A 144,179-nucleotide genomic window follows, 5' to 3' on the forward strand; every position below is an offset into this window, starting at 1 on the left:
CCGCCAGCTTAAGAATCTGCTTAGCCGGCACAGGGGACACCAGCTCGTAGCCCAGCTTTCTGTTGGGCTGAAATTTTCGGCCCTACAGCTAGCTGTTGACCTACAGATGAGCACCTACAGCAAGTCCTTCATCTGCAGTTTCTGCTACGACTGTGAGCACCTCCACTGTCCACCCCTTTGCAACGACTGCAAGAAATACACATCATACCACAGACACCAAGTAGCCACTGCTGTTCATGCTTTCTTCTTGGCCGATGAGCTGGGATTAGCTAAGCAGTAGGCCTACAGTAATGACTTTGTTGAATACAAGCTACTGTGCATATGTGACCTATGCAATCTGTACCATGACCTCATGTACTCCCTCGTGACTGGAAGAAACTGGGAGCTTCCAATTTATAAAGAAGCCCTTCTACTGAAGATCAGTACCACTGTCATCTTTGACTTCCATCCTCCTGGCAACCTTGATAGATTGTTAAAAGACCTGGACAACTCAGCCACCATGAGTAATCTTCCCTACAACTCTCCTCGTTTTTGCAAGGTCACTTCCAGACCTTCTGACACCATTCCTGTCTCCTCTCCCTCTCCAGTGGAGCCTCCTGCTGTGAAGAAGAAGAAGAAGAAAGGAAGAACCAGCACATCACCTGACAACATCCCAGCCCAGGACTCTGCTCCAGCAGCCTCGCATTGTTCCAGCACCCCAACTAAAGACATGGATATGGATCCGTCCACTGACACTCTGGCCTCTGCTCTTGCAGAATCACATCTGCCAGATTGCAACTGCACCAGATGCCTGACTCAACTCATTGAGGAAGCCACTTCTATTCTCACTCCAGCTGTTGATCCTGACCCAGAGCCCCGTCCCATCACAATGGATCCGAAGCAGCTTCCTAAATTCAAGCTACCAGCTGTGGAAGGGGCACCCTCCTATGCAGCGGTGATATATTGATTGATTGATTGATTTGAAGTTCTCTGGCATCCTGACATTGAAGGTCATCGACGCCGATATCGTTTATTATAAATAAAAATTAAAAGAATATTCAATTAAAACCAGAGAATTAATTATGTTATAAAAGTTAAATATCATTAAGAAGACCTGCTTCTGATATAAATTTTAAAATGCCACTAGAAATAATTATGTTATAAAAGTTGAATAGCATTAAGAAGACCTGCTTCTGATATCAATTTAAAAATGGCACTAGCATTGTACGACACATCATGTCCAAGGATCTTGGCAAGGATGAACCTGCCATCCTCACCTCGAGCCTCAAACAATTACAGTACAGTAGTTAACCCCTTAGGTGAAGAAGAATTGTTTGGTAATCTCAGTGTTGCCAGGTGTATGAGAACAGAGGAGAATCTGTATAGAATAGGCCAGACTATTCGGTGTATGTGTAGGTAAAGGGAAAGATCCGTAACCAGTGAGAAGGATCCAATGTAGTACTGTCTGGCCAGTCAAAGGACCCCATACCTCTCCAGCGGAAGTATCTCGACGGGCAGCTGGTGGCCTGGCCAACCTATTACCTATAGGGTTGGTTGAAAACAATGGCTGCCTCATTGACATTAATTTTAGATTCTATCTTCTCTATAGCTCTCATGATCTTTTCAGGATTACTGCATTCAGCAGTAATTGAGCAAAATTAATTCTTCATGGTTGGGAACTCAAATTCAGGATAAGTCACAGTCAAGTATTTAATATAAGGTTTACTCTTTAGGTAAAAAAGGATTCCCCAATAATAACACCATCGCTTCTCTAGATATGGAAGCAGTCTTCACAATCATTCCTGTTGGGGAGACGATTGACCTGATTTTGGAGTCTAGAGGGACCCTTCTACCCCAACTTGGAACATCCTTGAGGAGGACCTTCGCACCCTTCTTGAAATATATACAAGGAAATCCCCTTTCACCTCCCACAGGGGCCACACATACAGAATGATGGTGTGGTGATGGGCTTCCCCCGCCCCCGGTGTGCTCTTCACCAACTTCCACTGTACATGGGAGTTGTCGAAGAGAGGGTCTTCTCACACATACATTGTCCTGTTGTGTATGTGAGGTATATCGACGACACCTTCGTCATGGTTCCTTCTGTTCAGGACATTGAGACTCTTCACAGGACGTTTGAGGAGTGCAGTTCCCTTAGGTTTACTGTGGAACATAGCAACATGAGATGACTACTCTTCCTAGATTTCTTCATCTCACCCGATTCTTCAGGATTCAACACCCGTCTCTACACCAAGCCTACCAACCTTGGATAATGCCTTAATGGAGACAATGAATGCCCTACCAGGTATAAGGCCTCTACCATCAAGGCCTAGATCTGCAGGGCCCTCACTCATTGCTCCTCCTGGGCCGGCATTCATGAACTTAACCACATTACCCAGGTCCTTGTAAACAATGGTTATTCAAACAGGCAAGTAAATTGCGAGATCAAGGTAGTCACAGACACATAGTACTAGGGTGATCAACGAACAGTGGACACCCCGACCACCATCAACCTATACTTATTGCCTTATTTTTTGGTTGGGTTCCCCCAGGTCCCTCAGTGTGAGGCACCTCGTATATCCACCAGAGAGTTGCTAATGCATCTTCCGGTGTATTTTGCATCTTCCAGTCTTGGATGGTCTGGGATGCATCTTAGGTATTTATCGAGCTTATTCTTAAACACATCTACGCTCACTCCTGATATGTTTCTTAGATGAGCTGGCAGCACATTAAATAGTCGCTGCATTATCGATGCTGGTGCGTAGTGGATTAATGTCCTGTGCGCCTTTCTCAGTTTACCTGGAATATTTTTTGGCACTATTAATCTACCTCGGCTTGCTCTTTCTGATATTTTAAGCTCCATGATGTTTTCAGTAATTCCTTCTATTTGCTTCCATGCTTGTATTATCATGTAGCATTCTCTTCTCCTTTCTAGACTGTATAGTTTTAAAAATTGCAATCTTTCCCAGTAGTCAAGGTCCTTAACTTCTTCTATTCTAGCAGTATAGGATCTTTGTACACTCTCTATTTGCGCAATATCCTTTTGGTAGTGTGGGTACCATATCACATTGCAGTACTCGAGTGTACTACGCACATAAGTTTTGTAAAGCATAATCATGTGTTCAGCTTTTCTTGTTTTAAAGTGTCTGAATAACATTCCCATTTTTGCTTTACATTTAGCCAACAGTGTTGCTATTTGGTCGTTGCATAACATATTCCTATTTAAAATTACACCAAGGTCTTTAATTGCTTCCTTGTTTGTGATTGTCTCATTATTAGGTCCCTTGTATGCATACACCATTCCTTCTCTGTTTCCATAATTTATTGATTCGAATTTATCGGAGTTAAATACCATCCTATTTATCTCCGCCCATTCATATATTTTGTTTAGATCTCTTTGTAGTGAGTTCCTATCTTCATCACAAGTAATTTCTCTACTTATTCTTGTGTCATCGGCGAAACTTCTCACTACGGAGTTTTCAACATCACAGTCTATGTCTGAGATCATAATAACAAACAGCAGTGCAGCTAATACCGTACCTTGTGGCACACCCGATATTACCTGGGCTTCATCTGATTTCTCGTCATTTGCAACCACTATCTGTTTTCTGTTTTGCAGGAATTCTTTTACCCATTTTCCTATCTTTCCCACAATATTATGCTTTCTCATTTTTTTCTCCAATATGTTATGGTCTACCTTGTCAAAGGCTTTTGCAAAATCTAGATAGATCACATCTGTGTCTTTTTCATTTATCATATTTTTGTATATGTTTTCATAGTGTGCTATCAGTTGGGTCTGTGTACTTTTTCCAGGTACGAAACCGTGTTGACCCATATTAAACAAATTATTTTTGACCAAATGGTTCATTATTTTCTTTTTTATTACCCTCTCATACACTTTCATAATATGTGATGTTAGACTAACAGGTCTATAATTGCTTGCCTCTAGTCTTGATCCACTTTTGAAGATAGGGGTTATATAAGCTAATTTATGTTTAACATATACCTCGCTCATATCTACACTCTGTCTTAGTAGTATTGCAAGCGGCTTCGCGATAGTGTTTGCAGTTTTTTTTAACAAAATCGCTGGAACTCCATCTGGTCTGGCTGCCGATCCATTTTTAATTTCGTTTATAGCCATGACAATATCTGCTTCATTAATATCTATATCCGTTAGATATTCAACATTTTCTTCTCTCATTTCTGTTTCATTATTCTCATTCGCAATTCTTGGCGTGAACTCACTCTTATATTTTTCTGCTAATATGTTGCATATTTCCTTTTTTTCATTCGTTAGCCGTCCTTCAATTCTTAGAGGGCCTATTTCTATTCTCCCTTTATTCATCTTTTTTGCATAGGAGTAAAGTACTTTGGGGTTTCTTTTTATATTTTGAAGTGTCCTTTCTTCTAAGTCCCTTTTTTCATTTTCTTTCGACTGTATAATCTTTTGTTCTGCATTTTCTATCTTACATTTTATTTCCCTCATTTTCCACACATTTTTTTCTTTTGCAAGATTTTTCTTCCACTTTCTAATTTTCTGAAATAAGATCCTTCTGTCTCTTGGTATGCACGTCTTTTGTTTATTGTTTTTTTTCGGTACATATTTTTCAACAATTTTCTCCAGTATTTTGTACAGTATGTCCGTATTTACCTGTATATTATCACTTATAAATACATTTTTCCATTCTTTATTCAGTTCTTCATTTATTTCTGACCATTTTATATTCTTACTGTAAAAATTATATTTTCCATATCCTTCCCAAAGTTTTGTGCTTTTATTAATTCTGTGATCACTTGCTTTGGAATGAACTATCAATTCTATAACATTGTGGTCTGAAATTCCCGTGTTATACACTATTATTTCTTTAACATAATTCACCTCATTCACAAATACTAGATCTAGGACATTTTCCTTTCTTGTTGGAATGTGGTTTATTTGTTGCATATTATGTTCTAATAGCATATCTTGAAGCTTTTCAAATTGCCTCTTATCTTCTGCGCTACTATTACTCTCTTTTTTATATGTATACATACAACCACTTTCTTCTATCCGTTCTTTCCAATCCACGAAAGGAAAGTTAAAATCTCCGGATAGGAGTATATTCCAGTCTTTATGGTTTCTACATATATCATCTATTTTTTCTATTATTATGTCAAACTCCTTAGTATTTGGGGGTCTGTAAACTACAATATTCACTAGTTTTTCAAATTCAAATTCTACCGCAATCAATTCACATTCTGTGTTGCTGTATTTTTCACAGACTTTTCCTTGATTTATGTCTCTTCCATATATTGCGGTTCCCCCTTGATTCCTATTTTTTCTGTCTGATCTATAAGTTTGGAAACCCTTTATCTGGTCATCACTGCCAGTCTCTTGGGAATACCATGTTTCACTTATATTTAATATATCTATTTTTTCAATTTGGGTTAGTTCTTCTAGGAACTCTATTTTCCTTTTAGAGTTACTCGTGACTAAACCCTGTGCATTCATCACTATTATGGTTTGTGTTTCATTCCCATTATTTAATATTGGTAATAATATGGATTCTCCCATGCTTCCTTCCTGTTCTGATATGATGTTCTTTTCTTCATTTCTCGGAATTCTGCCATTAAAAAATCCAACTTTTCCATAATATTTGTTCTTTTGCCTTCATACTGCAAAGGATACATGCACAAAGAATACCAGAAGGACGAGAAGGCTGTGAGAGACATCATCAGGAACCACGTCTCCCCTATAGAAGATCAAGTTCACAATTGTCCTGACACCATGTTATGGGTTCTGATTGATAAGCTGAGGGTAATTAACCTTAGTTTATTATACAAGTTAAACAGCAAGTTATACAGCATTGCCGAGCCAACATTCGTAGAGCGGGGGAGAATGCGGAAGACTCTGTGGTCACGTGACTTACCCAAACATAAACAACAGATATCATTTACAAACTTAGACAGCGTACCAAACAATATTCATACACTGATTACATACGAAATCCTGACCACAACATTCACATATTGTTACAACAATCTACTACCAGACAGCTAAGACGAAGTCCCGCATCATGAGAAACAATCCAGCCCTGCCGATACAGGACTTCCTTAGGCAGTCCAATGTGGTTTATTACTACCAATGTCCTATTCTAGGATGCCCTGGACGTTACATAGGAATGACCATTATGCGACTCTCTGAGCGACTGTCCAGTCATGTCCAGCAAGGGACAATAAGAGCACATGCCCTTCAGATGCACAATCCCAACATTAAGTGGGAAATCATTAAGAGTACCAAGATCATTGGCCGTGCTCCTGACAGCAGAAGAGTTAAGATCCTTGAAACCCTCCTCATACAGCGGGAAAAACCATCGCTTAATATGACACAAGAAATGTTACTGCTCCACTCCTGATGTATGAACAACATCCTAAGAATGACCACTTATTGAGACATCCCAAACCAAGACCACTCTGATCAGAGCCCAAGCAGCTTGCCTAACATCGATACCATCTCAGTAAGCACTTCCAACAATCGGAGCATAGTCGTCACAGAGCAATATAGTGACTCATCACCTATGAGTGAGTGGAAATGCAGCCTGATTGAGACTCAGCCACTCCCGGCGAGTGTCTCAGCCAATGAAAATTCACTGCCCCGCTCATGTCACTACTTGCACTACTTGCTACACCCATGGCGCCGGAGGCGGCCAATGTAAATTTACCGCCTCTTCCCATGAGCCAATATCACTATATAAAAGGACGTTGCCAGCATCGTTTGTCCATTCTACTCCAGCCTGGGGAAGAGACGCGATCCTCTTGAAATGCGTTGCTGTAAACTTTCTTTTTACCTAAATTGTAAACTTTATATTAAATACGCAACTGTGACTTATCCTGGATTTGACTTTCCAAACATTAAGTCAGTCTCAGTCTTAGCTCAGCTCCCAGACTGAGAGGATCACTCTACCCGCTCAAGAACCTGCTTACCCGGCACAGTGGACATCGCACGGGGGACTCACAGATCCCCTCCCAGTTACCTGGCTGAAAATTTTGGCTGTAATTCCGATCAAGAACTGGCTGAAATTTTCGGCTGTAAACCAGAATTCTCTGGTCTTTGACCAGGGTTTCAGGGATACAATGTCTTTGGCCGATCCACGGCTTAAAGACTTTGCAAAGGACCTCTAAACACTATGGATTACCCACTGCAGAAGCCTGTACAGCTCCTCCACTGCAAATTGCACATGCACAAAATGCAGGTATTATCGCAGCTTCAGAGAAGAACTTATCAGCCATGTGGGTTTTGTGCCTAAGAATAGCCCATTATTGGCCCAGCACCACGAGAAATGCCTATTCACAGACTGCATCTCATTTACAATAGCATGTATTCCCTTTTTTAAGGACAGAAAGAACCGACCAAGAAACCAGGATATACCAACTCAAAATATTTAAGGACCTTACATGAAAATCCTAAAAATATGATGCCAGGTGCAAAGGGGTGTTGTTAACTACTGCAACTGGCTACCTAGTGAGACTGAAGCCCACCGAACTCAAACCTGTATAGATGCACACCAAGGAGGGTTAGAAACCCATGCCAAGTGTCCCAACTGTGCTGGACTCCACCACGCCTGAAACAGAAGGTGTCCAGAGTTCCTGAATAGGATACCACCACCACAGACCGGCCCACCTACCACTACAACAGCAGCACCACAGCAGCTGCCAAAGCCCCAACGAGCTCTACGTTCCAGACCTCCTCCTCGTTCTCCAGTGGTTTCTCATCCAGTTGCTCCTACCACAGCCACTGGCCAAACACCTACCACTGCTCCTATCCTAATCATCAACCCTGCTCCCACTCCTACCCAGATTCCTCCCCCTTCCCCTTCAATCCCCTCCATCATTTCCCAGGCTGAGTCCTTGCCAGTTGAAATGCTGATCCCCTTGATACTACAGCTAGCACTTGCCAAGACTCCCTCCAATACAGTTCAATCCCTCCTCTCTGCCCTAGCAACTCCCCCCACTGAGCAGGGATAAGCAACTATGCTTTAAACTGCTCCTTTTCTCTACTACTAAAGTTTCTTCCCTCCTCTCCCAGTCTCTTCTACTCACTGGGACTTGCTACTGTCGCTACTTTTACCAACTGCTTAAAACTTTCACTTCGGTTCCAATATGGACCTGGTTTCCTGGTCCCCCTGGCGGTTATGCTCTTGGTGCTGAGCGGCCGCACCTCCCTACTTGCAGTTATGCTCAAGGAGCTGAGCGACTGTAAGTCTAGGCATGTGAGCCTGTTGTGTTGAAGCTTACTGTTTGAACAAACTGATCACCAATTATTGAGTGGAACAGCTCTGCAAAGAGCTACTGATTAGAAAGAATAAGTCTCGAGAGCCGAGAACTTGAAATTGCTGAACCGACTGTAAGGTCGGGACTGCAACTGTTTGGGGCTATGACTTCCAGTCTAAGAGCCCCAGTTTGGGCTTAATGCCCGGGTAATCTAGACCAACCAACCAAACATGAGGCTCAATGCTACACAGTATTCTAGAAGTTTTATTCCAGCTGTGACCAAGTTGTGGAATCTTCCTAATCAGGTGGTTGAATTGGTAGAACTTCAAAAGTTCAAACTTGCACTTGATGTTTTTCTGTTGAACATGCTGATATGTTGTTTTATAATTTATTTATAAAATATCTGTTTTGATGTTATTACTCTTTTTTAAATATTCCATTTTAATTGTTCATTATTTCTAATTTTGTTTATTTGTTACCTTTCCTCACTGGCTATTTTTCCATTTTGGAGCCCATTTATAATTTTGTTCGTTACTTCTCTTTATCCTTTGCAAATTGGACTAATTCTCCTGTTGAAATATTTATGGGGTGATAAAAAAAAAGGAATTTAGGGTGGTAAGGATGGTGGGGGGTTTGTCTGGGAGGAGACGCAGATCCGTATAAGGGATTGGAGCGATTTGGGAACTTTAAAAAGGGAAATGAGCCTGGAGAAAAGTTGGAGGAATGTGGTGATCAGGTCTTCAAGGGACAAAGATTCTATTGGTCGGGTAAGGACCGGGGGGGGGGGGGGGGAATTGGGACAGATGTGGGGAAGGTGTAGGTGCTGATGAATTAGGGATGACAGGATCAGAAATAATGGAATGTTGGCAGTGAATTCTCTGGCGAGGAGGCTTCTGAGCTTTTGGCGGCTGCTGTGGTTGAGGAGGGTTTGTCTGCAAGGTCTCCTTCAAGGCTGAAAAGTAGGAACGGCTTTCCTAACAAGTATCCTTATATAATTCCACTTGTGTTAAGACACCCATTAATTGAAGCTTTATAATGATCACCATAATCTTCCATGACTTATACTTTATGTTCATTACCTCCGCCAAGCGGCGGAGGTTATGTTTTCGGTTCGGTTTGTTTGTTTGTTTGTTTGTTTGTTTGTTTCTCTGTTTGTCTGTCTGTCTGTGGACAACGTAGAGGCCACATTTCTACACGGAATCACTTCAAACTTGGCCAAGTAGTTCCCCAATGTGTATGGAAGAACTGATTAAATTTTGGTCAAGGTCACCCCAAGGTCAAGGTCACAGGGGTCACTGGTGTCACTATGACATAAGTGGCCATATCAAGAGACAGAAATAAAGCACTGACTTTTGCATAAGCCAACAGGGAAGTCCTAGTCCAGGCGCAACCCATGGGTGATGTTCAAATTTATAAAGGTCAAAGGTCAAGGTCATATTGGTGCATTATATCACACAAACAGTCAAAAGTCCTTCAACCTCAGTGTCAGGTAACTGCCAAGGCCATTGAATGGTTAAGCTAAATTAAAGGTCAAACGTTACTTGAAAGTCGAAGTCACATCAATTCATGATTCTAGGACATATGGCGCTCTAGGTCACCTTGGCGGAGGTATGTCCTCTACGAGGACCATGTCCGCGTTCAGGACTTGCTCACTTGTTTACATATTGTTCTTATCTTACATCAAATGTGTGTATTATATTTTGTTGAAGCTTGATCTTTGCAAACTTCCATTAAACAGTGGTCTTTTTCTTAATCTAAATAAGAATGATAATCAAATTATAGAAATGCTAAAAATAATACTTAGGTCGACTTCTCAGTAGACACAGGATATAAAATTTCAATTAAGGTATGGAGAAAGAGAATCTATTATTCACTTGCGTTACTAATGTGTACAGATAATTGCAAAGTATAAAATGAATATGGGTAACTTGGCAATGTGATTGGAAGGAAGCATCTCAGTATGGAAAAGATAATGACAATAGGAAAATAATATAAAAAAGAAAAATTATACCCCCTAAAAATAGGATGTTACAGCATTAAAAATGAAGAATAATGAATTATTAAATAGACTGAAAATTGATGGAGTTTTTATAAATCTTCAATTAAAATCTGATTAAAACCTATTTTATTTGTAGATAATAGTTACTGACATCTGGATGAATAATTGGGTTTTCAATAAAAACCATTACCTACCATGAAAATATTTATTGCTAAATATTTAGTGACCATTTGATAGATAATCTTTAGAGAAATTAGAATGAGGGAGACTCATTTATGGAGCTTTGTTTATTACTATGATGGTTTTTATTTCTCCCCGAGGGGAGTGGACCGATCCCGGAGGTACTGCAATACCGGGCCGATCCGCGGCAAAGGTGGAGCAATCCCCTAGCACTTCGCCAAGACCCAAAAATCAGTTTAATATCGTAGATCCCACATGGGGATCGTATCAGATATTAAGCTGATAAGAACAGATACTACACTTTGATCTTAGCCAAAAGGCCGAGAAGCGATACCAATCTGTTCAAATTTTGGAAATCTCTTGACACCTTCTGCAAACACCTGATTTATAATAATGAGGATAAAAAGGGCATACGTGCTCAAAATAATTATTCAATAACGATGATTTTACATAAAAATAACAATACATTTATCTATGCATAATAACGTGAAAGATATATGATTTGTAAAGTATATGAATCTCGAAATAATAATTCTGATTAAATCAAATATTCCTCATTTTCTCTAGGTATGAAGCAACAAGCACTTCAAATCAAGCCACGCATTGTGCTCCCTCCTTTTATATCTTTCTAAATATATCTCTTAGGTCATGTAGTGAAGAAATACTATGAATTAAAACCAATGCAAGTTCTGAAGAATGGTACAAATGATATACAATATATTTTCTTGATGTAAAAATAAACGATCAGTGGATGATGAGATATAGTATATGCACTGTCAGAAATTCAACCCTCATCAGAATTTGAAATTTCAGTTTCACATAGTCAGCCAGTAATTCGGTTTTCAGGACATTTGCATAATTTTCTAGCCTCAAAAATCATCTGAGTAATTAGGGGTTATGACATTTTGCCGCCAAAAGGCCCCTTCTGGAGAAAAGCTCTGGGCAATCTAAGGAACAGAAAGGATCTGAGTGAAGTAGAAAACTAATACAAGTTAACTAATACCCTGTTTTCATTGTTCTCAAGTTTGCATCAGATAAAGTATGAAAACACTATTATCTTTGGGTCCTCAGACCTCTCACTGGCAAAGTGCATACCTCGACCAAAGGCCAGAACTCCTCCTTCCAAGGGTACCACACCGAAGTCCACCATTGCATCTCCTGTTGCAATTAGAGCTTCTGCTCAGACCTCCTTCCCTGCTCCTGGAGGACCACCTGCAACCAAGAAAATGAAAGCTGAAGACCTACCTACAGCAGCTGAACTTGCCCAGGAATTTTCCTCTGTTACCACACCACTGTCCAGCACTCCAGTACAAGAGGCAGATACTTCAGCCATGGCCTTTCAGGCTCCTGATCTGGCAAAGTCACATCTGCCAGATTGTAACTGCACCAATTGCCTGACTGAACTGCTTGCTGAGGCCACTACCACTCTCGTCCCGGCTGTGGAACCTGCTCCAGAGCCTTGTCCCACTGCATAGACCCAAAGTATCTTCCAAGATTCCGGTTGCAAGCAGTAGAAGGTGCACCTTCCTATGCAGCAGTAGCTGCTATTGCAACTGCTAATCCAGGAACAAGATTACTGCCAGAGCAATTCTCAAGGACGACATTATTATAACCCAAAAGAACCAGGATAGCGCCAGCCTTCTTCTGAGGGAAGCCTCACTGACCTCTCTTGATCCAGCCAAGAAATTGAGGAAAGCAGTTGTCTGTAACTTCCCCACCGACATGCCAATCATTTATCACTGACTGCAGCAATGTTGCTCATGCTGAATGCTGCCTGGGGAGACACAAGCAGCCCACCAGAAGAATCACAAAGCCTTCATTGGGCTAATCCCATCGTCCCTGGACCTCGGACTATAGGGGTACTTTCCACATAAAGGACTGCAAAATTGAACCATTACGCTGTTACAACTACCAAAGCTTTGGCCACCACAAGCAGGACTGCAGAAACCCTACGGTCTGGGGTGTCTGCAGGCCCCGGCACCCTACTCAAATCTGCATTAATGCACACAAGAATGGGTTGGAGACCCAGCCAAAGTACCCCAACTGTGCTCGATCTCACCACGCCTGGAACAGGTGTCCACAGCGACTTAAGAGATTAGAAGCATTACAGACCGTCTAACCTACCAAAGCAGCACCACCACCACCACAGCCACCAAAGCCCCAAAGGGCTCCACGTTCTAGGCCTCCACATCATCTGCCCACTGATCCTGATCCAGCCACCGCTCCCACTCCTGTCACCACTCCTACCCCAGTCACCAATCCTGTCCCTGACCCTAGCCAGATTCCTCCTCCTTCCCCTCCACCCTTATCACCCAAGTTGAATCCTTGCCCCTTGAAAAGCTAATTCCCTTGATTTTCAAGCTTGTTCAGACTCCCTCCAACATCATTCAATCCCTCCTTTCTCCCCCTAGTATCACCCCCCCCCCCGAGCAAAAATAAGCCTTTATGCTTAAAACTGCTCCTTCTCTCTTGTACTTAAGATTCTTTCTTCCTCTCCCAGTCTCTCCTACTTACTGGGACTTGCTGCTATTACTACTTTCTCCACCACTCAAAACTTCATTTGTGTTCCAATTAAGGCCAGGTTTTTTGGTCCTCCCAGAGATCATGCTTTTTGGTCTGAACGACTGTGTCTCCCTACCTGCAGTCACGCTCTTGGTGCTGAGTGACTGCAAAAGAACATCCAAATTTTTATACTTACATTTGTTGAGTGCCCTCTTGGGGGCTATGACCTTGAGTCTAAGAGCCCCTGGCTGGAGAATGTTGTTCGGTCAATCTGGGTGTGTGTGTGAGTTTCAGAGCTGTTCTATCATCCTCTATTGCAAAATTTAGTTGTTACAAAACCTTCATTTAGTTTAATACAGTAAGCATATATACTCAAAAAATTTTATTCTGTAAGAATCCAGAATTAAAGTTCCAGTACACCGAAAGCACTTCTTCGTCTATTACAGTTGCTGCCTTTGCATTTGCCTACTCTATACTGAAGTTCTCAGTTCTACTAAAATGCACGTGAATTTGATCCTCACCCCCAAGGATCAAAAAAGCATCAGCCTCCTTCAGAAAGAATCCTCGCTGCCACTCCTTGATCCAACTAAGAAGCAGAAGTCGTCGTCTCCAGATGCCCAGTTACCATGCCTATATCCATAGCCCCCTCTCTCAGCATCATGACTAGTGCGGAACACTAAAAGGACCCAGATCAAGTTCCCGTCAGCAAGATCATTGCCACCATTATTGATCCCATTTCACCTTCCCTTAACTTGGGAATATGGGGAACTTTTCACATCAGGGACTACATTACTGAGCCACTTCGGTGCTACCGTTGGCGATGGTATGGCCACTATCGTGAAGACTACAGAGGACCCAACATATACGAAGTCTGCAATTGACCTCACCCAACAAAAGAGTGCATAGATACCTACACACCACTTGCAGCTCAGCTCCGAGCCGTCAACGCCTCCCAGAGGAAGCTCCCAGTAAGATTAGCACCTTCAATAACTGTCGACCTTAGATTTGGCTAGCTGCTTTTTTTCAGCTAGACAAGAATACCAAACCTACTACTACCACAGAGAGACGTACTTTATCTCTGATTGGGCTCTTGCCCAAATGATGGACATCCAGCACCTCTTCTCCATGGCAGCAATTCATCCTAAGATATAGTGTAGATGTGACCTCTGCAACATCTCCCACGACCTCCTATACCGTATTATCACTGGTAGAAACAGTGTATAAAAAAAGCTCTACCAAGATACAACCTTCCAATAAAACAACCACCACCATTCCATTCTCCAGGCACTCTGGAGAAGTTGCTGAAGAACCTTGACAACCCTGCCACCTCCACACAACCTAAACAGTTACCCCTGTTTCTGCACAATCCAACCCTACCCCTGCTTCTAAAAAGAAAAAGGGCAAGTCTAAAAACCCACCTGCCACCAATTAAGTCCTATCTCCCCAGTACCCACCTACAACTTTTCCTGCCACTGCTCCTGCCACTGCTGCTGCTCCTCCTGCTGCTACTGCTCCTGATCCTCCCACTGCTCCTGTAACTATTCCGGCTCCTGCTCCTATGACTTCCTGTTCCTGCCATTGCTCCTATTCCTGCTGCAGTAACTGTTCCTGTTCCTGTTTCTGTTCCTGCTACTGCTCCAGACAGTCATTCACCTGACTGTAACTGCACCGAGTGTCTTACTCAGCTCCTTGCTGAGGGCCGTGCCACACTCCACCAGCCTGAAGAGACCAGTCCAGCTCTACAAGCCACCCCAGTGGATCCCAGTCACCTGCCGAAATTCAAGCTTCCTGCCACTGTATAAGTCCCTTCTTATGCAGCAGTAGCAGCCATCGCAGCTACCAATCCATCATTGAATGGCACGGCCAAGCCCAACCTCAAAGGTGAAATCATCATCACCCCAAAGGACCAAGCAATCTACAGTCTCCTGCAAAGGGAAGCCTCACCGACTTTCCTTGATCCTTCAAAGAAGCCGAAGGCAGTAGTCTGCAGGTACCCAGTGAAGATGCCACTCTACTTCCTGACCAACTGTAAGAACATTGTCAAAATTGAACGCCGAAAGGGCAGCAGGAACCTGCCCACCGAGAAGGTCACCTGCACATTCATTGGGCCTATTCCAACTGGCCTGGACCTTAGAAGATGGGGGACTTTATTCGTAGAGGACTTCATGCCAGATCTACTGAGGTGCTACAACTGTCAGGGCTTTGGTCACCATAAGGAAGACTGCAGGAGCCCAGCCATCTGCAGTGTCTGCAGCCAGAGGCACCCTACAAGGACGTGCATTGATGCACGCAAGGGAGGGAAAGAAACATTCCCAAAGGGGCCCAACTGTGTACTTCCACATCATGTTAGGAACAAGAAATGTCCCGAGTTTCTGAAGAGGATAGACCTTCGCACAAGGAGCCATTACCTTGCCTACTTCCAATCCTATTCCTGCCTTTGTAAATCCTGCCATTTGTGTTCCTGCATCCTCTCCAAATCCTGCCACTTCTGTTCCTGTTCCCTCTCCAGGTCCCGTTATCTCCACCACCCCAGAACCCTCACCTTCATCTCCCTCAGCCAATCAGATTCCTTCTCCCATTCATAATCCTTCTCCGTCCTTCAGTTCAGTTGCTCTTCAAGCAGAATCCCTCCCCTTAGATAAACTAATACCCCTACTTATCTGCCTTGTCTTTAAAATTTGTGCCCTGTTAGATATTTCCTCCCTTGACCTTAAGGCTCTCTTTCTCCCCTTAGCTGCCCTTCCCATAGAGCAGGGATAAGCTTTTTGCTTTGAACTACTTCTGCTCTCTCCTACTGGAAATCCTCGCTGCTATAAAAACTTTTACCTACTGCTAAAACTTTTCCTTTTGGTTCCAGTTGGATCCTGGTTTTTGTGGCGTGGCAGCTATGCTCATTGGGCCGAGCGGTTGCGCCTACGTTCCGGGGTCTTGGATTGCCATGATGATGCAGTCTGGTTGCCTTGAACTGAGTTAAATTCTAATAAGAAAAACTTTGACTCCTGCAGCTATGCTCCTAGGTCGGAGCAGCTGCTTGTACTAAGAGCACACTCTGTGTGCACTCTTAGGGGCTAGTGCCTTGTGCCAAGAGCCCCTGCCTGGCTGTAAATACTCTGCAATCTGAACCAACATATCAACCATATCCACAAAAGAGGCCAGGCAACCCGGCCAAGATGATCCCAACTGATCTCTCTCCCACCACGCTTGGAACAGATGTCCCGAACTTCTGAAGAGGATAGCAATCATACATAGTACCCCACCAATTAACCAACCCCCAACCACCTAAACCACAAAGAAATGCTCGCCAGAGGCTTCCTCATCAACCCACCCCCTACTCCTAATCCTGACATCCCAGTCACGTCCATTCCGATCCAGTCATCCCAGCCACCACTGTTCCTGATCCTGTCCTCCATACCGCTCTAGTGTTGCCGCCTCACCCTAATCCTTCTCAATCCGTTGTCGCCGCTCAGCTCCCGAGCCGTCAACACCTACCAGAGGAAGCTTCCAGCAAGATTAGAGCTGCCCACTGTCGTCCTTAGACTTAGCTAGCTGCCTTTTCAGCTTGTTGAGCATTAGGCTCCGAGTCCAGTCTTCCGCTGGGCTGAAATTTTCAACTCTGCCTTCGAGTGACTGCAACAAGTGTGCACTCTTTGCGTGCGTCTTCCTCAGCCGACACAGTCTTGGGGGCTATGACCACTGGTCTAAGAGACCCTGTCCAAATCAAAAGTTCCAGGCAATCTGTGTGCGTAGAATGTAGACTGGCAAAACTTTCTATGTCAAGAACTTAAGAGTTGTACAAGCCAAAGCTTAATTTGCCATCAGGGAATTTGATTGACAATATTTTTATCCCTTGAAGGGAAGTTTAAAAGAAAGTCATAAGACCTAATAGTGGATTAAGAGTTAACCACTCAGCCTGTGACATCCTCCTCCACTCAAGGGCGAGCCCATGAGGGAACGGTCTTCAATGCTCAGCAGTAAGTGAATACTCCAGAGCCGCTTCCCGCTCAGAGGACGACACTCACCCTCGTCATCGTGGTTGAACTCGTTCCGAGTTTTGGACTCAAACTCGTTAATCACACTATAGAATTGATCCTATGTAGTATGATCATAATTGCACCATCCAAACTTCCACAACTGCCTACACAGATTGCTGACTCTATCCACTACAAGTGACATTTATGTTAATTTTCATGATATTTTAATAGTCTATAAAAATTTAAGAACTCTACTTTTGAGAAATTAATTTCCATATGTTCTGAAATTAACACATTCAAAAAGGAATAATAAAATAAAAATACATCAGCTTAGGAATATTACAGAGCAACATTATTTCAATAATACACACCAGATAAATACATATCAATACCTAATAAATATATCTAATACACTTATATTTAACAAACGAATATGGCAAGAGGATATTAGGTCAAAGATTCAATTAACGTAATCACTGGAAGTAGATTTGTTACCCAAATGGTATATTTCTTTCAATTCCAAATAATGAAAAAGACTTATGTATATATTATTGCTTTGTTTTCATCATAATATGGAACCAACGTTATCTTAACTGTAGTATAGTTCAATTTCTCTTTATGTGCAGAAATATATCATATTGTACTGTTTAATAATTTAGTCAAATCTTATATCTTGTACAGTATCACTAATCTGGTCTGACTTTTTTTCTGGTCATGTCGGCCATCATGAGATCTCCACAGCTCTTGAAAATCAAAAATTATTTTGTTAACTTTACCTAAATGGAGCGAAAATGAAGCAAGAGCCCGTGCCAGCATAAGACTGGCATAATCTGAAACTAGAATTTTATGTCTCGTATGATTTTTGTATTTTTGAATAATGATTTATTCCTATGTGGATATAAACTTCAGAGTCATTTAAATGGGTTACTCCTAGTTCCGTGTTCTATGACCAGATAATAATAAAAAAAAAAAAGGGTTCAGTTGCATCATAATTTACTATTATTACAAACTAAGCTATAAACTTTATTGGAAAAGTAGGAGGCTAAAAGCTCAAGGGCTCCAACAGGAAAAAATAGCTAAGTGAGGAAAGCAAACAAAATATTTTATTCTGAATATCCATTACTTCTCTTGTAGTTAATTTATTTCTTTTAGAACAGTAACAATATTAAATTAGATCTTTCATATATAATCTATAAAAACTAGGAAGAATGGTGTGCACGAGTGTACCCTCAAGCAAGAAAACATTAACTCGACAGAGTGGAAGACCATGGTAAAGAGGTGATGTCACTACTAAGACTAGAAAACAATGGTTTGATCTTGGAGAGTCCTTCTCCTAGAGGAACTGCTTACCATAAGCAAAAAAGTCTCTTCTACCCGTATCAAGAGGAAAGTAGCCACTGAACAATTACAGAGAATGTAGTTAACCCCTTCAGCGAAGAAGAATGGTTTGATATGTGTATGAGGACATATGAGAATATGGAAGGAATGGGCCAGACTATTAGATGTATGGGTAGGCAAGGGAAAAATAAGCCGTAACCAGAGAGAGAGAGAGAGAGAGAGAGAGAGAGAGAGAGAGAGAGAGAGAGAGAGAGGTCCAATGATGTAACCACCCCCCACAGATTATGGGTGGTGATAGAAGCACCATTTTGAATGTGGCACACTTCCTGGTTACTTTAGCCGAGTCATCTTGTACAGGTTACAGCCCAACCCCCTTTTTTGTGTTGACCTTGGGAATAAAGAAGGAGTTAAAGGGTTTGTGCTAACAATTTGTCTGGTGCCACTGCGTCAGCATGATTACACAACTGGCGATATCCGTTGGTGGCGTTTCTCAAAGGGTCAGAGACCATAACTCCCTGATCTGTATACTTTTATACCCCTTCTACGAGACAACTCCATAATCTATGACACCTGAATGGTGGCAGCCAAGTTGGAGGATCCATTTTGTCCTTCTCCCGCTCATATACACAAGCCGGGCTTGCCTCAAACTCCCTGGGGTCCAGGGCACTGCTCTCTTCTTATAGGTTCTCTGAATTTTTCCCATAACTCCCCATTACAATGTATTGAGGTTGATCACACCACTTTGTGTCCACAACCGCAACTTTGGCGCGACCAAGTTCCTTCAACCTATTGTGTCTTTTCCTTCCAAGCAAACTGCTTACAAGTCTACAGTAACTACAACATATTCACTGATCCCGAGTGTGTTGACCATCCGTGACTCAGCCTGGACGTGTTCTCCGGCAAACAAGTCTGAATGCGTCACTGTGCCCATGCATGATGACGCTACAAAATATGCCGCCATTTCAACAGGTGATTATATTCAAAAGGGGCATCTTTATATGTGCCGCCATTTCAACACATGATTATATTCAAAAGGGATATCTTTATCCTTATTGACAGTACCAACATTATTTACTCCCATCTACTTTCTCTTGATATCTTATGCGAGGCATGTTTTCTATTTTTCCCATTATATGCCTGAATCTGCTGTATTCTCCTATTTAGCACCTTCCTGACATAATGCACGTTCTGATCGTGCTGCCACGACCCAAGTTCATATACAAGCTTGGGTCGTATTGTGTTCCATCGTTAGCTTTGACTTACAATTCCTAACAATCTAATTCTAATAACTCATACAAGTACCTTGCCTAAATTTTTGTAAAGCTTCAAATTTTACATCTTCTTCAGAACAGAACCATTACTTTTCAGGTGAATCTCCTTTGCAGGCTTAGGATAAGATACGGGCATTGGAATCATTTCCCCTTTTCCTCAAGTGACATCCCCCATCTGTAATAGATGAATTCACAGTAAATAGATGGTTTAGACACAGACCTTGTGGGAGGTACCCTAAGTGGTCTGCTTCAGAGAAATCCTTCTCCTCTCACAGGTCGAGTTCAGAAAGAGAACTCCCTGCTATCCCCTTGAAAAATAGTAGAGGTAGAAACTCGTAGATTGAGATTGAGCACGATTCCTTCCATATTTTCTCCGCCTCCTCTTCTCTCCATACACTAAAATTTTATGAGAGAGGAAAGATGTTTGAAGAAACATTTAAGTCTTCTAACGTGCCTATCAAGGTAGAACCACCAGTTAGGCTATCTCTTGAGTGGAACCATCTTATGATCAGGTTATCGTTAGTATTAACCCTAGAACCCTATCGTTGTTTTTCACGGACGTTAACCACATCGCTGGGAGAATTTTACCCATTTATGGAAAACAGAAAATGCTTAACTTTAAAACATATTTATTACAAAACAAACTTTAAAAGAGCGACTCAAACTTAAGAACGATGATACATAAAATTGATTTGTACTTTGTTAACCCTTTACGCAGGGTGGATATCTTAGCTAGTAAAATTTTACCCCCTTTTTTTTTAAAAAAAAACATGCTTAACTTCAAAACAGGTTTATTACAAAATATACATTGAAAGAGTAACTCTTAAACTTTAGAATGATGACATGTCAACTTAATTTGTACCCTGTACGCAGGGTAGAAATTTCCCTAAATCAAAAACTTTCCAGCTCCGTAGAAAATTCCAGGCAGAAAGCAGAACAGCATACTCACCCATCACATTGTCTTGGTAAGACCTGATTGTATGAGGAAAGAGAGTGAGCTCCTTTACTTTACTTACTTACTTTGATGGCTGCTTTTCCGGTCCCATACAGCAGGGGAACCCCACTTTCTACAGGACCTCCACTGTTGTTTTACCTTGTTCGTTCAGAGTATTTAACGTTTCATAGCGCGTATTGTTCATTTACTGTTAAATCGTCACTGTCAAAAGACTCATGAAATAGGAAAGTCTTCAGTTTCCTCTTGAAAGCCTTAATGTCTTCAATCATTCGAATGTTTCCTGGGAGCTTATTATATAGTCTCGGGGCCGCATATTTAAAGGCTCTGGAGCCTAAAGTAGACATGAATCTAGGTTCCAACAGTTTGAAGCCATCTGTAACTATTCTCGTGTCGACACGATTTGTTGGCTGCGCAATATGTAGCAGTTCTCTTAAGTATTTTGGATGCCCGGTTCTGATAACTTGGTGGGTTATTGTACATATTTTAAATTCAATTCTCGCTTTAATCAGCAGCCAGTGTAAATCGATTAGTATAGGGGTGATCCTTTCTCTAGGGATCACACCTTTTATCAGTCTTGCTCCTCTGTTTATTATGTTTTGTGATTTCTCAAGTTGCACTTTTGGTAAATTGTAATAGATAAAGTTGCAGTAGTCAATCCTGGTAATAACACAGTTTATCACATGTTTCTTTACAGAATTTTTGTCCAGGTACTTTTTTATATACGCAATATTTCTTAGATGATAACCAGCAGTTTTTATTACATTATTTATTTGGGCATTTAGAGACAGGTTACAATCAAGAAATACACCTAGATCTCGAACTTTACCAGATATCAGCACCGAAGCATTATTTATGTTCATTTGAATATCACCCAAGTTTCTCATGCTGTTTCTTTTACCCACCACCATGAATTCAGTTTTGTTCTCATTTAATTTTTGTTGTTTAAATGTCATCCATTTCGCTAACACGATCAAGGATTCGGTTTAGAGTTTCAGTAGCGTCATGTATATCATTTATGGAGAAGTAAAACTGAGTGTCATCTGCAAATAAACTTCACGCCATGCCTTTGCAGCATTTTCAATAGACCAATAGTATAGATGCAGAATAAGTTTGGGCCAATTACACTCCCCTGAGGTACCCCTCTGTTCAAGGGTTCATATGATGAATAAGAATTTCCAATTTGTACTCAGTAATTTCTACCAACTAAGTAGTCTTTTAGGTATTTGAAGGCTTGATCTTCAACGTCGATGGACCGTAGATCATTCAGTAGCAGTTCATGCACAACTGTATCAAAAGCAGCACTGAGATCGAGCAGTATTAAGATACCTCATTTATTTTCATCCATCATTTCTAGCATATCATTTACAACGGAGCAGATGGCTGCCTCCGTAGAGTATAGTTTTCTGTAAGCAGATTGGTTGTCAGGCAAAGCTTCTATTACTTCTAAGTGGCTGACTAGTTGTTCAAGAATTACATATTCAAGCACTTTTGAGATAAGGGATAGATTTGAAATAGGTCTATATAAGCTTAATTCCTGGTAGTCCAGTGCATTTTTCAGAACTGGTGTGACTAGAGCCATTTTCTCAGATTTAGGAAACTTACATTCATCAATGCTTGCATTTGCTATTCTTGTTATTATTTTGGCTAGACTAGAAAACTCTCTCTCCAATTACTTCAGATATTGGCATTGGATCGCTCGCGCAGTTTGTTTTCTTTGCTCTCTTGATAATTCTGGTGATGTCATCTTACGTTATGTTGTTAAATCGTATCAATTTGTCTGTGTGCCAGGTGTATCATTAATCTGATGTTGAGTATTTACAAATGACCTGGTTATATTTTCAATTTTGTTTTTAAAGAATACTAGAAAATTATTTGCTAGCTCCTGGTCACTGTATCCATCAGGTAGCTTCTTTTCTTTTACATTTCCCATTATACCATTCAAGAGACAATATAATTTATTTATGTCTGTTGCTGCTTTGAGGATCTTTCTGTTATAGTATTCGCTTTTTTCCTTCTTAGTAGGTAGTTACATTGACACGCAGCCGTTTTGTATTCTACACAAGTTCTTTCAGTTTTTACCTATTCCACTCTCCTTCTTTATGTCTTTTTTCCCTCTTTTTTACCAGTCTCTCTCCATCAAACCAAGGAGATTGGTCTTTTACGGTTATAGTCTTTTCCATCGGTGGGCACATGGTATCATATTCACTTTTACTCACTTTATTATGTCCTCATAAAACAGTTAGCACACTTAGCTCATAACAGATGTTGGTCATCATGATCACAGCGAATGTTGATGGCATCATTTATTTTTTTGTAACTTCTTCAATAATACGGTAGGAGAAAAATTTGATTTATGTCTAAAGTTTATTTTCTTTACTGATGCATGTTTCTGTAGAGGTAGACTAAACGTAATAAGTTTGTGTACTGGGGAGATAGTACATTTCTTTTCGACTTTTATATCAGATACAGAATTATTCATGTCATTACTTAGAACTAAGTCTAGCGTATGCCCAGTTATGGCAGTTGTACAGTCGACATTATTCACTAGTCGATATGATTCTAGTAACTCACTAAATGCCAAAGCATCAGGATTTAATGCGTCATCCATCCAAAAATTGAAGTCTCCACAGATAACTAATTCGTTTTTCTCCATGATAATCATCTCAATGAGAGCACCGAATTCTTCAAAAAAGATACTAGTGTTTGTTCTAGGAGGTTTGTAGATTGTTATAAAGGATATGGATATTCTTCTGTTTTTTGGCGTAAATTTTATTTCTATATATTCAAAGCTTGTTACAGTAATTCTTTTCAACATTTTGAAATTTGAGTAACTTTTATGAATAAAGAGTCTGACACCCCCACCAGACCTACCTTCTCTCGGTATGTGAAAGAAGGCATGTGTGAGTGTCGTCGTTTCAGTGATCTTTGCCTTGTCCAAGTTATTTAGCCATGCTTCAGATAATGCTAGTATATCAGTTCTCGAATTTGAACAGTCTTATTACCTAAAGATTGTATATTTACATAGCCACAGTTTATGACATCCCTAGTAACCATGATCAGTATTTTCCGCTGGTCTTTTCAATTCCAAGTCAAAAGCATTGCAGTCTTTAGAATTTACTGTGTGGTCACTTGGTCTGTTTAACTTTGGGCAGTTTATACACTTTGACACTTGCGAATTACACTCCCTGGTGGAGTATCTCCCTGAACATTTCCCGCAGACTTTGTCTTCATTCTTAGACTTGCAATCTTTTTCAAAAAGTCCATATCTCTGACAGTGGTAGCAGGTGATCACATGTTACCTATCACGTATGTTATAGATACCCCATAGTAACGAAACTTTATCACCACTATCATGAATAGCCCTCCGAATTTCAGGATCACATTTCAGCACATTGTGGGCATAACCAGTCTAGGTTATTCCGTTCATTCTCACTGATGGCTGTCACTATATGCACACATCTCTTATGGTAGAGTCTTTTACATTCACCTAGTATCCATTTTCTCCATTCTCCATCTGTTTCATTACATATGAAGCAAACACAGTTAGGAGCAGACATGGTGTACTGTTTCTTATCACTTAGGTTTTTCCATAAGACTAACTAATATCTTTTCAATGATATTCTAAGCGAGAAACACAAAGCTAAAACATGACTAAGGGCATGAATAGCAGAGCTCGACACAACACGTCTACACTCTAGCACTGACACTGAGTGGATGAATCACGTGTCACCAACATGCGCCCGGGAGAAAATCTCCCTGCGATGGGGTTCTACGGTTAATGACTCTAAACAAAACCTTGCTGTGTGGTTGGGCACCAGCACAGCTAATGAAGCCCCCCTTGAGGTTCCGATGTTTGCTTCAGACGCATCACATTTCATCAAGATCTTGGACAGCCTAGATGAGCAAATCTTTCATGGGCAGTGCATTATACACACATTATTCACTCAATCTCAAAGCCTGAAACAAAAGTTAGATGTAGCGCTCTCAAATCAGACTCGAGACACACTAGACTTATTCAACACTCAAGTCTCAGCTTGGAGAATTCACTTAAAGCAAGCAGGTCTACTATATGTCTCACTTGGCCCTTTCACACGAGAGGAGATTTCATGTCCACTAAAGTACTTCAGTAAGTTTGTAATTTATTCAAGATTTTGCTGTCGGATAGCACAAATGCAACCTCCACTACCAAATATTTTGCACCCGAGTTGACCACATTTGGGTCAATCGCAAGGGTCACCACCACTGGAGCACAATGGTGAGCCTTGTCTTGGTGGAACCACCTTCGGATCATAGTGTCCCCTGTGCCAGGTAAGTATGCTTGCTTGCTGTAGATTGCCCGGAATTTTATACGGACGGGAGATCTTTGGACAATATATCCTAGCCCCCTAGGTGAATTATGTAGCTCTGCCCATAGTGTGATTGTGTCAAAGTAACTTTTTCTTTAAGGGGCACTCATAGAGCCCCTAGCTCTGTCCATAGAACTTTTTCTATTGCTCTGCATCTAAAGCATTGATATTCTTCTTAGCCCGAAGGTCTAGTTGAGTAAGTGTCTCAACCCTGAGCTCTCTCAAATTGGTCCCTTTCAGGAGCCAGAAAGAAGAGTTTTAGTAGTAGAGCAAAGTAGTATAGCAGCGAGTCCCAGTAAGTAGGAAAGACTGGGAAAGGAGAGAAGGATGTTTAGTAGAAGAGAAAAGAAGCAGATTTAAGTATAAAGACTTATCTCTACTTGGGGGGTGGGTGAGACAGTGAACTTGGTTGGAGGAGGTTAAGGTTTGACTGAGGACAGGGAGGTTAAGGAGGGATAAGACTAGGGTGACAAGGTGGATGGTGATAGGGATCACGTTTTGCAAGGACATGGTGTCAAAATGGTGGGAGAAGGATGAAGAGGGTGGGGTAAGAGAAGGATTTGGGCAAGGTGTTGTTGCTGGAGCACGGGGTTATGAGCAGGATCAGTGGCTGGACTGGCAGCAATGTTGGATGAGGTAGCCTCTGTGGCTTTGGTTGCTGAGTCAGTGCTTCATTTGCGGTGGTAGGAGGGACAGTCTCCAATGCCTCTAACATTTTGAGACACTCTGGACATCCCTTGTTCCAGGCGGGATGAGGCCGGGCACAGTTGGGGCACTAGTCTGGGCGTCCCTTCCTGTGTCGTGCGTGTCAATGCATTCTTGCATTGGGCGCTTGCTGCTGCAGACCCCACAGACCGGCTGGCTCCTACAGTTGGACTTGTGGTGGCCAAACCACTGGCAATTAAAGCAGCGAAGAGGGTCCTTTTCCAGATCTCTTCTGGGGAAGGTTCCCCACAATCCTAGGTCCAGGGACAGTGGGATGGGTTCTATGAAGGTGGTGACTGCCCATTTTGTGTTTGGCTTGATCACTGTTCCTGCAGTTGGTAATGAGGTTGAGCGGCATTCTGGTGGGGTAGTTGTAGACTACTGCTTTCCTTAGTTTCTTGGGAGGATCAAGATAGGACAGGGAAGCTTCCCATTGAAGGAGGATGGCACTAATTGATCCTTGGGGTAATGATTAGTTCACCCTTTAAGTTGGGTCTTTCTGTGAACTGGATTCCTGGATTAGAGGCTGCAATGGCAGCTGCTGCTGCATATGTCGGTGTCTCCACGGTGGCTGTCAGCTTTAACTTGGGAAGCACAGTTGAGGAGGGAAGAGGGGCTTCCAAAGATGTATTGATTGATTGATTTGAGGTTTTCTGGCATCCTGACATCTAAGGTCATTGACGCAGGTATCGTTTATTGTAAAAATAAAACAAAATAAATAAAGGAATATTCAATTAAAACCATAAAAGTGAAGGGGTCCTTTTAAAAATTAAATATCTTTCAGAAGACCAGCTTCTGAATAAAGCTAAAAATACCACTAGCATGGTAAAACACATCACGTCCAAGAATCTTGGCAAGGATGAACCTGCCATCCTCACCTCGCCCCTCAAACAGATATCTATTTCGTTCACTGCTGTAAGTGGGGCATTCGGTCAACAAATACCTCACTGTCAATGGTACCCAACAGTTGTCAAAATATGATTGATGTTGGCCAGACAGCAAAAACTTGTGTGTCAGCAGAGTGTGACCAATGCAGAGATGACAAAGTGAAGTCTCCCACTTTCGGGTCATCCCGTTATACCTCCAAGGAGATATAACATTACTTATTTCTCTCATCTTATTTTCAAGTAAACCATCCCATTACCGTTGTCAATTATTTTTAATAAAATTCTTAATTGTAGGTAAAAAATCATTACTGGGAATGGGATACCTTCTTAGTAGCAACTCTGCTGCAGCATTCTTGGCCAGTGAATCTGCCTTCTCTTTTCAAAACATACCTATGTGTGCCGGAACCCAACAAAATCGAACTGTTATACCTTTCATACCAATAATTAAAAGCCACTCTAAAATCTTAAAAACTAAAGTGTTATTTGTATTAAAAACTTCTAAAGCTTGTAGGACACTTCTTGCATCACTGAAAATGGTAAAATTGCCCTCATCTTGAAACACTATTTTCTTGATAGCAGTTAGTATGCCGCATAGTTCGGCCGTAAATATGGAAGCTGTTAGAGGAACTGCACCTCTATAATTAAAAGCATTACTATATACTCCAAATCCAACGCCAGCATCGGATTTGGAGCCATCAGTATATATTTAAGTCGATTCCTTATGTTCTGCAGCATGTTACATAAAAAAAGAGACCTGGCTTCTATGTCACTCATATTCTTTTTAACTTCAATAACATATTTACAGAAGGTGTTGTTGATACCTTAAATGGAAGCACCTTACTTCTACCTGTATTAAGACTACCTATCAGTTGTTTCCCCTGAAGAGCATAAGGTTGAGGGGATTTTGGGTGCATCTCAAAGTATGTTAAGTGCTTTACAAAGCTTGCAGTCTGACAGGCTAAAGAATTAGGAAGCCTTTGCAGCCTAAACCAATATCGAATAATAGAAGACTTTTGGTAAAGGTCTAAAGATAATTCTCCAGCGTCAACAAGGAGGCTTGGAATAGGAAAAGTTCTATATGCTCCTGTTGCCAGTATGATACCAGTATGGTGTATAGAATCTAAAATCTTTAGTCGACTTGGGGTGGTTGAGGAATATACCTCGCATCCATAAATAATTTTAGAAAAGATTAAGGCCTTTTATAACTTTAAAATAGTTTGCGGTCTATACCCCATGATGTATGGGAAGAAACTTTTGAAAGCTTCAAGGTATCAAGACAATTTTCTTTTAATGATTTTAAGTGAGGAACCCATGTCAATCTACAATCAAATATCTAGCCTAAATACCTTGCTTGACTTGCACATGGAATCCCTTGGCCTTTGATGTACATATCAAGGTCTGAATGTAAACCCCGAATACGACAAAAATGGACAACATCAGTTTTACTTGTCGAAAACATAAATCCATTCATATCAGTTAATTGAATTATTTTGCCGATTGTAAGTTGTAATTTTCTCTCAACAATTGCTATTCTAGCTCCAGCAAATGATATAGAGATATCATCTTTAAATAGTGTTGAGAGAATATCTTTAGGAATGACAGAGGATATTCCATTAATAGCAAGTGCAAATAGTGTTACACTTAGCACACTTCCCTGGGGAACTCCTCCTTCCTGACATTTTCTCTCCGATAGAGTATCGCCCACTCTCACTTGAAAAAATCTATGTGAATGAATGAATGAATGATTTGAAGGTCTCTAGCATCCCGGCATCGAAGGTCATTGACGCTGATATCATTTATTATAAATAAAGATGAAAAGAATATTCAATTAAAACCAGAAAAGTAAATATGTTATAAAAGTTAAATACCATTAAGAGGACCTGCTTCTGATATAAATTTAAAAATTCCACTAGCATTGTATGACACATCATGTCCACGGATCTTGGCAAGGATGAACCTACCATCCTCACCCTGAGCCTCAGACAGATTGTCATGTAATATAATGACATGTATTAGTAAGTTTGCCTGTTGGGTGTTCAAAGTAGGCCTACTGTTCACTCATTTGACTCTCGCTGCGGCTTGTTAACGAAGCGATAACGTAGCCGAGATTTTGACTACGGCAGTCGGGAGCTCGTCAGCAAGCAAAGAGGTGCTCTGCTTTGAGGAGTAGTGGGGCCGTATAAGGACGTGGTTCAGTAGCCCTTATATAAACTGAAAGAATCCCAAGGTAATATTTGTGATATATTGTTAGGTTCTATGGGTTATTCTATATTGTATATAGAAAGTGTGTATAATTATTGTTTGTTTACGTGAGTAATTTTGTTTTAGGAGCGGACAGCATTTATCATAATACTTCTTGGGTGGTGATACCTTTTGTTACGTGTGCTTTATCTCTCCGTCGGTTTCTTTTAGGTAACTTTATAATTTTGTTTACTATGTTAATGAAATGTGACTTGAAAGTATTGAGGTTTTGTATTGATACTTTAGTTTTGCTGTAACTGGTATTTTCATTATAAAAGATTTTTATTTTCTGGTTTCTTTTAGGTGTTGACCGAAAGTTGCGTACCGACTATTTTGCCATGGTCAATTTAATTACACGTTATATGTTGCTGTGTGTTCAATTTGTATTTGCGTGTTAGTATGTTATTGTTTAGGTTTAAGGTTTTTTTTGTAATAAATACATCTTTTAAAGAAAATCGTTTCCTTTCTGCACCATTTAATCATTTGTCTTGAATGTGATCCTTGTTAAAAGGGAACGGTCTACTTCACCCTAGTGAATTAAGCTACAACAGGCTTTGACTATAAAATTCACGTGACATATCTATTTCTTTCTGTGCTATAAGTGAGGCATTCAGTCAACAAATGCCTCACTGTCAAGGGTATCAAAGAGTCGTCAAAATATGGTTGGTGGCCAACAGAAACTGGTGTGTCATCCAAGTGTGACTAATGCGAAGACGACAAAGAGTAGTCTCCCATTTTTGGGGCATCCAATTATACCTCCAAAGGGATATAACAATCGCAATTTCTCTCATCTTATTTCCGGTTAAACTATCCCAATGCTGTTGCTGATTGCTATAAATAAAATTCTCAATTGCTGGTAAAAAATCATTACAAAGAATGGGACACCTTCTTGGTAGCAACTCGGCTGCAGCACTCTTTGCCAGTGAATCTGCCTCTTCATTTCCAGACACACCTACGTGTGCCAGAACCCAGCAAAATCAAACTGTTATACCTTTTAGGTCAATAATTAAGAGCCACTCAAAAATCTTTAAAACTAAAGTGTTACTAGAATTAAAACCTTCTAAAGCTTGAAGGACACTTCTTGAATCAATATAAATAGTAAAATTGCCCTCCTCTTTTAACACTAATTTCTCAATAGCGGATAGTATGCCATACAATTAAGCAGTAACTATGGAAGATATTGGAGGAAGTGCACCTCTACAGTTAAAAGAACTACTATATACTACAAATCCTACGCCAGCATAAGATTTTGAGCCACCGGTATATATATAAGTTGATTTCCTATGTTCTTCAACATGTTCCATAAAAAGAGACCTAGCTTCTAATTCAGTCATGTTTTTTTTAACACCAATAAAATATTTACAAAAAGATATCTCTGGTAATTTCCACGGAGGGGTTGATGATATCTTAAAATTGAAACACCTTAATTCTAATTATATCAAGACTGTTTAATAAATGTTTTACCCGAAAGCCATAAGGTTGAGGAGATTTTGGGTGCAACTCAAAGTATGTTGAGTGCCTTACAAGGCTTGCAGGCTGAAAGACTAAAGAGTTAGAGAGTCTTTGTAACCTAAACCAATACCGAATAATGGAAGACATTCGGTAATGGTCTAGAGGTAACTCTACAGCATCAATCAGGAGACTCTGGATATGTGAGGTTCTAAATACTCCTGTGGACAATTTAATGCTATTATGATGTATTGAATCTAATATCTTTAATCGGCTTGGAGTGGCTGAGGAGTATATTTCACACCCATAACTAATTTTGGAAAAAATTAGTTTTACGGTCTGCCCCCATGATGTATGGGACAATACTTTTAAAAGATTCAGAGCCTCAAGAAATTTAGCTTTCAACACCTTTAAGTGAGGAACCCATGTAAGCCTAGAATCGAAAATCAATCCTAAAAATTTAGCTTCACCTACACATGGGATCCGTTGACCTTTCAAGTACATATCCGGATATGGATGTACTCCCGGATATGACAGAAATGGACAATAGTAGTTTTGCTTGTTAAAAACTTGAACCCCTTCATATCAGCCCACTGAATAATTTTGTCTATTGTGAGTCGTAGTTTTCTCTCAACCATTGCCATTCTAGCTCCAGCAAATGATACGGAGAAATCATCCACAAATAGTGTTGGGGAATGACTGAGGTTATCCCATTAATTACAAGTGCAAACAGGTGTACCAACTGTGTGTCACACGATCGTACATAGTAACGACGTTTCATTTTGTGTATATGTTATGCTTGTATCTTCGCTCTTCCCTCACACTAAAAAGAACCTGAATAAACATGCCTGTTTTTCTCACCGTTAACATATGCTGCAAAAATAGTCATTTTCATAAAAAGTTTCTTTAAAAAAGTAAGATTTGTTGTCAAGTATTTACCAAATAAAATATACAATTCACAAATAGTGACACTTTTGAGTAATTAATCCATTTTTAATTTAGTATATATTTTGAATATACAGTATACCAAATGTCAGGTGACGTCACGAACTTCTCCTTGATTGACTATGTAAACGATGTCGGTTCCAGATCGTTTAGTACCTCCTCAACCAACCGGCCGCCCCTCCCCCCCTTTGTGCCACATATCTTGCTATTTTTTGCTTTCCCAGCATTTAAAGAACCTCCTAATTACTATACAAAAAGAGGAGAGCTGCAGAAATGCATAATTTTTGAGTAAATGGAGAGCGTGCTCCTGTAAACAAATACCAATCAAACAAGTCCAGGCATTTCAATAGCTACTTAAAGCTTCTATTTACTTGTTGAACATTATTCCATTAACTTAGTCAACTACTTCAATTTTTTTCTACTTAAAAAGCTGGTTGAGTAATTTCCCCAGTCCTTCAAAATTTGTTTTCATCTATATAATATAAAAGAAAAACTAATTTAGATATTCAGATATCTTGTATCCCTCAAGAAGGATAGGTCTATGTTCATGGAGGTTTTGAAACCATTACTTGGAGAGGAAATGTTACTTGTGATTGACTAGATAAAGAACAAATCATTTATTCAACGGGAATTAAAATGTGAATCATGCAGTACATTTCTGAACTGGATAAAGTGCCGGGCCTCTGTAGACGGTTATGTCTGGAAGTGCCAGGTAAAAGATTGTTCACGGTATAAACGAAACTCATCAATAAGGAGGGACTAATTTTTTGCAAAATCAAAAGTGAAATTGCAGATGTGGATTCATGTCATATATTGTTTGTGCAATGAAATGCGGGAACAGGAAACTTCTCGTATTGTAAATATATCTCGGCAGACCATAGTGATTCTTATAGAGAGGTGTGTCTACAAGACATTTTGAGCTTAATCCAATAAAACTTGATGAATCGTGCTTTTCACATAAACCTAAACACCATTGAGGACAATCCCCTACGTGTCCAGTCTGGGTTTTTGGCTGGCTTGGTAGATACTGATACATCTCCAGCAAAGGGATATATGGAAATAGTGGAACACAGGGACCAAGAGACACTTCTGTCAATAATAGAAAAAGTAGTGAGACTTGGATCAACTGTTCACAGCGATGAATGGCAAGCCTATAGAAATATAGCTAACAATCAAAACTACCAGCAGAGAACCGTGAACCACTCTTTGCACTTCGTTGACCCACAGAGAGGCATCCACACAAACCATATTGAGTCGTTTCGGGCAAAGCATAAAGTAAAAATCAAGACCATGCGAGGATGCAGGTATGAATTTCTACCAAGCTATTTGAATCAGTTTATGTGGATGGAACAAGCTACGGATAACAGATTGAGATCTGTCATCTAATTGCTTCTCAATTTCCTTTTGTTCCCTAAGATGCTGGTTTTAACTTACTTTTAACTTTTTGAAGACTCATAAGATCATCATCATCTATTAGCGTGCCCTTTTCTCATTCGTATGGGGTAACACGGTTGCTTTCTTTTGAAGGACTTTGCTTTGGCTTTGGGGTGGACTGTAGTCCCGACCGGCTGCCCTACACTTTGCTTTGACTTTGGGGTGGACCGTAGTCCCGACCGGCTGCCCTACTCTTTACTTTGACTTTGGGGTGGACCGTAGTCCCGACCGGCTGCCTACACTTTGCTTTGACTTTGGGGTGGACCGTAGTCCCGACCGGCTGCTTGTACATTCTTACCAACAATTAGGAAAGTCTTTTACCCTCAAACAACTGTTCATAGATTATAGTGGAAGACTCACTGGAATACTAAAAAAATAACTATCTCACATCATACTGTCAACCATTCTATTAACTTTGCTGATAAGACTAACAATGTGCACACACAAGCAATAAAGAGCTATTGGAATAAAATAAAATCATATATAAAAAGCAAGCATGGTTATAAACGAGAATTATTAAATGGATATCTTCACGACCATATGTGGCATGGAAGAAATAATACTCATACATCTATGCTCTTTGCTGTGTTATGGCCGATAAATACAAATTAGATTAGTTATGAATGGTATCCTTACACTTACATTTATGCATTTAAGAATATATTTACTTTTGCTTATTTCCCTACATTTTTAAATTCGTTCTTATGAAAAAAGGTTATTTAACTTTACATGACAACAGTTATTTATCTTGAAAAGATTGGGGGCAGTCATTTATCTTTACAAGATGACCCTGGAGTTATTCATCTTGAAAAGAGGACCATGGGGTTATTCATCTTTGCTAGTAATAATAATAATAATAATAATAATAATAATAATAATAATAATAATAACAATAATAATAATAATAATGATGATGATAGGAAGACTGCTCCTACTTTTACAGTCAGACATCCTATAATAATAACAACAATAATAATAATAATAATAATAATAATAATAATGATAGGAAGACTGCTCCTACTTTTACAGTCAGACATTATATTTATAGTGTGTGTGAAAGGTTTGGGAAGATGAACAAACCCAGGTCCTGTTGTAAAGAAGTATAAACCTAGGTACTCCTGTAAAGATGAATAACCCCAGGTAGATGGAGGTAGATGGAGAAAGCTGACCAGAAACATCGACCCCACATAGAAGTGGGCAAAGATGTAGACAAAGAAGAAGAAGAAGAAGAAGAAGAAGAAGAAGAAGAAGAAGAAGGGGTTATTCATCTCTAAAAGAGGACCTGGGGTTATTCATCTTTACAGGAGTACCCAGGTTTATGCTTCTTTACAGCAGGACCTGGGTTTATTCATCTTTCCAAAACTTTCACATATAATAGGATGTCTGACTGTAAAAGTAGGAGCAGTCTTTTTCTTCTTCTTATTATTATTATTATTATTATTATTAGCTAAGATAAAATGCTAGTTCTAAAAGCAGAATGTTATTTGCCCAAGGGATCCAATAGGGAAAAATAGCCCAGTGAAGAAAGGAAATAAGGAAATAAAAAATCATATGAGAAGTAATGAACTATTAAAATCATTTTTTTTAAGAACAGTAATATCAAAACCGATCTTTTATATCTAACTATAAAAAAGACTCATGTCACAGCCTATTCAACATAAAAACATTTGCAGCAAATTTGAACTTTTAAAGTTCTACCGATTCAACGACCCGCTGAGGAAGATCATTCCACTAATTAGTCAAAGCTGCAATAAAACTAGAATACTGCGCAGTATTGAGCCTCATGATGGAGAAGGCCTGAGTATAGAATTAACTGCAAACCTAGTATTACATTTCATTCTAATAGTCAGGCCTTCTCCATCATGAAGCTCAATATTACACAGAATTCTATAAGTATTCTTCCAGCTGTCCCTCTAACATCATTACCAATATAATTCCAGTAGTGAAGACACGCACTGTGTTAACTTAATTCAGGAGCCAAATAAATATCGATGATAACGAATCAACTATTTATTCCTGAATGGATTTATTTATAATACGAAGTGTTACCTTCACGACTGACAAATAACGACTCCCCATATAAGAAAAGGCGGGAGGCGAAAACCATTACAGTAGACATGTAAACAAAGTAACAGTAGTAATTATTATATGTAAACAACTGGTCGTTTGCCCATACAACTGTTGAACGACAATCATAACAAGATGTAGATAGAACTCTAGTATACTTCAACTTCCTTTTTTTTTCTTTTTTTTTATTGGATCAGAAAATATTTACCTCTAGAGTTCCATCATAAATAATGAAAATAAATGTATATTACAACTTAAGACTTATCTCTATCAAATGTTACAATACAAAGTTTATACTATTCCTTTTACAAAAATATATTTAATTACATTGCAAATCTGACAGTTTTTTGTCTTAATCTTCCACTTCGTCTCGGTTCCCTTATTTCTCCCTCGGTACTTTCAAACTTCATCTGTGGATCTTCATCAACATCTCCTCGGTATTCTCGAAGTAATCTACGGTTTCTCCATAGCAACTTTCCATTTGATAACTGGACATGATAGCTTCTATTCCGTAAACCAGCTTTGACTATTTTTCCCCTCTTATCCCATTTCTTGGATACTGGGTCTTGGATTCGAACTTCTACCCCGGGCAAGAATTCTTTCAGCTTTTTGGCGGATGCGTTGTACCACGTTGCAGTCTTCATTTCTCTTTCTTTTCTTTTCCTTTCTGCTTCTTCAATTTCTTCCGCACTTTCTTGCTGAAAAGCACTGTGATGAATGGGAACAGTAGATCTGAGAGGATGTCCAAACACTATTTGGTTCGGCGATCGTCCATCTGCTCTTGGAGTGTTTCTTAGTTCCAACATTGCTTCTTGAAATGTTTCATCCACCGTTGTTTTATTTATCTTTTTTAGTAAGGTCTTGAATTTCTTAACAAAGGCTTCGGCATGCCCATTACTGCTTGGGAAATGGGGTGAGCTTGGGCCCCACTCCTCTCCAGAAACTTCTGAAATTCTGCGGCTCGGAATTGCGGTCCACCATCTGTTCGGATCCGTTGGGGGTTTCCCATTATTGCCATCATTTTTATCATTGCCCCCACAATAGATCCTGCTGATGGATCATCTTTCCATTCATGGACCATCGGATATCCACTCAGGCGATCAGCATAAATCAAGAAATGTCTGCCATTACAGTAAAATAGGTCTGCAGATACACATTCGAACGGTCGAGATGGTAATGGGTCTGATTGTAGTGGTTCCTTTCCCAGGCTGGGTAGATAGCATTGGCATGCCTCACATTTCTCTACTAGCTGATTTATGTCATTTGTGATACCAGGCCAGTATACACACATACGGGCACGCTGCTTCGTTCTTGTAATTCCTTGATGAGCAGTATGCAGTAGATTAAGAACTTCTCGTCTCTGTCCTTTTGGAATTACAATGCGCTGCCCATATATCACAAGGTCTTCGTCAATAGCTAATTGGTGCCGTATGGCTTTATACTGTTTCACACATGCAGGTACATCTTCATGTCCTACATTGTCATTCCTGACAGCAGTTACTAATTCCATGTATTCTGGATCTCCTCTTGCGGCATCACGTAACTTTTCAATGATGAGGTCAGTGCATCCTTTCCCATCCATTGAATTCTCACTTCCTATTGATGCGATCCGAATAGCCATCAATGTACGTCCCTGGAGATAGTCTTCACCTTCATCTGGATCCTCCACGGGTGCTCGGCTAAGGCAATCTGCGATAGCATGCTCCTTACCTTTTCTCCATTCGACAGTGAATTGATATTGACTTTGGAGTTCTGCCTTCAAATTCTGCAATTTAACATTTTCAACCTGGGTCAAAGAGTATTTGTTGAATATTGACAAGAGAGGACGATGGTCAGTAATCACCGTAAACTGTGGTAGTCCAGACAAATATAACCTACTTTTCTTCAATGCATATCTGATAGATAGAGCCTCTAGTTCTATCATGGAGTACCTGGTTTCAACATCTGTCAGGAACCTGCTTCCACAACTGATGAGTTTCCATCCATCTTCATGTCGTTGAAGCACGATGAAGCCAAATCCATTTAGTCTGCTTGCATCAGTTTCCACACGAGTTTCCCGAAGTGGATCAAATTGTGCAAGAACTGGTGTTTTTACGAGAAGTTGCTTCACTTCATTAAAGGCTTCAGTATGTGCTGGCAACCATTGAAACTGATTCCTGGTTTTCAAAAGTTCCCTCAGCGGCGTGCTCGCTGCACTAATGTGCGGGCTAAAGGATCCTAACTGATTTACCAATCCCATAAAACTTCGTAGTTCGGTGATATTTGTCGGCGTTGCAAAATCTGCAATAGCATTCACTTTCTTTGGATCTGCTTCTGTCCCGTTTTTGGACAAAACATACCCAGCAAACTGCACTTGTGGTTGAGCAAATTTGAATTTGTTCTCATTCAATGAAATGCCATGTTCGATGCACCTGTTTAGGAATGCCCGTACATCTTGTATGTGTTCCTTATACGTCCTACTTGCAATCAGCACGTCGTCCACCACTTTATGGGTTCTTTCCAAACCATCAATTGCCAAGTCTCCTCTGAAATTGTAACTGTCACCAGTGCTGATGAATCCCATAGGCGCTCTCTTGTACCGAAATCTTCCCCATGGTGTTAGGAAAGTAGTAAGATCTCTAGAATCTTCATGCAACTCTAATTGCCAGTAACCCTTGACAGCATCACATACTGTGAAGTATTTAGCACCATGAATCACTTCATTTATAGCATCCTGTGGCGTTTTGGCATTGTGTACCGTCCTATTTACTTGAGAATTGAGCTTTGAGAGATCGACCGTCATTCTGATCCCACCATCTGGTTTCGGGATTACAACGATTGGATGGCACCAATCCGTTGGTCTATCTCCAACTCGTTCTATGACATCCTGATTAATCATGTTCTCCAGTTCCTTCTTTACTGCATCCCGCAATGGGTAGCTCACTGGTCGGGAGGCATAAATTGCAAAAGGTTTTGCATTTTCCTTAAGCTCTATTCTCATCGGTGCAGTTTTCATAGTTTTTAACCGTCCTTCAATGCTGAACACTTCTGAGTAGTCTTCTATGATCTGGTTCCTCGTGTTTATGCTGAATTCCTCCACTGGGAATTCCTCCACTGGGCTATTTTTTCCATTACACCGAAGATCTGTGATAATACGAACTGTTTTTTTCATAGGAAATGGGAAATTTTCATGCACGATGTGCAACTTCTTGCAGGCATCAAGAGATATATACATCTCCTCACTTTTAACGTCACTACAAAAAATAACATTATCTACACATTTGTTGCCATTACCATGTAACACTAAATCAGTCTCTCCAATAACATTTAGTCTTTTGCCGTTAACACTTTCTAAGTACTCTTCACAGAAATGGAGGTCCTGTTCACCAAGCATCAAATCTTCCATCATTCCCACACCAGCGACAGTCCTCTCTGCTCCTGTATCGGCGATGACCCATTTTCTGATGACATGACTCTTCAGTGGGTGATGGATGTCAACTGACAACATCGGACGTTTCTCAGTACACCTAGAAATGTCAGCGACATGCTTGCGTTTATCGGCTTTAGGAGATGATTTTATAACGTTTTCCTTCCTCGGACTTTCACAGGCCTTACTATAATGGCCAAAGCGACCACAATTAAAACACTCCTTTCCCATTGCTGGACATTTTTTTCCTTGTTGGTGGGCTGAAAAACCACATCTGCGACACTTTGCGGATTCATCTATAGAGGACTTGTTGGCATGACCTTTTGTTCGCTGTTGACTTTTGCTTCTTTTCCGGGTCTGCAATCTATTCATATCAACACTATAACCTCTACTCAATCTCTGATCTTCTTTCCCTGCCAACTCACGGTTGCGGCATAAAGTGATCGTCTCACGAAGGTTAAGTGCAGGTTTCTTCCCCAACAGTTCCTGTCTTACACTCTCATCGCGAACTCCGGACAATGTAAGAGTGGCAATCCATTCATCAGCGCTCATGTCTGACAGGTTGACATCCTCTGCTTGCTCCCGAAGATCCACCAGAAAATCGTCAAATGACTCTCCGGATTCTTGCTTCCTCCGAACAAGCTTGTAACGGTCTACTGCGATGTTCCGTTGTGATTTAAGGTGTCCCCTAATCCTCTCTATGATTTCACTCAAACTTAATTGTGTATCCATTGGGATTTCCATTGCATGGCGAATTCTTTGAAGGAACTCTGGTGTGCAAAACGTCCAAAAAGTCGCGATCTGGTCCTCTCGAGTTTTCTCCCCTAGCTTCGCCACCTGTGCGTAATTTTTCCATGTAGCCTCCCATCTCTTGAAAATCTTCAAAGTAGTACCATCATCTAGTAACTCTGGGGGTCTAACAGAAATTTTTGTTGTCTCACTTCGGCGACTTCTCTCAACTTCTGTGGTTGCGTTATCATTGAGATCAGCCCGAGGTGTGACTCGTTCAAGGATAGCAGCTAATTCTCGTTCGCGGCGCTCCTGTTCACATGTAAAGCGTTCTTCCTGTGATTGCATCTGCTGCTGTAGCATTTGCAACATAGTAAACATGGGATCACTTGCCGTTATAAAAGTAGTTTCCTTGTGCTTTTCAATAGGAGTCTTTATTCCCTACTCAGTGTCGCCTATCAAATTGGACCTTTCGATGGTTATTTGAAGTAGTCTTGATAATCTTGATGTATTATCCTTGTTGTCATAGGGAACTCCAAGAGCCTCCAGGTAATTCTTGATTTCATCACGATCTAAATCACCAATATTTTCTTTAGTGAGGGCAAGGGCTTCCTCACGAAGTTCTGCAACTATAGGCATTGTAGTGGTAGGGTTATTCTTTCTTCTTGTAGATATCTTCCTTTATACTCACTGCGCCATGTGTTAACTTAATTCAGGAGCCAAATAAATATCGATGATAACGAATCAACTATTTATTCCTGAATGGATTTATTTATAATACGAAGTGTTACCTTCACGACTGACAAATAACGACTCCCCATATAAGAAAAGGCGGGAGGCGAAAACCATTACAGTAGACATGTAAACAAAGTAACAGTAGTAATTATTATATGTAAACAACTGGTCGTTTGCCCATACAACTGTTGAACGACAATCATAACAAGATGTAGATAGAACTCTAGTATACTTCACGCACTAATTCAATAATCTTCCCTGGTTTGTACTCTATGTTTACCGGTATCTACATATTATGCTTCTTTTCTTTTACATATGTGGTTATTGTATTTGGTTGAAATTTGCATTTAAATGCAAATATCCATTTCACGGCGACGTCTGCTTTATTTTTTATTCAAATAATAATGATAATAAAATTATAAAAATAATAAAAAGCTACTTACGTCAACTTCTGACTAGAAACTGATTATAAAATTTCAATTAGGATATGGATAAATAGAATTTATAATTAACTTTTTTTTTTTTTACTGGTGGTAGACTACTGATAATTGCTAATACAAAATAAATATGGGTAACTTGTTAATGCGACTGGAAACAAGCACCTTAGTGCGTAAAAGACAACTAAAATGGGGAATTAAACCAAACCTTATGAAAAAATAGAAAGATACGACGAAGATTATACATAATGAACCATTGCATATGATGTAAATATAATGAATTATTGACTAGGATGAAATTAAATGGAACTTTTTATGAATTTTCAATTAAAATATTATGAATAAAACCCATTTTATTTGTAGATAATAGTTAACGATATCTGGATGAATAATTGGCTTTATAATAAAAAAAACAATTACCAACTGATGGGTGGATCCTTCATCATAATTTCCCACAAAGATTTCCGGTCACCTATTATGTCAATGGATATATTTATTGCTAAATATTCAATAACAATATGATAGATCACCTCAGAGAAATTACCATGAGGAAGACTCGTTTATGAAGTTTTGTTTATTAGTATGATGGTTTATATTTCTCCCCGAGGGGAGTGGACCGATCCCGGAGGTACTGCAATACCGGGCCGATCCGCGGCAAAGGTGGAGCAAGCCCCTAGCACTTCGCCAAGACCCAAAAATCAGTTTAATATCGTAGATCCCACATGGGGATCGTATCAGATATTAAGCTGATAAGAACAGATACTACACTTTGATCTTAGCCAAAAGGCCGAGAAGCGATACCAACCTGTTCAAATTTTGGAAGTCTCCTGACACCTTCTGCAAACACCCGATTAATAAGAATGAGGATAAAAGAGGCATATGTGCTCAAAATTCTTATTCTATAAAGCTTATTTAACACAAAAATAACAATGCAATTATCATTGATTAGAAACTTGAATTACATGTCATTTGAACAGTATAAGAATCTTGAAATAATTCTTATCAAGTACAATATTCCTCATTTTCTCTAGGTATAAAACAACATGCGCTTCAAATCAAGTCATGCAATGTACTCTTTGTCTTCCTAAATATGTCTCTCTGATCACTGTAGTGAAGATATACTGAAAATAAACCAATCCAGGTTTTGAAAAATGGTAGAAATTATATATATTTTCTTGTAAAAAATAGGGAAAGCTATGGTCTGCACATACCAAGTCTAGATGTGCGAGTGTGTGCAGATTGCCCTGATCTTGTGTCCAGGTGGGGGCTCTTAGACATTCACTCATAGGCCCCAAGGGTGCAAGACCCGACCGGTGGGTAAGGATCTAGGCTTATCTTGGCCCACGAGAATCTTGGCTTAAGGGTATTGCTCCGCCTAGAGCAATCTCAATTTTCAGTTACTAGAAAATCAGTTCGCCCATAAAATACCGCAGATTTTGAAAAACTTTTATGGTGAACTGTTCCATTTTCTTTAGGTGATGCTGGTACCATATCCAGGTCTCTTGGACATATGACACGGTGCTAATTGAATTGGTTGGCAGACGACAATCTTGGTGATAAGCTTCATTCCATGGACTTCAAAAATTATTTGCTTGAGTCATGCAGAGGCTGTACAACCTTAGGTATATGGGTTGTGACCTCATCAAATGACTTAACTGCTAGCAGGTAATAGAGATTGCTTGCTTGCTATAGATTGCCAGGAATTTTATCCGGAAGGAGGCTCTGTGGACAAAATACCCTAGCCTCCAAGTCAAATTAAAAGCTCTACACCTAGACCTGTTGTGTAAAATGATACTTTCTTATAGGAGCACTCATAGTGTTTCTGGTCTATTGTTCTGCACCTAGAGCCTAGACAGTTGCTTTGCACCAGAGCTTTAACATCTCTCTCGCCCTGATGGCCAAATGAGTGGTTGGCCAGCCCCTGGGCTCTTAAAAGAAGATTTCCAGTAGTAGAGAATAGTGGTACAATTGCAAGTCCCAATAAGTAAGAGAGACTGGGAGAGGGATAGAGAATGTTTAAGTAGAAGAGAGAAGGAGCAGAACTAAGTATAAGGATTTATCTCTGCTCGGGGGGTGGCTGTGGCAGTGAGCTTTGTTGCAGGAGTGGGGGGATGTGGTTTAGGGTCTGACCGAGGCCAAGGAGGTTGTGAAGGGATAGGACTTTGGTGATAAGGTGAATGGTGACAGGTATGAGGTCTTGCAAGGACATACTGTCCAATTGATGGCAGAAGGTTGGATGGGGATGGGTTAGGAGAAGGATTTGGACAAGGTGTAGGTTCTGGAGTGGAGGAGGTCAGTGGATGGATGATGGCCGCCTAGACCCAGGACCAGCAGCTGGTACTGGAGCTGGGACCAGCTTCCAAGGAGGTCTCTTGCGTGGTTTCCTCTGTGGCTTTGGTGGCAGTGTCGGTGTGTCCTTTGTAGTTGTAGGAGCGGTAGTCTCCAGAGGTTCTAGCCTTTTGAGACAATCTGGACACCTTTTATTCCAAGCATGGTGAGGCCAGGAGCAGTTAGGGCATTGGGACGGATCTCTCTCCCATCGTTGTGCTCATCGATGCTATTTTGAGTTGGATGCTTGCCGCTGCAGACTCCACAGATCGCCTGGCTCCTGCAGTCAGACTTGTGGTGTCCTAAGCGCTGCCAATTGAAGCAGCGGAGTGGTTCCCTTTCCAAGTCCTTTATGGGAAAAGTTCCCCACAGTACAAGCTCCAAGGCAGGTGGGATAGGTTCTACAAAGGTGACAATGACTTCCCTGGTGGGTGCCTTACGACTGCCCAACACTTTTGGCTTGGGCAATGTTTTGGCAATCTGTCATGAGGGTATATTGGCATCTTGGCTGGGTAATTGTATACCACCACTTTCCTCTGTTTCTTGGCGGGATCAAGGTAGGTGAGGGTGGCTTCATTACGTAAATGTCTTGCACTATCTTGATCCTTAGGGGTGATGATGATATCACCATTCAAGTTGGTTCTGGCCGTAATCTTTAGTCCAGGATTAGCAGCTGCCATAGCGGCTAAAGCCACATATGACGGGGTCTCTCCGGTGGCTGGTAGTTTAAACTTGGGGAGTTGAGTTGCCGTTGGCTGTGAGGCCTTTAGTGAAACCTGGGTACTGCTGATGGCAGTGGCTTCAGCTAGGAGGTGAAGGAGGCACACAGTGCAGTTACAATCCTGCATGTGTGCCTTTATAGGCTGCGTGGTGGGCAGGTTGTCAGGATCTAGGTCCATAGCAGATATCTCTGCCTCTTGTGTAGAGGTGGCTGCAGATGTATTCCTTTTTGGGCTGCAGGCTTGCGACTCCAAGGAGGCAGGCAGGGTGTCCGGTGCAGGAGGGTGTTCTGCCTTCTTCTTCTTGTCCGCTGGATGGGTTGGAGAAGGTGGAGGTTATTCCTTGGTTACAGGTTCTTTGGGTTGAACAAAGAGCCAGAACTCTTACAGACATTCTACACAACACCACTTATTGTGGTGGGCTTATCTGTAGGTGGCGTGTAGAAGAAAGCTTTCTTGGAGAGCTGGTGAGGTGTAGCAAAGATGCTGGTGTATGGGTCCCTGTAAAATGGTGGAGTTGTATCCCAGTTGTTGGGCAAGGTCTCTTGCTCCTTGAAGTGGGGGATACGGGCAATGGTGAGGACAAAATAGTCCGTGCACTCACATCTCAAGTTGTGATGGTATATTTCTGGGTCCTTGCAAGGGACGAAACTAACCTAGTTGATTAGGTCCTCCCTATAAGCAGAGTACCATTTGCCGCCTGGGACTGAGGTATCATTAGAGTAGAGCCTCCTAAAGTGTCAGAGCCATAGTGGATATAAGTACCAGGGAAAGAACTCGAGCCTTTTAAACCTCACGGACATAATGCCTGAGAGATCATGGCCGTATTATAGAATCCAATGTAACAGCCGAAAATTACAACCAGTTATTGTTCGGTGTCACAGCCGAAAATTTCCGCACATCTGAAAATTTCGGCAAAAGGACGAAAAATATGGCTAGCAAGCTGGCAGGGGACTGATGATGATGTAAAAGAGCATGTCCACAGCCTTTATGTGTTCTGCACACATCACGATAATATGGTCATAGGGTGTTGCAGTTCGTCTTGGCTGGTAGAGTACCTTGGTATTTTTTATGTTCATAGGAAGCTCGTGGTCGGTGGCTGCTCTACTAATTTTGAATATGAATACTGAATTATAAAGAAATGAAACTGGTAACCTGCATAATTTTGTTTAAAAAAAAAGGATTGGTACCAAGATTAATTCTTTTAATAAAAATGGTTAGAATTTGGTAGGATTACTTTCTATAACAAATATTTTAGAGGAAATAATCTCAATAGGGAGTTCTTTTAGAGGGATAGCGCGAACGCAGTCCCTCGCTACCAAAAATTTCGCACCCGAGTTGACCACATTTGGGTCAATCGCAAGGGTCAGCACCACCGGAGTGCAATGGTGAGCCTCGCCTTGGGGGAACCACCTTCGTGATCATGGTGTCCCCTGTGCCAGGTAAGTATGCTTAACCAACAGCCTTTTCACCCCTCATGCAACATGACTGCACACATTATACAGAGCAATAAGGAATGATGGTCATAATAACGGACTTTATTCTTGAAAATGAAAATATTTCTTCAACAAAACAAATTTTTTTTCTTAATATGAACGAAAACCATTTCTTCAACATTTGATATAACTAGAAGGAAATGTAAATATTTCTCTTTAATAGACCTACCAAAAAGCTATCACCAAGATAATCCCAGCCCACTGACCGTCTTAGCTAGCTGCTTTTTTGCTAGCAGAGAATTACAGCTCCATGTACAGTCTCCTGGCTGGCTGAAGGACTTGCGGCTCAGCTCCCGAGCCGTCAACACCTACCAGAGGAAGCTCCCAGTGAGATTAGCGCCTTCACTGACCGTCGTCCTTTAACTTTACTGGCTGATTTTTATAGCTAGTCTAAGAAAAGCAGTTAGCTAAGAATTAGACTCGAAGTCCAGTCAACTAGCTGGCTTAAGTATTCAGCTATACCTCGTGACTGTTTACTTACAGATGAGCATGCTTGAAGGTGTGTCTTTCTGTGACCCGAAAGACCCATCGTTTTGCAATTACCCCTGTCATTGCACACATATTATTCTTCTTTTCTTTTACATATGTGAGTATTGTATTTTGTTGAAATTTGATGTGCATTTAAATGCAAAAAAGAAACTATATCAAATGTCAATTAGGATATGGAGAAAGAGAATTTAAAATTCAAAATTGTTCCTACTGGTAGACTACTGATAATTGCTAAATTCAAAATGAATATGGGCAACTTGTTAATGCGACTGGATGGAGGTACCTAAGTATGGAAACGATAGTGAAAATGGGTAAATAAACCAAAAATGATAAAAAAATAGGTTGTATATGATAATATTATACATAAAGATCAATTAAATATGATGAAAACATAATGAATAATTGAAGAGGCTTAAAATTTATGGAGTATTTTATTAATTTTCGATTTTAATCTGATTATTATGAATAAAGTCCATTTTATTTATTGGTTATAGTTACTGATGTTTTCTGCATGAATAATTGGGTTTTAAATAATATAAACAATTACCAACTGATATGTGGATACTTCAGCATAATCTCTCTCTCAAAATTCCTGTCACCTATTAAGTCAATAGATATATTTATTGCTAGATATTCAATAACAATATGATAGATCACCTCAGAGAAATTACCATGAGGAAGACTCGTTTATGAAGTTTTGTTTATTAGTATGATGGTTTTTATTTCTCCCCGAGGGGAGTGGACCGATCCCGGAGGTACTGCAATACCGGGCCGATCCGCGGCAAAGGTGGAGCAAGCCCCTAGCACTTCGCCAAGACCCAAAAATCAGTTTAATATCGTAGATCCCACATGGGGATCGTATCAGATATTAAGCTGATAAGAACAGATACTACACTTTGATCTTAGCCAAAAGGCCGAGAAGCGATACCAACCTGTTCAAATTTTGGAAGTCTCCTGACACCTTCTGCAAACACCCGATTAATAAGAATGAGGATAAAAGAGGCATATGTGCTCAAAATTCTTATTCTATAAAGCTTATTTAACACAAAAATAACAATGCAATTATCATTGATTAGAAACTTGAATTACATGTCATTTGAACAGTATAAGAATCTTGAAATAATTCTTATCAAGTACAATATTCCTCATTTTCTCTAGGTATGAAGCAACATGCGCTTCAAATCAAGTCATGCAATGTACTCTTTGTATTTCTAAATATGTCTCTCTGATCACTGTAGTGAAGAAATACTGAAAATAAACCAATCCAGGTTCTGAAGAATGGTAGAAATTATATATATTTTCTTGTAAAAAATAGGGAAAGCTATGGTCTGCACATACCAAGTCTAGATGTGCGAGTGTGCGCAGATTGCCCTGATCTTGTGACATTCATTCAGAGGCCCCAAAGGTGCAAGACCCGACCGGTGGGTAAGGATCTAGGCTTATCTTGGCCCACGAGAATCTTGGCTTAAGGGTATTGCTCCGCCTAGAGCAATCTCAATTTTCAGTTACTAGAAAATCAGTTCGCCCATAAAATACCGCAGATTTTGAAAAACTTTTATGCTGAACTGTTCCATTTTCTTTAGGTGATGCTGGTACCATATCCAGGTCTCTTGGACATATGACACGGTGCTAATTGAATTGGTTGGCAGACGACAATCTTGGTGATAAGCTTTATTCCATGGACTTCAAAAATTATTTGCTTGAGTCATGCAGAGGCTGTACAACCTTAGGTATATGGGTTGTGACCTCATCAAATGACTTAACTGCTAGCAGGTAATAGAGATTGCTTGCTTGCTATAGATTGCCAGGAATTTTATCCGGAAGGAGGCTCTGTGGACAAAATACCCTAGCCTCCAAGTCAAATTAAAAGCTCTACACCTAGACCTGTTGTGTAAAATGATACTTTCTTATAGGAGCACTCATAGTGTTTCTGGTCTATTGTTCTGCACCTAGAGCCTAGACAGTTGCTTTGCACCAGAGCTTTAATATCTCTCTCGCCCTGATGGCCAAATGAGTGGTTGGCCAGCCCCTGGGCTCTTAAAAGAAGATTTCTAGTAGTAGAGAATAGTGGTACAATTGCAAGTCCCAATAAGTAAGAGAGACTGGGAGAGGGATAGAGAATGTTTAAGTAGAAGAGAGAAGGAGCAGAACTAAGTATAAGGATTTATCTCTGCTCGGGGGGTGGCTGTGGCAGTGAGCTTTGTTGCAGGAGTGGGGGGATGTGGTTTAGGGTCTGACCGAGGCCAAGGAGGTTGTGAAGGGATAGGACTTTGGTGATAAGGTGAATGGTGACAGGTATGAGGTCTTGCAAGGACATACTGTCCAATTGATGGCAGAAGGTTGGATGGGGATGGGTTAGGAGAAGGATTTGGACAAGGTGTAGGTTCTGGAGTGGAGGAGGTCAGTGGATGGATGATGGCCGCCTAGACCCAGGACCAGCAGCTGGTACTGGAGCTGGGACCAGCTTCCAAGGAGGTCTCTTGCGTGGTTTCCTCTGTGGCTTTGGTGGCAGTGTCGGTGTGTCCTTTGTAGTTGTAGGAGCGGTAGTCTCCAGAGGTTCTAGCCTTTTGAGACAATCTGGACACCTTTTATTCCAAGCATGGTGAGGCCAGGAGCAGTTAGGGCATTGGGACGGATCTCTCTCCCATCGTTGTGCTCATCGATGCTATTTTGAGTTGGATGCTTGCCGCTGCAGACTCCACAGATCGCCTGGCTCCTGCAGTCAGACTTGTGGTGTCCTAAGCGCTGCCAATTGAAGCAGCGGAGTGGTTCCCTTTCCAAGTCCTTTATGGGAAAAGTTCCCCACAGTACAAGCTCCAAGGCAGGTGGGATAGGTTCTACAAAGGTGACAATGACTTCCCTGGTGGGTGCCTTACGACTGCCCAACACTTTTGGCTTGGGCAATGTTTTGGCAATCTGTCATGAGGGGATATTGGCATCTTGGCTGGGTAATTGTATACCACCACTTTCCTCTGTTTCTTGGCGGGATCAAGGTAGGTGAGGGTGGCTTCATTACGTAAATGTCTTGCACTATCTTGATCCTTAGGGGTGATGATGATATCACCATTCAAGTTGGTTCTGGCCGTAATCTTTAGTCCAGGATTAGCAGCTGCCATAGCGGCTAAAGCCACATATGACGGGGTCTCTCCGGTGGCTGGTAGTTTAAACTTGGGGAGTTGAGTTGCCGTTGGCTGTGAGGCCTTTAGTGAAACCTGGGTACTGCTGATGGCAGTGGCTTCAGCTAGGAGGTGAAGGAGGCACACAGTGCAGTTACAATCCTGCATGTGTGCCTTTATAGGCTGCGTGGTGGGCAGGTTGTCAGGATCTAGGTCCATAGCAGATATCTCTGCCTCTTGTGTAGAGGTGGCTGCAGATGTATTCCTTTTTGGGCTGCAGGCTTGCGACTCCAAGGAGGCAGGCAGGGTGTCCGGTGCAGGAGGGTGTTCTGCCTTCTTCTTCTTGTCCGCTGGATGGGTTGGAGAAGGTGGAGGTTATTCCTTGGTTACAGGTTCTTTGGGTTGAACAAAGAGCCAGAACTCTTACAGACATTCTACACAACACCACTTATTGTGGTGGGCTTATCTGTAGGTGGCGTGTAGAAGAAAGCTTTCTTGGAGAGCTGGTGAGGTGTAGCAAAGATGCTGGTGTATGGGTCCCTGTAAAATGGTGGAGTTGTATCCCAGTTGTTGGGCAAGGTCTCTTGCTCCTTGAAGTGGGGGATACGGGCAATGGTGAGGACAAAATAGTCCGTGCACTCACATCTCAAGTTGTGATGGTATATTTCTGGGTCCTTGCAAGGGACGAAACTAACCTAGTTGATTAGGTCCTCCCTATAAGCAGAGTACCATTTGCCGCCTGGGACTGAGGTATCATTAGAGTAGAGCCTCCTAAAGTGTCAGAGCCATAGTGGATATAAGTACCAGGGAAAGAACTCGAGCCTTTTAAACCTCACGGACATAATGCCTGAGAGATCATGGCCGTATTATAGAATCCAATGTAACAGCCGAAAATTACAACCAGTTATTGTTCGGTGTCACAGCCGAAAATTTCCGCACATCTGAAAATTTCGGCAAAAGGACGAAAAATATGGCTAGCAAGCTGGCAGGGGACTGATGATGATGTAAAAGAGCATGTCCACAGCCTTTATGTGTTCTGCACACATCACGATAATATGGTCATAGGGTGTTGCAGTTCGTCTTGGCTGGTAGAGTACCTTGGTATTTTTTATGTTCATAGGAAGCTCGTGGTCGGTGGCTGCTCTACTAATTTTGAATATGAATACTGAATTATAAAGAAATGAAACTGGTAACCTGCATAATTTTGTTTAAAAAAAAAAGGATTGGTACCAAGATTAATTCTTTTAATAAAAATGGTTAGAATTTGGTAGGATTACTTTCTATAACAAATATTTTAGAGGAAATAATCTCAATAGGGAGTTCTTTTAGAGGGATAGCGCGAACGCAGTCCCTCGCTACCAAAAATTTCGCACCCGAGTTGACCACATTTGGGTCAATCGCAAGGGTCAGCACCACCGGAGTGCAATGGTGAGCCTCGCCTTGGGGGAACCACCTTCGTGATCATGGTGTCCCCTGTGCCAGGTAAGTATGCTTAACCAACAGCCTTTTCACCCCTCATGCAACATGACTGCACACATTATACAGAGCAATAAGGAATGATGGTCATAATAACGGACTTTATTCTTGAAAATGAAAATATTTCTTCAACAAAACAAATTTTTTTTCTTAATATGAACGAAAACCATTTCTTCAACATTTGATATAACTAGAAGGAAATGTAAATATTTCTCTTTAATAGACCTACCAAAAAGCTATCACCAAGATAATCCCAGCCCACTGACCGTCTTAGCTAGCTGCTTTTTTGCTAGCAGAGAATTACAGCTCCATGTACAGTCTCCTGGCTGGCTGAAGGACTTGCGGCTCAGCTCCCGAGCCGTCAACACCTACCAGAGGAAGCTCCCAGTGAGATTAGCGCCTTCACTGACCGTCGTCCTTTAACTTTACTGGCTGATTTTTATAGCTAGTCTAAGAAAAGCAGTTAGCTAAGAATTAGACTCGAAGTCCAGTCAACTAGCTGGCTTAAGTATTCAGCTATACCTCGTGACTGTTTACTTACAGATGAGCATGCTTGAAGGTGTGTCTTTCTGTGACCCGAAAGACCCATCGTTTTGCAATTACCCCTGTCATTGCACACATATTATTCTTCTTTTCTTTTACATATGTGAGTATTGTATTTTGTTGAAATTTGATGTGCATTTAAATGCAAAAAAGAAACTATATCAAATGTCAATTAGGATATGGAGAAAGAGAATTTAAAATTCAAAATTGTTCCTACTGGTAGACTACTGATAATTGCTAAATTCAAAATGAATATGGGCAACTTGTTAATGCGACTGGATGGAGGTACCTAAGTATGGAAACGATAGTGAAAATGGGTAAATAAACCAAAAATGATAAAAAAATAGGTTGTATATGATAATATTATACATAAAGATCAATTAAATATGATGAAAACATAATGAATAATTGAAGAGGCTTAAAATTTATGGAGTATTTTATTAATTTTCGATTTTAATCTGATTATTATGAATAAAGTCCATTTTATTTATTGGTTATAGTTACTGATGTTTTCTGCATGAATAATTGGGTTTTAAATAATATAAACAATTACCAACTGATATGTGGATACTTCAGCATAATCTCTCTCTCAAAATTCCTGTCACCTATTAAGTCAATAGATATATTTATTGCTAGATATTCAATAACAATATGATAGATCACCTCAGAGAAATTACCATGAGGAAGACTCGTTTATGAAGTTTTGTTTATTAGTATGATGGTTTTTATTTCTCCCCGAGGGGAGTGGACCGATCCCGGAGGTACTGCAATACCGGGCCGATCCGCGGCAAAGGTGGAGCAAGCCCCTAGCACTTCGCCAAGACCCAAAAATCAGTTTAATATCGTAGATCCCACATGGGGATCGTATCAGATATTAAGCTGATAAGAACAGATACTACACTTTGATCTTAGCCAAAAGGCCGAGAAGCGATACCAACCTGTTCAAATTTTGGAAGTCTCCTGACACCTTCTGCAAACACCCGATTAATAAGAATGAGGATAAAAGAGGCATATGTGCTCAAAATTCTTATTCTATAAAGCTTATTTAACACAAAAATAACAATGCAATTATCATTGATTAGAAACTTGAATTACATGTCATTTGAACAGTATAAGAATCTTGAAATAATTCTTATCAAGTACAATATTCCTCATTTTCTCTAGGTATGAAGCAACATGCGCTTCAAATCAAGTCATGCAATGTACTCTTTGTATTTCTAAATATGTCTCTCTGATCACTGTAGTGAAGAAATACTGAAAATAAACCAATCCAGGTTCTGAAGAATGGTAGAAATTATATATATTTTCTTGTAAAAAATAGGGAAAGCTATGGTCTGCACATACCAAGTCTAGATGTGCGAGTGTGCGCAGATTGCCCTGATCTTGTGACATTCATTCAGAGGCCCCAAAGGTGCAAGACCCGACCGGTGGGTAAGGATCTAGGCTTATCTTGGCCCACGAGAATCTTGGCTTAAGGGTATTGCTCCGCCTAGAGCAATCTCAATTTTCAGTTACTAGAAAATCAGTTCGCCCATAAAATACCGCAGATTTTGAAAAACTTTTATGCTGAACTGTTCCATTTTCTTTAGGTGATGCTGGTACCATATCCAGGTCTCTTGGACATATGACACGGTGCTAATTGAATTGGTTGGCAGACGACAATCTTGGTGATAAGCTTTATTCCATGGACTTCAAAAATTATTTGCTTGAGTCATGCAGAGGCTGTACAACCTTAGGTATATGGGTTGTGACCTCATCAAATGACTTAACTGCTAGCAGGTAATAGAGATTGCTTGCTTGCTATAGATTGCCAGGAATTTTATCCGGAAGGAGGCTCTGTGGACAAAATACCCTAGCCTCCAAGTCAAATTAAAAGCTCTACACCTAGACCTGTTGTGTAAAATGATACTTTCTTATAGGAGCACTCATAGTGTTTCTGGTCTATTGTTCTGCACCTAGAGCCTAGACAGTTGCTTTGCACCAGAGCTTTAATATCTCTCTCGCCCTGATGGCCAAATGAGTGGTTGGCCAGCCCCTGGGCTCTTAAAAGAAGATTTCTAGTAGTAGAGAATAGTGGTACAATTGCAAGTCCCAATAAGTAAGAGAGACTGGGAGAGGGATAGAGAATGTTTAAGTAGAAGAGAGAAGGAGCAGAACTAAGTATAAGGATTTATCTCTGCTCGGGGGGTGGCTGTGGCAGTGAGCTTTGTTGCAGGAGTGGGGGGATGTGGTTTAGGGTCTGACCGAGGCCAAGGAGGTTGTGAAGGGATAGGACTTTGGTGATAAGGTGAATGGTGACAGGTATGAGGTCTTGCAAGGACATACTGTCCAATTGATGGCAGAAGGTTGGATGGGGATGGGTTAGGAGAAGGATTTGGACAAGGTGTAGGTTCTGGAGTGGAGGAGGTCAGTGGATGGATGATGGCCGCCTAGACCCAGGACCAGCAGCTGGTACTGGAGCTGGGACCAGCTTCCAAGGAGGTCTCTTGCGTGGTTTCCTCTGTGGCTTTGGTGGCAGTGTCGGTGTGTCCTTTGTAGTTGTAGGAGCGGTAGTCTCCAGAGGTTCTAGCCTTTTGAGACAATCTGGACACCTTTTATTCCAAGCATGGTGAGGCCAGGAGCAGTTAGGGCATTGGGACGGATCTCTCTCCCATCGTTGTGCTCATCGATGCTATTTTGAGTTGGATGCTTGCCGCTGCAGACTCCACAGATCGCCTGGCTCCTGCAGTCAGACTTGTGGTGTCCTAAGCGCTGCCAATTGAAGCAGCGGAGTGGTTCCCTTTCCAAGTCCTTTATGGGAAAAGTTCCCCACAGTACAAGCTCCAAGGCAGGTGGGATAGGTTCTACAAAGGTGACAATGACTTCCCTGGTGGGTGCCTTACGACTGCCCAACACTTTTGGCTTGGGCAATGTTTTGGCAATCTGTCATGAGGGGATATTGGCATCTTGGCTGGGTAATTGTATACCACCACTTTCCTCTGTTTCTTGGCGGGATCAAGGTAGGTGAGGGTGGCTTCATTACGTAAATGTCTTGCACTATCTTGATCCTTAGGGGTGATGATGATATCACCATTCAAGTTGGTTCTGGCCGTAATCTTTAGTCCAGGATTAGCAGCTGCCATAGCGGCTAAAGCCACATATGACGGGGTCTCTCCGGTGGCTGGTAGTTTAAACTTGGGGAGTTGAGTTGCCGTTGGCTGTGAGGCCTTTAGTGAAACCTGGGTACTGCTGATGGCAGTGGCTTCAGCTAGGAGGTGAAGGAGGCACACAGTGCAGTTACAATCCTGCATGTGTGCCTTTATAGGCTGCGTGGTGGGCAGGTTGTCAGGATCTAGGTCCATAGCAGATATCTCTGCCTCTTGTGTAGAGGTGGCTGCAGATGTATTCCTTTTTGGGCTGCAGGCTTGCGACTCCAAGGAGGCAGGCAGGGTGTCCGGTGCAGGAGGGTGTTCTGCCTTCTTCTTCTTGTCCGCTGGATGGGTTGGAGAAGGTGGAGGTTATTCCTTGGTTACAGGTTCTTTGGGTTGAACAAAGAGCCAGAACTCTTACAGACATTCTACACAACACCACTTATTGTGGTGGGCTTATCTGTAGGTGGCGTGTAGAAGAAAGCTTTCTTGGAGAGCTGGTGAGGTGTAGCAAAGATGCTGGTGTATGGGTCCCTGTAAAATGGTGGAGTTGTATCCCAGTTGTTGGGCAAGGTCTCTTGCTCCTTGAAGTGGGGGATACGGGCAATGGTGAGGACAAAATAGTCCGTGCACTCACATCTCAAGTTGTGATGGTATATTTCTGGGTCCTTGCAAGGGACGAAACTAACCTAGTTGATTAGGTCCTCCCTATAAGCAGAGTACCATTTGCCGCCTGGGACTGAGGTATCATTAGAGTAGAGCCTCCTAAAGTGTCAGAGCCATAGTGGATATAAGTACCAGGGAAAGAACTCGAGCCTTTTAAACCTCACGGACATAATGCCTGAGAGATCATGGCCGTATTATAGAATCCAATGTAACAGCCGAAAATTACAACCAGTTATTGTTCGGTGTCACAGCCGAAAATTTCCGCACATCTGAAAATTTCGGCAAAAGGACGAAAAATATGGCTAGCAAGCTGGCAGGGGACTGATGATGATGTAAAAGAGCATGTCCACAGCCTTTATGTGTTCTGCACACATCACGATAATATGGTCATAGGGTGTTGCAGTTCGTCTTGGCTGGTAGAGTACCTTGGTATTTTTTATGTTCATAGGAAGCTCGTGGTCGGTGGCTGCTCTACTAATTTTGAATATGAATACTGAATTATAAAGAAATGAAACTGGTAACCTGCATAATTTTGTTTAAAAAAAAAGGATTGGTACCAAGATTAATTCTTTTAATAAAAATGGTTAGAATTTGGTAGGATTACTTTCTATAACAAATATTTTAGAGGAAATAATCTCAATAGGGAGTTCTTTTAGAGGGATAGCGCGAACGCAGTCCCTCGCTACCAAAAATTTCGCACCCGAGTTGACCACATTTGGGTCAATCGCAAGGGTCAGCACCACCGGAGTGCAATGGTGAGCCTCGCCTTGGGGGAACCACCTTCGTGATCATGGTGTCCCCTGTGCCAGGTAAGTATGCTTAACCAACAGCCTTTTCACCCCTCATGCAACATGACTGCACACATTATACAGAGCAATAAGGAATGATGGTCATAATAACGGACTTTATTCTTGAAAATGAAAATATTTCTTCAACAAAACAAATTTTTTTTCTTAATATGAACGAAAACCATTTCTTCAACATTTGATATAACTAGAAGGAAATGTAAATATTTCTCTTTAATAGACCTACCAAAAAGCTATCACCAAGATAATCCCAGCCCACTGACCGTCTTAGCTAGCTGCTTTTTTGCTAGCAGAGAATTACAGCTCCATGTACAGTCTCCTGGCTGGCTGAAGGACTTGCGGCTCAGCTCCCGAGCCGTCAACACCTACCAGAGGAAGCTCCCAGTGAGATTAGCGCCTTCACTGACCGTCGTCCTTTAACTTTACTGGCTGATTTTTATAGCTAGTCTAAGAAAAGCAGTTAGCTAAGAATTAGACTCGAAGTCCAGTCAACTAGCTGGCTTAAGTATTCAGCTATACCTCGTGACTGTTTACTTACAGATGAGCATGCTTGAAGGTGTGTCTTTCTGTGACCCGAAAGACCCATCGTTTTGCAATTACCCCTGTCATTGCACACATATTATTCTTCTTTTCTTTTACATATGTGAGTATTGTATTTTGTTGAAATTTGATGTGCATTTAAATGCAAAAAAGAAACTATATCAAATGTCAATTAGGATATGGAGAAAGAGAATTTAAAATTCAAAATTGTTCCTACTGGTAGACTACTGATAATTGCTAAATTCAAAATGAATATGGGCAACTTGTTAATGCGACTGGATGGAGGTACCTAAGTATGGAAACGATAGTGAAAATGGGTAAATAAACCAAAAATGATAAAAAAATAGGTTGTATATGATAATATTATACATAAAGATCAATTAAATATGATGAAAACAATGAATAATTGAAGAGGCTTAAAATTTATGGAGTATTTTATTAATTTTCGATTTTAATCTGATTATTATGAATAAAGTCCATTTTATTTATTGGTTATAGTTACTGATGTTTTCTGCATGAATAATTGGGTTTTAAATAATATAAACAATTACCAACTGATATGTGGATACTTCAGCATAATCTCTCTCTCAAAATTCCTGTCACCTATTAAGTCAATAGATATATTTATTGCTAGGTATTCAATAACAATATGATAGATCACCTCAGAGAAATTACCATGAGGAAGACTCGTTTATGAAGTTTTGTTTATTAGTATGATGGTTTTTATTTCTCCCCGAGGGGAGTGGACCGATCCCGGAAGTACTGCAATACCGGGCCGATCCGCGGCAAAGGTGGAGCAAGCCCCTAGCACTTCGCCAAGACCCAAAAATCAGTTTAATATCGTAGATCCCACATGGGGATCGTATCAGATATTAAGCTGATAAGAACAGATACTACACTTTGATCTTAGCCAAAAGGCCGAGAAGCGATACCAACCTGTTCAAATTTTGGAAGTCTCCTGACACCTTCTGCAAACACCCGATTAATAAGAATGAGGATAAAAGAGGCATATGTGCTCAAAATTCTCATTCTATAAAGCTTATTTAACACAAAAATAACAATGCAATTATCATTGATTAGAAACTTGAATTACATGTCATTTGAACAGTATAAGAATCTTGAAATAATTCTTATCAAGTACAATATTCCTCATTTTCTCTAGGTATGAAGCAACATGCGCTTCAAATCAAGTCATGCAATGTACTCTTTGTATTTCTAAATATGTCTCTCTGATCACTGTAGTGAAGAAATACTGAAAATAAACCAATCCAGGTTCTGAAGAATGGTAGAAATTATATATATTTTCTTGTAAAAAATAGGGAAAGCTATGGTCTGCACATACCAAGTCTAGATGTGCGAGTGTGCGCAGATTGCCCTGATCTTGTGACATTCATTCAGAGGCCCCAAAGGTGCAAGACCCGACCGGTGGGTATGGATCTAGGCTTATCTTGGCCCACGAGAATCTTGGCTTAAGGGTATTGCTCCGCCTAGAGCAATCTCAATTTTCAGTTACTAGAAAATCAGTTCGCCCATAAAATACCGCAGATTTTGAAAAACTTTTATGCTGAACTGTTCCATTTTCTTTAGGTGATGCTGGTACCATATCCAGGTCTCTTGGACATATGACACGGTGCTAATTGAATTGGTTGGCAGACGACAATCTTGGTGATAAGCTTTATTCCATGGACTTCAAAAATTATTTGCTTGAGTCATGCAGAGGCTGTACAACCTTAGGTATATGGGTTGTGACCTCATCAAATGACTTAACTGCTAGCAGGTAATAGAGATTGCTTGCTTGCTATAGATTGCCAGGAATTTTATCCGGAAGGAGGCTCTGTGGACAAAATACCCTAGCCTCCAAGTCAAATTAAAAGCTCTACACCTAGACCTGTTGTGTAAAATGATACTTTCTTACAGGAGCACTCATGGTGTTTCTGGTCTATTGTTCTGCACCTAGAGCCTAGACAGTTGCTTTGCACCAGAGCTTTAATATCTCTCTCGCCCTGATGGCCAAATGAGTGGTTGGCCAGCCCCTGGGCTCTTAAAAGAAGATTTCTAGTAGTAGAGAATAGTGGTACAATTGCAAGTCCCAATAAGTAAGAGAGACTGGGAGAGGGATAGAGAATGTTTAAGTAGAAGAGAGAAGGAGCAGAACTAAGTATAAGGATTTATCTCTGCTCGGGGGGTGGCTGTGGCAGTGAGCTTTGTTGCAGGAGTGGGGGGATGTGGTTTAGGGTCTGACCGAGGCCAAGGAGGTTGTGAAGGGATAGGACTTTGGTGATAAGGTGAATGGTGACAGGTATGAGGTCTTGCAAGGACATACTGTCCAATTGATGGCAGAAGGTTGGATGGGGATGGGTTAGGAGAAGGATTTGGACAAGGTGTAGGTTCTGGAGTGGAGGAGGTCAGTGGATGGATGATGGCCGCCTAGACCCAGGACCAGCAGCTGGTACTGGAGCTGGGACCAGCTTCCAAGGAGGTCTCTTGCGTGGTTTCCTCTGTGGCTTTGGTGGCAGTGTCGGTGTGTCCTTTGTAGTTGTAGGAGCGGTAGTCTCCAGAGGTTCTAGCCTTTTGAGACAATCTGGACACCTTTTATTCCAAGCATGGTGAGGCCAGGAGCAGTTAGGGCATTGGGACGGATCTCTCTCCCATCGTTGTGCTCATCGATGCTATTTTGAGTTGGATGCTTGCCGCTGCAGACTCCACAGATCGCCTGGCTCCTGCAGTCAGACTTGTGGTGTCCTAAGCGCTGCCAATTGAAGCAGCGGAGTGGTTCCCTTTCCAAGTCCTTTATGGGAAAAGTTCCCCACAGTACAAGCTCCAAGGCAGGTGGGATAGGTTCTACAAAGGTGACAATGACTTCCCTGGTGGGTGCCTTACGACTGCCCAACACTTTTGGCTTGGGCAATGTTTTGGCAATCTGTCATGAGGGGATATTGGCATCTTGGCTGGGTAATTGTATACCACCACTTTCCTCTGTTTCTTGGCGGGATCAAGGTAGGTGAGGGTGGCTTCATTACGTAAATGTCTTGCACTATCTTGATCCTTAGGGGTGATGATGATATCACCATTCAAGTTGGTTCTGGCCGTAATCTTTAGTCCAGGATTAGCAGCTGCCATAGTGGCTAAAGCCACATATGACGGGGTCTCTCCGGTGGCTGGTAGTTTAAACTTGGGGAGTTGAGTTGCCGTTGGCTGTGAGGCCTTTAGTGAAACCTGGGTACTGCTGATGGCAGTGGCTTCAGCTAGGAGGTGAAGGAGGCACACAGTGCAGTTACAATCCTGCATGTGTGCCTTTATAGGCTGCGTGGTGGGCAGGTTGTCAGGATCTAGGTCCATAGCAGATATCTCTGCCTCTTGTGTAGAGGTGGCTGCAGATGTATTCCTTTTTGGGCTGCAGGCTTGCGACTCCAAGGAGGCAGGCAGGGTGTCCGGTGCAGGAGGGTGTTCTGCCTTCTTCTTCTTGTCCGCTGGATGGGTTGGAGAAGGTGGAGGTTAATCCTTGGTTACAGGTTCTTTGGGTTGAACAAAGAGCCAGAACTCTTACAGACATTCTACACAACACCACTTATTGTGGTGGGCTTATCTGTAGGTGGCGTGTAGAAGAAAGCTTTCTTGGAGAGCTGGTGAGGTGTAGCAAAGATGCTGGTGTATGGGTCCCTGTAAAATGGTGGAGTTGTATCCCAGTTGTTGGGCAAGGTCTCTTGCTCCTTGAAGTGGGGGATACGGGCAATGGTGAGGACAAAATAGTCCGTGCACTCACATCTCAAGTTGTGATGGTATATTTCTGGGTCCTTGCAAGGGACGAAACTAACCTAGTTGATTAGGTCCTCCCTATAAGCAGAGTACCATTTGCCGCCTGGGACTGAGGTATCATTAGAGTAGAGCCTCCTAAAGTGTCAGAGCCATAGTGGATATAAGTACCAGGGAAAGAACTCGAGCCTTTTAAACCTCACGGACATAATGCCTGAGAGATCATGGCCGTATTATAGAATCCAATGTAACAGCCGAAAATTACAACCAGTTATTGTTCGGTGTCACAGCCGAAAATTTCCGCACATCTGAAAATTTCGGCAAAAGGACGAAAAATATGGCTAGCAAGCTGGCAGGGGACTGATGATGATGTAAAAGAGCATGTCCACAGCCTTTATGTGTTCTGCACACATCACGATAATATGGTCATAGGGTGTTGCAGTTCGTCTTGGCTGGTAGAGTACCTTGGTATTTTTTATCGTGGTCGGTGGCTGCTCTACTAATTTTGAATATGAATACTGAATTATAAAGAAATGAAACTGGTAACCTGCATAATTTTGTTTAAAAAAAAAGGATTGGTACCAAGATTAATTCTTTTAATAAAAATGGTTAGAATTTGGTAGGATTACTTTCTATAACAAATATTTTAGAGGAAATAATCTCAATAGGGAGTTCTTTTAGAGGGATAGCGCGAACGCAGTCCCTCGCTACCAAAAATTTCGCACCCGAGTTGACCACATTTGGGTCAATCGCAAGGGTCAGCACCACCGGAGTGCAATGGTGAGCCTCGCCTTGGGGGAACCACCTTCGTGATCATGGTGTCCCCTGTGCCAGGTAAGTATGCTTAACCAACAGCCTTTTCACCCCTCATGCAACATGACTGCACACATTATACAGAGCAATAAGGAATGATGGTCATAATAACAGACTTTATTCTTGAAAATGAAAATATTTCTTCAACAAAACAAATTTTTTTTCTTAATATGAACGAAAACCATTTCTTCAATATTTGATATAACTAGAAGGAAATGTAAATATTTCTCTTTAATAGACCTACCAAAAAGCTATCACCAAGATAATCCCAGCCCACTGACCGTCTTAGCTAGCTGCTTTTTTGCTAGCAGAGAATTACAGCTCCATGTACAGTCTCCTGGCTGGCTGAAGGACTTGCGGCTCAGCTCCCGAGCCGTCAACACCTACCAGAGGAAGCTCCCAGTGAGATTAGCGCCTTCACTGACCGTCGTCCTTTAACTTTACTGGCTGATTTTTATAGCTAGTCTAAGAAAAGCAGTTAGCTAAGAATTAGACTCGAAGTCCAGTCAACTAGCTGGCTTAAGTATTCAGCTATACCTCGTGACTGTTTACTTACAGATGAGCATGCTTGAAGGTGTGTCTTTCTGTGACCCGAAAGACCCATCGTTTTGCAATTACCCCTGTCATTGCACACATATTATTCTTCTTTTCTTTTACATATGTGAGTATTGTATTTTGTTGAAATTTGATGTGCATTTAAATGCAAAAAAGAAACTATATCAAATGTCAATTAGGATATGGAGAAAGAGAATTTAAAATTCAAAATTGTTCCTACTGGTAGACTACTGATAATTGCTAAATTCAAAATGAATATGGGCAACTTGTTAATGCGACTGGATGGAGGTACCTAAGTATGGAAACGATAGTGAAAATGGGTAAATAAACCAAAAATGATAAAAAAATAGGTTGTATATGATAATATTATACATAAAGATCAATTAAATATGATGAAAACATAATGAATAATTGAAGAGGCTTAAAATTTATGGAGTATTTTATTAATTTTCGATTTTAATCTGATTATTATGAATAAAGTCCATTTTATTTATTGGTTATAGTTACTGATGTTTTCTGCATGAATAAAGAAACCAATCCAGGTTCTGAAGAATGGTAAAAATTATATAAAATATATTTTCTTGTAAAAAATAGGGAAAGCTATGATCTGCACATACCAAGTCTAGATGTGCGAGTGTGTGCAGATTGCCCTGATCTTGTGTCCAGGTGGGGGCTCTTAGACATTCACTCATAGGTCCCAAGGGTGCAAGACCCGACCGGTGGGTAACATTCTAGGCTTTTTTTGGCCCACAGGAATCTTGGCTCAAGGGTATTGCTCCGCCTAGAGTAATCCCAATTTTCAGTTACTAGAAAATCAGTTCGCCCATAAAATACCGCAGATTTTGAAAAACTTTTATGCTGAACTGTTCCATTTTCTTTAGATGATGCTGGTACCATATCCAGGTCTCTTGGACATATGACACGGTGCTAATTGAATTGGTTGGCAGACGACAATCTTGGTGATAAGCTTTATTCCATGGACTTCAAAAATTATTTGCTTGAGTCATGCAGAGGCTGTACAACCTTAGGTATATGGGTTGTGACCTCATCAAATGACTTAACTGCTAGCAGGTAATAGAGATTGCTTGCTTGCTATAGATTGCCAGGAATTTTATCCGGAAGGGGGCTCTGTGGACAATATACCCTAGCCTCCAAGTCAAATTAAAAGCTCTACACCTAGACCTTTTGTGTAAAATGATACTTTCTTATAGGAGCACTCATAGTGTTTCTGGTCTATTGTTCTGCACCTAGAGCCTAGACAGTTGCTCTGCACTAGAGCTTTAATATCTCTCTTGCCCCGAAGGCCAAATGAGTGGTTGGCCAGCCCCTGGGCTCTTAAAAGATTTCCAGTAGTAGAAAATAGTGGTACAATTGCAAGTCCCAATAAGTAGGAGAGACTGGGAGAGGGATAGAGAATGTTTAAAGTAGAAGAGAGAAGGAGCAGAACTAAGTATGAGGATTTATCTCTGCTCAGGGGGGGGGGGGTGGCTGTGGCAGTGAGCTTTGTTGCAGGAGTGGGACAATGTGGTTTAGGGTCTGACCGAGGCCAGGGAGGTTGTGAAGGGATAGGACTTTGGTGATAAGATGAATGGTGACAGGTATGAGGTCTTGCAAGGACATAGTGTCCAATTGATGGCAGAAGGTTGGATGGGGATGGGTTAGGAGAAGGATTTGAACAAGGTGTAGGTTCTGGAGTGGAGGAGGTCAGTGGATGGATGATGGCCACCTAGACCCAGGAGCAGCAGCTGGTACTGGAGCTGGGACCAGCTTCCAAGGAGGTCTCTTGCGTGGTTTCCTCTGTGGCTTTGGTGGCAGTGTCGGTGTGTCCTTTGTAGTTGTAGGAGCGGTAGTCTCCAGAGGTTCTAGCCTTTTGGGACAATCTAGACACCTTTTATTCCAGGCGTGGTGAGGCCAGGAGCAGTTAGGGCATTGGGACGGATCTCTCTCCCACCGTTGTGCTCATCGATGCTATTTTGAGTTGGATGCTTGCCGCTGCAGACTCCACAGATCGCCTGGCTCCTGTAGTCAGACTTGTGGTGTCCTAAGCACTGCCAATTGAAGCAACGGAGTGGTTCCCTTTCCAAGTCCTTTATGGGAAAAGTTCCTCACAGTACAAGCTCCCAGGCAGGTGGTATAGGTCTTACAAAGGTGACAATGACTTCCCTGGTGGGTGCCTTACGACTGCCCAATACTTTTGGCTTGGGCAATGTTTTGGCAATCTGTGATGAGGGGAGATTGGCATCTTGGCTGGGTAATTGTATACCACCACTTTCCTCTGTTTCTTGGTGGGATCAAGGTAGGTGAGAGTGGCTTCATTACGTAAGTGTCTTGCACTATCTTGATCCTTAGGGGTGATGATGATATCACCATTCAAGTTGGTTCTGGCCGTAATCTTTAGTCCAGGAATAGCAGCTGCCATAGCTGCTACAGCCACATATGACGGGGTCTCTCCGGTGGCTGGTAGTTTAAACTTGGGGAGTTGAGTTGCCGTTAGCTGTGAGGCCTTTTATGGAACCTGGGTACTGCTGATGGCAGTGGCTTCAGCTAGGAGGTGAAGGAGGCACACACTGCAGTTACAATCCTACATGTGTGCCTTTATAGACTGCGTGGTGGGCAGGTTGTCAGGATCTAGGTCCATAGCAGATATGTCTGCCTTTGTGTAGAGGTGGCTGCAGATGTATCCCTTTTTGGGCTGCAGGCTTGCGACTCCAAGGAGGCAGGCAGGGTGTCCGGTGCAGGAGGGTGTTCTGCCTTCTTCTTGTCCGCTGGATGGGTTGGAGAAGGTGGAGGTTATTCCTTGGTTACAGGTTCTTTGGGTTGAACAAAGAGCCAGAACTCTTACAGACATTCTACACAACACCACTTATGTGGTGGGCTTATCTGTAGGTGGCGTGTAGAAGAAAGCTTTCTTGGAGAGCTGGTGAGGTGTAGCAAAGATGCTGGTGTATGGGTCCCTGTAAAATGGTGGAGTTGTATCCCAGTTGTTGGGCAAGGTCTCTTGCTCCTTGAAGTGGAGGATACGGGCAATGGTGAGGACAAAATAGTCCGTGCACTCACATCTCAAGTTGTGATGGTATATTTCTGGGTCCTTGCAAGGGACGAAACTAACCCAGTTGATTAGGTCCTCCCTATAAGCAGAGTACCATTTGCCGCCTGGGACTGAGGTATCATTAGAGTAGAGCCTCCTAAAGTGTCAGAGCCATAGTGGATATAAGTACCAGGGAAAGAACTCGAGCCTTTTAAACCTCACGGACATAATGCCTGAGAGATCATGGCCGTATTATAGAATCCAATGTAACAGCCGAAAATTACAACCAGTTATTGTTCGGTGTCACAGCCGAAAATTTCCGCACATCTGAAAATTTCGGCAAAAGGACGAAAAATATGGCTAGCAAGCTGGCAGGGGACTGATGATGATGTAAAAGAGCATGTCCACAGCCTTTATGTGTTCTGCACACATCACGATAATATGGTCATAGGGTGTTGCAGTTCGTCTTGGCTGGTAGAGTACCTTGGTATTTTTTATGTTCATAGGAAGCTCGTGGTCGGTGGCTGCTCTACTAATTTTGAATATGAATACTGAATTATAAAGAAATGAAACTGGTAACCTGCATAATTTTGTTTAAAAAAAAAAGGATTGGTACCAAGATTAATTCTTTTGATAAAAATGGTTGGAATTTGGTAGGATTACTTTCTATAACAAATATTTTAGAAGAAATAATCTCAATAGGGAGTTCTTTTAGAGGGATAGCGCGAACGCAGTCCCTCGCTACCAAAAATTTCGCACCCGAGTTGACCACATTTGGGTCAATCGCAAGGGTCAGCACCACCGGAGTGCAATGGTGAGCCTCGCCTTGGGGGAACCACCTTCGTGATCATGGTGTCCCCTGTGCCAGGTAAGTATGCTTAACCAACAGCCTTTTCACCCCTCATGCAACATGACTGCACACATTATACAGAGCAATAAGGAATGATGGTCATAATAACGGACTTTATTCTTGAAAATGAAAATATTTCTTCAACAAAATAAATTTTTTTTCTTAATATGAACGAAAACCATCTTTTCAATATTTGATATAACTAGAAGGAAATGTAAATATTTCTCTTTAATAGACCTACCAAAAAGCTATCACCAAGATAATCCCAGCCCACTGACCGTCTTAGCTAGCTGCTTTTTTGCTACCAGAGAATTACAGCTCCATGTACAGTCTCTTGGCTGGCTGAAGGACTTGCGGCTCAGCTCCCGAGCCGTCAACACCTACCAGAGGAAGCTCCCAGTGAGATTAGCGCCTTCACTGACCGTCGTCCTTTAACTTTACTGGCTGATTTTTATAGCTAGTCTAAGAAAAGCAGTTAGCTAAGAATTAGACTCGAAGTCCAGTCAACTAGCTGGCTTAAGTATTCAGCTATACCTCTTGACTGTTTACTTACAGATGAGCATGCTTGAAGGTGTGTCTTTCTGTGACCCGAAAGACCCATCGTTTTGCAATTACCCCTGTCATTGCACACACATTATTCTTCTTTTCTTTTACATATGTGAGTATTGTATTTTGTTGAAATTTGATGTGCATTTAAATGCAAAAAAGAAACTATATCAAATGTCAATTAGGATATGGAGAAAGAGAATTTAAAATTCAAAATTGTTCCTGCTGGTAGACTACTGATAATTGCTAAATTCAAAATGAATATGGGCAACTTGTTAATGCGACTGGATGGAGGTACCTAAGTATGGAAACGATAGTGACAATGGGTAATTAAACCAAAAATTATAAAAAAAATAGGTTGTATATGATAATATTATACATAAAATCAATTAAATATGATGAAAACATAATGAATAATTGAAGAGGCTTAAAATTTATGAGTATTTTATTAATTTTCGATTTTAATCTGATTATTATGAATAAAGTCCATTTTATTTATTGGTTATAGTTACTGATGTTTTCTGCATGAATAATTGGGTTTTAAATAATATAAACAATTACCAACTGATATGTGGATACTTCAGCATAATCTCTCTCTCAAAATTCCTGTCACCTATTAAGTCAATAGATATATTTATTGCTAAATATTCAATAACAATATGATAGATTACCTCAGAGAAATTACCATGAGGGAGACTCGTTTATGAAGTTTTGTTTATTAGTATGATGGTTTTTATTTCCCCGCGAGGGGAGTGGACCGGTCCCGGAGGTACTGCAATACCGGGCCGATCCGCGGCAAAGGTGGAGCAAGCCCCTAGCACTTCGCCAAGACCCAAAAATCAGTTTAATATCGTAGATCCCACATGGGGATCGTATCAGATATTAAGCTGATAAGAACAGATACTACACTTTGATCTTAGCCAAAAGGCCGAGAAGCGATACCAACCTGTTGTTGTTGTTGTTGTTGTTGGGGTATTAAAGCCAACACTTCTTGTTGGCACGGGCCTTTCTCTTGGTCGGCCCGTAGGTGATCAAACGCAAAACGTAGGTAGTAAGTTAAAAGATTGCCCAGCCTTACTGCTGGACACGGGCTTTTTGCGTTGGCAGCCCGTAGTATTTATTGCCCTAAGTAGGCAATAGTGTCACAGCAGTAACAGTCTTTCATGTCTGGATTTGCAGCCGCTCAGGCTCATTGAGCGTAGCTGCAGGTGAGACTGCTCAGCCCCTTGAGCATAGTCGCCAGGTTGGCAAAGATTGAACTTGCAACTGCTCAGCCCCTTGAGCGTGGTTGCCAGTGTGGTCGCTCAGCACCAAGAGCATGACCTTGCGGACCAAGAAGCAGGACCATTTGGAGCCGAAATGAAAGGTTTTAGTAGTAGGTAAAAGTGTTGATAGCAGTAAGTCCCAGTAAGTAGGAGAGACTGGGAGAGGAGGGAAGAATTCAAGTAGTAGGAAAAAGTGGCAGATTTAAGCATAGGTACCTATCTCTGCACCAGGGAGGGTGAAACTAGGCGACTGAGGAGGGATTGTATTACAGAGGAGGGAGTCTGAGCAAGGGAGCAGACTTTGACTATTAGTTGCAGTATTAGGGGGATCAAAGTATCCACAGGCAGGGCCTCTGCCAGGGATAAGATGGAAGATATTGCTGGGGGATGGGGAGGAGATTGAACAGCGTTGGAGGTTGGCTCGTCAGCTGGGCTAGCGATAGTGCTAGGTTCTTGGTTCGTGGCTGCAGTAGGGGCTCCTGAAGGGGGAGCCTCGGATTGTCGCCGGGGAGGCCTGGTTCGTTGAATCCGTTGGGGTTTCGGTGTCTGCCTTGGTGCAGTCTCAGGTTTGTTCGGTGGGGCTGCCAGTGGGGTTGGTAGCCTCTTCAAGAATTATGGACATTTCTTGTTCCATGCATGATGGGGTCCCGCACAATTGGGACATTTTGCCTGAGTTTCTATCCCATTTCGGTGTGCATCAATGCAGTCCTGTGTGGGATGGTGGTGGCTGCAGACTCCGCATATTGTAGGGTTCCTGCACTCTTCCTTATGGTGCCCATAGCGCTGGCAGTTGTAGCAACGCAGTGGTTCTCGTTTCGGACTTCTGATGGGAAACTTCCCCCAGAGGCCCAAATCCAGTGCCTTAGGGATTTGCCCAATAAAGGTGACTGCTACTTCGTTGGTGGGAAGTTTGCGGTGGTCAAGCTTCCTCTCGGCTTTTGCAATGTTGCTGCAGTCGGTAACGAATGACAGTGGCATGTTGACAGGAAACCGATAGATCACTGCCTGTCTGAGTCTCTTCTCGGGGTCCAGGAGGGTCAGGGAGGGTTCCTGTTGGAGGATGTTGACGCTGGCGAGGTCCTTCGGGGATATAATTAAATCCCCTTTTAGGTTGGCCCTGGCTGTGATCTTGATGCCAGGGTTGGCAGTGGCAATGGCAGCAACTGCTGCATATGACGGTGAGCCTTCTACAGCTGCCATCTTGAATTTGGCAAGCTTTTTGGGTTGGGTGACAGGTGGTTGTGGTTCCTGAGTAGGTTCCTCAGCAGCGGCCAAGTTTAGGTCTAAGCTTGGGTCGTTCTCGGTGATTGCCCGAGCCTCCATTAGGAGCTGTGAGAGGCATGGTGTGCAGTTGCAATCCTCTGGGTGCATTTCTGCTAGTTGCGGTGGTTGGTTGTCCTCAGTCAGGTCTAGAGCCTTGGCTGAAACGTTGGTCTCAGGTTCCGGGGTTGCGGTAAGTGGAGCGTCCTCTGTTGCCGTTATTTCAGATGTCTTCTGGACAGGTGGTGCCGGAGATGGGGTGGGTGGCTCCGGGATAGGTGTGTCTTCGTTGTCCAGTGGTTCCGGAATTTCTGTTTGCTGGGTGTGTCTGGCAGCTTCGGAGTCCATAGCTGGTTTAGCATGAGTGATGGAGCTGTGGCCTACAGTGTTGCTCCAGATAGCATACATGCATGACTGGCAGTCACAGTCCCGTTCAAAGGGGAGAGAGTTATTGCAACTGGGTGCAGAGACTGTCTCTTTGTACCGTGCTTGCACCCGGTATTTTCTCTGGAAGATATTTGGATAAGGTGGCTGTGGAGGGTAGGATGGTATGTCCATGTATCCTGGCCTGTGCTTCCTTTGTAGGAGGTGGTAGATGCTTTCGAGTACCAGGCTATAGCATTGAAAGCAACTGCATGTCTTTCTGTGGGAGAGCACCGTTGGGTCCCTGACTTTGAATCCTATGTGGTCTATTAGCTGCTGCCTGTAGTTCTGGTACCTCAGGCAGCGATTGCACTTGCACTGTTGAGCCCCATTCTTGCAGGGATTAATCCAGGATGGGTATAAGCTCCTTCTATAGGTACGGAGACTGTCATGACCGTCATCAGCCATACTGGATGAAAATTGCGCTAGTCACTGTGGTCAAAAACGGTTATTTTATTGGCAAAAAGCCAAAGAAAATAACCGGATTCTTTTCTTATGTGTGGCCTCTTCGACCAAAGTTGAGAGGTCCTAGTGACTAAGTGGATATAAGTCCACCCATCCAGGTGTTGCCAAGTCCGGTGCTGCTTAACTTCAGTAAGCTGGAGAGATCTTGTCGGCGCGAGAGCTGGGCCGAGACTGATCTTTTCTTTTTGCTTTTCAAACACACAAGTAAACCCTGGTTAACACCTGCTGTGTAGATGTAAACAACAACTGAATTGTTTATGCAACAAATTAATTTATATCATTGCATTCTGCAACTGTTTCATAACATTGTAAATTTAAATAAATATTTAGAAACACAATTTGATGTTTTATGGAAAAACTCATTTTATTATTTAGAATTATTTTTCAAATATCATAGATATTTGAAGGCTCAAACCTTGCTCCTATTCTCTATTACATTACTGTATTCACTAGGTACGTTTTGCCCTTAGCTCTACGGAGTCTCAACTGTTAGAATCCTTCTACTCATAATTCATCCAACTCTTATTCCAGTTTCTTTTACTGACGGGGACTCCATGCTATAAAATTCTCTCTACCCTTTAAACTCTTCTCTTAGGTTCCATGAGGACCATGATATTTGAGGTTTGGCAGCTTGCCTTACTGCAGATATTGACACCATTTTTGAGCTGAGAAACTGCACCTGCCTTGGAGCATCCTATTGATATAAAAAAAACTTGCCATCTTTGCACTTTACGGGCCAACCAAGGGAAAGGCCCGTGCCAACAACAAGTGTTGGCTTTAATACCCCAAGAAGACGATTTTGCAGTAACGCTCTTCGGCTGAGCAACTACACAAGAGCACATTCTGTGTGTACCTCTTGTTTCCAGTATCACACTTGGGACTTATGACTACGGATCTAAGAGACCTGTATGGAGCAAAAACGGCAATCTGTGTATATATGGAGGTTCGGAAAAAAAGACTAAATCACACATAAACAACCTAATCCTTTGATTGACTGGTTGCTGATTGGATCCAAAACAATGCCCCTGGCATGAGCTACGTTTATCAGAAATCCTATTAGTTCACTTTAATATACTCGCAGATTAACCATTAGCATTTGACGAGCTATCACTAACTGTAAGAACTATGGAAGAGACAGAATCATCGAAGGGCATATAGCTCGAATGTATACACAAAGTCTTACTTATAGTTGGAAGTTTTTGGTAGAGTATTTCAAAGTAACTATGAACCAATCAGGTTAGAGATTTTAGAGCCAGATGAAAATATTTTTATACATAAAATTACGAAGAATCTTGACAAAAAAGTAAGGGTTACCCATTCTGCAAAATACCCACTAAAGGAGTTTAGTATGTGCTGAAGAATGATTTTACATATGTGAATGAAAAATAGTGATAAATGGAAGGTATAATGATAAGAACAGCTTGGGCAGACTTCTATGTTAATAGAGCAAGTCAGCACTCAACAAGGCTTAATTAATTTCCCAATACAGGAAATTGATTGGTGAGATTTTTATCCCATAAAGGGAATGTTAAAAGAAAGTCATAAGACCCAATAGTGGATTGGAGTCAACCACTCAGCCTGTGACGTCCTCCTCCACTCAAGGGCGAGCCCATGAGGGAACGGTCTTCAATGCTCTGCAGTAAGTTAATACTCCAGAGCCGCTTCCCGCTCAGAGGACGACACTCAACCTCGTCATCGTGGTTGAACTCGTTCCGAGTTTTGGACTTAAACTCGTCAATCACACTATAGAATTGATCCTATGTAGTATGATCATACCTTCAGTATCCAAACTTCCACTACTGGTCACACTGGATGCTGACTCTCCTCAAAACTGGTGACATTTATGTTAATTTTTATCATTTTGTAATTGTTTATAAATATTTAAGAACTATTTATTGTTGACTAAATAATTTCCATATATTCTTAAATGAAAATATTTAAAAAGGAATTAGATATAATAAAATAAGCTACAGTAACAGCTTAGAAAAATTACACAGAAAATTTATTTCAATTTTACACAGAAAAAAGCCTGATGAATATATCCAATACACCTATATTTTACAAACCAATAAGGAATGAGCATATTAGGTCAAAGATTCAGTTAATATAGTCACTGGAAGTCGACATAACCATATTAACCAAATGATACAATTTTTCAATTCCAAATAATGAAAAAGACTTGGGTATGTTCTAGTTTTTTTTCCATCATAATATGGAACAAACATTATCTCGGCTGTAGTATGATTTACACTCTATTCATGTGCATAAATAAATCACATTCTATTGCTTAATACTTTAGTAAAATCTTGTTTCTTGTACAATATCTCTATGCTGGTCTGACATTTTCTTCTGGAAGAAGAATGAGCTTGGTTATATCTGGTATCTTGACAACTCAAATACTCTTGAAAATTAAAATATCTTTTTGTAAAGCTTTTCAAGGTTTTACCTGCAGAGAACACCACCTCTTATGCTGCAGTTGCTGCCCTGGTAGCTGCTAAGCCCATCCTTCACAACACAGATCGAACGAACTGCAAGGGGGAGCTCATCATCTCCCCTAAGGAACAAAAGTGTCAGCCTTCTATAGACAGAATCCTTCCTGGTGTTCCTTAATCCTGACAAGAAGCAGAAAAAAAACAGTCCTCGCCAGCTATCCAGCCACCATGCCCACACCCTTGTCTCCACTCAGTAGCATCGTCTGTGCGGAACGCTGTAAAAAAAAAGCTTGAAGCTCCATCCAATAATTTCATCACCCCTGTCATCAGTCCAGCCCCAAATTCCATTGACCTTGGAATATGGGGAACTTTCCCCATCCAGGACTATACACCGGAGCCTCTTTGGGGTTATCTCTGCCAGCGTTATGGACATCAGTGAACATATTGCAGAAGTCATAACATTTGTGGTCACTGTAGCCATCACCCAATCTAGGTTGAACACCCACAAGGAAGGTATAGAAACCCTTCTGAGATATCCAAATTGTGACCCCCTCTCATCATGCTTGGAACAGAAGGTGCTCAGAGTGTCTGAGATGGATTACAGCCTTGAAAGACACCTCACAGCCAAGCCAACCCAAAGCACTGTCACAGCTGCAGAAGCCGCACAAACGTCGCGGAGCACCTAGCCAGAGGCCTCAACACTAACCTTCCACTGCTCCTGATCCTGTAATCCCTAACCTAGTACCTACACCTTCCCAACCTACCCTATCCCTCACTCAGCAAATAGAGTCCTTGTCCCTAGAAAACCATATCCCCATAGCCATTCATATTTTCTATAATGCCCTATCTCTTCTAAGTCCTCAAATACCTTGAATAACTTAGTCAAATCCTCCTTTCCCAAAATTCTCACCTCAAGTTTCTACACTTTCAACTGCTCCTTTCTCTTCTACTCATAATTCTTCCAACTCCTATCCCAGTCTCTTCTACTCACTGAGACTCGCTGTTATAACTCTTTTTCTATCACTAAAACCCATCCTCTTGGTTCCACGAGGAGTCTGGTTTTTGGAGTGCCAGCAGCCTGCCTTCCCACATCCTCTTTAAAAGAAAAGAATTGACATCTCTGCAGTCACACTATTTTAGCTAAGCAACTGCACGAGAGCGTTGTCTCAGCTCAGCTCCCAGACTGAGAGGATTACTCTTTCAGCTTAGGATCCAGCTACTCCAGCATAGAAGACACTGTTCTCATGGCTCAGGGGATACCACAGGTCCCCTGCCAGCCTGCTGGCCATAATTTTTGGCTGTAACTCTTAACAGGAGTTGTCTGAAATTTTCCGCTATAACTCCAAATAATTTCAGTTATGTCTCTAGCGAATCTCCAGCTAAAAGACTTTGCTAGTGACCTTTATCCAACATGGATTACCCACTGCAAAGCCCTGTACAGTCCCTCAACTGCACATTGCAGATGTCACAATTGCAGAGTATACCGCAACTATAGACAAGAACTCATCAGCCATGTGGGTTTTGTGCCCAAGGATGACCCATTATTGGCCCAGCACCTCAAAAAATGCAAATGCTCAGACTACCTCGCACAAACAATGGCATGTATCCCGTTTTTTTAAGGAATTGAAGACCAGGACAAAATTCCAGGATATACCGCGGTAAGATCCAACAGCACCCTACTTGAATATTCTCACAAGACCATGCAGGATACACAAGAATCACAAATATATCCTCAACTTCAAATACAGTGAAACTGAACCTCTCAGAAATGGCTGCGACTGTCATCTATGTCTCCATGATATTTGGCTTTCCTGGCAACCTTCAGAGACAACACCTACAACTAAAGTCTCTGCGCCAGCTGCCTCTGTACTAACCTCAACTCCAGCTAGCTCAACCCATATACCTGCGCCAGCTGCTACTCCACTGACATCAACTCCAGAACCTATGGCCACCACATCACCCATGGACCTTGATTCTTCTAGAGACACTTCAGCAGCTCTGCACCTGGATGATTGCAACTGCACCTCATGCTTGTCTCAACTCCTAAAGGAAGCCTTACCCACCCTCAAGACCGCTACAATCAACCCTGCTCCAGGCCCAAATCAAACAGCTGCTAGAGAACCGGGTCCAGATCCTCTGCCAGCTGTCACTGACCCAAAGCAGCTCCCAAAGTTTAAATTGGCAGCTGTGGAAGGTGCACCTTCATATGCAGTAGTAGCTGCCATAGCATCTGCTAACCCTGGCATCAAGCTGACGGCCAGAACCAACCTCAAAAGGGGACTTAATAATCTCCCCAAAAGACCAGAACAGTGCCAGCCTTCTTCAGCAGGAATCCTCCCTGGTCTTTCTGGATCCAGAGAAGAAATTAAGGAAGGCAGTAGTCTACCACTACCAACAAAAAATGCCACTGTCCTTCATTACTGACTGCAGCAATGTCTCCAAAGCTGAAAGGAGACTGGACCACCGCAAACAGCCCACCAAGGAAGTGACTGTCACCTTCCTTGACCCAATTCCCAATTCACTGCACCTTGGACTGTGGGGAGAATTCCCCATAAAGGACTTCAGAAGTGACCCATTGCATTGCTTCAACTGTCAATGTTTTGGACATCATAAGGAGGAGTGCAGGGGCCCTACAGTCTGTGGAGTCTGCAGCCGCCATCATCCAACTCAAACCTGCATAGATGCGCACCAAGGAGGGCTAGAGACCCATGCCAAGTGCCCCAATTGTGCTGGACCCCATCACGCCTGGAACAGGAGGTGTCCAGAGTTCCTGAAAAGACTACCAGCTCAACAGACCGACCCATCTACTTATCCAACAACAGCACCACAGCAACTGCAGAAGACCCAACGGACTCCACGTTCTAGACCTCCTCCTCCTCCTCCCGTGGTCCCTGATCTAGTTGCTCCTACCACAACCACTGTCCAAATACCTACCACTGCTCCTATTCCAGTCAATGACCCTGCTCCCACCCCTAGTCAGATTCCTCCCCCTTCCCCTTCAATTTCCTCCATCATTTCTCAAGCAGAGTCCTTACCAGTTGAATTGCTGATCCCCTTGATACTGCAGCTAGTACTAAAAATCTGTACCCTTGCCAAGACTCCCTCCAATACAGTTCAATCCCCCCTCTCTGCCCTAGCAACTCCCCCCATTGAGCAGGGATAAGCAACTATGCTTTAAACTGCTCCTTTTCTCTACTACTAAAGTTTCTTCCCTCCTCTCCCAGTCTCTTCTACTCACTGGGACTTGCTACTGTCGCTACTTTTACTTATTACTAAAATCTTTCACTTCGGTTCCAGTATGGACCAGGTTTCCTGGTCCCCCTGGCAGTTATGCTCTTGGTGCTGAGCGGCCGCAACTCCTTACTTGCAGTAATGCTCAAAGAGCTGAGCGACTGTAAGTACGGGCAGGTGAGCTTGTTGTGTTGGAGCTTGCTGTTTGAGCGAACTGATTACCAATTATTGAGTGGAACAGCTCTGCAAAGATCTACTGATTAGAAAGAATAAGTCTCCGAAAGCCGAGAACTTCTAACTGCGGAACCGATCGTAAGGTCGGGACTGCACCTGTTTGGGGCTATGACCTAAAGTCTAAGAGGCTCAATCCGTCCGTAATACCCGGGTAATCTACAACGAACGAACGAACACGAGCGCATTCTTTGTGCACTTCTTGCTAGCCAGCTATGATGGCCAAAACTACCCTTGAGGGGTGTGACCACAGGTCAAAAAGCCCCCATCTAGAACAAAAGCTCTTGGCAATCTGCGTATGTGTGTATGTGTTCTTAAGCTTGATCAAGCGATTAATAACATTCATGTGTTTAGTTAACAATTTCTCTCCATAATTATGTGAAGTTTGTAATTTTGTTACAGAACTGTACTGATCTTCATGTAATTTTCCAGCATTTTAATGATTCTGGTTCTGGTCTTGATAATTCTATTGATCAACCAACATTGTAGTAAAATATATACACATACTGTACATACAGCATACTTATATGTGTGTTTGTGTCTGAAGAAATCACAACAGCCGACACGTGACAGGCATAGAATATGTATTATAGTCACCAAAATGAAAATGAAGACTTGGAGTTTGTGTTTCCATCTTGATATTGACATTTTTGTGATCAAAATGAGAATAATACATAAATATTGCATTAATAAAAGAAATGGAGTGACATTTTACAGTTAGTTTTTTGAGGATCCCAGATAAGTTGAATTTTGGAAATTATGATTATTGGAAAACATACCACAGCCTGGATTTAAATTCCTACCTTGTAGTACAGGAAATTAGAACAAATTTCACAATATTTCTATGGGTTAAGTCATCAACATGATATTGGGAGTAAATAACAGGAAAGGATTAGAAATGAAACTATAAGAGATTACTCTAGTGCAATATGTGGATGAGATCATGGTGAGGGGTAGATAGAGATGGTTTGGGCATGCTCTTTGCAGTGCCCAAGAAAGATTAGTTCACCAAACTTTCAACTGGGCTCCACAAAGCACTAGAAGAGTTGGAACACGAAGGCCTACATGGCTGAGGACTATGAAGCATGATATAGGGGTTGATGAATGGAGAAGTATTGATTTAAAAGCTCAAGAGACACAACTGAGGCTCTTTGCGTCAATAGGCGTAGGAGATGGTGATGATGGTGTGTGTGTGTGTGTGTGTGTGTGTGTGTATATATATATATATATATATATATATATATATATATATATATGCATATATATATATATATATATATATATATATATATATATATATACATATATATATATATGTATATATATATGGTTAAAATTTTAGCTTACCAATAAAACAAATAAAAAACCAGACACACTAAAATGCAAGACAATTCCATACAGTTCCAAATTGAGCAGTTAATAGTTCTACAAGGTTACACACCACATATACTTAAGGAGAGAAAGTGTTAACTAGACACACGAACATTATCAATCACTTGGTCAAGATTAGAGTACAGAGAGGTACACATGGCAGTTTGTGGCCTTGAGGAATTCCCAGAGAGTACACACTAGCCTAAGTACAGAAGGGTATACATTTACACTAATGGCCAGGTACTTAAATAGGTTTGCAGTTGATTTCAGTTTTTGTTGGGGGATAGCGCGAACGCAGTCCCCCGCTACCAAAAATTTCGCACCCGAGTTGACCACATTTGGGTCAATCGCAAGGGTCAGCACCACCGGAGTGCAATGGTGAGCCTCGCCTTGGGGGAACCACCTTCGTGATCATGGTGTCCCCTGTGCCAGGTAAGTATGCTTCTCAAACACACAAGTAAACCCTAGCTAACATCTGCTGAGTACATGTAATCTACAACTGAATTGTTTATGCAACAAATTAATTTATATCAGTGCATCCTCCAACTTTATCATAGCATTGTAAATTTAAATAAATATTTAGAAACACAAATTGAGGTTTTATGGAAAAACTCATTTTACTATTTAATTAAATAATTTTTCAAATATCGTTCATATTTGAATGCTCAAACCTTGCTCCTATTCTCTAATACATTACTGAATTCACTAAGTACGTTTTCGCCCTTAGCTCTATGGAGTTTCAACTGTTAGAATCCTTCTACTTATAATTCATCCAACTATACTAGTTTCTTTTACTGACGGGAACTCGATGCTATAAAACTCTCTCTACCACTAAAATTCTTCCCTTTGATTCCATGACGACCCTCGTTTTTGAGGTTTGGCAGCTTACCTTGCTGCAGATATTGACACCCTCTTTGAGCTGAGAAACTGCACCTGCCTTGGAGCATCCTATCGATATAAGAAAAACTTGCCATCTTTGCAGTAACGCTCATTTGGGCAGAGCGACTACACAAGCACACTCTGTGTGTACCTCTTGTTTCCAGTATCACACCTACAAGATGTGACCACGGATCTAAGAGCCCTGTCTGGAGCAAAAGCTCTGGGCAATCTGTGTATTTATGGAGGTTCGGAAAAAAGACTAAATAACACATAAAAAACCTAATCCTTTGATTGACTGGTTGCTGATTGGATCCAAAACAATGCCTCTGGCATGAACTTGGTTTGTCAGGAATCCTATTAGTTCACTTTAAAATACTCATAAACTAACCATTAGTATTTGACGAGCTATCTATCACTAACTGTAAGAACTATGGAAGAGACAGAGTCAGAGAAGGGGAAAAGCTCCAATGAATACATAATTTCCTACGTATAGCTGGAAGCTTTTTTTTTGGTAGAGTATTTCAAAGTAGCTATAATCAATCAGGTTAGAAACTTTAGAACCAGATGAAAATATTTTTCATACATGAAATTACGAAGAATCTCGAAGAATGAGTAAGGGTTACCCATTCTGTAAAATACCAACTAAAGGAATCTTAATTGTGCTGAAGAATGGTTTTAGATATGTGGATGAAAAATAGTGATAATTAGAAGGTATAATGGTAAGAACAGCTTGGTCAAACTTCTACGTTAGGAGAGCAAGTCAGCAATCAACAATGCTTAATTTAATAGGTAGTAGGTTGGCCAGGGCTCCAGCCACAAGTTGAGATACTACCGCTATAGAGTAATGGGGTCCTTTGACTGGCCAGACAGTAGTATATTGGATCCTTCTTTCTGGTTACGGTTCATTTACCCTTTGCCTACATACAACGAAAAGTCTGGCCTATTCTTTACATATTCTCCTCTGTCCTCATACACCTGACAACAATGAGATTACCAAATATTTCTTCTCTCAAGGGGTTGACTACTGCACTGTATTTGTTCAGTGGCCAATTCCCTCTTAGTAAGGGTAGAAAATGCCCTTTAGCTATGGTAAGCAGCTCTTCTAGGAGAAGGACACTCCGAAATCAAACCGTTGTCTTGGGTAGTGCCATAACCTCTGTCTCATGGTCTTCCACTGTCTTGGGTTAGAGTTCTCTTGCTTGCAGGTACACTCGGGCACGCTATTCTCTTCCTCTTGTTTTGATAAAGTTTTTATAGTTTATATAGGAAATATTTATTCTAATGTTACTGTTCCTAAAATATTTTATTTCCTTGTTTCCTTTCCTCACTAGGCTATTTTTCCTGTTGGAGTCCCTGGGCTTATAGCATCCTGCTTTTCCAACTAGGGGTGTAGATTAGCTAGTAATAATAATAATAATATTAATTTCCTGCTTTTCCAACTAGGGTTGTAGAATAGCTAGTAATAATAATAATAATATTAATTTCCAAATACAGGAAATTGATTGGTGAGATTTTTATCCCATAAAGGGAATGTTAAAAGAAAGTCATAAGACCCAATAGTGGATTGGAGTCAACCACTCAGCCTGTGACGTCCTCCTCCACTCAAGGGCGAGCCCATGAGGGAACGGTCTTCAATGCTCTGCAGTAAGTTAATACTCCAGAGCCGCTTCCCGCTCAGAGAACGACACTCAACCTCGTCATCGTGGTTGAACTCGTTCCGAGTTTTGGACTTAAACTCGTCAATCACACTATAGAATTGATCCTATGTAGTATGATCATACCTTCAGCATCCAAACTTCCACTACTGGTCACACCGGATGCTGACTCTCCTCAAAACTGGTGTTATTTATGTTAATTTCCATCATTTTGTAATTGTTTATAAAGATTTAAGAACTATTTATTGTTGAATAAATAATTTCCATAAATTCTTAATTAAAAATATTCAAAAAGGAATTGTAGATAAATTAAAATAAACTACAGTAACAGCTTAAAAAAATTACACAGATAATTTATTTCAATTTTACACAGAAAATAGCCTGATGAATATATCCAATACACTTATATTCAACAAACAAATATGGCATGACCATATTAGAGTAAAGATTCAGTTAATATAGTCACTGGAAGTCGATATAACCATATTACCTAAATGATACAATTTTTCAATTCCAAATAATGAAAAAGTCTTTGGTAGGTCCAATTTTTTTTTTTTTTTTTTTTTGGGGGGGGGCTTTGTTTCATCATAATATGGAACAAACATGATCTTGGCTGTAGTATGATTTAAACTCTATTCATGTGCAGAAATAAATCGTATTCTATTGCTTAATACTTTAGTAAAATCTTTCTTGTATAAAATCTCTATGTTGGTCTGACATTTTCTTCTGGAGGAAGAATGAGCTTGGTTATATGTACTATCTTAAGATCTCAACTATTCTTGAAAATTAAAGTATTTTGGGAACCTTTTCAAGGTTTTACGTGCAGAGAACACCACCTCTTATACTGCCATTGCTGCCCTGGCAGCTGCTAAGCCCATCCTTCACAACACAGTTCGAACAAACTGCAAGGGAGAGCTCATCATCTCCCCTAAGGAACAAAAGTGTCAGCCTTCTACAGACAGAATCCTTCCTGGTGTTCCTTAATCCTGACAAGCAGAAAAAAGCAGTCCTCGCCAGCTATCCAGCCACTATGCCCACACCCTTGTCTCCACTCAGTAGCATTGTCTCTGCGGAACACTTAAAAAAAGCTTGAAGTTCCATCCAGCAATTTCATCACCACCTTCATCAGTCCAGTCCCAATTTCCATTTACCTTGGAATATGGGGAACTTTCCCCATCCAGGACTATACACCAGAGCCTCTTTGGGGTTATCTCTGCAAGCATTATGGACATCACTGAACATATTGCAGAGGCAACAGCATTTGCGGTGACTGCAGCCAACGTCACCCAACCCAGGTTGAACGCTCACAAGGAAAGAATAGAAACCCTTCCAGATTATCCAAATTGTGCCCTCTCTCATCAAGCTTGGAAGAACAGAAGATGCTCAGAGCATCTGAGATGGATTACAGCCTTGAAAGACACCTCGCAGCGAAGCCTACCTAAAGCACTGTCATAGCTGCAGCAACTGCACAAACGCCAGAGAGCACCTAGCCAAGGCCTCAATGCCAACCTTCCACTGCATTTGATCCTATAATCCCTTTCCTTCTAGCACCTACACCTTCCACTAATTCTTCCCCTTCCCAACCTACTCCACCCCTAACTCAACATATAGAGTCTTTGTCCCTAGAAAACCTTATCAGCACAACCCATCACATTTTTTTAATAGACCCCTATCCCTTTTCAAAGTCCCCAAATACCTTGAATAACTTAGTCAAATCCTCCTTTCCCCTAAGTCTCACCTCCCCTAGACCAATAACAAGTTTCTACACTTACAACTGCTCCTTTCTCTTCTACTCATAATTCTTCCAACTCCTATCCCAGTCTCTTCTACTCACTGAGACTCGCTATTATAACTCTTTTTCTATCACTAAAACCCTTCCTCTTGGTTCCACGGGGAGTCTGGTTTTAGGAGTGCCAGCAGCCTGCCTTCCCACATCCTCTTTAAAAGAAAAGAATTGACATCTCTGCAGTCACACTATTTTGGCTAAGCAACTGCACGAGAGCGGTGTCTCAGCTCAACTCCCAGACTGAGAGGATTACTCTTCCTGCTCAGGATCCAGCTACTCCAGCACGGAAGACACTGTTCAATATAATCAGTCTCGGCCCAGCTCTCGCGCCGACAAGAGCTCTCCAGCCTTCTGAAGTTCAGCAGCACCGGACTTGTCAACACCTGGATGGGTGGACTTATATCCACACAGTCACTAAGACCTCTCAACTTTGGTTGAAGAGGCCACATATAAGAAAGAATCCAGTTATTTACTTTGGCTTTTTTGCTAATTAAATAACTGTTGTTGACCTCAGTGACTGGCTCAATTCCATCCAGTATGGCTGATGATCATGACAGTCTCCGCACTTACAAAAGGAGTTTGTACCCCACCTGGATCAATCCCTGCAAGAATGGGGCTCAGCAGTGCAAGTGCAATCGCTGCCAGAGGTACCAGAACTACAGGCAGCAGCTAGCAGACCACATAGGGTTCAAAATAAGGGACCCAACGGTGCTCTCCCACAGGAAAACATGCAGTTGTTTTCAGTGCTATACCCTGGTACTTGAGAGCATCTTCCACCTCCTACAAAGGAAGCACAGGCCAGGATATATGGATATACCATCCTACCCTCCACAGCCTCCTTATCCAGACGTTTTTCAGAGGAAATACCGGGTGCAAGCACGGTATAAAGAGACAGTCTCTGCACCCAGTTGCAGTAACTCTCTCCCCTTTGAACGGGACTGTGACTGCCAGTCATGTGTGTATGCTATCTGGAGCAACACTGTAGGCCACAGCTCCCCCACTCATGCCAAACCAGCTATGGACTCCGAAGACCCACCTATCCCGGAGCCACCCACTCCATCTCCGGCACCAGCTGTCCAGAAGACACCTGAAAAAATGGAAGCAGAGGACGCTCCACTCACCGCAACTCCGGAACCTGATACCAACGTTTCAACCATGGCTCTAGACCTGACTGACAACCAACCACCGAAACTAGCAGAACTGCACCCTGAGGATTGCAACTGCACTCCATGCCTCTCACAGCTCCTAATGGAGGCTCAGGCAATCACCGAAAATGACCCAAGCTTGGACCTAAACTTGGCCGCTGCTGAGGAACCACAACCACCTGTCAGCCAACCCAAACAGCTTGTCAAATTCAAGATGGCAGCTGTAGAAGGCTCACCGTCATATGCAGCAGTTGCTGCTATTGCCACCGCCAACCCTGGCATCAAGATCACAGCCAGGGCCAACCTAAAAGGGGATTTAATTATATCCCCGAAGGACCTTGCCAGCGTCAACATCCTCCAACAGGAAACCTCCCTGACCCTCCTGGACCCCGAGAAGAGACTCAGACAGGCAGTGATCTATCGGTTTCCTGTCAACATGCCACTGTCATTCGTCACCGACTGCAGCAATGTTGCAAAAGCCGAGAGGAAGCTGGACCACCGCAAACTTCCCACCAAGGAAGTAACAGTCACCTTTATTGGGCAAGTCCCTAAAGCACTGGATTTGGGCCTCTGGGGAAAGTTTCCCATCAGAAGTCCAAAGCGAGAACCACTGCGCTGTTACAACTGCCAGCGCTATGGGCACCATAAAGAAGAGTGCAGGAACCCTACAATGTGCGGAGTCTGCAGCCACCGCCATCCCACACAGGACTGCATTGACGCACATCGGAATGGGACAAAAACCCAGGCAAAATGTCCCAATTGTGCGGGACCTCACCATGCATGGAACAAGAATTGTCCTGAATTCTTGAAGAGGCTACCAACCCCACTGGCAGCCCCACCGACCAAACCTGAGGCTGCACCAAGGCAGACACCTAACAAACCTGAGGCTGCACCAAGGCAGGCACCGAAACCCCAGCGGAATAGCGAACCAGGCCTCCCCGACGACAATCCGAGACTCCCCCTCCAGGAGCCCCTACTGCAGCCACGGACCAAGAACCCAGCGCTGTTGCTAGCCCAGCTGAAGAGTCAACCTCCAGCGCTGTGCAATCTCCTCCCCAACCCCCAGCAATATCTGCCATCTTATCCCTGGCAGAGGCCCTGCCAGTGGATACCTTGATCCCCCTAGTACTGCAACTACTAGTCAAAGTCTGCTCCCTTGCTAAGACTCCCTCCTCTGTAATTCATTCCCTCCTCAGTCCCTTAGTTTCACCCTCCCCGGTGCAGAGATAGGCATCTATGCTTAAAACTGCCACTTTTTCCTACTACTCGAATTCTTCCCTCCTCTCCCAGTCTCTCCTACTTACTGGGACTTACTGCTATCAACACTTTTACCTACTACTGAAACCTTTCATTTCGGCTCCAAATGGTCCTGCTTTTTGGTCCGCAAGGTCATGCTCTTGGTGCTGAGCGACCACACTGGCAACCACGCTCAAGGGGCTGAGCAGTTGCAAGACCTATCTTTGCCAACCTGGCGACTATGCTCAAGGGGCTGAGCGGTCGCACCTGCAGCTACGCTCAAGGAGCTGAGCGGCTGCAAATCCAGACATGAGAGACTGGTACTGCTGTGACACTATTGCCTACTTAGGGCAATAAATACTACGGGCTGCTACACAAAAGCCCGTGTCCAGCAGTAAGGCTGGGCAATCTTTTAATTTTGTACCTATTTTTTGTGTTTGAATACCTACGGGCCTAACAATAAAAAGGCCCGTGCCAACAAGAAGTGTTGGCTTTAATACACCAACAACAACAACACTGTTCTCGTGGCTCAGGGGATACCACAGGTCCCATGCCAGCCTGCTGGCCGTAATTTTCGGCTGTAACTCTGAACAGGAGTTGGCTGAAATTTTCCACTGTAACTCTAAATAATTTCAGTTATGTCTCTAGCGAATCCCCAGCTAAAAGACTTTGCAAGTGACCTTTATCCAACATGGATTACCCACTGCAAAGCCCTGTACAGTCCCTCAACTGCACATTGCAGATGTCACAATTGCAGAGTATACCGCAGCTATAGACAAGAACTCATCAGCCATGTGGGTTTTGTGCCCAAGGATGACCCATTATTGGCCCAGCATCCCCAAAAATGCAAATGCCTACCTCGCACTAACAGTGGCATGTATCCCCTTTTTTAAGGAATTAAAGACCAGGCCAAAATTCCAGGATATACCAGGGCAAGATCCAACAGCACCCTACTTGAATATTCTCACAAGACCAAGCAGGATACACAAGAATCACAAATATATCCTCAACTTCAAATACAGTGAAACTGAACCTCTCAGAAATGGCTGCGACTGTCAGCTATGTCTCCATGATATTTGGCTTTCCTGGCAACCTTCAGAGACAACACCTACAACTAAAGTCTCTGCGCCAGCTGCCTCTGTACTAACCTCAACTCCAGCTAGCTCAACCCACATACCTGCGCCAGCTGCTACTCCACTGACATCAACTCCAGAACCTGTGGCCACCACATCACCCATGGACCTTGATTCTTCTAGAGACACTTCAGCAGCTCTGCACCTGGATGATTGCAACTGCACCTCATGCTTGCCTCAACTCCTAAAGGAAGCCTCACCCACCCTAAAGACCGCTACTATCAACCTTGCTCCAGGCCCAAATCAAACAGCTGCTAGAGAACTGGTTCCAGATCCCCTGCCAGCTGTCACTGACCCAAAGCAGCTCCCAAAGTTTAAATTGGCAGCTGTGGAAGGTGTACCTTTATATGCAGTAGTAGTTGCAATAGCATCTGCTAACCCTGGCATCAAGCTGACGGCCAGAACGAACCTCAAAGGGGACTTAATAATCTCCCCAAAAGACCAGAACAGTGCCAGCCTTCTTCAGCAGGAATCCTCCCTGGTCTTTCTGGATCCAGAGAAGAAATTAAGGAAAGCAGTAGTCTACCACTACCAAACAAAAATGCCACTGTCCTTCATTACTGACTGCAGCAATGTCTCCAAAGCTGAAAGGAGACTGGACCACCGCAAACAGCCCACCAAGGAAGTGACTGTCACCTCCCTTGACCCAATTCCCAATTCACTGGACCTTGGACTGTGGGGAGAATTCCCCATAAAGGACTTCAGAAGTGACCCATTGCATTGCTTCAACTGTCAATGTTTTGGACATCATAAGGAGGAGTGCAGGGGCCCTACGGTCTGTGGTGTTTGCAGCCACCATCATCCAACTCAAACCTGCATAGATGCGCACCAAGGAGGGCTAGAGACCCATGCCAAGTGCCCTAACTATGCTGGACCCCATTACACCTGAAACAGGAGGTGTCCAGAGTTCCTGAAAAGACTACCAGCTCAACAGACCGACCCACCTACCTATCCGACAACAGTACCACAGCAACTGCTGCCAAAGGCCCAACGGACTTCACGTTCTAGACCTCCTCCTCCTCCTCCTCCCGTGGTCCCTGATCTAGTTGCTCCTACCACAACCACTGTCCAAATACCTACCACTGCTCCTATTCCAGACAACGACCCTGCTCCCACCCCTAGTCAGATTCCTCCCCCTTCCCCTTCAATTTCCTCCATCATTTCCCAAGCAGAGTCCTTGCCAGTTGAAATGCTGATCCCCTTGATACTGCAGCTAGTACTAAAAGTCTGTACCCTTGCCAAGACTCCCTCCAATACAGTTCAATCCCTCCTCTCTACCCTAGCAACTCTCCCCATTGAGCAGGGATAAGCAACTATGCTTTAAACTGCTCCTTTTCTTTACTACTAACGTTTCTTCCCTCCTCTCCTAGTCTCTTCTACTCACTGGGACTTGCTACTGTCGCTACTTTTACCTATTACTAAAAACTTTCACTTCGGTTCCAGTATGGACCTGGTTTCCTGGTCCCCCTGGCGGTTATGCTCTTAGTGCTGAGAAGCCGCACCTCCTTACTTGCAGTTATGCTCAAGGAGCTGAGCGACTGTAAGTCCGGGCAGGTGAGCTTATTGTGTTGGAGCTTGCTGTTTGAGCAAACTGATTGCCAGTTATTGAGTGGAACAGCTCTGCAAAGAGCTACTGATTAGAAAGAATAAGTCTCTCGAGAGACGAGAACTTGAAATTGCGGAACTGCACCTGTTTGGGGCTATGACTTCGAGTCTAAGAGCCCCAGTTCAGGCTTAATGCCCAGGCAATCTAGACCAACAAACCAACCAACCTCCATTGACCTTGGAATATGGGGAAAATTTCCCATCCAGGACTTTACACCAGAGCCTCTTTGGGGGTATCTCTGGCAGCATTATGGACATTACTGAACATATTGCAGACGCCACAACATTTGTCGTGACTGCAGCCAATGTCATCCAACCCAGGTTGAACGTCCACAAGGAAGGTATAGAAACCCTTCTGAGATATCCAAATTGTACCCTCTCTTATCATGCTTGGAAGAACAGAACATGCTCAAAGTGTCTGAGAAGGATTGTAGCCTTGAAAGACACCTCGCAGCCAAGCCCACCTAAAGCACCGTCACAGCTGCAGCAGCCACACAAACACCAGAGAGCACCTAGCCAACCTTCCACTGCATTTGATCCTATAATCCCTTTCCTTCTAGCACCTACACCTTCCACTAATTCTTCCCCTTCCCAATCTAATCTATCCCTAACTCAACAAACAGAGTCCTTGTCCCTAGAAAACCTTATCCACACAACCCATCACACTTTTTATAGACCCCTATCCCTTTTCAAAGTGCCCAGATACCTTGAATAACTTAGTCAAATCCTCCTTTCCCCAAAAGTCTAACCTCCCCTAGAGTAGCGATAAGTTTCTACTTTTATAACTGCTCCTTTCTCTTCTACTCATAATTCTTCTAACTCCTAACCCAGTCTCTTCTACTCACTGGGACTCGCTATTATAACACTTTTTCTATCACTAAAACTCTTCCTCTTGGTTCCATGAGGAGTCTGGTTTTTGGAGTGCCACATGCCTGCCTTCTTACATCCTCTTTATAAGAAAAGAAAGGACATCTCTGCAGTCACACTATTTTGGCTAAGCAACTGCACAAGAGTGCATTCCTTGTACAATTCTTGCTAGCCGGCTATGATGGCCAAAACTACACTTGAAGGGTATGACCACAGGTCTAAGAACCCCCATCCAGAGCGAAAGCTCTTGGCAATCTGCGTGTGTGTGTATGTGTTCTTAAGCTTGATCAAGCGATTGATAAAATTCATGTGTTTAGTTAACAATTTCACTCCATAATTATGTGAGGTTTGTAATTTTGTTACAGAACTGTACTGATCTTCGTGTAATTTTCCAGCATTTTAGTGATTTTTGTTCTGGTCTTGATAGTTTTATTGATAAACCAACATTGTAGTAAAATATATACACATACTGTACATACAGCATACTTATGTGTGTTTGTGTCTGAAGAAATCACAACAGCCGACATGAGACAGGCATAAAATATTTATTATAGTCACCAAAATGAAAATGAAGACTTGGAGTTTGTGTTTCCATCTTGATATTGACATTTTTGTAATCAAAATGAGAATAATACAAAAGTATTGCATTTATAAAAGAAATGGAGTGACGTTTTACAGTTAGTTTTTTGAGGACCCCAGATAAGTTGAAATTTGGAAATTACGATTATTGGAAAACAGACCGCAGCCTGGATTTAAATTCCTACCTTGTGGTACAGGAAATTAGAACAAATTTCACAATATTTCTATGGGTTAAGTCATCAACATGATATTGGGAGTTAATGGCAGGAAAGGATTAGAAATGAAACTATAAGAGATTACTCTAGTGCAATATGCGGATGAGATCATGGTGGGGGATAGATGGAGATGGTTTGGGTATGCTCTTCGCAGTCCCCAAGAAAGATTAGTTCACTAAACTTTCAACTGGGCTCCATAAGGCACTAGAAGAGTTGGAACACCCAGGCCTACATGGTTGATGACTATGAAGCGGGAAATAGGGGTTGATGAATGGAGAAGAATTGATTTAAAGGCTCAAGATAGAGACAACTGGCAAAATCTAACTAAGGCCCCTTGCGTCAATAGGCGTAGGAGATGGTGATGATATATATATATATATATATATATATATATATATATATATATACATATATATATATATATATATACATATATATATATATATATATATATATATATATATATAATGGTTACAACTTTGACTTACATATAAAAAAAATTAAAACCAGATTCACTAATATGCGTTACAATTCCTTACAGTTGCAAATCGAGCATATAAATAGTTCTACAAGGTTACACATCACATATACTTATGGAGAGAAAGTCTTAACTAGACACATGAACAATATCAATTGCATGGTCAAGATTAAAGTACAGTGAGCTACCCATGGCAGTTTGCGGCCTTGAGGAATTCCCAAACAGTACAGAGTATCCTAAGTACAGAAGGGTATCCATGTACTTCAATAGGTTTGCAATTTTTATTCCAGTTTTTGTTGGGGGATAGCGCGAACGCAGTCCCCCGCTACCAAAAATTTCGCACCCGAGTTGACCACATTTGGGTCAATCGCAAGGGTCAGCACCACCGGAGTGCAATGGTGAGCCTCGCCTTGGGGGAACCACCTTCGTGATCATGGTGTCCCCTGTGCCAGGTAAGTATGCTTCTCAAACACACAAGTAAACCCTAGTTAACATCTACTGAGTAGATTTAACCTTCAACTGAATTGTTTATGCAACAAATTAATTTATATCAGTGCATTCTGCAACTTTATCATAACATTGTAAATTTAAATATATATTTAGAAATACAAATTGACGTTTTATGGAAAAACTCATTTAATTATTTAGTTGAATTATTTTTCAAATATCGTTCATACTTGAAGGCTCAAACTTTGCTCCTATTCTCTGTGCTACGGGCCAACCAAGGGAAAGGCCCGTGCCAACAACAAGTGTTGGCTTTAATACCCCACCCTATTCTCTAATACATTACTGTATTCACTAGGTACGTTTTTTCCCTTAGCTCTACAGAGTTTCAACTGCTAGAATACTTCTACCATAATTCATCCAACTCTTATTCCAGTTTCTTTTACTGATGGGGACTCCATGCTATAAAACTCTCTCTACCACTAAAATTCTTCCCTTCGATTCCATGACGACCCTCGTTTTTGAGGTTTGGCAGCTTACCTTGCTGCAGATATTGACACCATTTTTGAGCTGAGAAACTGCACCTGCCTTGCCGCATCCTATCGATATAAAAAAAACTTGCCATCTTTGCAGTAACGCTCTTCGGCTGAACAAATACACATGAGCACACTCTGTGTGTACCTCTTGTTTCCAGTATCACACTTGGGACTTATGACTAGGGATCTAAGAGACCTGTATGGAGCAAAAGCTCTAGGCAATCTCTGTGTTTATGGAGGTTCAGGAAAAAGAATATGTGACACAAACAAAATAATCCTTTGATTGAATAATAGCTGATTGGATCCAAAACAATGCCTCTGGCATGAGGTAAGTTTATCAGAAATCCTATTAGTTCACTTTAATATACCCACAGATTAACCATTAGTATTTTACAAGCTATCTATCACTAGCTGTAAGAACTATGGAAGAGACAGAGTCATCGAAGGGGATATAGCTCGAATGAATACACAAAGTCTTACTGACAGTTGGAAGTTTTTTCGTAGAGTATTTCAAAGTAACTATAAATCAATCAGGTTAGAGATTTTAGAACCAGATGAAAATATTTTTATACATAAAATTACGATGAATCTTGACGAAAAAGTAAGGGTTACCCATTCTGCAAAATGCCCACTAAAGGAGTTTAATATGTGCTGAAGAATGATATTAGATATGTGAATGAAAAATAGTGATAATTGGAAGGTATAATGATAAGAACAGCTTGGGCAGACTTCTATGTTAAGAGAGCAATTCAGCACTCAACAAGGCTTAATTAATTTCCCAATACAGGAAATTGATTGGTGAGATTTTTATCCCATAAAGGGAATGTTAAAAGAAAGTCATAAGACCCAATAGTGGATTGGAGTCAACCACTCAGCCTGTGACGTCCTCCTCCACTCAAGGGCGAGCCCATGAGGGAACGGTCTTCAATGCTCTGCAGTAAGTTAATACTCCAGAGCCGCTTCCCGCTCAGAGGACGACACTCAACCTCGTCATCGTGGTTGAACTCGTTCCGAGTTTTGGACTTAAACTCGTCAATCACACTATAGAATTGATCCTATGTAGTATGATCATACCTTCAGCATCCAAACTTCCACTACTGATCACACTGGATGCTGACTCTCCTCAAAACTGGTGACATTTATGTTAATTTTTATCATTTTGTAATTGTTTATAAATATTTAAGAACTATTTATTGTTGACTAAATAATTTCCATATATTCTTAAATGAAAATATTTAAAAAGGAATTATAGATATAATAAAATAAACTACAGTAACAGCTTAGAAAAATTTCACAGAAAATTTATTTCAATTTTACACAGAAAAAAGCCTGATGAATATATCCAATACACCTATATTTTACAAACCAATAAGGAATGAGCATATTAGGTCAAAGATTCAGTTAATATAGTCACTGGAAGTCGACATAACCATATTAACCAAATGATACAATTTTTCAATTCCAAATAATGAAAAAGACTTGGGTATGTTCTAGTTTTTTTTCCATCATAATATGGAACAAACATTATCTCGGCTGTAGTATGATTTACACTCTATTCATGTGCATAAATAAATCACATTCTATTGCTTAATACTTTAGTAAAATCTTGTTTCTTGTACAATATCTCTATGCTGGTCTGACATTTTCTTCTGGAAGAAGAATGAGCTTGGTTATATCTGGTATCTTGACAACTCAAATACTCTTGAAAATTAAAATATCTTTTTGTAAAGCTTTTCAAGGTTTTACCTGCAGAGAACACCACCTCTTATGCTGCAGTTGCTGCCCTGGTAGCTGCTAAGCCCATCCTTCACAACACAGATCGAACGAACTGCAAGGGAGAGCTCATCATCTCCCCTAAGGAACAAAAGTGTCAGCCTTCTATAGACAGAATCCTTCCTGGTGTTCCTTAATCCTGACAAGAATCAGAAAAAAACAGTCCTCGCCAGCTATCCAGCCACCATGCCCACACCCTTGTCTCCACTCAGTAGCATCGTCTGTGCGGAACGCTGTAAAAAAAAAAAGCTTGAAGCTCCATCCAATAATTTCATCACCCCTGTCATCAGTCCAGCCCCAAATTCCATTGACCTTGGAATATGGGGAACTTTCCCAATCCAGGACTATACACCGGAGCCTCTTTGGGGTTATCTCTGCCAGCGATATGGACATCAGTGAACATATTGCAGAAGTCATAACATTTGTGGTCACTGTAGCCGTCACCCAATCCAGGTTGAACACCCACAAGGAAGGTATAGAAACCCTTCTGAGATATCCAAATTGTGACCCCCTCTCATCATGCTTGGAACAGAAGGTGCTCAGAGTGTCTGAGATGGATTACAGCCTTGAAAGACACCTCACAGCCAAGCCAACCCAAAGCACTGTCACAGCTGCAGAAGCCGCACAAACGTCGCGGAGCACCTAGCCAGAGGCCTCAACACTAACCTTCCACTGCTCCTGATCCTGTAATCCCTAACCTAGTACCTACACCTTCCCAACCTACCCTATCCCTCACTCAGCAAATAGAGTCCTTGTCCCTAGAAAACCATATTCCCATAGCCATTCATATTTTCTATAATGCCCTATCTCTTCTAAGTCCCCAAATACCTTGAATAACTTAGTCAAATCCTCCTTTCCCAAAATTCTCATCTCAAGTTTCTACACTTTCAACTGCTCCTTTCTCTTCTACTCATAATTCTTCCAACTCCTATCCCAGTCTCTTCTACTCACTGAGACTCGCTGTTATAACTCTTTTTCTATCACTAAAACCCTTCCTCTTGGTTCCACGAGGAGTCTGGTTTTTGGAGTGCCAGCAGCCTGCCTTCCCACATCCTCTTTAAAAGAAAAGAATTGACATCTCTGCAGTCACACTATTTTAGCTAAGCAACTGCACGAGAGCGTTGTCTCAGCTCAGCTCCCAGACTGAGAGGATTACTCTTTCAGCTTAGGATCCAGCTACTCCAGCATAGAAGACACTGTTCTCATGGCTCAGGGGATACCACAGGTCCCCTGCCAGCCTACTGGCCATAATTTTTGGCTGTAACTCTTAACAGGAGTTGTCTGAAATTTTCCGCTATAACTCCAAATAATTTCAGTTATGTCTCTAGCGAATCCCCAGCTAAAAGACTTTGCTAGTGACCTTTATCCAACATGGATTACACACTGCAAAGCCCTGTTCAGTCCCTCAACTGCACATTGCAGATGTCACAATTGCAGAGTATACCGCAGCTATAGACAAGAACTCATCAGCCATGTGGGTTTTGTGCCCAAGGATGACCCATTATTGGCCCAGCACCTCAAAAAATGCAAATGCTCAGACTACCTCGCACTAACAATGGCATGTATCCCGTTTTTTTAAGGAATTGAAGACCAGGACAAAATTCCAGGATATACCACGGAAAGCTCCAACAGCACCCTACTTGAATATTCTCACAAGACCATGCAGGATACACAAGAATCACAAATATATCCTCAACTTCAAATACAGTGAAACTGAACCTCTCAGAAATGGCTGCGACTGTCAGCTATGTCTCCATGATATTTGGCTTTCCTGGCAACCTTCAGAGACAACACCTACAACTAAAGTCTCTGCGCCAGCTGCCTCTGTACTAACCTCAACTCCAGCTAGCTCAACCCATATACCTGCGCCAGCTGCTACTCCACTGACATCAACTCCAGAACCTATGGCCAGCACATCACCCATGGACCTTGATTCTTCTAGAGACACTTCAGCAGCTCTGCACCTGGATGATTGCAACTGCACCTCATGCTTGTCTCAACTCCTAAAGGAAGCCTTACCCACCCTCAAGACCGCTACAATCAACCCTGCTCCAGGCCCAAATCAAACAGCTGCTAGAGAACCGGTTCCAGATCCTCTGCCAGCTGTCACTGACCGAAAGCAGCTCCCAAAGTTTAAATTGGCAGCTGTGGAAGGTGCACCTTCATATGCAGTAGTAGCTGCCATAGCATCTGCTAACCCTGGCATCAAGCTGACGGCCAGAACGAACCTCAAAGGGGACTTAATAATCTCCCCAAAAGACCAGAACAGTGCCAGCCTTCTTCAGCAGGAATCCTCCCTGGTCTTTCTGGATCCAGAGAAGAAATTAAGGAAGGCAGTAGTCTACCACTACCAAACAAAAAATGCCACTGTCCTTCATTACTGACTGCAGCAATGTCTCCAAAGCTGAAAGGAGACTGGACCACCGCAAACAGACCACCAAGGAAGTGACTGTCACCTTCCTTGACCCAATTCCCAATTCACTGCACCTTAGACTGTGGGGAGAATTCCCCATAAAGGACTTCAGAAGTGACCCATTGCATTGCTTCAACTGTCAATGTTTTGGACATCATAAGGAGGAGTGCAGGGGCCCTACAGTCTGTGGAGTCTGCAGCCGCCATCATCCAACTCAAACCTGCATAGATGCACACCAAGGAGGGCTAGAGACCCATGCCAAGTGCCCCAATTGTGCTGGACCCCATCACGCCTGGAACAGGAGGTGTCCAGAGTTCCTGAAAAGACTACCAGCTCAACAGACCGACCCACCTACTTATCCAACAACAGTACCACAGCAACTGCAGAAGACCCAACGGACTCCACGTTCCAGACCTCCTCCTCGTCTTTCCGTGGTCCCTGATCTAGTTGCTCCTACCACAACCACTGCCCAAATACCTACCACTGCTCCTATTCCAGTCAATGACCCTGCTCCCACCCCTAGTCAGATTCCTCCCCCTTCCCCTTCAATTTCCTCCATCATTTCTCAAGCAGAGTCCTTGCCAGTTGAATTGCTGATCCCCTTGATACTGCAGCTAGTACTAAAAATCTGTACCCTTGCCAAGACTCCCTCCAATACAGTTCAATCCCCCCTCTCTGCCCTAGCAACTCCCCCCATTGAGCAGGGATAAGCAACTATGCTTTAAACTGCTCCTTTTCTCTACTACTAAAGTTTCTTCCCTCCTCTCCCAGTCTCTTCTACTCACTGGGACTTGCTACTGTCGCTACTTTTACTTATTACTAAAATCTTTCACTTCAGTTCCAGTATGGACCTGGTTTCCTGGTCCCCCTGGCAGTTATGCTCTTGGTGCTGAGCGGCCGCACCTCCTTACTTGCAGTAATGCTCAAAGAGCTGAGCGACTGTAAGTACGGGCAGGTGAGCTTGTTGTGTTGGAGCTTGCTGTTTGAGCGAACTGATTATCAATTATTGAGTGGAACAGCTCTGCAAAGATCTACTGATTAGAAAGAATAAGTCTCTCGAAAGCCGAGAACTTCTAACTGCGGAACCGATCGTAAGGTCGGGACTGCACCTGTTTGGGGCTATGACCTAAAGTCTAAGAGCCTCAATCCGTCCGTAATACCCGGGTAATCTACAACGAACGAACGAACACGAGCGCATTCTTTGTGCACTTCTTGCTAGCCAGCTATGATGACCAAAACTACCCTTGAGGGGTGTGACCACAGGTCAAAAAGCCCCCATCTAGAACAAAAGCTCTTGGCACTCTGCGTATGTGTGTATGTGTTCTTAAGCTTGATCAAGCGATTGATAACATTCATGTGTTTAGTTAACAATTTCTCTCCATAATTATGTGAAGTTTGTAATTTTGTTACAGAACTGTACTGATCTTCATGTAATTTTCCAGCATTTTAATGATTCTGGTTCTGGTCTTGATAATTCTATTGATCAACCAACATTGTAGTAAAATATATACACATACTGTACATACAGCATACTTATATGTGTGTTTGTGTCTGAAGAAATCACAACAGCCGACACGTGACAGGCATAGAATATGTATTATAGTCACCAAAATGAAAATGAAGACTTGGAGTTTGTGTTTCCATCTTGATATTGACATTTTTGTGATCAAAATGAGAATAATACATAAATATTGCATTAATAAAAGAAATGGAGTGACATTTTACAGTTAGTTTTTTGAGGATCCCAGATAAGTTGAATTTTGGAAATTACGATTATTGGAAAATATACCACAGCCTGGATTTAAATTCCTACCTTGTAGTACAGGAAATTAGAACAAATTTCACAATATTTCTATGGGTTAAGTCATCAACATGATATTGGGAGTAAATGACAGGAAAGGATTAGAAATGAAACTATAAGAGATTACTCTATTGCAATATGTGGATGAGATCATGGTGAGGGGTAGATAGAGATGGGGTGGGCATGCTCTTTGCAGTGCCCAAGAAAGATTAGTTCACCAAACTTTCAACTGGGCTCCACAAAGCACTAGAAGAGTTGGAACACGAAGGCCTACATGGCTGAGGACTATGAAGCATGATATAGGGGTTGATGAATGGAGAAGTATTGATTTAAAAGCTCAAGAGACACAACTGAGGCTCTTTGCGTCAATAGGCGTAGGAGATGGTGATGATGGTGTGTGTGTGTGAGTGTATATATATATATATATATATATATATATATATATATATATATATATATATATATATGTATATATATATATATATATATATATATATATATATATATATATATATATGTATATATATATATGGTTAAAACTTTAGCTTACCAATAAAACAAATAAAAAACCAGACACACTAAAATGCAAGACAATTCCATACAGTTCCAAATTGAGCAGATAAATAGTTCTACAAGGTTACACACCACATATACTTAAGGAGAGAAAGTGTTAACTAGACACACGAACATTATCAATCACTTGGTCAAGATTAGAGTACAGAGAGGTACCCATGGCAGTTTGTGGCCTTGAGGAATTCCCAGAGAGTACACACTAGCCTAAGTACAGAAGGGTATATATTTACACTAATGGCCAAGTACTTAAATAGGTTTGCAGTTGATTTCAGTTTTTGTTGGGGGATAGCGCGAACGCAGTCCCCCGCTACCAAAAATTTCGCACCCGAGTTGACCACATTTGGGTCAATCGCAAGGGTCAGCACCACCGGAGTGCAATGGTGAGCCTCGCCTTGGGGGAACCACCTTCGTGATCATGGTGTCTCCTGTGCCAGGTAAGTATGCTTCTCAAACACACAAGTAAACCCTAGCTAACATCTGCTGAGTACATGTAATCTACAACTGAATTGTTTATGCAACAAATTAATTTATATCAGTGCATCCTCCAACTTTATCATAGCATTGTAAATTTAAATAAATATTTAGAAACACAAATTGAGGTTTTATGGAAAAACTCATTTTACTATTTAATTAAATAATTTTTCAAATATCGTTCATATTTGAATGCTCAAACCTTGCTCCTATTCTCTAATACATTACTGAATTCACTAGGTACGTTTTCGCCCTTAGCTCTATGGAGTATCAACTGTTAGAATCCTTCTACTTATAATTCATCCAACTATACTAGTTTCTTTTACTGACGGGAACTCGATGCTATAAAACTCTCTCTACCACTAAAATTCTTCCCTTTGATTCCATGACGACCCTCGTTTTTGAGGTTTGGCAGCTTACCTTGCTGCAGATATTGACACCCTCTTTGAGCTGAGAAACTGCACCTGCCTTGGAGCATCCTATCGATATAAGAAAAACTTGCCATCTTTGCAGTAACGCTCATTTGGGCAGAGCGACTACACAAGCACACTCTGTGTGTACCTCTTGTTTCCAGTATCACACCTACAAGATGTGACCACGGATCTAAGAGCCCTGTCTGGAGCAAAAGCTCTGGGCAATCTGTGTATTTATGGAGGTTCGGAAAAAAGACTAAATAACACATAAAAAACCTAATCCTTTGATTGACTGGTTGCTGATTGGATCCAAAACAATGCCTCTGGCATGAACTTGGTTTGTCAGGAATCCTATTAGTTCACTTTAAAATACTCATAAACTAACCATTAGTATTTGACGAGCTATCTATCACTAACTGTAAGAACTATGGAAGAGACAGAGTCAGAGAAGGGGAAAAGCTCCAATGAATACATAATTTCCTACGTATAGCTGGAAGCTTTTTTTTTTTTGGTAGAGTATTTCAAAGTAGCTATAATCAATCAGGTTAGAAACTTTAGAACCAGATGAAAATATTTTTCATACATGAAATTACGAAGAATCTCGAAGAATGAGTAAGGGTTACCCATTCTGTAAAATACCAACTAAAGGAATCTTAATTGTGCTGAAGAATGGTTTTAGATATGTGGATGAAAAATAGTGATAATTAGAAGGTATAATGGTAAGAACAGCTTGGTCAAACTTCTACGTTAGGAGAGCAAGTCAGCAATCAACAATGCTTAATTTAATAGGTAGTAGGTTGGCCAGGGCTCCAGCCACAAGTTGAGATACTACCGCTATAGAGTAATGGGGTCCTTTGACTGGCCAGACAGTAGTATATTGGATCCTTCTTTCTGGTTACGGTTCATTTACCCTTTGCCTACATACAACGAAAAGTCTGGCCTATTCTTTACATATTCTCCTCTGTCCTCATACACTTGACAACAATGAGATTACCAAATATTTCTTCTCTCAAGGGGTTGACTACTGCACTGTATTTGTTCAGTGGCCAATTCCCTTTTAGTAAGGGTAGAAAATGCCCTTTAGCTATGGTAAGCAGCTCTTCTAGGAGAAGGACACTCCGAAATCAAACCGTTGTCTTGGGTAGTGCCATAACCTCTGTCTCATGGTCTTCCACTGTCTTGGGTTAGAGTTCTCTTGCTTGCGGGTACACTCGGGCACGCTATTCTCTTCCTCTTGTTTTGATAAAGTTTTTATAGTTTATATAGGAAATATTTATTCTAATATTCCTAAAATATTTTATTTACTTAGTTTCCTTTCCTCACTGGGCTATTTTTCCTGTTGGAGTCCCTGGGCTTATAGCATCCTGCTTTTCCAACTAGGGGTGTAGATTAGCTAGTAATAATAATAATAATATTAATTTCCTGCTTTTCCAACTAGGGTTGTAGATTAGCTAGTAATAATAATATTAATTTCCAAATACAGGAAATTGATTGGTGAGATTTTTATCCCATAAAGGGAATGTTAAAAGAAAGTCATAAGACCCAATAGTGGATTGGAGTCAACCACTCAGCCTGTGACGTCCTCCTCCACTCAAGGGCGAGCCCATGAGGGAACGGTCTTCAATGCTCTGCAGTAAGTTAATACTCCAGAGCCGCTTCCCGCTCAGAGGACGACACTCAACCTCGTCATCGTGGTTGAACTCGTTCCGAGTTTTGGACTTAAACTCGTCAATCACACTATAGAATTGATCCTATGTAGTATGATCATACCTTCAGCATGTTGTTGTTGTTGGTGTATTAAAGCCAACATATCTTGTTGGCACGGGCCTTTGTATTGTTCGGCCCGTAGGTGATCAAACACAAAAAATAGGTAGTAAGTTAAAATTGCCCAGCCTTACTGCTGGACACGGGCTTTTGTGTAGCAGCCCGTAGTATTTATTGCCCTAAGTAGGCAATAGTGTCACAGCAGTACCAGTCTCTCAAGTCTGGATTTGCAGCCGCTCAGCTCCTTGAGCGTAGCTGCAGGTGCGACCGCTCAGCCCCTTGAGCATAGTCGCTAGGTTGGCAAGGATAGGTCTTGCAACTGCTCAGCCCCTTGAGCGTGGTTGCCAGTGTGGTCGCTCAGCACCAAGAGCATGACCTTGCGGACCAAAAAATCAGGACCATTTGGAACCGAAATGAAAGGTTTTAGTAGTAGGTAAAAGTGCTGATAGTAGTAAGTCCCAGTAAGTAGGAGAGACTGGGAGAGGAGAGAAGAATTCGAGTAGTAGGAAAAAGTGGCAGATTTAAGCATAGATGCCTATCTCTGCACCGGGGAGGGTGAAACTAAGGGACTGAGGAGGGAATGAATTACAGAGGAGGGAGTCTTAGCAAGGGAGCAGACTTTAACTAGTAGTTGCAGTACTAGGGGGATCAAGGTGTCCACTGGCAGGGCCTCTGCCAGGGATAAGATGGCAGATATTGCTGGGGGTTGGGGAGGAGATTTCACAGCGCTGGAGGTTGGCTCTTCAACTGGGCTAACAACAGTGCTGGGTTCTTGGTCCGTGGCTGCAGTAGGGGCTCCTGGAGGAGGAGTCTCGGATTGTCGTCTGGGAGGCCTGGTTCGCTGAATCCTCTGGGGTTTCGGTGCCTGCCTTGGTGCAGCCTCAGGTTTGTTAAGTGTCTGCCTTGGTGCAGCCTCAGGTTTGGTCGGTGGGGCTGCCAGTGGGGTTGGTAGCCTCTTCAAGAATTCAGGGCACTTCTTGTTCCATGCATGGTGACGTCCCGCACAATTGGGACATTTTGCCTGGGTTTTTGTCCCATTCCGGTGTGCGTCAATGCAGTCCTGTGTGGGATGGCGGTGGCTGCAGACTCCGCATATTGTAGGGTTCCTGCACTCTTCTTTCTGGTGTCCATAGCGCTGGCAGTTGTAACAGCGTAGTGGTTCTCGCTGTGGACTTCTGATGGGAAACTTCCCCCAGAGGCCCAAATCCAGTGCTTTAGGGACTTGCCCTATAAAGGTGACTGATACTTCCTTGGTGGGAAGTTTGCGGTGGTCCAGCTTCCTCTCGGCTTTTGCAACATTGCTGCAGTCGGTGACGAATGACAGTGGCATGTTGACAGGAAACCGATAGATCACTGCCTGTCTGAGTCTCTTCTCGGGGTCCAGGAGGGTCAGGGAGGTTTCCTGTTGGAGGATGTTGACGCTGGCAAGGTCCTTCGGGGATATAATTAAATCCCCTTTCAGGTTGGCCCTGGCTGTGATCTTGATGCCAGGGTTGGCGGTGGCAATAGCAGCAACTGCTGCATATGACGGTGAACCTTCTACAGCTGCCATCTTGAATTTGACAAGCTGTTTGGGTTGGCTGACAGGTGGTTGTGGTCCCTCAGCAGCGGCTAAGTTTAGGTCCAAGCTTGGGTCATTTTCGGTGATTGCCTGGGCCTCCATTAGGAGCTGTGAGAGGCATGGAGTGCAGTTGCAATCCTCAGGGTGCAGTTCTGCTAGTTGCGGTGCAGTCAGGTCTAGATCCATGGTTGAAACGTTGGTCTCAGGTTCCGGAGTTGCGGTGAGTGGAGCGTCCTCTGCTTCCATCTTTTCAGGTGTCTTCTGGACAGCTGGTGCTGGAGATGGAGTGGGTGGCTCCGGGATAGGTGAGTCTTCAGAGTCCTTGGCTGGTTTGGCACGAGTGGGGGAGCTGTGGCCTACAGTGTTGCTCCAAATAGCATACACACATGACTGGCAGTCACAGTCCCGTTCAAAGGGGAGAGAGTTGCTGCAACTGGGTGCAGACACTGTCTCTTTATACCGTGCTAGCACTCGGTATTTCCTCTGGAAAATGTCTGGATAAGGAGGCTGTGGAGGGTAGGATGGTATATCCATATATCCTGGCCGGTGCTTCCTTTGCAGGAGGTGGTAGATGCTCTCAAGCACCAGGGTATAGCACTGAAAACAATTGCATGTTTTCCTGTGAGAGAGCACCGTTGGGTCCCTTATTTTGAACCCTATGTGGTCTGCTAGCTGCTGCCTGTAGTTCTGGTACCTCAGGCAGCGATTGCACTTGCACTGCTGAGCCCCATTCTTGCAGGGATTTATCCAGGTGGGGTACAAACTCCTTCTGTAAGTGCGGAGACTGTCGTGCCCATCATCAGCCATACTGGATGGAATTGGGCTAGTCACTAAGGTCAACAACAGTTATTTATTTAGCAAAAAAGCCAAAGTAAATAACTGGATTCTTTCTTATATGCGGCCTCTTCAACCAAAGTTGAGAGGTCCTAGTGACAGAGTGGATAAAAGTCCACCCATCCAGGTGTTGCCAAGTCCGGTGCTGCTGAACTTAGAAGGCTGGAGAGCTCTTGTCGGCGCGAGAGCTGGGCCGAGACTGAGCATCCAAACTTCCACTACTGGTCACACCGGATGCTGACTCTCCTCAAAACTGGTGTTAATTATGTTAATTTCCATCATTTTGTAATTGTTTATAAAGATTTAAGAACTATTTATTGTTGAATAATTTCCATAAATTCTTAATTAAAAATATTCAAAAAGGAATTATAGATAAATTAAAATAAACTACAATAACAGCTTAGAAAAATTACACAGATAATTTATTTCAATTTTACACAGAAAATAGCCTGATGAATATATCCAATACACTTATATTCAACAAACAAATATGGCATGAGCATATTAGGTTAAAGATTCAGTTAATATAGTCACTGGAAGTCGATATAACCATATTACCTGAATGATACAATTTTTCAATTCCAAATAATGAAAAAGTCTTTGGTAGGTCCAATTTTTTTTTTGTGGGGGGGGGGGCTTTGTTTCATCATAATATGGAACAAACATGATCTTGGCTGTAGTATGATTTAAACTCTATTCATGTGCAGAAATAAATCGTATTCTATTGCTTAATACTTTAGTAAAATCTTTCTTGTATAAAATCTCTATGTTGGTCTGACATTTTCTTCTGGAGGTAGAATGAGCTTGGTTATATGTACTATCTTGAGATCTCAACTATTCTTGAAAATTAAAGTATTTTGGGAACCTTTTCAAGGTTTTACGTGCAGAGAACACCACCTCTTATACTGCCATTGCTGCCCTGGCAGCTGCTAAGCCCATCCTTCACAACACAGTTCGAACAAACTGCAAGAGAGAGCTCATCATCTCCCATAAGGAACAGAAGTGTCAGCCTTCTACAGATAGAATCCTTCCTGGTGTTCCTTAATCCTGACAAGCAGAAAAAAGCAGTCCTCGCCAGCTATCCAGCCACTATGCCCACACCCTTGTCTCCACTCAGTAGCATTGTCTCTGCGGAACACTTAAAAAAAGCTTGAAGTTCCATCCAGCAATTTCATCACCACCTTCATCAGTCCAGTCCCAACTTCCATTGACCTTGGAATATGGGGAACTTTCCCCATCCAGGACTATACACCAGAGCCTCTTTGGGGTTATCTCTGCAAGCATTACGGACATCACTGAACATATTGCAGAGGCAACAGCATTTGCGGTGACTGCAGCCAACGTCACCCAACCCAGGTTGAACGCTCACAAGGAAAGAATAGAAACCCTTCCAGGATATCCAAATTGTGCCCTCTCTCATCAAGCTTGGAAGAACAGAAGATGCTCAGAGCATCTGAGATGGATTACAGCCTTGAAAGACACCTCGCAGCGAAGCCTACCTAAAGCACTGTCATAGCTGCAGCAACTGCACAAACGCCAGAGAGCACCTAGCCAAGGCCTCAATGCCAACCTTCCACTGCATTTGATCCTATAATCCCTTTCCTTCTAGCACCTACACCTTCCACTAATTCTTCCCCTTCCCAACCTACTCCACCCCTAACTCAACAAATAGAGGCTTTGTCCCTAGATTGATTGATTGATTGAAAGTTTTCTGGCATCCTGACATCTAAGGTCATTGACGCCGATACCATTTACTGTATATAAAAATTAAAAGCAAATTCAATTAAAACCATAAAAATTAAGAAGTCATTACAATGGTTAAATAGTTTTCAGAAGACCTGCTTCTGAAATAAATCTAAAAATTCCGCTCGCATAGTAAGACACATCATGTCCAAGAATCTTGGCAAGGATAAACCTGCCATCCTCACCTCGAGCCTCAAACAGATATCTATTTCTTAAGTTAGTAAAATTAGGGCATTCGGTCAACAAATGCCTCACTGTTAAAGGTACTAAGCAGTCCTCGCAATACGGTTGGTGTTGGCCCTTCAGCAGAAACTCGTGTGTCAACCGTGTGTGACCAATACGGAGACGACAAAGAGTCGTCTCCCATTTTCGGGGAATCATGTTATACCTCCAAGGTGATATGTCATTTGTTACTTCCCTCATTTTATTGCCATCTTGACTATCCCAGTGCTGTTGCCATTTATCACATACCAATTTCTTGATGTAAGGTAGGAAATCGTTACATGGAATGGGATACCTCCTTGGTAGCAACTCGGATGCCGCATTCTTCGCCAGTAAATCTGCCTTCTCATTCCCAGACACACCTACATGTGCTGGAACCCAACAAAATCGAACAGTTATACCTTTCCGTCCAATAATAAAAAGCCATTCTAAAATCTTTAAAACTAGAGGGTTACTAGAATTAAAAACTTCTAAAGCCTGAAGAACACTCCTTGCATCACTAAAAATTGTAAAATTACCCTCCTTTTCCAAAGCTATTTTCTCAATAGCGGTTAATATGCCATACAGTTCGGCAGTAAATATGGAAGCTGTTAGAGGAAGTGCACCTCTACAGTTAAAATCATTACTATGTACTCCAAATCCAACGCCAGCATCAGATTTGGAGCCATCAGTATATATAAAAGTCGATCCTCTATGTTCTTCAACATGTTCCATAAAGAGAGACCTGGATTCTAAGTCAGTCAAATTCTTCTTAACTCCAATAAAGTATCTACAAATAGATATGTCAGGTAATTTCCATGGAGGCGTTGATGATACCTTGAATGGAAGCACCTTATTTCTAATTATATCCAGATTGTTTAATAATTGGTTAACCCGAAACCCAAAAGGTTGAGGAGATTTTGGGTGCAACTCAAAGTAGGTTGAGTGCCTTACAAGGCTTGCAGTTTGAAAGGCTGAAGAATTGGGGAGTCTTTGCAATCTAAACCAATACCGAATAATAGAGGACATTCGGTAAAGGTCCAGAGGCAACTCCCCAGCATCAACAAGGAGACTTGTGATAGGGGAGGTTCTAAAGGCTCCTGTAGACAATCTAATGCTAGCATGATGTATTGAATCTAGTATTTTTAACCGGCTTGGGGTTGCTGAGGAGTATATTTCGCATCCATAACTAATTTTGGAAAATATCAAGGCCTTGTATAATTTTAAAATTGTATTGCGGTCTGCCCCCCATGATGTATGGGGCAGGACTTTTAAAAGATTCATAGCTTCAACACATTTAGCTTTTAATGTTTTTAAGTGAGAAACCCATGTAAGCCTACAATCAAATATCAACCCTAAAAATTTGGCTTCACTTGCACATGGGATCCGTTGACCTTTGATGTATATATCCGGGTCTGGATGTACTCCCCGTATACGACAGAAATGGACAATTGTAGTTTTACTTGTTGAGAACTTAAATCCATTCATATCGGCCCAATGGATAATTTTATCAATAGAGAGTTGGATTTTTCTCTCAACCATTGCCATTCTGGCTCCAGCAAATGATATGGAGAGATCATCCACAAATAATGTTGCAAGAACATCCCGGGGAATGACTGAGGATATCCCATTAATTGCTAGTGCAAAAAGGGTTACACTCAGCACACTCCCCTGAGGAACTCCTTCTTCCTGGCATTTACTCTGTGATAGAGCTTCCCCAACTCTCACTTGGAAAACTCTATGTGAAAGAAATGACTGGATGAATAGTGGTAGCTCACCTCTCAATCCGCACTCATGGATTCTTTTAAGTATACCGTATCTCCATGTGGTATCATATGCCTTTTCAAGATCAAAAAAAACTGTCACATGGTGCTGTTTGGAAGCAAAGGCTTCACAAATGGAGGACTCAAGTTGTATCAGCACATCAGTCGTTGAGTGCATTTTCCTGAATCCACATTGAATGGGTGATAAAATATTCTTCTTTTCAAGGTACCAAATCAGTCTTGCATTGACCATCTTCTCCATGATTTTACATAAACAAGATGTCAATGCAATAGGTCGGTAGTTTGCTGCTAAAAACTTGTCCTTACCGGGTTTTAAAAAGGCTAAAATAATGGCTAGTTCCCAAACACTTGGATAACTATGATCATGCCATATTCTATTAAAAATGCTTAAAATAAATAACTTTGTATTAAAAGGTACATGTTTAATCATTGCATATGGAATTCCATCGGGTCCAGGGGCTGTATCGTTACAAGTAGCAAGAGCAGAATCAAATTCTCTTTCAGTAAAAGGAGAATTGTATGACTCTTGCTTTCTTGTTGCGAAGTTTAAAACTTTCTTTTCTTCATTGCTCCTATACTGGTGACCAGGAGCTGCTTGACACTTGCGCGATACATTTGAGAAATGGTCAGCCAGGGCATTGCTAACTTCGGTTGCTCCAGTCATATACTGGCCATTTATCTTTAACACTGGTGGTGGGTTTGGGGTGAATTTTCCTGCTATCTTTTTTACTTTCCTCCACACAGATGATGTTGGTGTTCTACTGTTAATGGAGGAAACAAAGGAAATCCAAGACTGGCGCCTAGCTTTTTTCATGGCACGGCGGAACTGTGCTCTACATTTCTTGTATATGACTAAATTCTCCTCATTACGGTGCATGCGCAATCGAGTTAAAGACTTTCTTGTGGCTCTGTGCAGGGCAGTTAGTTCTGACGACCACCAGGGGACTGGTCGTCGTCTGAATATCCCAGTTGTTTTGGGAATGGAATTCACTCCTGCTGTGTGAAGAGTTCCATTAAGTAAGTCTATGGCATCATCAACACTTTCAAACTGTTCTGCATTTCCTTCAATTTCACTTAACTCCCGATATCTATTCCAGTCCGCCTTATCAAGATTCCATCGAGGTGATCTTTGTAAAGGTGGACCATTGTTGGTGTTTATAATGATTGGTGCATGATCACTAGTATGCCAATCATCTAATGTTCTCCAATTAAAATCGAGAAGACAGTTAGAGCTTGCAACCGATAGGTCAATGCAGGACAAGGTACCTGTCTGTACATGAAAATGTGCGGGCTCTCCTGTATTGAGGAGTCCGACATCTTCATTCTCCAAAATTGACGATATAATATTACCCCTTGCATTTGTTAAAACATCACCCCATAAAGGATGTCTACTATTAAGGTCTCCTAGTAAGAGAAAGGGTTGTGGGAGTTGTTTAATCACCTCTACTATATTATCATATGAGATGTTATCATTTGGAGGCAAGTAAAGAGAACAGATTGTGTATTTTCTCCCTATATCAATCTGTACAGCCACTGCCTGCAGAGGGGTACAGATAGACAAAGATATTTGGGGAACATCTCGACGAACGTATATAAGACTTCCCCCATGGCTCCCTGCTCGTTGATCATATGGTGTCCTATAGCTAACATACTCTCGAGGACAAGGAGTATTAGCATCGAGCTTGCTTTCTTGTAGACATACTGTTATAGGGGAGTGCTCACGTATGAGGAGCTTAAGTTGTTCATATTTCGCCCTTAAACCCTGGCAATTCCATTGCAGAATGGAGGAAAAAACTATGTTTTATTTTTTGGAAGACACCTTAGATGAAGTCTTCCCATTGGCAATATTTGATCTAACAATGTTTCCCGGAGGTAACTCTAGAGAGGATCTTGATATAGTGGGTTTTGTGTTTCTCTTTTTCTTTGTGTCCTTTTGATCTAATTGTTGAGGAGGATGGTGGACCTCAACTTGAATTTCTGATTGGTTCAATTTACCTTCTAGTTGTTCAGAAACATCAGCAGACAAGATATCATATTTATTGGAAGTCGTGACTTTAATGTTTCTTATGGTAGGAGGAGAGAGGGAGGGAGGTCTCTCTCTTTTTCGATTAAAAGGTTGTGATCTGTCAGGTTTTTGCGACTTCCCCACTACGGGTTCACCAGGTAAATTGGTTTCGAGTGCAACCTCCATCAGATCAGGCAAGGAAACGGCCTGTGAGAGGTTTGTACTATTGTTTAAAATCGGAGTAGTTGGCTTTTGAATAATTTTCAGATCTTTAAGTGTCCGTTTTGATTTTTCCACAATTTCTGGATGTAGATTTTCGATGGGACTTTCAACCTCTTTAACTACTTTCATTTGTTTCTTTATCTTAGAAGTAGAGATATAATTTTCGTCTGTGTGGTTTGACAAGTTTTTCTTCAGAACCATTGAAAAAGGTTCCCCTGGTCTTATTTGCTTTTCAAGAGCTCTTTTACGAGCCTCTTTAAAAGTAACCCTTTCCATGGTCCTAATGGCCTGGATTTCTTTTTCAAAAATAAACTTTACACAGCTTTTAGATGTAGCTGGGTGTGCTTCCCCACAATGTATGCAATTAGGGTTTTCTATGCATACTCCATGACTACTTTTTCCACAGTTGGCACAAACAGCTGGCTTATTGTTTAGTTTTTCTTTACATTTCTGGCTTAAATGGCCATACATTTGGCAATGATAACATCGCAATGGTGACGGGATATATGGTTTTACCTTCAAAGATAGCCATCCAGCTTTTATAACATTTGGTAATCGGCATTGATCAAATGTTATAATCAGAGTAGCAAGAGGGATACGTTGTTCTCCAACTCTCTTTCTCATTCTGACTACTTTAACTACTCCTTGACTTCTCAGTTCATCCTCTATTTCTTTCTCCTCTATATCCAACAATTCTGGAGCATATATCACACCTCTACTCTGGTTGAAAGTAGGGTGTGAAACGCATTTTACGCTATGACCATTCAATGTTTTAAGTGTTTTTAACCTTTCACCTTGTAATGGGGAGAGTGTCTCTATCAAGAGACTTCCATTTCCCTGGCGTAAAATTTTTGGCTGCCCTCCACATAAGGTAACTATTTCTCTATTAGCTTTAAAAACATTTATACGCTCATTTCTTCCGTTTTCAAATTCCAAGATAAAAAATTTTTCATAATTCACTACTTCATAGTGACCAGGTAATACTTCTACTTTTCTATATCTTTCTGTACTGTCATAATTTTTCACACTCTCTCTCTTCTTCTCTAACATTTTATTATTCACATGACGTGAATAAGGTTCTAACGTTACAATGTTAGAACCCGAGTTGGAGCTGTCTGTACCGAGGTCCATGTTTGTATTTTCCAGGTCGTCAACAGAGGTGTTGGGTTTTTTTGAAAAAGCAAGCCGGGTTATCCACCTCTTATCGGAGGATGTCAGTCCTCCTATCCCATGTGGCCCAACACGAGAAGAGGCTTCAGCGGGGACCAGTCCTCTATTAGAGAGGGGCTGCCTCTCTTAAGGTGGGCGTAAACTGTTCAGTGAGGGTAGTTAGCCCCTCCCACCGTCGACTCCAATGCCTGGCGTCAACCATTACCCGCAAATATGGGTGACTTAAGACCGGATCACTGGAGCCCGACTCTTAACAGACTTGGTCTGCACCCAATGGGGTCTGCCAGAGGGTGATGGCGTCTAAATTGGCACAGGTTGAGATGGAATGCACTCCATCCCACACTCTGCCAAATACAAAGCGGCATCCAAAGTAAAATCGAACATGCCAAAGTCGTCAACAATATCGAGCCCAAAAGGAAGAGATGGGAGGAAAAAAGAAATAATCAAAAGTAAAAGAGAAAGTGCCGACTGATTTAGTTGAATCGACAGCTGGGCACCAAGGTCCAATGGTTAATAGTTCCCACTGTTCATTAGAGCCGAGCTGCTAATCCCTAAGCCCCCCATCCTCGTCAAGGCTTCAGCATCTGGGGGGCTTTGTCCCTAGAAAACCTTATCAGCACAACCCATCACATTTTTTTATAGACCCCTATCCCTTTTCAAAGTCCCCAAATACCTTAAATAACTTAGTCAAATCCTCCTTTCCCCTAAGTCTCACCTCCCCTAGAGCAATAACAAGTTTCTACACTTACAACTGCTCCTTTCTCTTCTACTCATAATTCTTCCAACTATCCCAGTCTCTTCTACTCACTGAGACTCGCTATTATAACTCTTTTTCTATCACTAAAACCCTTCCTCTTGGTTCCATGGGGAGTCTGGTTTTAGGAGTGCCAGCAGCCTGCCTTCCCACATCCTCTTTAAAAGAAAAGAATTGACATCTCTGCAGTCACACTATTTTGGCTAAGCAACTGCACGAGAGCGTTGTCTCAGCTCAACTCCCAGACTGAGAGGATTACTCTTCCTGCTCAGGATCCAGATACTCCAGCACGGAAGACACTGTTCTCGCGGCTCAGGGGATACCAGCCCGCTGGCCGTAATTTTCGGCTGTAACTCTGAACAGGAGTTAGCTGAAATTTTCCACTGTAACTCTAAATAATTTCAGTTATGTCTCTAGCGAATCCCCAGCTAAAAGACTTTGCAAGTGACCTTTATCCAACATGGATTACCCACTGCAAAGCCCTGTACAGTCCCTCAACTGCACATTGCAGATGTCACAATTGCAGAGTATACCGCAGCTATAGACAAGAACTCATCAGCCATGTGGGTTTTGTGCCCAAGGATGACCCATTATTGGCCCAGCATCCCCAAAAATGCAAATGCCTACCTCGCACTAACAGTGGCATGTATCCCCTTTTTTAAGGAATTAAAGACCAGGCCAAAATTCCAGGATATACCAGGGCAAGATCCAACAGCACCCTACTTGAATATTCTCACAAGACCAAGCAGGATACACAAGAATCACAAATATATCCTCAACTTCAAATACAGTGAAACTGAACCTCTCAGAAATGGCTGCGACTGTCAGCTATGTCTCCATGATATTTGGCTTTCCTGGCAACCTTCAGAGACAACACCTACAACTAAAGTCTCTGCGCCAGCTGCCTCTGTACTAACCTCAACTCCAGCTAGCTCAACCCACATACCTGCGCCAGCTGCTACTCCACTGACATCAACTCCAGAACCTGTGGCCACCACATCACCCATGGACCTTGATTCTTCTAGAGACACTTCAGCAGCTCTGCACCTGGATGATTGCAACTGCACCTCATGCTTGCCTCAACTCCTAAAGGAAGCCTTACCCACCCTAAAGACCGCTACTATCAACCTTGCTCCAGGCCCAAATCAAACAGCTGCTAGAGAACCGGTTCCAGATCCCCTGCCAGCTGTCACTGACCCAAAGCAGCTCCCAAAGTTTAAATTGGCAGCTGTGGAAGGTGTACCTTCATATGCAGTAGTAGCTGCAATAGCATCTGCTAACCCTGGCATCAAGCTGACGGCCAGAACGAACCTCAAAGGGGACTTGATAATCTCCCCAAAAGACCAGAACAATGCCAGCCTTCTTCAGCAGGAATCCTCCCTGGTCTTTCTGGATCCAGAGAAGAAATTAAGGAAAGCAGTAGTCTACCACTACCAAACAAAATGCCACTGTCCTTCATTACTGACTGCAGCAATGTCTCCAAAGCTGAAAGGAGACTGGACCACCGCAAACAGCCCACCAAGGAAGTGACTGTCACCTTCCTTGACCCAATTCCCAATTCACTGCACCTTGGACTGTGGGGAGAATTCCCCATAAAGGACTTCAGAAGTGACCCATTGCATTGCTTCAACTGTCAATGTTTTGGACATCATAAGGAGGAGTGCAGGGGCCCTACGGTCTGTGGTGTCTGCAGCCACCATCATCCAACTCAAACCTGCATAGATGCGCACCAAGGAGGGCTAGAGACCCATGCCAAGTGCCCTAACTATGCTGGACCCCATTACGCCTGGAACAGGAGGTGTCCAGAGTTCCTGAAAAGACTACCAGCTCAACAGACCGACCCACCTACCTATCCGACAACAGTACCACAGCAACTGCTGCCAAAGGCCCAACGGACTTCACGTTCTAGACCTCCTCCTCCTCCTCCCGTGGTCCCTGATCTAGTTGCTCCTACCACAACCACTGTCCAAATACCTACCACTGCTCCTATTCCAGACAACGACCCTGCTCCCACCCCTAGTCAGATTCCTCCCCCTTCCCCTTCAATTTCCTCCATCATTTCCCAAGCAGAGTCCTTGCCAGTTGAAATACTGATCCCCTTGATACTGCAGCTAGTACTAAAAGTCTGTACCCTTGCCAAGACTCCCTCCAATACAGTTCAATCCCTCCTCTCTACCCTAGCAACTCTCCCCATTGAGCAGGGATAAGCAACTATGCTTTAAACTGCTCCTTTTCTTTACTACTAACGTTTCTTCCCTCCTCTCCCAGTCTCTTCTACTCACTGGGACTTGCTACTGTCGCTACTTTTACCTATTACTAAAAACTTTCACTTCGGTACCAGTATGGACCTGGTTTCCTGGTCCCCCTGGCGGTTATGCTCTTGGTGCTGAGAAGCCGCACCTCCTTACTTGCAGTTATGCTCAAGGAGCTGAGCGACTGTAAGTCCGGGCAGGTGAGCTTATTGTGTTGGAGCTTGCTGTTTGAGCAAACTGATTGCCAGTTATTGAGTGGAACAGCTCTGCAAAGAGCTACTGATTAGAAAGAATAAGTCTCTCGAGAGACGAGAACTTGAAATTGCGGAACTGCACCTGTTTGGGGCTATGACTTCGAGTCTAAGAGCCCCAGTTCAGGCTTAATGCCCAGGCAATCTAGACCAACAAACCAACCAACCTCCATTGACCTTGGAATATGGGGAACATTTCCCATCCAGGACTTTACACCAGAGCCTCTTTGGGGGTATCTCTGGCAGCATTATGGACATTACTGAACATATTGCAGAGGCCACAACATTTGTCGTGACTGCAGCCGTCATCCAACCCAGGTTGAACGTCCACAAGGAAGGTATAGAAACCCTTCTGAGATATCCAAATTGTACCCTCTCTTATCATGCTTGGAAGAACAGAACATGCTCAGAGTGTCTGAGAAGGATTGTAGCCTTGAAAGACACCTCGCAGCCAAGCCCACCTAAAGCACCGTCACAGCTGCAGCAGCCACACAAACACCAGAGAGCACCTAGCCAACCTTCCACTGCATTTGATCCTATAATCCCTTTCCTTCTAGCACCTACACCTTCCACTAATTCTTCCCCTTCCCAATCTAATCTATCCCTAACTCAACAAACAGAGTCCTTGTCCCTAGAAAACCTTATCCACACAACCCATCACACTTTTTATAGACCCCTATCCCTTTTCAAAGTGCCCAGATACCTTGAATAACTTAGTCAAATCCTCCTTTCCCCAAAAGTCTAACCTCCCCTAGAGTAGCGATAAGTTTCTACTTTTATAACTGCCCCTTTCTCTTCTACTCATAATTCTTCTAACTCCTAACCCAGTCTCTTCTACTCACTGGGACTCGCTATTATAACACTTTTTCTATCACTTGGTTCCATGAGGAGTCTGGTTTTTGGAGTGCCACATGCCTGCCTTCTTACATCCTCTTTATAAGAAAAGAAAGGACATCTCTGCAGTCACACTATTTTGGCTAAGCAACTGCACAAGAGTGCATTCCTTGTACAATTCTTGCTAGCCGGCTATGATGGCCAAAACTACACTTGAAGGGTATGACCACAGGTCTAAGAACCCACATCCAGAGCGAAAGCTCTTGGCAATCTGCGTGTGTGTGTATGTGTTCTTAAGCTTGATCAAGCGATTGATAAAATTCATGTGTTTAGTTAACAATTTCACTCCATAATTATGTGAGGTTTGTAATTTTGTTACAGAACTGTACTGATCTTCGTGTAATTTTCCAGCATTTTAGTGATTTTTGTTCTGGTCTTGATAGTTTTATTGATAAACCAACATTGTAGTAAAATATATACACATACTGTACATACAGCATACTTATATGTGTGTTTGTGTCTGAAGAAATCACAACAGCCGACATGAGACAGGCATAAAATATTTATTATAGTCACCAAAATGAAAATGAAGACTTGGAGTTTGTGTTTCCATCTTGATATTGACATTTTTGTAATCAAAATGAGAATAATACAAAAGTATTGCATTTATAAAAGAAATGGAGTGACGTTTTACAGTTAGTTTTTTGAGGACCCCAGATAAGTTGAAATTTGGAAATTACGATTATTGGAAAACAGACCGCAGCCTGGATTTAAATTCCTACCTTGTGGTACAGGAAATTAGAACAAATTTCACAATATTTCTATGGGTTAAGTCATCAACATGATATTGGGAGTAAATGGCAGGAAAGGATTAGAAATGAAACTATAAGAGATTACTCTAGTGCAATATGTGGATGAGATCATGGTGGGGGATAGATGGAGATGGTTTGGGTATGCTCTTCGCAGTCCCCAAGAAAGATTAGTTCACTAAACTTTCAACTGGGCTCCATAAGGCACTAGAAGAGTTGGAACACCCAGGCCTACATGGTTGATGACTATGAAGCGGGAAATAGGGGTTGATGAATGGAGAAGAATTGATTTAAAGGCTCAAGATAAAGACAACTGGCAAAATCTAACTAAGGCCCCTTGCGTCAATAGGCGTAGGAGATGGTGATGATATATATATATATATATATATATATATATATATATATATATATATATATATATATATATATATATATATATAAATATATATATATATAAATATATATATATATATATATATATATATATATATAATATATATATATATAAATATATATATATATATATATATATATATATATATATATATATATATATATATATATATATATATATATATATATATATATATTTATATAATGGTTACAACTTTGACTTACATATAAAAAAAATTAAAACCAGATTCACTAATATGCGTTACAATTCCTTACAGTTGCAAATCGAGCATATAAATAGTTCTACAAGGTTACACATCACATATACTTATGGAGAGAAAGTCTTAACTAGACACATGAACATTATCAATTGCATGGTCAAGATTAGAGTACAGTGAGCTACCCATGGCAGTTTGCGGCCTTGAGGAATTCCCAAACAGTACAGAGTATCCTAAGTACAGAAGGGTATCCATGTACTTCAATAGGTTTGCAATTTTTATTCCAGTTTTTTTTGGGGGATAGCGCGAACGCAGTCCCCCGCTACCAAAAATTTCGCACCCGAGTTGACCACATTTGGGTCAATCGCAAGGGTCAGCACCACCGGAGTGCAATGGTGAGCCTCGCCTTGGGGGAACCACCTTCGTGATCATGGTGTCCCCTGTGCCAGGTAAGTATGCTTCTCAAACACACAAGTAAACCCTAGTTAACATCTACTGAGTAGATTTAACCTTCAACTGAATTGTTTATGCAACAAATTAATTTATATCAGTGCATTCTGCAACTTTATCATAACATTGTAAATTTAAATATATATTTAGAAACACAAATTGACGTTTTATGGAAAAACTCATTTAATTATTTAGTTGAATTATTTTTCAAATATCGTTCATATTTGAAGGCTCAAACCTTGCTCCTATTCTCTGTGCTACGGGCCAACCAAGGGAAAGGCCCGTGCCAACAACAAGTGTTGGCTTTAATACCCCACCCTATTCTCTAATACATTACTGTATTCACTAGGTACGTTTTTTTCCCTTAGCTCTACAGAGTTTCAACTGCTAGAATACTTCTACCATAATTCATCCAACTCTTATTCCAGTTTCTTTTACTGATGGGGACTCCATGCTATAAAACTCTCTCTACCACTAAAATTCTTCCCTTCGATTCCATGACGACCCTCGTTTTTGAGGTTTGGCAGCTTACCTTGCTGCAGATATTGACACCATTTTTGAGCTGAGAAACTGCACCTGCCTTGCCGCATCCTATCGATATAAAAAAAACTTGCCATCTTTGCAGTAACGCTCTTCGGCTGAACAAATACACATGAGCACACTCTGTGTGTACCTCTTGTTTCCAGTATCACACTTGGGACTTATGACTAGGGATCTAAGAGACCTGTATGGAGCAAAAGCTCTAGGCAATCTCTGTGTTTATGAAGGTTCAGGAAAAAGAATATGTGACACAAACAAAATAATCCTTTGATTGATTAATAGCTGATTGGATCCAAAACAATGCCTCTGGCATGAGGTAGGTTTATCAGAAATCCTATTAGTTCACTTTAATATACCCACAGATTAACCATTAGTATTTTACAAGCTATCTATCACTAGCTGTAAGAACTATGGAAGAGACAGAGTCATCGAAGGGGATATAGCTCGAATGAATACACAAAGTCTTACTGACAGTTGGAAGTTTTTTCGTAGAGTATTTCAAAGTAACTATAAATCAATCAGGTTAGAGATTTTAGAACCAGATGAAAATATTTTTATACATAAAATTACGATGAATCTTGACGAAAAAGTAAGGGTTACCCATTCTGCAAAATGCCCACTAAAGGAGTTTAATATGTGCTGAAGAATGATATTAGATATGTGAATGAAAAATAGTGATAATTGGAAGGTATAATGATAAGAACAGCTTGGGCAGACTTCTATGTTAAGAGAGCAATTCAGCACTCAACAAGGCTTAATTAATTTCCCAATACAGGAAATTGATTGGTGAGATTTTTATCCCATAAAGGGAATGTTAAAAGAAAGTCATAAGACCCAATAGTGGATTGGAGTCAACCACTCAGCCTGTGACGTCCTCCTCCACTCAAGGGCGAGCCCATGAGGGAACGGTCTTCAATGCTCTGCAGTAAGTTAATACTCCAGAGCCGCTTCCCGCTCAGAGGACGACACTCAACCTCGTCATCGTGGTTGAACTCGTTCCGAGTTTTGGACTTAAACTCGTCAATCACACTATAGAATTGATCCTAAGTAGTATGATCATACCTTCAGCATCCAAACTTCCAGTACTGGTCACACTGGATGCTGACTCTCCTCAAAACTGGTGACATTTATGTTAATTTCTATCGTTTTGTAATAGTGTATAAAGATTTGAACTATGTATTGTTGACTGAATAATTTCCCTATATTATGAATTGGAAACATTTGAAAAGTAATGATAAATTAATAAATATAAACTAATAGCTTAGGATTATCACACAGAAAAATTATTTAACTTTTACACGTTATATAAAAATACTTAATGAATATATCCCATCATCATCATATCATCTCATCACCCAGTCTCAACTCAGCTCCCAGACAGAGAGGAGTACTCTTCCCGCTCAGGAACCAGCTAATCTCACACAGAAGACACAGTTCACGCAGGTCAGGGGATACCACAGGTCCCCTGCCAGCCTGCTGGCCGTAATTTTTGGCTGTCACTGAACAGAAACCTGCCAAAATTTTTGGCTGTAACTACGAAGAGAGTCTGCCATGAGTGGGTATAGCAAGACCTTCATTTGTTGGTTCTGCTACAGCAAGGTGCATCAGCCCAGTCAAACCTTCTGCCACCCAGACAGGGAAGCCATGTACGGATTGCCAGTCCTATTTCGGCCACAGGCAGGATCTCATAATGCATGCCTTCCATCTGATAGCTCAGTTTGGATGGACTCTTGACTGGGCCTGTGTCCCTCACAAGATATGGTGCAGATGTGACCAACTGCAACCTGTTCCATGATGTAATATATCGACTGGTCACCAGGAGAAACAGGGAACCCCCCTTGTATAAGAGGGCGCTCCCACCAAGGAATTATGACATGGAAATTCATCACTTCCACCCCCCAGTTCTACAAAATATGCTGAAGACTCTAGGCAGGCCACCCAGATGGCCCTGTTACCAGCCCTGGATGAGGATCGTGATCCGAACTGTTTGGAGGCCTTACTTGGCAGGGGAGGGCCTAATCAAGTCCCTCACAATCACCCCCCCCCCCCACCAGCAGAAGCCTGAGAAAAAGGAAAAGAAGGAACCAGCAGTAGCTGTTCCTGCTGCTCCAGATCCCAGTCCCAACCCAGTGAAGAAGCCACCTGCAAAGAAACAGAAAAGTGGATCAACAGTGGAACCACCTACTACTACATCCACTGCCTCCCCACCTGCCTGTACTCCAACAATAGAGGTAAAAGATCCTCCCATGGACCTCGACCTGCACTGACTGAAATTCATCAGCAAGACTGCAACTGTACGCAGTGTCTTACACAGCTGGCTACACTCCTTCCATCCACAGACCCTGCTCCTGAACCAACAGAAGTCACTATCACTCATTCACAAGCTCCTAAACCTGCTCCAGTATCTCAGGAATCCAAAGAAATTCCTGACACATCGACTCCAACTATTGAGCCATCTCCAGAACCTCGTCCTACCCCTATGAACCTAGGACTTCTATAGAAATTCAAGCTCCCTACAGTGGAAGGATCACCCTCCTATGCAGCAGTAGCAGCCATTGCAGCCTCAAATCCAGGAATAAAAATCTCAGCCAGAGACAACTTAAAGGGTGACATAATCATCACCACAAGGGATCAGGATAGTGCCAGCCTTCTACACACTGAAGGCTCTTTGACCTACTTGATCCTGCCAAGAGATTAAGCAAAGAAATTGTCACCAATTACCCATTCAACATGTCAGTGTCCTTCATAACTGACTACAGTCAAGTTTCCCAGGCTGAGACGTTTGGGCAGCCACAAGCAGCCTACCAGAAGTGTCACAGTTACTTTCATTGGCCCTATCTTAGACTGTGGGGATCTTTCCCCACTAAGGACTTTACGAGTGACCCATTGCGCTGCTTCAATTGTCAGCACTTTGGACACCACAAGGAGGACTGCAAAAGCCCAGCGGTATGTGGAGTTTGCAGCCGCCGCCACACAACCCAAGTATGCATAGATGTACATAAAAATGGAATGGAAACACATGCCAAGTGTCCAAACTGTGCTGGACCCCACCATGCCTGGGATAAGAAGTTTCCTGAGTTTCTCAGAAGAGTATCAACACCACAGGCAGCCCCCTCTACAGCAACAGCACCGCAGCAGCCACCGCAGCCTCAAAGGGCTCCATATTCCAGGCCTCCTCGTCGCCCTCCCACTGAACCTGCTCCAGCTGCACCTATTCCTGTCACTGCCCAAACATCAATCACCGATCCAAACCCAGTCATCAACCCCACTCCCAAACCTACCCAGATTCCTTCCCCTGACCCTACAGTGTCCTCCGTCATCTCCCAAGTTGAGTACTTGTTAAAAAGCTAGTCCCCTTGATCCTACAGCTTGTAGTTAAAGTCTGCTCCCTTGTTCAGACTCCCTCCAACATAATTCAATCCCTCCTCTCTCCTCTAGTAACACCCACCTTGAGCAGGGATAAGCAACTATGCTTTAAACTGCTCCTTTTCTCTACTACTAAAGCTTCTTCCCTCCTCTCCCAGTCTCTTCTATCCATTGGGACTTGCTACTGTCGCTACTTTTACTTATCACTAAAATTTTCACTTCGGTTCCGGTATGGACCTGGTCCTCCTGGCGATTATGCTCTTGGTGCTGAGCAGCCGCACCTCCCTACCTGCAGTTACGCTCAAGGAGCTGAGCAACTGTAAGTCCAGGAAGGTGAGCTTGTTGTGTTGGGGCTTGCTGCTTGAGCGAACTGATCACCTGATATTTTGTGGAACAGCTCTGGATAGAGCTACTGATTAAAAAGAAAAAGTCTCTCGTGATCCGAGAACTTGCAACAGCGGAACCGATCGTAAGGTCAGGGCTGCACCTGTTTGGGGCTATGACCTAAAGTCTAAGAGCCCCAGTCCGGGTGTAATGCCCGGGCAATCTAGAATGAACGAACAAACTGCAAACTTAACAGGGTATTAAGAATGTAGTTTGTTGGGATTAATAACTGATAATAGAATTATAACTCTTCAAGGCATAAACATGAAAACAAATGATTAGTTCGGTGTGCTGACTGACCATGACTTAAATCAACCTGAACATCAAAACTAGACGGTCCGATACCTAACCTTTGGTTGCGTATAAAATAAAACAATGTTCTGCTCAATTAACGGATGTGTCCCAACGAACTACAAACTTAACAGAGGATTAATAATGTCAATTGTTGGGACTAGTGAAAACATATGTCCGAACAGTACTAAATTTTGAAATCAAGCAACAGAAAGAAATGTCTATAATCGTAACCTTTGGTTGTAAATACGAGAAAAAGTGTTCCGTGCAATTACGGGATATGTCCTAACGAACAACAAACTTAGTGGGATAAGAATGTAGATTGTTGGGATCTCAAACAGAAAATAAAAATAAAAACACCTATCTACTGTATATAATGCATAAACACAAAAAAATGGTTAGCTTGTGTGTCCCAATTGACCATGGTTTAATCAACCTAAACATATTAACTAAATGGTCCCGAACCTAACCTTTGGTCGTACATACAGTATAACAAAATAGTATTCGGTACAATTCCTTCTCTCGCCAGCTAATTTTCTGCATCCCTCTTGAAATTCTTCCCCTAACAGGTTCCTCTAAAGACCTAATCACCATCCATCCTAAACATGTGCCCACACCATCTCAGTCCTGACTCTCTATCACCTCTGCCAGTTTTACGACGCCTGTCATTCATTTGCCAATTTTTCAAGCAGCGATATTCCCATAATGCACCTCAGCATTCTCATCTCTTTTCTCTCAAGCTTTCCTTCCTCTTTATGTCTTAAGACCCAAGTTTCTGATCTATACATTAACACTGGTCTTATTATTATCCATGTATAAAAGCAGATCAAACTATATTCTTACCAACATCAACCATTGCCACACCAAGAGTCGCAGGCGAAGTTGCACAATTGTCAGGCAAGAAAGCTGAAAATATTCACTAGAAACAAGCGATTCAGTTACGATGAATACATTTGCAGTTTATCATTGCTGATGGGATTTCATGCTTATAGATTTAGAAATGGTGTGTATATTTAGTTTTAATGAAAATTGCAGACAACTTTCTTTTGGTGTCACTATATGTCAAATTACTGTTTACCTTTATAGTAAAGAAATACACAGCACAAAATATAATCTGGACTGACACTTATTTGATGAGTAGTAAGTTCATGTTAATAATTTCAAAAACTGGTCGAACATGTTGATACTTAAAAATGATGTAAATAAATCTATCACAGAATTGAACTCTCATACACAACCCAATTCCTCTTTGTAAATCAATAAATACTGTACAAAGTACAATATTTTTAAAGAAAAATGGATTTTGAGCGAAGCGAAAAATCTATTTTTGGGTGAGATAGCCATGGCGTCCTGATGGAAGGTTCCTTTTTGGTAGCTTCCTTGGGTATATAACTACTAAATATTCCCAGAGAATTTAACCACAGGTTATCACAGAATTCTAACTTCTGGAGCGAGTATCCTAAAGGTTTCCCTTTAAGACATCGTATATCAACAGGGGACGCATGTATTAACGCGCCACATAGCTATTTACACCCCACATTGAGTTAACACTTCGATGTGTAGGGGCGGAGAATAGCTGGGGAGCCGTTCCACGGCTAATCTCGTTCGTGGCTACTTTTGGTACTCGAGACGTAAACAAACGGGCGCCATTGCTAAATGACGTCACGTCCGTCCTCATCCTGAAGCCAGTTGCTTGCCGATCACCATGATACAGCAGAACAGGGTGGGACCTGAAAAAACTGGACGAAGTAGCAGGGAGGGTCCATCAGGACGCCATGGCTATCTCACCCAAAAATAGATTTTTCGCTTCGCTCAAAATCCGTTTTTTGGGCTCAAGCCATGGCGTCCTGATGGAAGAATACCACAGAATCAAAGTATCGTGGTAGATTTTCCCCTTGTAGTGTAAGTGCCGAGGGCTTTGAACAGGTTAGCATAGTAATCTTAATAGAAGAACCGTAGGGAAGAGAACTTCCTGCCCCCCTGGCAGTGAAGTCCCCACGGGCCATGCTGAAGATCAAAGTGGTCATCGAAGGGCTACTCACCTTGCTGGGAGAACATGAAGAACTCGGAGACAAGACTGAATGGTTGGCATTCATATAGGAACATTCTCAAGGGCAGACAAGTGGTGGTTAGGCACTGTATGTGAATAGAGAATCGTCTGGTCTCTAAGGTATGATGTAAGTAAGTATTCGTGTAGGAATATTACATTGCAGAGGTGAGTATATCATAAGGGTTGAATCCTTAGTAATCTTCATCGACTATAAGAGGAAGGGGATAATAAAACTATGACAGTCATATATTTCATAGTATAAGTAGGAGCGGATTGAGACGCACAAATAATAAAATAGAAATTTTATTTCACAATTGCAGAATATGTTAAATAAATGCAATAAATATGTAAAAGTAATTTACAACAAATTATAATGTACATAGTAATGAAAGACTTGCTCTTGAATCTGAAAGAGAATTTCAAATTATTAGTAGGCACTCGTTCCAGAGGAACGTCAGTCTTTAAAAGTAAAACACATCATGCTCTAGGCATGCGGCACTCATGTGACGACTATGACATTTCACCTGGGAGAAGAACAGTATATGAAAAAGCACTAAGTGTTTTTGAAATCACTATGTATCACGCGAGGGTCAACATAGGCACCCGAGGAGTTAGAGTCCCAAGTAACTCACTGTTCTATGCAGAGTTAGGTGCAGGTTTCATAACACTACCTGCGGCTACCACAAAATGTTTGACTTCATGCACTTGTTTCGCATAATGTTTGAAGAAAACACGCGAGGATTTCCAGCCTGTGAAACTCTTAAGGCTTTCGAAATCCATACTCTGAAAGAAATTCAGAGACGATGCAACTTTTCTAGGATCGTGACCGGCAGGTGTACTGTCAGGATCCGCTCTGCGAATGAAGTAGGTGATTTTCGCTCTTAATTGTTTCCGTGACAGGTCGCTGCCCGATGTTTCTCCTTTGAAGAGTTGGCCTCCACCAAAGTCCGAAGTTCTACAAAGATAGACCTTGAGGCTCTCTACTGGACATAGAGAGGCATCTTCTTTCGGGGGGCATATTCTCCAAGGGCCCCATCTTTTGGTGGGTAATTCGTTTTTGGCGAGAAACGTCGGATCCGGGAAGAGGGTAAGGTCTCCTGAGTCTGTAAACAGGATGTGACCCTCGTCCCTTGATAATGCCACTATTTCGCTGACTCGGGCTCCTGAGGCAAGAGCAAAAAGAAATATAACTTTTTGAGTCAGATCCTTGAGAGGGCACGAATCATTGTCCAAGTTGGAGGCAAAATGGAGCACCTTGTCCGGAGACCAGGAGATCGGTTTTGGTGGGGGTGCTGGGCGTAAACGAGCGTATGCTTTCGGCAGTTTATTGAAGATGTCGTTGGACAGATCAATCTGGAAGGCATACATCAGTGGTCTAGTCAAGGCCGATTTGCAAGTAGAAATAGTGTTGGCTGCCAAGCCCTGTCCATGAAGGTGAATAAAGAAGGACATGCAAAAATCAATGGTGATTTCCGTAGGATTTTTTGCCTTGACGAATGAGACCCATTTTCTCCAGGATGATTCGTATTGCCGTCTTGTGGATTCGGTCTTGTATTCCTCGAGGAAGTCTAGACTTTTCTTCGAGATCCCAAACCTTTTCTTCGCGGCTAGGGAGAGAAAATCATGAGATGAAGGTCCTTGATTTTCGATGATGAAGCGAAGACAGTCGACTTATGTACTTGCTGGGAGAGAACTGGGCCCGGGAGAGGGATCAGCGTGGGCTGCAGCTCCAGGACCAGGGGGTACCAATTGCTCCGGGGCCACTTGGGAGCCACTAGGGCCGCTGTCCCTTTGAAGGTTCTCAGCTTGGAGAGGACTTTCAGCAGAAGGTTGGTGGGAGGGAACAGGTAGATCTTGGACCATCTGTTCCAGTCCAGTGACATGGCATCCACTGCTTCTGCCTTGGGGTCCTCGTACGGGGCCACATATCGAGGAAGTTGATTGTTGTCGCTCGTTGCGAAGAGATCGATCTGAAGTTCTGGGACATGGTGAGAGATGAAGGAGAATGATCTTGCGTCTAGAGACCATTCCGACTCTATCGGGCTTGTCCGAGATAGACCGTCCGCCGTCACGTTGCGGAATCCTTGTAGGCGAACTGCAGACAGGTGCCATTTCTTCTTCTCTGCCAGACGGAAGATTGTCAGAAGCACCTGATTTATCTGGGGCGATCTTGAGCCTTGGCGATTGAGACATCGAACTACCACCGAGTTGTCTAGGGTTAGACGAATATGGATCGAGGGAGGCGGGGAGAGTTTCTTCAGCGTTAGAAGGACTGCCATGGCCTCCAAGATGTTGATGTGAAACGTCTTGAATAGGGGAGACCATGTGCCTTGAGCCTGTTTTTGGTGGGAGTGACCTCCCCAACCCTCCAGCGAAGCGTCCGTGTGGATGTTGAGTGATGGAGGTGGGTGTTGAAGAGGGATGGACCTTTTCAGGGCCTTTGCTTCCAACCACGGCTTGAGGAGCAGCCGAAGTCTGTTTGGGAGCCGTCTCTTGAGGTCTCTTCGAGCGATGGATGCAGAACGTCTCCAGACTCCCGCGGCATCCTTTAGCTGTGCACGTAGCACTGGGTTTGTCACTGAGGCGAACTGTAGAGAGCCTAGAACTCGTTCCTGCCGACGTCTTGAGATCCGTTTGGATTTCAGCAGTCGCTTGACAGACCCTGCTATTTCCTTCCTTTTCTTCTGGGGGATGGAAAGGTGGTGTGACTGAAGGTTCCACTGGATTCCTAACCATTGGAACTTCTGAGCTGGAGAGAGGCGAGATTTCTTCGCGTTTATCTTGAATCCCAGGTGTTCTAGGAACTGGGTGACTTTGCTGCAGGATCTTAAACAATCCTCGGGCGATGGAGCCCAGACTAGCCAGTCGTCGAGGTAGGCCATCACCTGGACGTCTCGGAGGCGGAGCTGTTGTACTATGGCGTCCGCCAGCTTTGTGAAGATCCGAGGGGCCACGTTGAGGCCGAAGGGCATGGCCCTGAAGGCGTAGCTTTTCCTTTGGAGTCGAAATCCTAGGTAGGAGGAAGCGTGGTGGTTCATTGGAACGTGCCAGTAGGCATCCGCCAGGTCTATGGAGACCGTGTAAGAACTTCGAGGCAGAAGGGTCCTTATCTGTTGAAGAGTCAGCATCTTGAACTTGTTGTTCGCTATGAACTTGTTGAGGGGGGATAAGTCTAGAATGACTCTGAGCTTGTCGGAGTCCTTCTTGGGGACGCAAAACAGTCTCCCTTGGAACCTGGTTGACTTTACCCTCCTTATCACCTTCTTGTTCAAGAGATCTAGGACATATTCTTCCAGAAGGGGGGTTGATTGTTGGAAGAATTGCTGGAAGGTTGGGGGTGGTTGAGTCCAACTCCAGCCTAGACCCTTCTTGACGATGCTGTGTGCCCAGGGATCGAAGGTCCAATGATCCTGGAATTGGCGGAGTCTTCCTCCCACCGGAAGCACTTCATTGCTTCTGATGTCCCGAGGGTTTACTGCCTCGGCCGCTAGCTCCCCTTCCTCCTCTGCCTCTGGAGGGACGGCGAGATGCGTCTCTGCCTGCACCTCTGCTTGAGCCTCTACCTTTGGGACGAAAGGTAGTCGTCTGTTGCTCGAAGGCAGGGGTGAAAACCGTTGACTGGGACAAGACCGGTTGGGTGACCAGCTGAAAGGTCTGCTGTGGCTGAGCAGCCACTTGGGAAGTAGCGGGTCCCGGAAACTGCCGTCTCTGTTGACATTTGGCTTGGAGGATTTCCTCTTAGGTTGAGGGCCGTCGTCCTGAGAGGATTTCCTCTTCTTCAACATGCCCCACTTGTGGAGAAGGTTCCTGTTCTCCGTGGTGGCCTTGTCGGTGATCTCTTTCACAAGATCAGAGGGCAAGAGGTGCTTACCCCAGATGTGTGAGGAAATCAGCCTCCGGGGTTCGTGTCTCACTGTGGCACTTGAGAACACGAATTCACGACAGGCTCTCCGAGCCTTCATGAAGCTGTACAAGTCCTTAACTACAGTCGCCAGATGCGTTTTGGCGAGCACCATGTAGTGGTCGGGGACTCTAGTGTCACCGGCCATGACGTCAAGCTGTACCTGGAGGGACATGGATGCGGCGAGCCTTTCCTTCGTGTCTTGTTCCCGACGAAGGAGATGGTCATTAAGTTTCGGGAGGTCTTCGTTAAACTGACGTCCAGCAACGTCAGGATCTAGTTTTCCCACCACGAAGGTATGCTGGATATCCTTCCAGTGTCGAACATCGGGGGGAGTAACCAGGGAGAAGGGTCTGCACTCCTCCAGTGCGGGGCAAGGTTTCCCTTCTTCCACTGCCTTGTGTACCGCAGCGAAGGCCTTTTCCATGAAGGGGAGGATCGCATCATCAGGTGCGACGTAGGTAGGGTGCTTCTTGCTCAGCGCCGGAAGCTTTGAGCAGGTAAAACCCCTACTTTTAAAAGCGTTGGCCAGCATAGCCTGGGCCTTCGGGAGATCGAACACTATCACCTCCTTAGGTTCGGTCTCTTCTTTAGAGGCAGGTTCGGATCGAAGCCGGACGTAACAGTCCGGATAAGCCTCAAAACTCGGGAAGAACTCCACTTCTTCCAGGGCAACCGAGCCGACCTTCTCACTGACGAAGATCCTGCCCGTTGCGATGGGCATATGCTCAGCATACCTCCAGGGGTTGGCGTGCGAGCATGCCGGGAGGTCCTTAACCGAAATCCTTTTCGGCTCCTTAGAACTTCCCATGGTCCTGATGTATTCGTGTGTCTCACGGAGTTTCTGGTCCATAAGAGCTCCGAGCATACGGAACATCTCCTGGGCGCTGGTTGGAATGGGGTCCGGGGTGGCGGAGGTAGACGGGAGAGATACTTCCGTCGGTGTAAGAGTTGGGGCGGTGGTGGAAGGCGGAGCGACCTCTTGCTCCAACTCGGCGTATTCTACTCGGTCCTCCTCATAGTCCAATTCTTCGGCCATGAGGTTCCTCTCCGTTGTCTCCGACTCCTCCGACATACGCTCCGCGTTGTCGGTATCCAGGCGACACTCGTGCATGGACTGGGCCATGACAACATCGGGTTCCACCGTGATCTGGACGGTGGGGATCTGATCCTTGGGGACCACAGTGTCTGGGGATGCCTTTGGGAACAGTAAGGCCCTCAAGTCTTCAGTGGCAAGGTACGGTCCAGTGGCATTCTTCTGGAAGCCACACACCCATTTGCATAGCTTCTCTCGAGAAGCGTCCCTAACCTCCGCTGAGGGAGGGTTATTGAACGCCTCGACCAGGCGTTCCTGGCAGACCGTACAGTTCTGCGGGTCCCAGAACTTCAGATCACCTCTCTTGTTGGCACAAGGGGCGTGAGTCCTACACGCCATGTGCCCATAAAAGTGCGGGCGCTTCACTGCACAGAAGCCATGGTCGCACTTCACGTGCTCCTCCTGTAAGAGAGAGAGTACATGAGTATGGGGGAGTCATAAGAATGACTTCTCTTCTAAAGTTAATTAAATGATTAATCTTTAACTTAATATTAAGTGGTATAAACAATGTGATGATCAGAGAATGGGCGGAAAAGAAGGAGATAGACACATACTCCGTGTAACCCGCCCGGCTGGTTACCGTAACCTTATCCATAGGCAATTTGTTGTGACCGAGGGCACAGGACAGAATTCAACATAGACTGCCAGGAAGGCAGTGGGAATTCTAGTGGGAATTGCCAAGGATATAAAACTGGGACTGAGACCACTCAGACCCTAGAATTGGGAACGTAGAAGATCCCATAGGGTAACGGTTCCCGGCAACCAGCCGTGCTAAGATACACACAGCATGCTGGAAATCTGTGATATGCAAGAAGACAGCATGGTTACTAATAGAACGGTAAGATAATACCTATCTATTTATGTAATCAAACCATCTGGTTGCGATGTAGGGCTATCAGCATGAGATGATAGCTAGTAGAAGGGGTGCAAGTCGCTTTGACGCCTCCGGAAGGCTCCGGCAGACCGGCGGCACGCCGGAGGCCGCTCAAGCAGAGTTTCTGGCATTAGGGAAGACAAATATATAAGTCATGGGTAATACCAGGATGGCGGCCCGGGGAAGCGGCGGCTCCGGCAGCCGAAGGTTGCCGGCTTGGTGACAGGGACAAGGATGGGTTATAGCAGAACCGGACTGCCGGCAGTGGATGCCGGCACTCCGGGGGGCCGGACCGGTGGACGGACGACCGAAGCTATGAGCTAAGAGGGAAGGCCATCGGCTGGATGCCGACGGGAGGCGGCAGTCCTGCAGCACACGGAGGACTGACGGCCCGGAGGGCAAGGGATATGTCACCAAGGTGGGAGGTGGGTATCACCTACAGGGGAGGCGGCAAGGGACCGGCACCAGGATAGTGAAAGAGACAGAAGGAGGGATGTAGGGGTATGGCTACGGACCCCAAGACATCCCACCTGAGTGGGTGTACCCATGATAGAGGCTAGCCCTATCACCCAGAAGCAGGGGCCGCAGAGGACCAGGAGCCAGGGTAGCCCAACGGAGGGCTAGGGAACACCCAAGAGGGGGGGAGAACCCCTGTGGACAAAACGCATCAAGTGGCTAACCCCATAGGACACTATGAAGGGTATATGTACCAGAGCGGACTGCACACAGGAGCTCAAGGTAGGCCTATCACTCCACCCTAAGGAGGAGTTGTAGGACAGGGGACAGATGGGTATAGACTAACCTAAGTATAGGCTAGGCCATACAAGAGATAGGTGGGGAGAGGAGAAGAAGAAGGGTCTTCTATGGAGGAGGCTCTGTACCAAAGCGGCCACCAAGGAAGGGAGGACGCTCCCTAGCCTAAGGTAAGGCAGCCTGACTGAGAACGGTGCATGGGTATCGTTTCAGCAAGGCACAGAACTAACTCCCCCCAAGCCTAACCTAGAGCAGGGATGTTACACCCTGAACTAGGAAGGATGGAAGACGTATCGCTATTGCAGGAAAGGTCGGAGACCTAGCCCCAGCAATAGAGGAAGGACGTGCCGTTTCTCATTCTCGGACGCAACCCTAAGGGGGGATCATTCCCTTAGGGAGGACAGAGAAGCGATATATACTCTGATATGAGCTTGATCCCCTTACGTGGTAGGGGGAGCAAGACTACACAGAGGGGATGCCCTAAGGCAGGGGATGAAGGAAGCATATAGGGGTCCTACTTGTAGGTTAGGTTAGAAAGGCACACTATCTAACCTATCCCCTATATGGTCCCTGAAGGCGAAAACACTTGCATCACAGTCAATGGTATTGTAAAATAATGCCACTATCTTCATAATTAAACCTAGGATCACTGAAATATATCATGCATGAACACTGATGTTAGGCGCTCTGGCCTAGGGGCTAGACTAGCGAACTGGTATGGGGTCAGATGATGACCGATAACAAGGCGTCAAAACACGATATATAAAGTTCCTAGGTATGAAGACTAAATAACTAATAGTATCGATTAGTTAATGAGGCCGGAAAACGCTGTTGAGGCTAACTAAATAAGGCATGCAAAACAACAGCGACGCCATAAAATGGCGGGTCCGGTCGAGGCACAGCTCTGCCACAAAACATCAAATATCTCGAAAAGTAAAAGTTACTTTACGGTCAGAGCTTATTTAAACAATACTGGAACCTTGTACTCAACTTTCCAGAAGAAGGTGAGGTCGAGGGTAGAGACATGGCTAAGATGCAAGTCGATAAAGTACGCACAGGGAAAAATCCGACTAGTAAGGCAAGCTACTAAACGAAGGATGAGGACGGACGTGACGTCATTTAGTAATGGCGCCCGTTTGTTTACGTCTCGAGTACCAAAGTAGCCACGAACGAGATTAGCTGTGGAACGGCTCCCCAGCTATTCTCCGCCCCTACACATCGAAGTGTTAACTCAATGTGGGGTGTAGATAGCTATGTGGCGCGTTAATACATGCGTCCCCTGTTGATATACGATGTCTTAAAGGGAAACCTTTAGGATACTCGCTCCAGAAGTTAGAATTCTGTGATAACCTGTGGTTAAATTCTCTGGGAATATTTAGTAGTTATATACCCAAGGAAGCTACCAAAAAGGAACCTTCCATCAGGACACCATGGCTTGAGCCCAAAAATTATACTATTGAAGATACTGAAGGGTATACTGCCAAACTAATAATTATGAACTTCAATAGGTTTATAGTATATCTGATCAGTTTTTGTTGGGGGATAGCGCGAACGCAGTCCCCCGCTACCAAAAATTTCGCACCCGAGTTGACCACATTTGGGTCAATCGCAAGGGTCAGCACCACCGAAGTGCAATGGTGAGCCTCGCCTTGGGGGAACCACCTTCGTGATCATGGTGTCCCCTGTGCCAGGTAAGTATGCTTCTCAAACACACAAGTAAACCCTAGCTAACATCTGCTGAGTAGATGTAACCTTCAACTGAATTGTTTATTCAATAAATCAATTTATATCAGTGCATCCTGCAACTTTATCATGAGGATATAAATTCTTATATTTTGTAAGTAGAAACACAAATTAAATATCATGAAAAAAAACTCGTTATATTATTTAATTGACCCAGAACTGATCTTTCTGATCTTGCTTCCTATTTGAATGCTCAAAGATTTCTCCTGTTCACTAATATATTAGTTACTAGGCTTGTTATTCCCTCAACTCTGCATAGTTTTAATAATTAGATTCCTTCTACTTTAGTATCGTATTTATCCACAAAGCCGAACTTATCATTATCCCCAAGAATCAAGACAGCACCAGCCTCCTGCAGACGGAATCCTACCTGACGCTCGTTTGTTCGTTCATTTGTTCGTTCTGAATGCTCTGCATTTACAGACAAGTGGGGGCTCTTGGCACAAGGCACTAGTCCCTAAGAGTGCAGACAGAGTGCGCTCTTAGTTTTAACAGCTGCTCCACACCAGGAGCGTAGCTGCGGAAGTATAAGTATTTCTTATATGAGATTCTGTAGCTGAACGGAACTATTCTCATGGCGAACAAAATGTCAGCGGCACAGCCATCCCAGACACAGAAAGTAGGCGCAGTTGCTCTGCCCCAAGAGCGTGGCTGCCAGGTAAAAAAAAAAAAGAAAACAACCTAGGATCCAATTGGAACCGAAAGGAAGGGGTTTAGGAGTAGAGAAAAGTTTTATAGCAGCAAGACCCAGGTAAGTAAAAGACTGGGAGAGGAGAGAAGAGTTAAAAGTAGGAGAGAACAGAAACAGTTTGCTTCTTGGTCCAGCCAAAAAGCAAAGGAAGGCAGTTATTACAAATAACCCGTCACAATGCCTCTATCTTTCATCGCCAGCCTCTTAAAACATCGCCAGTGAAGAACGATACAAGAAAAGATTTTGCAGCCCCTAAAAACAAAGTCATCGCCACCTTCATCAGCCCATCCCATCTTTCCTCGACATTAGAATATGGGGGACTTTCCCCATTCAAGACCACACACATAATCCTAAAGTCCACAAGAAAGGCAAAATGACAAATTCGGAGATAATTTGTATTATTCCTAACCATACAAACCTTAGCTATTTACATAGGGTTTACCTTTCGGCGTAGCTGAAATGGCGAGCCATTAGAATTTAACGAGGGTGTATTACCCCCGCGTTAGTTAGCAGGGGGGTAGGGGAGAGGTAGCTAGCTACCCCTCCCCCCCCCTCACACACAGCTGAATGCTCACTTTCACTTAGAGGTAGGACTTGTCTTGGGGGACAGGGCTGGCGGGCAAATATGTGTAAATAGCTAAGGTTTGTATGGTTAGGAAAAATACAAATTATCTCCGAATTTGTCATTTGTTCCGTAACCGAAATACAAACCACGCTATTTACATAGGGTGACTTACCCTTCGGAAGGGTGGAAAGTCCCCAGCCTTACTGGCTTTGGCTTACCCGGGGACTCAGAATCCGAGTGAGTAGCACTCGAGAAAAAGAGTCCCTGCACCTCGCAAGTTTCTTGCTACGCAAGGAACGTGCGGCCTACATAAGCTTGTGTGTGGAGGGAAGAAGTGTGACTTGTCCTAGAAAGTCGACCTGAAGTCCTTTAGCTGGAATTCTAGGCTAGGACGTTCCCAATACCCCCTCGTCAGGATATGGGGGACGCGACAGTACTGTATTAACTTAATACTAGGAACACAAGGAAGCATGGTTTACCTGCAGAGGTTTGAGGTCAGCTATGCAGAGAACCCGGGATGCTGCTTTCCCCAAGAGAGGGGAGGATGAAGAAAGAAGTAAGGGCCAGACATACTTCTTTCATTCATGCAGTCTAAAACCGGATAATAATGCCCTCAACCTTCTGCTACCTGTCCATAAAGGACCCTGAGGTTAGACCAGCTGTTGTGTAGCCACCACAGGGCCGATAGAAAACGTATCGAGGCTCCTGTGGGTCACGTCCTGCAGGTAGTGGGCTGTGAAGGTCGTTAGACGCTTCCAGACTCCAGCTTGTAGCACCTGCGTCACAGAGTAGTTTCTCTTGAAGGCCAGGGATGTTGCGATGCCTCTGACATCGTGTGCTCTAAGGCGACGTGATGGAGGAGGATCTGGATTCAGGGTGTGATGGATGACCCTTTGAGTCCAGGCTGAAAAGGCATTCTTGGTGACCCTCCTCTCCGTCCTACCTGTGCTCCCAAACAGGGCTTGCACGTGAGGACGAACTGCAGCTGTTCTTCAAGGTAACCCCTCCGACTCCTTACTGGGCATAGTAGGAGAAGGTCTGGGTCATCTGTACAGAACAGAGACTCGAAATCCTGAAGGAATCGACCAAAGGTCCGGGATTCCCAGATTTTGAGTCTAGTAACCAACTCAGGGACGAACCTGAACGTTACCTCCACCTATCCTCTTGAATGGGCGACATCGTACGAGAGACCATGCAGTTCGCTGACACTCTTGGCTGAGGCCAGAGCGAGCAGGAGCACCGTCTTCCAAGACCGGTGACGATCAGAAGCCTGGCGTACTGGATCGCAAGGAGATCTCTTAAGAGCCCTAAGAGCCCGAACCATGGTCCATTGAGGAGGTCTCACTTCCGACTGGGGGCAGGTAAGTTCGTAGTTTCGTATGAGCGAAGAAAGATCCAGCGAAGAGGAAATATCTATTCCTTTCAGCCTGAAGGCCAGGCTTAAGGCTGAGCGATAGGCTTCCACTGCCGAGAGAGAAAGGTGCATTTCCTTCCGCCGATATACAATAACTCCGCTATGCTGGAATAGTGGCATCAAGGGAAGAGGTACCGCTCCCACAACACCAACCACAGAAGACTCTTGCTTCGCCTGGTAGACCCCTGCGGAAGACTTCCGCAAGTGTCGAGACATCCGCTCCACAACTTGTTGCGGAATGCCTCTCTCTGTGAGGAGATGCTGGATGGTCTCCAGGCGTGAAGCCGAAGCGATGCTACGGCTTGTGGTAGATGTTGCAGTGTGGTTGTTTGAGTAGCTCGTGTCGTGGGAGAAGCTCTCTCAGGAGTTCTGTCAGGAGATGCAGAAGATCAGGGAACCACTCTGCATGACGCCGCAGTGGAGCTATCAGAGTCATCGATAGGTTGACCGATAGTCTGGCCTTGTTGAGCCCCCTTCTCAACAGACAGAACAGTGGGAAGACGTAGACGTCGATGTTGTCCCACCGTGTAGGAAGGCATCTTGCCAGAGTGTCTTGGAGTCTGGGACTGGGAGTAGTACAGCGGCAGCTTGAAAATTCAAGGCTGTCGCAAACAGGTCTTCAAGGTCAGGACTTGTTGGCTACCGGGGGGGGGGGGTGCAAAACCACTCAGAACTTTCTATCTGAGGCCCTGCTCAGACTGACGGAGAGCACATTCCTTTGTCCGGAGTGAAGCGAGCCGAGAGGGTATTGAGTGGACCTCGGTTCATCTCAGTATCTCTACTGCAAGATGAGAAAGTTGACGTTCACGGAGTGACCCGCCAGGGTCTGTTGGAAGTGTTGAAGGGCCAGAATACGGCCTTCATGCCTAGCAGATTGATGTGGAGGTACCCTTCTGGTTCCGACCATAGGCCTGATTCAGAACGTGCCTCCCCCCCCCCTGGTTTTGACGAGTCCGAGAACAGCATCAAATGCGGGGGAAGGACGAGAAGATCCATTCCCTTGCAAAGGTTCCCGTAGGTCAACTACCCCTGCAGGTCCATTCGTTCCGCAGGTCCCAAAAGGGACCAGAATGTCCAGGGAATCGTTGTCTTGATTCCACCGGGACTTAGGCCGCCGAAGCAGGGATCTAATCCTGAGGCGGCCGTTGGAACTAGCCTGGCCAAGGAGGAAAAGTGACCTAGGAGGCCTAATAAGGTTGAGCTGGAAGCTCTCCTCATCTGAGGAAAGGCTCTGCGACTCTCCTCAGCCTTACAATCCTGTCATCTGATGGGAAGGCTTGGAGATTGGAGTCTAAAATCACGCCTAGATATACCAGTTGTTGAGATAGAAGCAGAGAAGACTTCTCGAGAATCACCATGATCCCTAGATCTTGGCAAAGTCCCAGAAGCTCTTCTCAGTGTCGAAGAAGGGTCGATTCCGAGACTGCCTGGGTTAGTCAGTCATCCAGAACGCGAAGGAGACGGATGCCGCTCCTGTGTGGCCATGAAGATAACAGGGTGAACATTCTGGTGGGCACCTGCGGTGCTGTTGAGAGATCGAAACGCAGCACCTTGAACTGGTATAACTTGTTGTCTAGGCTGAATTTCAAGTACTTCCTGGAAGACGGGCCAGTGTGCACATGAAGTCTTGTGGTCTCACACAAGCCTGAATGACTCTGCTGTTCCGCGCTGAACAAAGTTGCTCAGGGCTGAAAGGTCGAGACAGGTTTCCAGCCTTCTGACGCTTTCTTACAAGAAAGAGTCGACTGAAGAAGCCGGGGGGAAGCCGTCGATGACCCTTTTGGAGAGCATACTTCTAGAGCATGGTCTCGATTCCTGCCCGAAGGGCTAGCCCCTTTGCCGAACCATGGGATAGGAGCTCAGCGACGCTGGATTCGCTGTCAAAGGAGGTAGAGATGTAAAGAATGGGACGCGATATCCTTGGCTGATCACAGAGATCGTGCAGGAATTGGCCCCGAGTTGTTGCCACCCGAGCGCGCAACCTTAGGCATCCCCCTACTGGGGACCATGCGGGGGGGGGGGGGGTTGCCAATCCTAGTGTTTGCGGCCTCAGCCGCTCCCTCAGGATTATTGCCTCCCCAGGAGGACTTCCCGCCCTTCTTGTCTCTGACAGGAGGGGGCTGCTGTTTAGACACCTTGTCTTAGCTGCCGGGGCCGGTTCCGATGTTCTAGGCTGACGAGGCTGTTGTTGTTGAGGCGCTGGAGGCTTGTAGGGTCTGGATGTAAGCGCCTTTGGAGGAGCGAATCGTTATTCGACTTTCTCCACCTTTCAGCTGTCCGTTCCCCGTCCTTAGGCTCAAACCAATTTCTTCCCAAGGGTGGAAGGGTGATTGAGCTTGCCGACATCCATGGTTGGGACTTCCGAGAAGAACCTCTCGGTCACTGCATCTCAATGCTTCAACATGGCGTTTGCCCACAAGTTCGAAACTTGGTGAGCCGGGAAGCGATGGTGTTCGTGCCCAAAAGGAGGAAAGTTTCCATGGCCTTCCTGGAGCCCTCCTTGGACAAATTCTCGGATCGCAACAGGATGCCCAGAGATCCAAGCCAGATGACCAACCACGAAGTGGCCCGCATGGCACACTTTGCGGCTTTCTCCTGGCTTAAGATCTCCGAAAACGAGAAAGTCACCTGCCGGGCAAAGAATTTCTCGAGAGGAAAACTCCCTGGTAAGCTCATTCCACGGAATGGTGGAGAGGAAGGGCTAAACCAGGCTCTGAAAAGAAGGAGAAGAATGTTGCGCAGACCTCTCTGAAGATTCTTCCTGCTCTTACACGTGCCATGCTCTGCGCTTACGGGGTGAGATCGTGATCTGGAAGTACGCGCTCCATAAGACTCGCCAGGTTGCCCTGTGCTGCGAAAACCCGACGGGAATCGCGGTCGAAATCGCCCTGGCGCTCGCGTGATGGTAAATCGTTGGTTCGCGCGCGGGCGAATGTGGGTGGCGCAGGCACGAGAGCGCGCAGTCGAAAGTGTGCGAGGGCGCGCAGGTGGGGGCGAGCGCGGTTGGAAGGGCGAGCGCTGGCGGTCGGAATCCGATGGTGCGAAGGCGAGCGATGGTGCGAAGGCGAGCGATGGTGCGTAGGCGAGCGATGGCGTGTTGGCAAGCGATGGCTCACTGGCGGGAATTGCGATGGAAAACCGATGGTTCGCGCGCGGGCGAACATGGGTGCGCGTGGGCGCGCGGTCGTAAGGGCGAGCGCAGGCGGCCGGGAGACCGATGGCGCGTAGGCGGGCGATGGCGCTTAGGCGGGCGATAGCACGCTGAAGAGCGATGGCGTGTGTTGGCGAGCGATGGCGTGTGTTGGCGAGCGATGGCTCGTAGGCGGGTGAGGGGCGTTGGCAAGCGATGGCGCGTTGGCAAGTGATGGCACGTTGGCGAGCGGTGGCGCATAGTGACCGATCGTGTACAGTAGAGTTAACACATGGGCGCGTAGGAAACCTACGACGATTGAAGCGTTGGCGCGTTGGAAACGCTTGCGCGCAGGCGAAGAATCACGCGGGTGCGTAGGAGATCGCAGGCGCATAAGGAGAGCCCAGGGGAGCCTGTGAGGTGTCTTCTGGGCGGCGCGGTGCGTTGGCGCGCTGGAACTGGAACCACGCGTAGGCGCGTGGCGCGAAACTTCAGAAGGGCGCTGCGAGTCCAGAAGAACCTGTGAGCGCCTGTGCGCTAGCGTAGGAACTTCTTGAACTGCGCGGGACGAGGCAGGAACCAGGAGATCGTAGGAGTGTAGTTGCGCGTCGTCGATGAGGCGAAGGAATAAATTCCTTGCCTGCGCCAGATCCGAAGATCGTGGGCGCGTGGGCGCAGGTGCGCGCTGGAGAGTTCAGTGAAGAAATAATCTCCCTGCCTGCGCCCAGATCCGGAGATCGTGGGCGCGAGGGCGAACGTTGGCGCACATTGCGCACATCAGAAAAGGGCAATCAGATGAGCGCTGGCGAGCAGGCGATAGTGGGCGTTCAGGAGACCGTAGGCGCACATGGCGCGTAGCCGCACAGAAGATCTCAGAAGAGTTGGCGATCAGGAGAACTACTTCGAGACTCAGCTACAGGAGGCCGCTGGAGTGTTGATTCAGCAGAAGTCTGGTCCACAGCAGGAGAGTATTTGTGAACTACTGCGCGCGAGCGCGCAGGAGAATGCAGTGCACAGGTAAAACCTGGCACAAAAGGAACTTACTCACACCGTGAGATAAGCCCTTTGCCCCGAAGGGACTGTTGCCCGTTTGGAAAACGGGGAGGAGTGGCGCCCACAGCGCTTCTGCGTCCAGGAACGGGGAAGGAAGATCTGGCAGGAGTCGGAGATCGCGAACGAATTGCCGACAGGAGAAGCGAAGCAGCTGCAACGGTCTGTTCTCGTCGAGGAGGATCCTCTGCGGCTGAAGATGAAGATGACCACGGACAGGAGGACCATCATCAGTCCTCCGAAGAGGAGTCTCTGTTAGTGAACTCCCCCGAGGGGGAGAGAGACACTCGCAGGAGAGACTGTTGGACTCAGCTGCCCCCTCGAAGGATGTTCAGAGGGGGAAACTGAGCCTTCAGCAACCACAGCAGGTGAGTCCTCCAAAGAGGAGTCTCTATGAGTGTCCTCTCTCGCGAACAAGAGAGGTGAACACTTTGAAGAAGAGACAGGCGCCCCTAGGGCCGTTGGATCAGCAAGCTGACCATAAAGAGCAACCTCCGAAGAGGAGCTCCTGCAGCCGCTAAGCCCCTTGAGCGTAGCTGCAAGTGCGACCGCTCAGCACCAAGAGCATAATCGCATGAATACCATGGTCCGACCTTGCAACCGCTCAGCCCTTGAGCATGGTTACAAAAGCGGTCGCTCAGCACCAAGAGCATAACCGCCCGAGGACCAGAAAATATAAGGTAAGAGAAGTTGCCCCCCCCCCCCCCCTGAAGGAGAAAAAACTCATACCTGGGAAGGGAACCTCCCTCGGAAGGGAAGTTACCCACCCAAGGAGGCGAACCTCCTGAGCGTTCTAAATGAACTAAGGAGCTGACAGTTTTCACGGGAGAACTTCTAGGAGAAGGGAACACGCCCATGACGAAGTCATAGAGGAGGCAGCAACAGCAGACTCCCCAGGCCCCAACAGGACAGCTCTGCTTCGTTGGCACATGGTAACGAAAAACTGGATAGTAAACTGTGAAAACAAAACAATTAGTTAACACTAATGCCCCCGGGGAAACTCCAAAGAGGAACCCCTGCGGGAAAAGAACATAAGAATTACGCACAGGAATGCGCCCTCCTCCCCCACCGACACTCACGAGAAGGGGGGGGGGGAAAGGCGGAGAACTGTAACAAAACAGAATTATAACAATTATAAATATGTAATTCATCTAAGAATGTTCATTAGCAGTAAGAACGAAGAACCCCGAAGGGAAGCGTTCTACGCAGAGCTGAAAAGTTAACAAATACAATTAGATTTAATTAAAAAATAATTGAGACAAAATAAACGGAGTAGCAAATCAACCCGCAACGGGAAGGAAGCTACCGTAATACATAGTAATAATAAAAGGGTGAACGACCTCAAGGAGAGAGAGAGAGACCGTAGTCAAACTAAACTCCCAAGTTTCCTGCGCTGAAAGTCCAAGTTCCCCGTAGGGAAGGAGGAACAGCGGAGAAACAGATAATTAAATAAGTCCAGCGATGACGATTCCCCACGGTGCCCGCCGAAGGGAGACCGAAGGACCAAAGGAGATCGCGACCCATGAAAAGTCACCGAGGTGGCCTGAGACCACACGGAGTTGTCGTACAATGAGTGGACTTCCTACACACACACAGCACAAACACTGAAAAGGAAACTTACTGTATTTCTATACTCAAATATATACAAAAACATAAGAATGTTTACATACATATTAAGTATAAGAAAAGTAAGTAATTAAGTAAGACATAAACATTAATGGCTGCCAAGCGAGGACGGGACAGACGTCTGTTCATTGTCCGAGCCAAAAGTGAAGTGAAGCAGTTCACCGGTGTGTGAGGTGGGGAGGGGTAGCTAGCTACCTCTCCCCTACCCCCCTGCTAACTAGCGCGGGGGTAATACACCCTCGTTAAATTCTAATGGCTCGCCATTTCAGCTACGCCGAAAGGTAAACCCTATGTAAATAGCTTGGTTTGTATTTAGGTTACGGAACAATTAACAATTCCTATATGTACCAACTGTGCCCTCTCCTATCACGCCTTGAACAAGTGTTCAGAGTACCTGAAAAGGATTGCGGTCATGAAATACACCTCACTGTAAAACTCGCCTCAACAACCACCTCAGCTCCAGCAGCCACCAAAATCTCAGAGGATATCTCACCACCAAACCTGCACCAATCCTGATCCGGTCATCCCTACCCTAACAATACCAACAACTCCCCTTCCAAACCCACACCATACTTTACCCAACACATAGAAACCAAGTCCCTCAAAGACCTCATCCCCACAGCCTTTCACCTTTTCTCCAGACTTTCATCCCTGTTCAAAGTCCCCAAATTACTTCAATCACTTGGCCAAATACTCCTTGGCCCGAAACTGACTCCTCTTCCCCACCACCCTAAAGAGTAGAGATGAATTCTTAAATTTATAACTACTCCTCTCTCTTCTACTCATAATCCTTCCAATTCCTATTCCAGTTTATTCTCCTCACTGGGACATTGTGCTATAAAAGTTTCTCTACCACTGAAACCCTTCCTTTCAGTTCTATGAGTAACCTGTCTTTTGGACACAGTTGTCCAGCAGACCTACTTTGGAGCAGGGACAATATAAGGATATTAATATTGACTAGGTACAGTTGCCTCAAAGTATTCCTTTACCCCTTACGCTTATATTTTATGAAAATAGTATGGTAACACGCAATGAAAGCCTATTTGTCTTGTAACGACGGACGTGAATGGTCGAGCTATTGGTATGCCAGTGCTCCTATTTTTATAAACACTACTGTAGACAATATATTAATGATATACGAATAATAGTTCACATTACAAGTGAAATAAGTTGCTGTTAAATACTTAGAAAAATAGTATAGTAACAGAGTAGTAATAATAGCAATGGTAAAAATCATATTCATTCCTGATTAATCAGACATCGTCAACCTTCGTTACATTCAGTTGAGGCAGGCGTTTGCTGAAATCCAACTTTAGTTCATAGTAGATATATGGGTTCTTTTTCAGAACATAATTATTTGAATGGAAATACGCTTTCGATTTATATAATCCATCAATTTATAAAGAAATGAGATCATAAACCGCAAATTTCAAGACCTATAAATATAATTTCATAAAGGCAATTATGATAGCCATTGACAGGTCATGATACGGAAGGCTTGGGGAAAAATTAATAGACAACCCGATGTATAAAGGAACAAATATATCCAGTGTATCATTCATATATATATATTTTTTTAATTCGAGCCACGTCTCACCAGAGTAGCCTAGATGGAAATTTCTCTGGGCGGTAATTAAACTTGAGTCATCTGAGTAACAACACACCTTAACCACCCTGATGGTCTTTATATCATTGGTAGATATGGTTGCACACCGATAAAATCGTACTCATATAGATAAGAGAGAGAGACTGAACTATGGTTGGGTTTATTTTAAGTCAATTTCGTTGGTATTATCGAACAGTACTATATAAACCTTTTTTAATACCTTGAGAATGACACGGACTCGATTAAAGCTGTATAACTCAGAGAGAGAGAGGCGGGGCCAGTAAGTGATGTCGTGACCTCTGTTAGTCCATTATGTCATTCTCTTGAGTAGCGGTTTAGTGACTAGAGTAGACAATGGATCGCAATCAACAAAGAATCAGCAATAGGAGCAGAATTGTAGGCATGAGAGACTCTGGCATGTCTTACAAACGTATTGCAAGAGAATTAGGAATTTCATTGCCAACAGTTCGACTTTGGTGTCGAAGATGGGAAGAGTCTGGAAACCTCAACGACAGGCCAAGAGCTGGTGGGCCAAGAAAAACGACCCCAGAAGAAGATAGGGCGATTTCGGAAGTAGCCACGCAAAGCCCATTTATAAATGCAGTTGCCATAAGGGACACACTGAACTTGCGTGTTTCGTCTGGAACTATAAGAAATAGGCTCCACGCAGACGGTATCCACCATAGGACTCCGGCAGTGAAACAAAAGCTGGAGGATCGTCATAAAACGGCACGGCTGGAATTTGCTCAACGTTATTTGGAAGAGGGGTTAGACTTCTGGGGCAGAGTAATTTTCAGTGACGAAAAGACCTTCGCTTCTAACACGCATGGTCGTCTGCATTGCTGGAGGCGTGATAACACGAGATACGACAGCCAGAATATTTATCAAGTAGCCAGAAGCGGCCATATCACCTGTAACGTTTGGGGGTGGATACACCTGCATGGCGTTGGTGAATTGGCCAGATCAGTGGAAGGTTCAACGCTGAGCAGTATCTCGAAATTTTGGAAGAGGTGATGGTTCCTTCCGTTTGCGCTTATGCTCTTCCTTATCCTGAGCAGATAATTTTCATGCAGGTATGTACATTGTTTTTTTTTGTTTTTTTAGTTATATGAATGCCCTTTCTTGACAAATATGGTATCAACTCATTGCTGATATTGGTCATAAAGTAGTTTCAAATTACTCAATAAGACTTTTGTCTTGGATTTATTAGTTTTATAACTGTAAAAGGATCTTACATCAACATCATTGATCTACATTCCCTGATGAATCTAAAGCGGCCAAATAAAGCCACTGAAATTGTTACAAGGTATTTTTTGCCTCTTCATGAAAAGTAGACCAAATATTCTTATCAACACACAACACCCACGTCTCCTCCTTGGCTACTCAAGCCCTTTTATTAATCATTATTGTGATTCCTTTTGCTGGACTAAACGGCATTATTTTGACGTCATTTATATTGAAAATATAAATTGTTCTCCTTCCACCTTGTTCTAACAGTATGATTAATCAGTTATATTATTTCTTTTAGGATAACTGTTCCATCCATACTGCGAGGATTGTCCGAGCATGGTTTGCTGAACAGCGCGACATTGTTCTCCTTCCCTGGCCGAGCAAAGCATGCGACTTGAACCCGATCGAAAATGTCTGGGGGAACATCGTCAACAGCTGGGAGCAGGGTCAGGAGCGTAACCACCAGCGTCTTTTCCAGCATGTTCTCAACGATTGGGAACTGTTCCGCCGCAACCGACAAGTTGTGTATAACCACGTCTCGTCAATGCAAAACAGATTGCAAGATGTTATTGCACATAATGGTGGATGGACAAAATATTAATGTTTCAAATACGATCTTGTTTTACTTATTTTCTTTTTTACAATTCAACATTGTATAACTAGAATTAAATAATTTATTTCCATAGTGATTTCACTAAACCTTGCCCACAAATGTAAGGAATGTTATGAGAATGGAAACAGTCTCGGCCCAGCTCTCGCGCCGACAAGAGCTCTCCAGCCTTCTGAAGTTTAGCAGCACCGGACTTGGCAACACCTGGATGGGTGGACTTATATCCACTTAGTCACTAGGACCTCTCAACTTTGGTTGAAGAGGCCACATATAAGAAAAGAATCCGGTTATTTTCTTTGGCTTTTTGCCAATAAAATAACCGTTTTTGACCACAGTGACTGGCTCAATTTTCATCCAGTATGGCTGATGACGGTCATGACAGTCTCCGTACCTATAGAAGGAGCTTATACCCATCCTGGATTAATCCCTGCAAGAATGGGGCTCAGCAGTGCAAGTGCAATCGCTGCCTGAAGTACCAGAACTACAGGCAGCAGCTAATAGACCACATAGGGTTCAAAGTCAGGGACCCAACGGTGCTCTCCCACAGGAAGACATGCAGTTGTTTTCAATGTTACAGCCTGGTACTCGAGAGCATCTACCACCTCCTACAAAGGAAGCACAGGCCAGGATACATGGATATACCATCCTACCCTCCACAGCCACCTTATCCAAATATTTTCCAGAGAAAATACCGGGTGCAAGCACGGTACAAAGAGACAGTCTCTGCACCCAGTTGCAATAACTCTCTCCCCTTTGAACGGGACTGTGACTGCCAGTCATGCATGTATGCTATCTGGAGCAACACTGTAGGCCACAGCTCCATCACTCATGCCAAACCAGCTATGGACTCCGAAGCTGCCAGTAACACCCAGCGAACAGAAACTCCGGAACCACTGGACAACGAAGACCCACCTATCCCGGAGCCACCCACCCCATCTCCGGCACCACCTGTCCAAAAGACTTCTGAAATAATGGAAACAGAGGACGCTCCACTCACCGCAACCCCGGAACCTGAGACCAACGTTTCAGCCATGGCTCTAGACCTGACTGAGGATAACCAACCACAGCAACTAGCAGAAATGCACCCAGAGGATTGCAACTGCACACCATGCCTCTCACAGCTCCTAATGGAGGCTCGGGCAATCACCGAGAACGACCCAAGCTTAGACTTAAACTTGGCCGCTGCTGAGGAACCTATTCAGGAACCACAACCACCTGTCAGCCAACCCAAACAGCTTGCCAAATTCAAGATGGCAGCTGTAGAAGGCTCACCGTCGTATGCAGCAGTTGCTGCTATTGCCACTGCCAACCCTGGCATCAAGATCACAGCCAGGGCCAACCTAAAAGGGGATTTAATTATATCCCCGAAGGACCTCGCCAGCGTCAACATCCTCCAACAGGAACCCTCCCTGACCCTCCTGGACCCCGAGAAGAGACTCAGACAGGCAGTGATCTATCGGTTTCCTGTCAACATGCCACTGTCATTCATCACCGACTGCAGCAATATTGCAAAAGCCGAGAGGAAGCTTGACCACCGCAAACTTCCCACCAACGAAGTAGCAGTCACCTTTACTGGACAAATCCCTAAGGCACTGGATTTGGGCCTCTGGGGGAGGTTTCCCATCAGAAGTCCAAAGCGAGAACCACTGCGTTGTTACAACTGCCAGCGCTATGGGCACCATAAGGAAGAGTGCAGGAACCCTACAATATGCGGAGTCTGCAGCCACCGCCATCCCACACAGGACTGCATTGATGCACACCGAAATGGGATAAAAACCCAGGCAAAATGTCCCAATTGTGCGGGACCCCATCATGCATGGAACAAGAAATGTCCTGAATTCTTGAAGAGGCTACCAACCCCACTGGCAGCCCCACCGAACAAACCTGAGGCTGCACCAAGGCAGACACCGAAACCCCAACGGATTCAACGAACCAGGCCTCCCCAGCGACAATCCGAGGCTCCCAATCCAGGAGCCCCCACTGCAGCCACGAACCAAGAACCTAGCACTATCGCTAGCCCAGCTGAAGAGCCAACCTCCAACGCTGTTCAATCTCCTCCCCAACCCCCAGCAATCTCTTCCATCTTATCCCTGGCAGAGGCCCTGCCAGTGGATACCTTGATCCCCCTAGTACTGCAACTACTAGTCAAAGTCTGCTCCCTTGCTAAGACTCCCTCCTCTGTAATTCATTCCCTCCTCAGTCCCTTAGTTTCACCCTCCCCGGTGCAGAGATAGGCATCTATGCTTAAATCTGCCACTTTTTCATACTACTCGAATTCTTCCCTCCTCTCCCAGTCTCTCCTACTTACTGGGACATACTGCTATCAACACTTTTACCTACTACTGAAACCTTTCATTTCGGCTCCAAGTGGTCCTGCTTCTTGGTTCGCAGGGTCATGCTCTTGGTGCTGAGCGACCACACTGGCAACCACTCTCAAGGGGCTGAGCAGTTGCAAGATCAATCTTTGCCAACCTGGCGACTATGCTCAAGGGGCTGAGCAGTCGCACCTGCAGCTACGCTCAATGAGCCTGAGCGGCTGCAAATCCAGACATGTGAGACTGGTACTGCTGTGACGCTATTGCCTACTTAGGGCAATAAATACTACGGGATGCTACGCAAAAGCCCGTGTCCAGCAGTAAGGCTGGGCAATCTTTTTAACTTGCTACCTATTTTTTGCGTTTGATCACCTACGGGCCGACCAAGAGAAAGGCCCGTGCCAACGAGAAGTGTTGGCTTTAATACCCCAACAACAACAATGGAAACTGAAAAAAAAAAATAATAAGCTTCAATCAACCAGTATCGCTTGAGTACTAAAACAAAAGGTGGAGCCATTGTAGGGTGCCGGCCAGGTCCGTTTTGAACCATAGAAAATGGGAATATTATTAAGTGGGGTGGACTGTGGCCGCCGTTCTAATAGCGAATTCGTAGAAAACGGGAATATCCAGAACTGTGGCCGGCGTTCTACCTAACCTATGCTAAAAGCCGTATTCTTACCTAGGGGGGCTTCGCCCCCCCCGGACCCCCCCACCCTTACACAAAAGTTTCCTTGCCTACGACTACGACGGGAGAAGCTAACTTAAAAAACCCACCTAACATATGCTAGAAGCCGTGTCCTTACCTACGAGTACGACGGGAGAAGCTAACTTAAAAAAACCCACCTAACCTATGCTAAAAGCCGTGTCCTTACCCGGGGGGGCTGCGCCCCCCCGGACCCCCCCTTACACAACAATAATATTAACTAAGTAGTTATATACTGAAATCCATGAGTACTTACATAATTATAATTCGTAATCGCTGAATTCCGAGTCTTCGGGGTACGCGCTGACGATCTTCTTTCTGACTTTCGATGGGCGGGATGGACCGGGAGATATGGATGGACCGGGAGATATGGATGGACCGGGAGATATGGATGGACCGGGAGATATGGATGGACCGGGAGATATGGATGGTCCGGGAGAAGTGTGTGTAGCGGCCGTTGTTGATGGGGTTTGGCAAGTTTTGAGAGGGTAAACACGATTGATTAATTTCAAGAATGCCTTCAGTTGACACTGATCCCTCTAGATATCGCTTGCGAACACAGTAATTTGAAAAATAACTGTCATACATGTGTTTCCGTGTGCCGAAAGCAGGTATGACAGCCCTTTTCAAAACGTGCCACTGCGATCGTCCGGGTTCACAAAGTGAAGGCTATGATTAACTGTGAGATGCTGAAAAAATTGATTCTTTATATCCTTATAAGCCTTCCAACAATCCGAAATAATAGTAGTTTCGGGATGGACGAATTCTACTAATATAGGAATCAACGTCACAGCCGAACGATGCTCGACAACCTGGAAAAACGTCTCACGTGTTTGCCGATCAATCCCTCCAAACACCCAAACACCGTCGACCGGATCACCCCGGCCGTACTTCTGTTTGCCAAACTTGCTCTCATCTATCTCCACCACGTGACCAGGACCGCCAATCTTCTTATTGTCTATCAAAAGAATATCGGAACACACGTCCCGGCAAAAGTTGTACCAATCCACGAGAGTATGAGAGGCAAACTTTTTATACGTCTGGCGAATGGTGTATTGGGGAAATTTATAAACGAAACTGCAGACGAGGATAAAAACATCCTGGCACGACAACTGGGATCTTTCAAAAAAACTGCCACGTTTCAAACCAATCTTTTTCCGGCACTTGTGATAATTACACCGCCAAAAGTACGTGTTTTCACCGTTTCTTGATTTGCCGTCGTACTTCTTAGTGACTTCGCCGATATTGCACTTAGAACACACACCGGAAAAATCACCTAACAGGCCTTTGAAATACAAGTAATCACTAAAATTGTTAGTGGCCATGAAACTAAACACTTGAAAAAAAGTAAGGTCGTTAATTTGGTCAAACTTAATTATATCTTCACAAACACGAGATGTAGCACTGGACGACATGGTGAATGCACTAGAAAGAACGAGCGTGCTTCGTGTGAGGTATGGTATGATCGAGATTTTTGAATTCTTGAATTCTGATTGGGCAAAAAAATGCCCTTAGGCTAATCCGCAGGTCAAGTGGGGTCTCATTGGGTCGTTTCAAAAGTACCGCGGCCGAGATTAGTTCGGTAATTTGCCACTACAGCGGTGCTATCGCTATCGTAACGCCAACTACAGCTTGTTT

At 43.2% G+C, this 144,179-nt stretch overlaps 1 protein-coding gene and 23 non-coding genes across 24 annotated transcripts; all 24 read right to left on the reverse strand.

Moving 5' to 3' along the window:
• Nucleotides 1-10,547: 10,547 nt before the first annotated feature.
• Nucleotides 10,548-10,740, reverse strand: LOC137627986 (U2 spliceosomal RNA). The gene has a single exon (XR_011041293.1). It is a non-coding gene; the product is annotated as a U2 spliceosomal RNA (small nuclear RNA).
• A 6,070-nt stretch (nucleotides 10,741-16,810) lies between these two features.
• Nucleotides 16,811-17,016, reverse strand: LOC137627996 (small nucleolar RNA U3). The gene has a single exon (XR_011041302.1). It is a non-coding gene; the product is annotated as a small nucleolar RNA U3 (small nucleolar RNA).
• A 7,585-nt stretch (nucleotides 17,017-24,601) lies between these two features.
• Nucleotides 24,602-24,761, reverse strand: LOC137627969 (U1 spliceosomal RNA). The gene has a single exon (XR_011041280.1). It is a non-coding gene; the product is annotated as a U1 spliceosomal RNA (small nuclear RNA).
• Nucleotides 24,762-40,432: 15,671 nt separating this feature from the next.
• LOC137627977 (U2 spliceosomal RNA) lies at nucleotides 40,433-40,625 on the reverse strand. Its single transcript, XR_011041285.1, has one exon. It is a non-coding gene; the product is annotated as a U2 spliceosomal RNA (small nuclear RNA).
• A 3,535-nt stretch (nucleotides 40,626-44,160) lies between these two features.
• Nucleotides 44,161-44,323, reverse strand: LOC137627944 (U1 spliceosomal RNA). Its single transcript, XR_011041258.1, has one exon. It is a non-coding gene; the product is annotated as a U1 spliceosomal RNA (small nuclear RNA).
• Nucleotides 44,324-45,591: 1,268 nt separating this feature from the next.
• Nucleotides 45,592-45,784, reverse strand: LOC137627978 (U2 spliceosomal RNA). Its single transcript, XR_011041286.1, has one exon. It is a non-coding gene; the product is annotated as a U2 spliceosomal RNA (small nuclear RNA).
• A 3,517-nt stretch (nucleotides 45,785-49,301) lies between these two features.
• Nucleotides 49,302-49,464, reverse strand: LOC137627945 (U1 spliceosomal RNA). Its single transcript, XR_011041259.1, has one exon. It is a non-coding gene; the product is annotated as a U1 spliceosomal RNA (small nuclear RNA).
• Nucleotides 49,465-50,732: 1,268 nt separating this feature from the next.
• Nucleotides 50,733-50,925, reverse strand: LOC137627979 (U2 spliceosomal RNA). Its single transcript, XR_011041287.1, has one exon. It is a non-coding gene; the product is annotated as a U2 spliceosomal RNA (small nuclear RNA).
• A 3,516-nt stretch (nucleotides 50,926-54,441) lies between these two features.
• Nucleotides 54,442-54,604, reverse strand: LOC137627947 (U1 spliceosomal RNA). Its single transcript, XR_011041260.1, has one exon. It is a non-coding gene; the product is annotated as a U1 spliceosomal RNA (small nuclear RNA).
• A 1,266-nt stretch (nucleotides 54,605-55,870) lies between these two features.
• Nucleotides 55,871-56,063, reverse strand: LOC137627984 (U2 spliceosomal RNA). Its single transcript, XR_011041291.1, has one exon. It is a non-coding gene; the product is annotated as a U2 spliceosomal RNA (small nuclear RNA).
• Nucleotides 56,064-59,565: 3,502 nt separating this feature from the next.
• LOC137627948 (U1 spliceosomal RNA) lies at nucleotides 59,566-59,728 on the reverse strand. The gene has a single exon (XR_011041261.1). It is a non-coding gene; the product is annotated as a U1 spliceosomal RNA (small nuclear RNA).
• Nucleotides 59,729-63,995: 4,267 nt separating this feature from the next.
• On the reverse strand, nucleotides 63,996-64,158 carry LOC137627949 (U1 spliceosomal RNA). Its single transcript, XR_011041262.1, has one exon. It is a non-coding gene; the product is annotated as a U1 spliceosomal RNA (small nuclear RNA).
• Nucleotides 64,159-65,425: 1,267 nt separating this feature from the next.
• Nucleotides 65,426-65,618, reverse strand: LOC137627985 (U2 spliceosomal RNA). The gene has a single exon (XR_011041292.1). It is a non-coding gene; the product is annotated as a U2 spliceosomal RNA (small nuclear RNA).
• A 4,041-nt stretch (nucleotides 65,619-69,659) lies between these two features.
• On the reverse strand, nucleotides 69,660-69,865 carry LOC137628009 (small nucleolar RNA U3). Its single transcript, XR_011041313.1, has one exon. It is a non-coding gene; the product is annotated as a small nucleolar RNA U3 (small nucleolar RNA).
• Nucleotides 69,866-75,633: 5,768 nt separating this feature from the next.
• Nucleotides 75,634-75,796, reverse strand: LOC137627940 (U1 spliceosomal RNA). Its single transcript, XR_011041254.1, has one exon. It is a non-coding gene; the product is annotated as a U1 spliceosomal RNA (small nuclear RNA).
• A 2,012-nt stretch (nucleotides 75,797-77,808) lies between these two features.
• Nucleotides 77,809-78,014, reverse strand: LOC137628017 (small nucleolar RNA U3). The gene has a single exon (XR_011041320.1). It is a non-coding gene; the product is annotated as a small nucleolar RNA U3 (small nucleolar RNA).
• A 9,217-nt stretch (nucleotides 78,015-87,231) lies between these two features.
• LOC137627941 (U1 spliceosomal RNA) lies at nucleotides 87,232-87,394 on the reverse strand. Its single transcript, XR_011041255.1, has one exon. It is a non-coding gene; the product is annotated as a U1 spliceosomal RNA (small nuclear RNA).
• Nucleotides 87,395-88,780: 1,386 nt separating this feature from the next.
• On the reverse strand, nucleotides 88,781-88,986 carry LOC137628010 (small nucleolar RNA U3). The gene has a single exon (XR_011041314.1). It is a non-coding gene; the product is annotated as a small nucleolar RNA U3 (small nucleolar RNA).
• Nucleotides 88,987-94,753: 5,767 nt separating this feature from the next.
• Nucleotides 94,754-94,916, reverse strand: LOC137627954 (U1 spliceosomal RNA). Its single transcript, XR_011041267.1, has one exon. It is a non-coding gene; the product is annotated as a U1 spliceosomal RNA (small nuclear RNA).
• A 2,004-nt stretch (nucleotides 94,917-96,920) lies between these two features.
• Nucleotides 96,921-97,126, reverse strand: LOC137628011 (small nucleolar RNA U3). The gene has a single exon (XR_011041315.1). It is a non-coding gene; the product is annotated as a small nucleolar RNA U3 (small nucleolar RNA).
• Nucleotides 97,127-112,447: 15,321 nt separating this feature from the next.
• On the reverse strand, nucleotides 112,448-112,610 carry LOC137627942 (U1 spliceosomal RNA). Its single transcript, XR_011041256.1, has one exon. It is a non-coding gene; the product is annotated as a U1 spliceosomal RNA (small nuclear RNA).
• Nucleotides 112,611-113,997: 1,387 nt separating this feature from the next.
• On the reverse strand, nucleotides 113,998-114,203 carry LOC137628013 (small nucleolar RNA U3). Its single transcript, XR_011041317.1, has one exon. It is a non-coding gene; the product is annotated as a small nucleolar RNA U3 (small nucleolar RNA).
• A 13,191-nt stretch (nucleotides 114,204-127,394) lies between these two features.
• On the reverse strand, nucleotides 127,395-127,557 carry LOC137627933 (U1 spliceosomal RNA). The gene has a single exon (XR_011041248.1). It is a non-coding gene; the product is annotated as a U1 spliceosomal RNA (small nuclear RNA).
• Nucleotides 127,558-143,167: 15,610 nt separating this feature from the next.
• On the reverse strand, nucleotides 143,168-143,956 carry LOC137627334 (uncharacterized). Its single transcript, XM_068358417.1, has one exon. It carries the CDS (start codon nucleotides 143,954-143,956, stop codon nucleotides 143,168-143,170), a length of 789 nt encoding a protein of 262 aa, XP_068214518.1.
• Between the last annotated feature and the right edge of the window lie 223 nt (nucleotides 143,957-144,179).

Source organism: Palaemon carinicauda, chromosome 35 (assembly GCF_036898095.1).
Source record: "Palaemon carinicauda isolate YSFRI2023 chromosome 35, ASM3689809v2, whole genome shotgun sequence".
NCBI lineage: Eukaryota > Metazoa > Arthropoda > Malacostraca > Decapoda > Palaemonidae > Palaemon > Palaemon carinicauda.

Excerpts from the sequence above, each read along its gene's own strand:
- LOC137627334 (XM_068358417.1), bottom strand. The coding sequence starts at position 143,956 with ATGTCGTCCAGTGCTACATCTCGTGTTTGTGAAGATATAATTAAGTTT.